The 143,687-nt window shown below is 40.8% G+C and overlaps 5 protein-coding genes across 9 annotated transcripts; 2 read left to right on the forward strand and 3 right to left on the reverse strand.

The window, feature by feature from the left end:
• Nucleotides 1-10,241: 10,241 nt before the first annotated feature.
• ANKRD60 (ankyrin repeat domain 60) lies at nt 10,242-14,909 on the reverse strand. Its single transcript, XM_013952687.2, has 4 exons — nt 14,735-14,909; nt 13,748-13,878; nt 11,443-11,608; nt 10,242-10,510 (listed from the first exon to the last, which is right to left on the reverse strand). Exons 1-4 carry the CDS (start codon nt 14,907-14,909, stop codon nt 10,242-10,244), a joined length of 741 nt encoding a protein of 246 aa, XP_013808141.2.
• A 2,772-nt stretch (nt 14,910-17,681) lies between these two features.
• Nucleotides 17,682-45,437, reverse strand: LOC106492813 (serine/threonine-protein phosphatase 4 regulatory subunit 1-like). 4 transcript variants are annotated; one of them, XM_067307678.1, is made up of 20 exons: nt 45,056-45,437; nt 44,875-44,919; nt 37,644-37,776; nt 37,181-37,287; nt 35,287-35,429; nt 34,605-34,751; nt 31,901-32,008; nt 30,716-30,781; nt 29,980-30,138; nt 29,288-29,481; nt 28,490-28,926; nt 26,340-26,572; nt 25,195-25,287; nt 24,446-24,631; nt 23,985-24,146; nt 23,279-23,379; nt 22,226-22,346; nt 21,275-21,409; nt 20,374-20,515; nt 17,682-19,288 (listed from the first exon to the last, which is right to left on the reverse strand). In XM_067307678.1, exons 1-20 carry the CDS (start codon nt 45,426-45,428, stop codon nt 19,134-19,136), a joined length of 3,240 nt encoding a protein of 1,079 aa, XP_067163779.1. In that variant the 5' UTR covers nt 45,429-45,437; the 3' UTR covers nt 17,682-19,133. The 4 variants fall into 4 exon arrangements, with proteins under 4 accessions (XP_067163779.1, XP_067163780.1, XP_067163781.1 ...); XM_067307679.1 differs by lacking the exon at nt 44,875-44,919; XM_067307680.1 differs by lacking the exon at nt 21,275-21,409.
• Nucleotides 45,438-45,462: 25 nt separating this feature from the next.
• Nucleotides 45,463-66,832, forward strand: RAB22A (RAB22A, member RAS oncogene family). Of its 2 annotated transcripts, XM_067307682.1 has the most exons (8): nt 45,463-45,540; nt 47,358-47,437; nt 52,214-52,295; nt 56,476-56,547; nt 56,637-56,743; nt 58,665-58,774; nt 60,241-60,371; nt 61,343-66,832. In XM_067307682.1, the coding sequence occupies exons 1-7, from the start codon at nt 45,505-45,507 to the stop codon at nt 60,336-60,338; spliced, it is 585 nt and encodes a 194-aa protein (XP_067163783.1). In that variant the 5' UTR covers nt 45,463-45,504; the 3' UTR covers nt 60,339-60,371; nt 61,343-66,832. The 2 variants fall into 2 exon arrangements, with proteins under 2 accessions (XP_067163783.1, XP_067163782.1); XM_067307681.1 differs by having other exon boundaries at nt 60,241-66,832.
• A 6,028-nt stretch (nt 66,833-72,860) lies between these two features.
• VAPB (VAMP associated protein B and C) lies at nt 72,861-110,529 on the forward strand. Its single transcript, XM_067307915.1, has 6 exons — nt 72,861-73,004; nt 89,537-89,689; nt 97,817-97,920; nt 100,889-100,969; nt 102,603-102,779; nt 104,927-110,529. Exons 1-6 carry the CDS (start codon nt 72,947-72,949, stop codon nt 105,083-105,085), a joined length of 732 nt encoding a protein of 243 aa, XP_067164016.1. The 5' UTR covers nt 72,861-72,946; the 3' UTR covers nt 105,086-110,529.
• A 5,238-nt stretch (nt 110,530-115,767) lies between these two features.
• Nucleotides 115,768-134,520, reverse strand: APCDD1L (APC down-regulated 1 like). Its single transcript, XM_067307914.1, has 4 exons — nt 134,484-134,520; nt 121,150-121,279; nt 119,778-120,336; nt 115,768-117,937 (listed from the first exon to the last, which is right to left on the reverse strand). Exons 1-4 carry the CDS (start codon nt 134,518-134,520, stop codon nt 117,179-117,181), a joined length of 1,485 nt encoding a protein of 494 aa, XP_067164015.1. The 3' UTR covers nt 115,768-117,178.
• Between the last annotated feature and the right edge of the window lie 9,167 nt (nt 134,521-143,687).

The following is a 143,687-nucleotide window of genomic DNA, read 5'->3' on the forward strand; positions in this document are numbered from 1 at the left end:
TTTGTTTGTGGTATTGATTTATTAATTTGTTACATGCTAATCATTAATCAGTATCTGGTGTGCAGGCAATACAAAAGATCACACAATCAGCCACCCAGCTTATTAACCAGTGGTCTGCCATCGCTTCTCCAGAGCTTACAGAAAAGCCCCAGTTGGTTAAAACACCAAATGGGTAAAGGAATGCCACCCCAAGTCGAGGAAGGAAATTTTTCATAAACTAAATGCCTACATTGTTTTGCACTCTTTGGGGTGAGCCCAACCTTGAATGCACTCTTAACTAGATCAGGAAGAGCTTGGCACATGTGCCTAGGGTCAGAATTTGGCTAATCAAACACGTGCAGAACACATTTGGCTCATTACACATGTGCATCTTAAATCTACATTCAGCAGCAAGGGAACAGAAAGATAATCTGACAGTAAAGACACCGGAATTGGACTTCAAAGATCAGGATGCAATTCCACAGACTCCCAGGGTGACTTTGGCCACAGCGGTCAGTCTCTCCTGCCTTGGTTCCCATCTGTAAAAAGCAAAATAACCACACCTCGTTTTCTCTTTAATCCATCTTTTTAATTTAGATTCCCAGTTCTTTGTAGTAACTTCTCTTCCTCAAAACATGGCCAGCAGCCAGTACACAATGTCTTGCTAGGACATTTTTGTGCAAATTTATCAAAAAAAAAGTAACTTATAAAATATTCACTGATGAGATAAGATGACCAGCACAACAGAGAGTGCCAAATAAACAGCTGTAATCTGTGGGAGGGTTATTTCTCTTTGCCATAAGTGCCATCTATTTTTCAAGACAAGTTATTCCCTTTCATAGAACAGTGAACTCAGTATCTGCAGACAAGTTGCCTTCAAACCAGTACATTTTTCAAAGGCTCCCCAGTAGTTTGTGGCACTAAATAGAAGTTGTCACATCTTAATGACAAATATTAGTACTAGTCTGCTTGATTAACATAATTTGTTTCTTCATTGGATATTTTATTCCAGATGAGCTGCTTTTCATCCATATTTTCTGGGGGGAAAAATATGCATTCTGACATGCAATGCTAATGTGCCCTCTGCGATGACTTCTTATCTCTAAAACTTTTCATTCTCACCTCCCATTCTCTTCAGTGCTGAAATGAGCTCTAGCAGTAGCTATTGGTCAAGAGTCTCACACATTGGATACCTGCCAAGACTTTTGGGGTGTTTAGCAGGGACAAAAGGTCTATTCCTACGACACACACATTTAAATTTAGCACTAAACTGGTGGGAAAAAAAGAAAAATATGTAAAATGTCACTTTCTGACAGGCAGAAAATTAGAATTCATTCCCCTGAGAACTAAATGGACTTTTCTGCTTCCAGTCAACTATGACAAGGTTAACATTTTTCAGTTTAATGACTAAGGACATTAAGTGTGCATGTGAATAAGGAATAAAATTACTAGAGGGTATTAGCTAAGCACGTGACAACAGCCCAAATTGACTACAGAACTCCAAGGATGCAGATTCTAACACTGACCATTTGCCATGGAGAACCGATGGAGAACAAAAAGTATGCAGAAGTCATCCCTCTTTCGTTATTATTGTTACAACAGTGTAAGCAACCACAGGGAGATGTACTTCTCTGCATGGGGGTAGGGTGCATGTCAAACCTCATGCTTCCAGTATCCCAGACCGTGACACTGAACTGGACAGCGTGTTAACAGGAGGCCAGAAAAGCCTGAAGAGATCCCTGGAACAGCAAAAATTTCAAGTACATCTTGTATTTCCCCAAGGATTCTTCCACCACTCCACATTCATGGCTCAAGTCTGATACAACATAAGCATTAGGACTTGAGATTAAGTTACCATTCATGACTTGCCTTAGTTTCTGTCTTCCCCAGTTCAGTTTTCCCTATAGCTCTTCAGTCCCTTCACTCAACTACTACACACATAACCCATGCAGCCCTGGCTTCCAGACACTAATGATGAGCCTGGATTTCTATCTAATATAGCACCAAGCCAGGAAAAGTCAAAGAAAAAAAGAAGTCTATGTTATTGATATGCCCTGAGTGTTAAGATACTGGAAAACATCAGATATTGGGAATGTAAATGAAATTGTGACAGTAGAAGGTATGCCAGGAAGAAAGATTACATTTTCAAGTATCTAATCTGTTCTGTGAAAAATAAGTGTAAAAATTATATTTAGAGATATGGGTTAAGTTTGAGAGAGTATTTTTAAACAGAAGTGGTTAATATATTATCTAAAAGAATGAAGGAAGCAGTGAGGATATCAGACTTTAATGCCGAAAAAGAGCTCTCCTTTTATTATTTCTGCTGTTAACTGGGTTTCAAAAGCCATTTAGCCACAACTGAGAAAAAAATGCAAAACTTACAGTTTAGGGGAAAGATGAAGATGGGCATTAAAGCTAAAAAGAAGAAAAGAAAACCAGAAGAGAAAACAAGTACTTTCAAAACCACAGACTCTACCTTCAGGTTGGCAAACAGAGGAAAGATTCACCAATTGCTCTTAACTTTGCTGTGACCCAGCAGTGTGCTCCTTAGTCTGAAATAACACTTTTTTTGTATTTTTCAGGAAGTCGAGCTATATAAAGTCAGTGTGATGGACCATCAGGCAGCTCACTTGCAGTTCATGTTTCCTGTAACATCAAAAGCTAGATTCTTCTTGATTCATCTACAGCTAGCAGACACCCATCTCATAGGCCTTGAAGAATTTCTGCTTGGTCAAACCAGCGTGAAAGGATTCCTTACTGTTTTCATGTGGATAGACAAGGCCTGACTGTCCTTCTAATTCATACTGAGGTGGCTGTATTCCCTCCTTCTTCCCCTTTGCTTTACTTGGTTTGCCTCCAGAACAAGGTACAACTGTATTTGGAGATCTTCAAGGAGAAAGATCATCTTAAACCCAGATTTCATTTACAAGCCAATTCACAGACTGGTAATGCTGAACAGAACCTCTTTAGCAGGGCCAACAGGTTCTCAGCCATGCAGTGGACACAGCCATAGAGCAGAGCTCTGTAAGGAAGGAGGCATCAAGACAGCTATTCACCTTAGACAAGGCTTCCCCCTGTGCTGCCGGTGCCCTCTCGCCATGCTCTGATCTGTATTCCACACTGCTCTCACTCCGACTGGAGTCTCTGATTACTTTTGGTCCCTGACCTCATTACCTCAACACTTCTCTATAATAAACTGCATAAGCCACTTATCAGCCTGTAATCCTGATATATCCAAATCATTTTGAATGAGTTTGTTTTGTTCCTCTGTCCCCTACCCTCTTACCCCCTCCAGCTTGCCCAGCCTTTATACTGTCAGCATATTTAAGTCACTTTTGAAATTACCTCCTGCTCAAGGTCGCTACGCTGAATTTATATGTTTTTCCCATACAGCACACCAATGCTTTAACTCCCATCTGATTTATTTATCCTACTTATTATCAGAGACCAATTCAATCAATACAGGCTGGAATTCAAACACACTCACACATTTGAATTATGCATACAAATGCTTATCAAGAGATATAAGACAACTGCTGTAGCACAGATCATTCCTCTAACATATGGCCCAGCTTACAAGTAAGGAAGCTCATAGTGATGAATTTTTACACCTTGACTTTTGCTTGACCCCAATAGTTGTTTGGTTACTGGAAACCAAAGGAATTGAAATAGCATCACAAATTCCATGGAAGAGGCTTGGACAAGGAGTCTCTGCCTTTCTTATCCCAAGCCAGTATGATCATATTTTAAGGTTGTCTTTCCAAATTGACGGTTCCTTTATTAGCTTCTGAGCACACAGGAATCCTAGCAAAACACTGTCAAACAATACCAGACAGTCATGTCAAGCAAATCTTGCAAACAGAACAGTGTATGAAGAACTGGAACTTGAAGGAAAACCAAAAGCTCTAACCTCAATTGCAGCCTAGGTTAGGCATTAAACCAACCTAAACGGGATGCTGGAAGCATACTAGAAAGCGTATAGCTTTTGGCTTCCCTTTGCAAACCACTGTTCCTTCTAAATGTTAATGGTCAACACAATCCTCAGACAGAGTTTGCAACATGGTCCTCTTTAAACACAGTTGGTGGTTACAACCCAAGGAACAGCAAATTTAAAAACTGAAGGCAGAGAAAGCCTGTGTACACAGGATAGGCTATAGACTGAGCCGGACTGTGCACACTGGTCTGGAGCTTTCAGGGATTTGAGGCACTAAGACTGATTAATCAGAAAATTTCAGTGAGATGCAAGAAGTTTGGGGAAAAGGAATCCACATTGTTCTATACAACAATACCTCATATCCATTTAGTTAACTTTAATGCTAACAGAAGTCTATCATGACAAGTAAAATGCAAAATGAGACATCAAATGTCCAACATCATGAATTAAAGGGTCTCTAGGACTGGAAAGCAGATCTCTGCATAGCTGTCTATTCGTCACTAATTACATTTCCCAGCTGACATTCAGTACTTTACATTTCTCTGTTCTTTACCCTTCTTATTGTTCTTCCATACTGGCTCCCTAGCATAGCTCCTTTGTAACTATGTTTTATAAGCAATCACCCTCTTCTAAACACACTTGTAAAACAGTTTTTTCTCTTTGTCCTTATTGATACAAAGTCTTCTGTCACACCAGAGCTCCACTGATTCATACCATTTGGAGACCTGACCTAACATGTCAGAAATTAAACTGCGGCCTCATCAAACTTTTCTTGACTTTGGCAATGCTAAGCTTTACCCTTGCATCTTCCCTGTCGTACAGCTACAGGCATCTCAGAAGTCTCTCTGGACTTTAATATTTCAACATTTATCTGCAGAGAATATTTTGGCTTCTCTATCAATATATTTCTGCTTGGTAACTCCCAGTTTGAATGCTGATTGTGTTTTGCATAAAATTAACTAAATTGCAGCCCTTCTATTTCATTGGTACTTTTTGTCTGCTTCCTCCAGGAACAATATCGGGGAGATTGCAAGCTGACTACAATTCTCTTTCTGAAGCAAGAGGAAAACAACATCTAAGAGCCCAATCAGCACAAGTTTCCTGATGTCTGTTGGGTTTTTATAAAACACATTGTACTCTGGCATTTAACAATTTCTGTTCATTTGATTCACTTTAAGAAATGAATGTAACGAGAACTTCCACAGCGTTCTGCACCACTGTTGCCTATTGATAAATATGGAGCAGGTACAACAACAAGCTTGCTCTTTTTTCTATTTGAAAATTCACTGAGCTAACAAGTTATTTGTGTAATGCCAAAGTAATCACAGTTTTTTGCTGTTGAGTTTCAATATTCAGGTTCCACAGGGAGGTCTGTTGTAGCCTGTATTTTACCAACAAGACTAAATCAATGACAGCTTTACATTTCCAGGAGCATTGATACCACGCGTGAACACTCAAAAACTCTGCTCAACTGCTGCTTGAGTCTGGAGGCACCCATATCCACACAGGTATGGAAACTCAATCAATAAACAGCACATTTTGAAAGAAAGAACTTATCTGCCTTCACTGAAAGAAGCTTAACCTGTAACTTAATTCCAAGAACTTTCAGGGCTACAAACCAGGAGCAGAAGGAGATGTTTGCCGTAGCCCAAAGTAGGGCACAGCGCTCAGCCCGGTGGGTCGGACATTCATGTTGTGCAAGGAGACACATCATGCACCTGAGGGCCTTGGCATATGAAGCAGCAAGAAGTCTGAAAATTAATGCTGCAACAGACACTGCAATACTTCCACCCCTTTACAGACACATCCCATCATCACTATGTCCTTATAGCATCTCACATTTAGCAACAGTGCCAAGGCTTTCTCTACTGCAGCACCCATATAGGAGGAGCTCAGAAAGACAAAAACATAAGTGAGTTTGGATGTAACACATGTGAAATTAGAAATATTTCTAGAGGAAGGGGAAGTGTTTGGGGAACATCTTACCAATGTTCAAAATTATCGAAGGCAACAGTTCAGAGACATCCAAGGCACTTCCTGGTCATAGTGACTATTTCTAAATAGCAGCCAGTCAGTGTTTCAGGCTTGCTGAGCCTTAGCTTTGTCAAGGCTCTGGAGAAACAGCACTCATCGTGATGGCTGTGAGTAACACTGGGGGTCTGCCCAGGCAAGGGAGGGGGATGAGCAGATAATGATATGAAAGTATGATGAATTGTTGCTGTGTTTGTCATCTGTATTTAACTTACTGCCTTTTGCATCAAAGGGAACCACAGTCCTTTCAAAAGAGTTGTTTTGGATTTCTTAATATTAGGAGACAGTTGTGACATTTGTCCTGCTCCAGGCCTAATTAGACCCTAGGCATTTTTAGCGCATATTCTTCTTCATGATGTTCTCCCTGTTCCTTTATCTGCAGATCCCAAAGCTCATTAACAAATCCTCACAAGAGTCCTTTGGAGAATGATCCTCTCCCTGTGCTACAGAAAGCAGAAGAAAAAGTAAGGGTTGCAGTGCAAAAGGCACAAGCCCTCTGCTTGCCAATTTTTATTTCTTTGAATAGGTTGTTAAAATGACTGTCCTTCTGGAAGCAGACTTTTGCACACAAGTGCAATCCATAAATTTAACATTTGCTGGGATTCCCAATACTACACAAGTCAGAAATCAGATTCTCAAGACCATATACGAAGCAGTGTCAGAGCTGAGAATGGATTTTGGGAATCCAGAGCCTCAGTCTTTTCAACAGCCATGCTTCTGTCCGAGATGTACATCTCAATGTGTTGTCTCTCTGATGCTTATTTCTGGCTGCACACTATAGCATAGCTCATTACATTAAGACAGACAATATTATTTGCTTTTTCCACATCCACTTTTTATTCTTTGGAACAGATAAGCAACAAATAAAACAGCATCATCCAGCAACGCTGCCATCCAGTCCAAACAGTTTTCTAGGCAACCATAGCAAACAACTGCATTCTTTAAAGGTGCACACCCTTGGTTAGGCCTATTTGCCCTGCTCCTCTGTAACAGGGCTGCAAAATGCATTCTGATTACTGCTTTTAGTATCCCAGAAGTCTCCTTCAGTGTAAATAGTTTTCCCTCCATGACATTTATGACCTTAGGTAAAGAATAATAATGTCCCCTTGCATGGTTCTTTTTACTGGGCTATACCCTACTCTCCTAGTCCTCCCTGGAAGAGGAGCTGTCTCCTGGCGAGTTTATGGGTCTTTTCTAGCATGAATTCACCTTTCTTGAAGATGAATAACCAGAAGTGCACACAGTGTTCATGAGCTAGTCTCGCACAGACATAAATTCTCTTGAAACTCAACCCAAAACAATTCTACACTGGCATTTATCCCTTTCCCAGCTGCAATTCATTGGTGACTTCTGTTCTGTTCTTTCCAAAGGATGAGCCTGCAGCTTCCAGCAGAAATCCTTGCTATTTGAGCCTAACTACATGACCATATACTACTTAATTTCCTACCATTTCTGGCATCCTTATCCTGAGGTCACCCGATTCTCTTCATATGACATTCGCTGTTCTTTCCTAGAGCTATGCAGCATGCTGCATAATTTCTAGGAGCAATTACAAATCCTCTCCCCATTTCTGGAAGCTTGAGTAAAGATTAGACAGTCTAGACAGACAACAAGAAGAAATAATAAAGGATTTCTAAAGACTTTTCTGTATAATCCTACTTGAAATGTTCAACTGCTCAGCAAAATGCCAGAAGCACCATCTTTTATACCCTGTCTGCTGATCACTTTGATATAATTTGTGGTCTTGTCATCCTTGTAAGCAGTTATTTAACAACTAGATGTTTAAACCACAAAGAATTAATAAGCAGAGCAACATAAAAATCTGTTTAAATGAACTTTCTATTTAAATGATACCAAGAAAGTGTTCCCTCAAACAAACATTAGGAATTTCTGGGATCATATTGATCAAATTGATGTCAGCTTGCGTAAGTATTTCTATATGTCCTCCCGAAACCCAGTAACTGCCTTCAGAAGTGGTACTTGCTGTAGCCTAAATTTCTGAACCTTGCTTTACTGCTTGATTAAAATTCAATAAGGAATACTTATGATCTTAGATCTGAGTTAGACTTCAAGTACAAGTATCAGGTCAGAAAGAAAACTAGAGCAGGTATCTTTGAAACTCTGGGTATAGTCTCATACACAATTGAATGAAAGAGAGAAGATCTGAATCCAGGAAAGCGAACAAAGATTTTTCATACATTAATGATGAAAAACACAAACCCGAAGATGATGGTGTGTCTCTCCTGACACGCCAATCTGTCCCAGCCTGAGCCCACCAGTTGCGGTGCAGGAAGCAGGGTGCCCAGTCCCGGAGTGCCCTCTGCTGGGAAAAAAGGCAAAGAAAAGTAAAGGGAAGTATGAGCAACAAAGAGGTAAAACCGCCACCCCAAACTTTCAGTTTACAAAAGGAAAGATGTGGAAAAGGCGTTATTTTCCCTTGATCCTTCAGTCTCCACGCCTGGTTCACGCATGCTGTTGGCAGAACAGCGCACAGGCCCGCGGCAGGCAACGTCCAGCGAAGGGGCAGAGCCCGGCCGCAAAGCCCTGCTCTCGCTCGGCACGCGTCCAAGCCCCCGGCCCCAAGGGGCAGACGGGCTTTGGGGGACGCAGCTACGCTCTTGAAGCGTGCCAGGGCAGCGCTCCAACCACTAAACCACTCGTTCCACGCGCACGAAAACTAGGCGGAGGGACTTACCTCCAGGGAGCCGAGAACTGCGGGCCCAGGGAGACCCTTCCCTGGCCAGAGGCAGCGACCCGTCTCCCAGCTAGGCAGCCGCCAGTCCAGGTACCTGCGACGTCACTTACTGCCCAGGCCCTGAGCCACGCTCCACGCGCCTGTCGGGGATATCTGACAGCAAACAGATAGAGCGACGTTGTTCACATCCCCTTCGACGGTCCTGGACAACAGGGCACCTCTGCGTGGGTACAACAACGTCCTCTGCATCGCAGCCCTGCCGACAGCACTCGCTCTGCGGGAGCTGCCTGCGCCGAGTCAGTGCGCACAGGGCAAAGCTGCGAACAGAGCACTCGGGTCTCAGGCCGCACCACCAGCCACAATCCCTCTCTTGGGGGATGTCAGGGAGAGGTACCTGAGCTCCTGCCTGCATCTTTCTGATGCTCAGGTCACCTCTCTCTAAGAGCCATCAGCACACGACAGGCCCTTGGTTTTGATCACACTCTGGATACGGCCGCTCCCACGCGCTGATCTGGAGCACAGACCTGGGCTTTGAGGCCAAAACTCACTACGACCCTGGATGTTTATGTAGCAATCCTGGTACTGGCTCAAGAAAATGCTCTGACACGAGCAACCAAGAACAACTCATGTTAGTTATTTGTAGAGTCTCCCGGCTACACATGGGGCTTTGCAGACAAAAAGGCAGTGGCCCAAGCTCTCTGAAGTGCTCAGTTCCCACTGAGAACCACCTCTTCTCTGGTTAACTGGAAGTTCAATGCTGAGCTCTTTGGAAAAAAACTCTCTTCATGCAAGAGAATGGAAACTGCTAGAGACTGAGCATTTGGAGTCTCCATTACGCCCTCAGGAAACAGACCAGAAGCTCAGCTTCCTCCTACTGACCAGAGAAGCATAAAGAGACCACAAATAGTATTTTTATTTCTCAAGCAACTAAAGAAGCTGGGACACCAACAAAGCCTGAAAGCAGATGGGCAGCAAGTCCTTTCACCCTGCCACTGACTTCATGAACCCCATTAAAGCTTGGAGGCTTAAAAAATTTGGAAACAGTAAGAAAGCATTGATTTTGACTTTGGGCAATCATAATTAGCCACTTACATGCACATAAGCTTTGCTTGCACCCTCCCATGGCAGACAGACTCCCCTACTTATAAAACAGGCCTTAACTGATCTGCCAGAGGCAATAAAGCCAGTCAGGGGCAGAACTGGATTAAAGATCTAGAGATTTCCAGGCCCCTGAAACACCCATTAAACTACACTGCCTTGGTCTACTGCCAACTATGAGGAAATTACCCTAGCAAGGAGCATTCCAACAAACTTGCAGACAGGCTTGTGCTCCCACTACAAACTATATTAACTAAATGGCCAATCTGGCTATGGAACAATTTTACAAATACTTAAGCTACAAATTAAGAGCGCGTTTGAGAGCTGTGCTGTCAAGCTAGCTGTCATCTTAGCTGCAGCATCACCAGTATAAGAGCTTATTTCACAACTGAACCCTACCACCCAGTGACCTATATTTGAAGTGGGGGTTTCTGGAAAAATTACGGACTGTCCACTGAAATTTTCCAGAACCAAATCAGCCCATATGTATTTTAGGATATGGGATCAGATGTCTGCTGCCAGGCTTGATTCAAAGATGGTGGATGGCACAGCGTCAGCTGCTTTCTTCTTCCACTCGAAGCGGAACATGGTGTGTTCACTCTGCTTCTGGCCCGACAAGCGGGCAAGGCTCACTGCAGTTTGTCCCTCGTGATCTGGGTCAAAAGCTTGTGCCCCATAGCTAAGCAGCAGTTCAATGCAGGCACGCTGGCCTGCGACGGCAGCAACGTGAAGAGCAGTCCTTCCCAGCAGGGTTTTAGAATGCAAATCCGCACCTGCAAAAAGCACACGGAGTCCGAGTTTGTCAAGGCATACGACAGGGAGGAAATGCCACCTGCGGGCCAGAATTTACTTCACTTTTTTGCTGAAGGCAGTTTGCTTTAGTCACAATCTAATCACTGGAATTAACAAATTATCTATTGAACAAATACTCACGCCTTCAGGCAAATAGGGCTAACAAACAACAACTTGATATTCTTTGTTTTGTTCAGGGGACCGCTGCCTGCTTTGCCCTGGCTGGGCATCACCGGTGCTTCTGCACCGAGACCTGTCACTTATCGAGGGACAACAATGCCATCCTTTAAACAAGGACTCTCTTTTACACAGCCAAGTTCAAGAACCTGGATTGAAGGGAACGCTGTTGGACAAGGTGTTTTTTTTTTTTCCTCAGCAATCACTTTTTAATCATTGAAAATGAGAACAAATACCTGCCCATTCAGGACATTCAAGTGACCTGAACTGACCCAAAGGACTGTCCACTGTGCAAATGCAGATGTCTGGGGAAACAAGGTTTATTTAGTTGCAAAGCAACTAAAAACCCAAAGGCCAGAGCCTGAAACTAATGCTTGCAACTCTTATTGCATCTCAGTGACTGCTAAAGCATTGCACAGGACTGATGAAAAATTAAGCTTTTCTAGGTCCTAAGAAAATAGCAATAAATGAGATTCAAAGAATGGAAGTCAGAATCAGAAATCCTGTTTCCAGTACGAGTTTCCTGCTTTAACACTGAAAGTCATTACACTTAGCAAGGGCAGCAGTTTTAATTGTTTTCAAGTCTACATCAGGACTGATGGGCTGAATTCATTCTCCACCTCAAATACAAAACATGCAAAACAATCTGGGTAAAATTCTAGGATCTTGGTAAGCAGGAGGGTGATCTGGCGTTTGGCACAGTTCTTTTCTGGCTGTAACTATGTAAGAATATTACCATTTCTCAGGAGAAACTCAGCAGTTCTGACACAGCCCCTGTGGCTGGCAACAAACAGTGCCACAGAAGCTCGGTGCGCTACCCATTCCTTCCTCCGCTCTGGCCCCAGGAATTCTGCATATGGAGTGGTGCCCGCAAAGTCCTCCATAACTCCCAGATGGGCTAGCTGCAAAATAAACAGAAACCTTTTTATCTCTTTCTGAAGGATAATTTGATTCTTTCTAGGTATCAACAAAGGCTTGTATCTGTACTTAGGGGATGCTTGTACACTTCATAAATCACTCCAAGACCAGCCAAATAATATCTGCTTGTTTCCTATTCTTCTGTCCCATCTGGATTCTCTACTATCCAATGATATTTACTTATAGCCAACCCTTGGAGGGAACATGAATATGGGTTTTCCTTTTGTATATAGTTATTAAGCTCTACAAAATCTTACAGGAACTTCATCTCTCTGCAATCCCTATCCTTTTCTTGAATCAGCTGGAAACTGACCTGATTACAAGTTTTTGGGAAGAGGACCAAGACAAACAGCATGACCATGCAAGCCCAGTCTCCTTATGAGCTAGGATATTCGAGTAAGCCTTTGGGATTTAATTCCAGCCAGTATACAACTCATAAGCATTAGCTGCCTCAGGAAACATACTCTTATATTACATTCAACCCCAGAAGGAGCTTCCTTGGTTTAAAAAAAAAAAAAAAAAAAAAAAAACACCCACAACCCACATATCAGTTCTAAAGTGCTGCTGAGAGGCCTCCTGGGAACAATTTTCAGGTGCTTCACAGTCCTGTTCTTCACAAGAAACCAGTTCCAGATTGGACTACATCTTCCACAATGCACCACAGTTTCCAGTTTCCTCATCTAGTAAGTGGAAGCCCATTACTAGAACAGCTGCGGAATTATTTCTTCAAAAAGCCAATATCCAGTTGAAAATCAACACTCTCACAAGCTTTTTGCAGAGTTTTTGTAGCAATACATCTTCCATTTCAAACACCACTGTTGTCTTTGTGGCACATCCGTTTCCTGCTCAACACAGAGTAGGAAAATTTTTTGATACACAGGGAACTCAAACCATGGGGGGAAAAAAAAAAACAGAAAAAAAAAACCACTTTGTCCAACAGCAAAATGCAAGCCATTTGTGGCACGAAGCAGAACAGCTGCTTACCAACGAACTGCAACACTACACAACAGTTAACGACAGGAAGTGAAGAACCCTGCGGTATCCATTTGCAATGGTTGGGGAAACGCGGAAGAACAGAATGTAATTAGCCAAGTTGGAACTTGGCCAGGGCAACAGAGATAATGGTTCTTTCTTTATAAAAGGTGCCAAAAGATATTTCATGACCACATCTGTTCAGGCCTGAAGGTTTGCAGTACAAATCGGTTACACAGAGTACCTTGTGTTTCTGCTGAGACAACATTTCAGTCCTAAATCAAGAAAGCAGCGTGCCTTCTATCGAAGCACCAGAAACTATCTGTTCCACACACACACACAAAAAAAAAAAAAAAAAAAAAAAAGCTTTCTCACCAATTAAATCTGACAGGATCACAAACTCAAGATGGTCCGTCAACTAGCACCAGGTAAAGCGGAGAAGATGGGGAATGTTTCCTGCTTGGTGATTTTGGCAGTCACATGTTGTGAAGGAGTACAGACTCCCGTTCTTACTTCGGAAGCAGTATGGTCAGTGGAGGACAGACCAAGAAACAGAGTTTATGCCTCTGGTTCACATAGTATCAGCCAAGTGTCTTAGCCGCACTGTAACACCCGAGAACAAAAGATCCCCCATCTTCTAACTAAGGGACTAAGTATTTTTTGGTCAGAAGATATCTTGGGAAAGCAAAATGGCAGTCAACTGGAGTAAGAAAATCCAAACTTTTTTTCATAAACTAGGATAAGCAGGGACAAGAAAAGCAATCTGGAAACACACTAATAGCAGTGCTACAAAAAGTTACACAACAGGGAAAAGAAAAAACTTGTACTCCAACTGAATGTGCTGTTTGCCAATAGCAACAAAAAAGTCTTACTTCTAAACCAAAATGCATTAAGGATTGTCTCCTCCTTTAGTCTTACCCTGACTCATCTTCAGATTACCAGTCCCCTTTAAGTTTCAGTTTTCAGGATTAAACTGTTGCAAGGAATACAACTAACCCACGTAATTTTTACAGTAAGATTCCCCCATTAAAGACTTCCCCACTGCTTGCTCTATGAAGACTTGCTTTATAAAAGCACTTGGACTTTCAACAATACGCTTTTAGCATTTCCACATATAGTACCCTCCTGTTCACAGAAGTAACAGAATCGACCTTCACAGTCTCTCCTTTTGCAGCAGCTGCCACAAGACGTCCCCGGCCATCTTGTCTCCAGATGCGCATTGTAATCATTCCACCAGGGACAATCTCATTGTCCTTAAACGTAGAATCGTCTGGCAGATCTACTGTAGGGAGTTATAAAGTAAAAGAAAAGGAAGTCAACATACCCTCAGAGAAGGTGACCAGCTTAAAAAGGTGGTGGCTGAATTTTTAGACATGTTGTTGTTCTCCAATTTTGCTATCTTAATGTCCCAAGGAGGCTTTGGTCCAAGTGTGCTAAAGCTATGAAAACACAGATGTACTCCCAGCCTGGAAAAGGTCACAGTATAGTGCTAATAGGATAGTATGGTTGAAGCCCACAGAAAGCTACAGTTAGCATGTCAAGCACCAAGACTGCAGGAGAAAATATGTAACTGCATCTGTGCACCTAGTGTCTTTATTTTAAAAATAAACCACCAATTCTGATTTGTTTTGGAGACATGGAGATAGCAAATAGCAGGAAGAGGTTACTTGGTTTTAAGTAGCACACTTAAACAAGTTTAAAGGAAGGACTTTTCTTAGTATCTCTGCTTGCTACCTGCAAAACTAAGTACTCCAACACACACGCAGCTGATCTAATGGGAAACAACATTACTCCACACAGTTCTAACTGCAAAGAAATCAACCAGAACCTCACTAAAGCTATGCTAGGTTATGGTAAATCAGCCAGGTATTAGCACCAGCTGTAGACAAACCAGGCAGGAATTCAGAGGTCAGCTCTTGCAATTTCCTAAGAAGGTCCTGATGAGTAGATTTTACCTCTAAGCAGCAGGAAGCAAAGTTAACAGTTAAGTCAAGAGCTGAATTCCAGGTACAGTATGGTAAAAAGAGGAAAGCAGAACTCTGATCTTCATCCAGTAAGTACCATGCTAGCTGCCACTAGCAGGTACAGGGATATTGAGAATAATCTCCGAGGATCCCACAGAGGTTACAGGTTCCTGCCTTCATCCAGGTACTGAAGCCACTGGAAATTAAGGGGTACCCCAGTCAGTAATTCCAAATGGGGCTTAAGCTTCTTCAAAGTCAAGTCATTTTGGCATTGAGGCAGTGAAAAGATCTCATTAGTTTCAGCTAGACGGAGCTGGACACTAAAGGTCCGTGGGGGCAAAAAAACCATAGTAATGAATCCACTCCTGACTAGAAGTTTGTAAGCCTTTCCTCTCTTAGGAGGAGTTTGATACCATTTTAAAGACTGGAGTCTAAGATCGAGTAGTAATTCCTCCCTCCCCTGGAAATTCCCCTAATCAAAATTCCCTACGTCATTAAGGATAGATTTGCTTGTTTATCACTAGCACATTATGATATCCAAGCAACATAAACTGACATCACAGTTGTTTGGTGTGCACATGTGATGTAATAGCCTATATGAACTTAGAGAGCATCCATGCATACAGAGGGGTGATTACAGGAAGGGGTGGGTTTTTTTGTTCCTGCCCATCTTTTGATTTTCGCTAGGATGACAAAAACTTGCTTGGAAGACAGGCAGTAGAGAAAGAGAAGTAACTCGGGTAAATACCTTCCTTTGACATTAGCCATCATGCTGTCCATATTTTATATTCCTGTTTTTTGTTCAAATTTAGATCTCAATCTATATGTTTAGTTTCAAGTGAAGGAGAAAGAGCATACGGCTGTTTTGTTTGTTTGTTTCCAGAGTATTGCACAAGGGTCTTACGTCCTACTCAAGATGTGTGGGTAGGCATAATGGGGGAAAAGAAAACAAAAGACCGTTTGCTGTCCTCACTTTTGCATCAGCTAAAATCCTGCAGAGAAAAGAAAAGGAGATTATATATTCTTTAGCAGCAGTTGGGAGATGTTCTAGAGCACAGGATGGAGCTGCCAGTGAGCATCTGAAACAACCAAGAGGGCAATTGCAGCAGCAGAATATACAGGAAGGCTCCTGAGAATGGCAGCAAAACCAACCCACCAGGCATCATTGATTTTTTTCTTTTCCTAAGGACCCAGCAACTATGTAGATTTTTTTAACATAAGAAGCCTGAAAGCAACACCGAAGTGAAAGACCAGTCCAGAACGTCCTTCCAGTGTGACATTTGAAGAGGGAAGGTTTTAAGACAGGGATTTGAAAGCCAGTCTCACCCAGCACACGACTTCTCGCTATTTAAAATATACCTTGCTAGAGTATCGGTTCCAACAGAACAATTTTAGTTTCAAAGCCCTTTAGGCATGCTCACTTTGAGGAAAAAGTGCAGAAAGATCCGCGTCAAAACTCTGGCCATCTATGATTTTTTTTTTTTTTTTAATTATGCAGTATGATGAATTCCACACTCGATCCTGGTTTATGCTTGGGAGACACTTCCTTAACCAAAAAATACATTCATGTCCTGTTTATGACAAAAGTCAGTTACAAGTTAATTTCATAAAACAGTCACAGGATTTATTGAGATAAATACAAATAAAAAGTTACATAGATTCTCTATTCTGACAAATGAGCGGCACTTCCAGAGTGTCCCCACTTATCTGGGCTCTAAACAACACTGTGTACAGACACAACTGCCACTAGGGCAGCATCCTGTTAGATGCCAAGCGTATATCATACATAACATACCAGTGAGTTTGAATTCTAAGCAACATGACTAACATGCTTTGGATTACAAGTGCCTGATAATTACCTATAGCATCCAAGCAATATTGCACCACTAACATTATTTTCATGTTCCTTAGTCAGAAATGTTTTAAAGTGGTATTCTTACTGCTTTTGTGAGAGTGGATCAACCACCTAGCTTTGCTCCATCTGGCTTTTTAAATATATATTTTTGCATAATTTAAACAACCCAGAGAATTGTATGTGAACACATAGCCTTACTCTTCATTGCATACATTTGTCTAGTACAAGATGTAAAGTGCAGTCTTTAGTCATGCTGAAATCATATGTCTAGTATAAAATTAAAACAAAAAGGCAAACCTTGCAAAGGTTAAGCCTGTTTCATAGACCTGCACATTGCCTACAAATAAAAGAACTATGTTGTAATCTCCTATTAGTGCATGCAACTACAGTTTTAACAACTTTTTTAAAAGCTCTGCTGAAATCATATCATTTAAAATAGACATGAATTTCTGGAGCTAGAGAGGTACCAAAATATTTTAAAAAACAAGAGCTTTAGCCTTTAGTTTAGCCTTTTAGTTAAGTTTTATAGCTAGTGGCTTACTGTTTACACATGTTCTAATTAAAAATTTTAATGAAAACTACCCAAACATTCTAAAACATATAGAAGCTTGTGTTTTTCAGTGAATTATTGCAAGAAAAGGTAATTATTTAAGATTACCTGACAAACAGAAACTAGGTTGGGTTAATGTTCAAAGTATCTAATTTATATACAGTACATTTAAAACATACTTATTTATATATACACACACTTAAAAAAACTTTTGATCAGTACTGAGAAATTTAATGAGCTGTTAATAAAAAACAAAAGTAAACCCTTGTCAGAACAGTCTTAGAAAACTTGAACTGTTAGAAAATACCAATATAACGCCAGCATTAGAAAAAGATATTAGAACTAGAAAAAATTATTTTTTTGCTAAGAAATCGCAATCACAAAAAGTCTGTATTGAAGAGGCATTTGTTTTAAATTATAAAAAATTAAAAAAATTAAACGTAGAATGTTGCCAAATTTACAGTTTATACTGTTTACTGTAACAGCAGTGATAGCAATGGTATATTTGACTATAACTTCTGAAAGCATTTTATGATCTTGCAAGAAAACAATTTATTACAAATTCTGTACACTATAATACAAAACTAGTTAGACAGACTTATACAAAACTGAACCCTCCAAAAAAATACGTAGCCCAGCTGAGGAACCTACTAGCTGTATTGCAGACAATCCAGTTTAAAAAAAAAAAAAAAAAAGTAGTTTCTAGTTTCTGTAAAAAAAAAAAAAAAAAAAACAACTTTCACCTAGTTGAACTACTTAATTAGTATAGTAATGAAATAAGGAGAAAGAAATATTCCCACTGGTCTAGTTATGATAAATTATTGTGTTCACACAAAGAAAGTATTTGTTATTATTACATGAGATCATTCTTTAGTAATTAAGCATTCATTTTTGGACAGGCCCTACATTAGCTGCAGATTTGGGACACAACAGAGGATAGGATCCACCAAAAAGTATCAGCTTTATAGTTTTGAAAAATAGTTAAAAGCTAGCAGATTTTATTAAGAGAATTTTGTTAACCTAACATAAATGGCAAATATTCGTGTGTATATGTGTGTGTATATATATATATAAAATATATACACGTATATATTTATATGTATGTATATACACATACACACACAAATGTACATTTGCCATTTGGAGCATTCCAGAATTTAGAGATCCCAAATAAAATCCCCTTACCTCTTACTTAGGAATAAAATAGCAGGTTCTCAGGGATTTGAACACTGGACCAGTTAAAAGCTGTTTTTTCCAAATCAGGTGTGCTTGAAAGACATGTACAAAACTTAAGTACTCTGTAAAATTCTGTAATATTCTTCTGAAGATATATCACGTATTCCAGGAACTCTGAATCCCTTAATTGAAGTGAACTTCACTAGGGTAGAAAGAGTAATTCTCAGTTTGGGAAATGAACAGTCTATATGCAACTATAAGCTCTTGCAGTAACAAAAACAGTGTTCACACCTGTAAGACTATAGTTTAGAAATAACAAAGTAATAGAAAAGTCACAATATACAAAGAATGTTGAGCTCTCTGTGCTTTAAAAAACATCACATTAAGGAAAAATGAACCATGCCTTAATTTCAACAAATTAACCACTGTATAAAATGAAATGATTTCTGAGCTTTTTCACTGATAAGGGATTAAATTCTTCATCATTTTTTGTTAAAATTTAAGAGCTATTCACATATATACACTTTTTTTAGTTAAAATAAAATGCAATACTTTAAACAATACAAAAGCTACAATAAAAATGAGGAAGGAATATTCTTACTTTAACCTGCTATCAAGGTTATAAATTTAAGAAACCATTCCAAGCTTATAGCAGACTGCTCTACTACTGGAATTGTCTTTTTTAATTATGGAATATGAACTCTGATTACATTGAAACACTGAATACGTATAAGAAATTATATACAATACAGAACTGCGGGCTGACATCAGAGTTATCACCCACATTTACAAGGACAAAAAAAGTAACTGCTAATGCATATCATGCACAGCTGTAGATGAAAAGTGGTCATCAAATGAAGATCACTGCATTTTTGAACAGGTTGTTTCCAGCTCAAGTAGATGACAAAAGGTTCTTATTTGTCCATGTTATTCATACTAAGTGCGAACATGAGGCAAATAACCATTTCGATGTTCACGGTTTATAGAACACATCAGTTTTGTTTTTCAATCGAAGTATTGTCCATGTTATTCTGCTTTAGTTTTATGGTGGCAAAAAAAGACACATCTTGGTCTCTGTCGGATTGCAAAGCTAGAACCGTCTCTTCTGCAGCTTCTAGATGAGGATTGCCAACACTTTTAAAATAAGCTAGAATAAGGGGAGAAAAGACAATTTTAATCAAAACCAAAAGAATCAGTGAAACTTTTTCTTAAACTATAGGATAAATACAGTGCAGGAATACAGAAGCTGCCAAAATCATCTGGGGTAGCACATCCAATTCAGAGACTCCTTAGAGAAACTACAGCAAGCTAGGGAAGCTGACAGAGAGAAAAAGAAACATGCTTCTTACTCAATTACTTTTACTTAGATTCCCACCCCCAGTCTTATTGGGAAAATACTTAGGTATTTCTAAAAGAGATTCTTTTTGCCGAGGCCCTACATGAAAACATACTAGTAAGAGCAAGCAAGCTCAGGAAGCTGCTATTGTACAATGTTTTTACAGAACACTCTGCATACTTCACTCTGAAAAAGGATAGGAGAAGAAGTTCTTGTGCATCTCCCTTTGTATAACAAATGATCGCCCGGGTTTTATTTTTTGATTTTTTTTTAAGGAGCCATAGTACAGCAAGCTGCAACAGCATGCAAAATTACATTCTTTACTAGTAGAGCTGTTAGTTTAAGACTAAGACAATAACGTAAAACATTTCAGAAAAGGGTAGAACACTTCATTTGAACAACCACACAGAAAAGTACTGTATTAGTATAAAGGTTCAGAATATATCAAAAGAATCTAACACGATGTTTAAAATTTCTTAAGAAAAATGTATTTGCTATAGACATCATAGAGACTAAAAAAACAAACCACCATAAGCAGCAACATTTATTACTTCCCGTTATAAACAAGTATGCAGCTGCCCTCTAGTGGATAAAATATTACATTTGTCAAATTATTGATAATGTCAGTCTCAGGTTTAGTGATATGATGAACAATTATTCTAAGAAAGAAAAGTCACTGCAGGTTTCATAATTAAAGAAATATTCCATTTTATACATTCCTAAATCTGAATTTAAATGCAGTATCCCAGATTATAGGGTACAATTTGTTTTCAGTATAAATAAAGCCAAAAGTCCTTTTACCAGCTGAGTGAGCCAATTTGTAAAGAACTGCACTGGCAGAGGAAGGACAGAATTCATGAGACATTAATTCTTTCAAAGGAAATTAATAACCGCACCTTTCTCCAACAACGTCTGCCTTAGAGCCTTGGCGAGCAGAACCCTTACATTTGGCACAGGATCTGAAGCAAGACTTAAAAGACTGGGGAGTAAGTGTTCAACAAACTGATCAACAGGCATACATTCTTCTTGTACTACTGCCTACAGGATAAATGCAGAACATGAGAAAGCAAGATTTACGTTACAAATACACTATTTGCCACTCTTTTCATGGCCTTAATTTGGCCTATCCATAAAAAAGTCAACGTTTAATTATGAAAAAATATACTCTATGTTGGTGAAATAAATATAACCTTTATGAAGTTGAAATACTGCTATGAACATGTGTCTTCCCATTCCAAAATTCATCTGAAGATGATCCAGCAAGGACAGACAATTATTTTTAAACTATATTCTAGGAAACACTGCTCTCTTTTCTGTCACCATCCCTCTGCCTTCCAACATTCAGCTCCCCTCCCCTTGCTCTTCATCTTCACTGGAGCAAGCCTTTTTGTTTTTTGGAGGTGGAAATAAAGAGGTAAACAGTTCTCAGCATCTGACAGCCACTGGTAGTACAAAGAGATCTTGTGAACCCTTATCCTGTCATGTCAAAGGAGGTGTTACAAAATGCATCTCAGCTTAGGACTCATCAATTCTTGACTATGCTGCTAGGATGCCAGAAAGGACAAGAATCAGCTGTTCCAGCAGAAGGCATAGCCCAAAACAGGAACCACAGCTTCGAACTTGGATAGCCATATGCTGCTGCTGAGACCAGACCAAATCTGCTACTGCCTTTTATCAACCCAAGAACAACAACAAAAATCTCTGGGGTACAAATTTCAGTTTTGCCTACATTGCTGAAAAGCTTCATACTGGCTCCAAAATAAACATACATAGAAGCACAGAAGAGAGCATTCCAACCTGACAAATGAAGGCAAAAGCTTGTCTTCCAACCCACTTGGAACAGTGACGGAACCGCACTACAAGTTCATTAATGAAATTTAATCCCAGTGCATTTGCATTGTTTGCATAGAACTTCTGTAGTATTGCTACAACCTGTGGGGCAAAGTAAGGGAGGAGGGGAGGGGAAGGAAATCAGAGGTGAGATTTAAATTGTAGCATCAGCAGTTAGAAAGATCTAATTTTATTTGACTCTTACAGAGGAACATTAAAAAGAGTATATTCAATATAACCAGCTGTACTTGCAGACTTCAATAAATTTCTGTGCTTACACTGTAGAAAAGCTTTCTGCAGAGAAAGCATAAGTTGGGATAGGAAGAAACTGTCTTTAAAAATCTGTTTGTGCAAATGGAACAAAATCACTAAAAGAAATTAAAACAACCATTAAAGTAATGGGTTTTTGTGTGTTGCCACAAAGATTAAGAAAAAAAGGAGGAGAAAAAAAAAAAAAACACTGACAACTTGCCGCTCATTCAGAACACCTATGGGAGACGGTGTTATCAAGTTCATAACAAACCGAACCAACTGCAAGGAAAGACTTTTTTTTTTTTTTTTTTTTTTTAAAGAACCAGAGGAAGTTCTCCTAAATCATCCATTTTCTCATTTCCATTCAGTTAAAAATAAATTTGTCATTCAGATACAACCAGCAGAGAAAGACTTTAAAAAAAATATTTTGAGTTGTCTGGCTTTCACTGAATTTAAAGTTTTTGTTTCACTTTTCCCCCCCATTTTTAACCACGTTTATGAAAACACATCTGTCTTCACAATACTTGTCTGAAAGAGCAGAGAAAGTTCACAAAGGCTAGTAACTTCTGACTAGAGCCAGACACTAGCTTCTTAGGCTACACGGACAGATTCCTCACAAGAATCATTTTCCTCAGCTTCCGCCAGCAACCAAACCAGATTCCCTACCAGTTTGAAGGAGATCCACCGAACTTCCGACACTTTATCAGAGCAGAGAGTTAGTGCAATGTGTCTTAAGTAGTCATATACATCATTGGGATTGTAGAGTTCTAATATCAGGATCAGCTGCCTGAAACACAAAGAAAGGGATTAGCTCTGGGAAGTGCAACACTAACCTGCTCTGATTATACCATTCTGCAAGATGTAGGGAAGGTTTATTTAGAGTTTTGAAGACTATCATGGTTATTACATAGCACTTGAATAGCTTGTTCTAATTACTTTCAAAGGTGCACCCATGTAAAGAGGCACATATTTTAATCCATCAAGTAGTGTAAGGTATAAACCTTTACTCAAACTGTAGATATAAAAAGGCATCAAAATTACCCCAAATAATAACAAAAACTACAAAGTACAATGAGAATTTTCTTTGCAATTTCAGGCCAATACTCTGAACATTCTTGTAAAGTAAAAATAATAATAAAAAATTACTTCAGTGTAGAGATCTACATTTCAGAAAACGATTTAATCATGGAAAATCGCACAGAACTCATTCTAGCCATACCAACGCTGGCAGGTTACCGGCAGCCACACGCAAACAAACCCTACGAAGTTATACCCAGCTCTCCACTAGATGTCAGGAAACTTCTATACAACATTGCTGCATCTCAGATTTAGTCTGTTATATAAAAGGAGAGTAAACCTTCAATAGTCCCATCAAACCCCCCACCCCCCACACAAAAAATGGCTTTTCTATTATGCACTTATTAGATAAATGACTTCATGCATGCATTTTACCGATTTCACAGATGGCCAGAACTGAATAAAACCTAAAGCATCACCTCAGTATCTATCAGATTCTTGTATTTTATAAGCTACATGTAAGCCAGCAGATCTAAACACAACTTGCAAAAAAGCAGTCAGATGGCCTTTAAGTTCAGTTCCTTAATAAAGAATGGCTGTCATCTTTTAACTCAAAGTTATGGTGTGCTAAATTCTGGGCACAATTAGCTATCTCCAAGTTAGTAACATGGATCAAAATCAAAAGTTTACAAGCTCACTTACTCTGCCAGCTCGTAACGAAACCGCCAGTTCCTGCTGTTATCAGTCACCACAAATTCTTGAAGTTGGTATAGATACTCTCGCCTTTTGTCCGCATGAAGTAGCTGAAGGAAAAATCATTACTAGCATAAAACTGATAAAATTCAAAACTCAGTTCTCTAGTGTATTCTTCTATTCACACCAATTTGCATTTTCCTACCTGAAGGCAAGTGATCATTTACAAGATACTAAAGATTGCGCACACCAGCGGAGTACCTGCACGCAGAAGACTGACATCTAAAAAAGTACATACATGATCGCTTCTGCAAGGATATTTGTCAGAGCCCCATTTTTGAGCATAAGACTGAGCATTGAAAAATTAAAGTTTTATACTATTATGCAGCAGTTCAAAGATGTGTTCTCTCTTCTCCTACCCCAAACATAAATTCCACATGGCCAACTTGCTAGCTTGACTGCACAAAATACTAATTCTTCTACAACACTTAAGAGTATTTACAAAGGGGTTTTAGTTTTGATATTTTCATGGGATATGAGACAGAAGAGAAGGACCTTAAAAAGGGAATACACATACACAGAGTAGCAGTGCCTCACAAAACTAAGCATTTGTAATTGGATACTGATACCTGCATATTTCATTAAAAAAATTCTCCTGATGTTTTTTTCCTGACTTTATTATATGATCATGAAAAATTAAATTACGTTTTCCTACCTTTAGAAAGTCATAGAGATGTTTAAGGACACCAATGCGCACTTCATCCAGATCTTTCAAGAATCCATTGAAAATTGGCACCAGATCAGCAGCTGTTAACTGATCACCCAGAATAACAGCCAGTTCATGTATGGAGAAAGCTAGTGTCCGACGAACCTTCCACTGCAAACAGTTTAAGAGGGGAACTAGATTAGGCATCGTAACTAAAATAAAGAAGCTTCTGAACTACACCTCCTTGAGGGATTGAGAGCGCAGAAGAAACAGGGCTAATTACACAGCAGTAGAAACATTGTATTTACGAATTTTGATTTAAGTCTTGAATTTTATATTTTAAGTGTACATTTTATCCTTTATTACAAACTAGCAAGTATTTGCTATTATTTATCATTTCAGTGCAGCAAACTCAACAAAAAAAAGCTATTCAAGTTGTGATTTATCATTTGAGAAAGAAGTTGTTTCACCTGTACATCTGAGGCCAACGTCTCATATGTATCTTTCAGACAGTGCCAGTTCTGCCTGCCCAGTGTTAAGGCCACCCCAGGAAGACTATACGCACAGTGTTTGGCTATTTCAGTATCAACAGTCTGGGCTCGAGCAGGGTCAGTCATTGACAAGTATTGGTCTAATAAAGGTTGAGGTATAATATCCTGTAGATAGAGACAGTAGATCAACAACATTTTTTTTCCTTTAGGTTAATTTAGGATCAGAAAGGAAAGACATCTGTTGTGCTACAGTAATCTCTTGCTGCCAACCACCTGGCAGCAAAATAGAAAACAGTAGCCAAACGCCACGTTTTGTGGGCTAGCTTTACAAACTACTGTACGCAACTCCTTCAGTTATTTGTCCTCCCATTAGGATAGAGCAGTCAACAAGCAGTAAATATTACTTTATCAACACATTGCAACAAATCAAAATTTCATGTTCATTGAAGATGAACAACATATCCAGTAAGAAAACAGCACAGTCATCTCCTACCTCTGTTGCACAGATTGCCGGTGCTTCTGTACCTAGAGCACCGAAGGCAGTAGGTAGGCTTGCTTACTAAAAACAGAATTTTTCCTAGCTTTTCCAATTAAAAATAGGGTTCTCTTCACCCAGAGCATTGCTTCACACTCTGCAACTGATCAATTGCAGAAGTTATTACTGTACTAAACAGTAGAGGAACTGTACCTAGTACCCCACTAAAGGGGTTATATGCTGCTTTAATCACCTGTAATTTTGACTTGTCATCTTCAAATGGTGGATTATTTTCTTGCTCTTTCTTTAAAAACACACTGGTTCCTCTGTGTTGTTCCTCCGAGTCCTGTAAAAGGACGTACTAGCTAATGAAATGAATTAGACTTATCACCATTGAGGATATTTCAAAGCATCATACTACAAAACAATGCAATTCAGATACAGAACGGCCCTTTACAGGCAAAGCCTTGTTCAGTGCCTTTATGCAAGTACAAAAAGACAAAACAGCTTCACACTGAGACAAATACAATATGACCGTATTGGCAAAAAGGCTAATGGTAATTAGCTTTATATTTAAAAAAAGCAATCTAATTTAATGCAGTAAACCCAACATCCATTCAGATTTTGGATGCCTACTTTTATTGCACTCAAAGAGTTTTTATTCTTAGCATAAATTTAAATAATTAATATTAAACAAGGCAGCTGAGCAGTTGCTCCAAAGAAGTCAATACCATAACAGAAGCTTTACTTATTTTGGAACATACTGATGGAAACTCCAAGACTATCAAATTATTCATATCTGAATATTAACAAAAAAGCTTAGAGAAAAGCGAGAGATTTTAAAGTCCAAAACCATATGAGGTTCAAAAGACCACTCAGCATTATACATTTTTGCTTATACAGGTTTTACTTTACGTATGGCTCTCTTGTTTGTAGAAAAGAAGCAGTTTTCTTTACGATTCCCTATTAGCTCCAGCAGCATTAAATACTGTGCAAACATTTCTTTTAACTTCTATCCGTACTTTATAATCACAAAATAGTAACAAGGAAGTGTGTAGGTGTCACCACTGATTCAACCTCTTATCTGGAGATAAAAGACCAATTTTAGATGTGTTTACAGGAAGAGGTGAGATTGTACTCAATTTATTTCATCTGAAAACCCTACAAGGCTATTACAAAACTTTAATTCTTAAATTATCTGTGTGCAAACAGAAATAATAGCCCTCAATAGCTTTGATTTTTTTTTTTTTAAACTGGTAGCATATGATAGTTATGACGTAGCAGTGTTCAGAAGCTTTAGTTCAGAAGTGGGTCAGTTATGGCAGGGAGTACACGAACATATACACTACTTCAGCTGGTAAGAATTCATTTCAGTCATGAAGCACAACGCATACTTACTGCGCTTTTCAGTATACTGGTGGCAGACTGCTCACTGATGTCATCCTGGGATGCATGGGACAAAAGAGCGTCTTCTTCCACCTGGCTGCAGGTAGCATCTGAAATAGTTGCTTCATCCGAAACAGTTGTTTCATTCTGAAGCTTACCCCTGCTCTCTATTTTTTTGGTCTCATACTCACTGACGGAATCAAACTGAGCAGCTCTGAGAGCAGCAGACAACACTTGGACCTGAGCTGTATAAAACAAAAGGAGATATTTAGTTTCCTTCCTGCACTTAAAAGCATTAAGCTTGCAATTACTTAAGATGAAAGGATAAAAAGAAGCCCTATCTAAGCTGCACAGAAACAGTAAATTAGGAAGCATTTGCCATTAGAAAGGAAAGCACTGGTACTCTTCCATAAAACTTTCACATAAGTTAGGAGCAATGATCTGCATGTATTAACATTTTCAGCAAAACATACTACCAATTTTCACCACTGACAGTTATTTCCGACAATCCCCTACAAAGAAATACCGCAGGATGCTGGCTCACATCCCATTCTTCACACTTATCAAACGTTTTGATACAAACTCTTTTGTGATATTCTTGAATTGGTTCAGCTGCCTAGAAAGGGCCTCAATGGGTATTTAAAACAGTTCTGAAAAAACTCTGCCCCAAGGAGGGAATTAGTCAAACCTCCTCCAAACTGTTTTGCTGAAGTAGATTAAAAAAAAAAAAAAAGAAAGAAAAGGTCAGGTTTACCACTACGTCACCAGTGAAGTCAGGACAAACTGCATTTGTATGCTATGCAACATTTTGATGGGCTGCTAGGAACGAAAAGTTACTAAGAGTTCAGAATGCTTGTGCACATGCCTACAGCAACTACAGTCTCAAGATGAAATACCAAAGCATACTTTAAAGGTGAAAAATACTACAGTGTATTGGAAATGAGGGGAAAGGACAACTTTGGAAAGGCAGAAGAATGAATTATAGGCACATTTATGAGTGTTTTAGCAGCTAGAGCAGGAGGGAAACAGAAATGAATATCCACATCCATCTCCATTCTGAGTAAGGAAGAAAGATTGTTTGGCTAAAGTCATCAGAAAAATTGGGAACTTCAGTGTTTTCTCCTGTGCATCTCCAAACCACTCATTTTCTAACTGTATAGCTGTCAAGCTAACATCTCCATTTGCCTCAGTTCCACTTAATGTTATTGTGCTTCTTCCCCTGTCACTTGCCTTTACTCTCTCCCTTTTCTTTCTGAAACTCAGTTACACTGCCTTTTTTGCCTTTACTCACTTCAGTTTCCACTTACTGTCTCACTTTTTTTTTTTTTAATTTAAGTTTTTACCTCTTCCATCATTTAAATCTGCCTTTCCTTCTGATCCTTTCTCTTGCACATGAAGAAATTTTTTTTCTGGTATCTTACCAAAATGGTGATGGGTAGCCAAGTACATATGCCACACTGCCAGTAAGCTCACTGCTCGTAGCGCTGCAAGGAGTCCAAATGAGACTCCAGATCCTGGAGATACAACTCGGCATGCAGATAATGGATGAATGAACAGGCACATGAAAACTGTTTGCTCACTAGTACTCAAGGAATTTAGTGAAATAAGAAATCAAGTTGACTACAGATGACAAACCTGTCAGGAGGGATTTGGCCCAGGAAATATATAAGCAATCCACTATCAGACTATCATCACTTCAATGGGTTCATCAACCGGCCTGTATGAAGAGGCTAAAGAAAGGTGACTTGGAATTACAGCTATTCTCACTCAAACAAATATTAGATGAGTTTGGCTAATTAATAGCTAATTCTGTCCCTAAAACCCACAGTATTTAAAATTACCGTACTGAAAAAAAATCAAAGCTGCTTTCAGCAATTTCCAGAAAGCTGCCAAACAATTGATTTCCCTTTTGCAGTTGGATCCAATCCTATTTCTTATCCCAGCAGAAGCTAGGAACACTTCTCCACCTGTTCTAGAGATAGTTTAGGTGTTGGGAAGAAGGCATAACTTTCTATAGCTGAGCCTGAAGCAAAATAATTTATTACCCAAGGAGGTCTCATCACCTTATGAATACCAGGACAATTAGAACAGTCAAAGGTTTTGTAAAGGTTGTGAGAAAACCTGCTTGGAGGAAACATTGTTTTACTGTTACAGAGTCTCACCTTGAACATCCGGATCATCTATGTGTTCCTGCAAGCTTTCCAGAACTTTTTTTATTTCGCTACTGGCAACACAGTTATTACACTGCACAGAGCAGCTGTCTTTGTGCTTCTCAGACTTGAACTGAAGCAACTCCAGATCCTGGCTTATATCAGGCAGAGGAGGGCGCCAGTACAAGAAAGTATTAAATACATCCTCAGCAGACTGTAGCCTCGAGTTCATTCCTGGAAAATTGCTGTCCTTAATGACCTCTGTGACACCAGCAGCAACACTGTCACCCTGAGACAATCTAGTCAGGTCTTCTGCAGGATTGGTACAACAATCTGAACTTGCTTCCCATGTGTCTTTATTTAGATTCTTAACTGACAGCACTGTATTAACTTCAGCTGAAGTCTCCTCAGTCCATGACTCTCGTTTGATTTCCATTGGTTGTTCTGAACTGATAACAGACACACACAGTTATCCAAATAAAATCTAAAGCAACTTAGATCAGTACTTTTCAGTGAAAATACTTTACAAGACAGCAACAACTACAGAAGCTTATTTGCTCTGCAGAAAGACAGATGCTGTTTTAGCACTACATTTTATTTCACCACTTTTCCCTTTGCCCTCCTGTGAGGGCATCAAAAAGTCAATTAAATTTCAATAATGTGGCTACACTCAAGCAGACACATATGCAACCTCACTCTTTATACCTTTCCTGGAGCCATACTTTTAAGGTTTTTAGTCCTGAACAGCAACTAAAATAATTATCCTCTTTCTTTTCCTTTCCCCTACCTCCTATCTTTCCTATGATTTACCTGGAAGATGCAACATTTGTACTGGAGGACATAAAATTTATATTGTTGTTTGCTTGACAGGAATTGGAAGTCACATCTTGTGGTGATGGTCGGATACTCAATGTACCATCTTCTCGAATGTACAGACCAGCACTTGAAGGGTTTGCAAAGGTAGAAATGAATGGGCCAAGGGACTGAAAAGCAGCCTGACGAACCTGAAAAAGTATGAAGGCATAACATTCAGGATTCATGGAACTACCATAGAGCTAATACTGAAAGATAAAATTTGGTTCCAAATTATTTCTAACTAGAACAGCTTCATTTAATACCAAATAAGTGACACCTAAGCAAGGATGTCAGGCTATTAAGTGTAAATCTACAAATCAGTAAAGAAATTTAAAGAAGTTAAAAGATTTGAAGGACATCACTTCATACTTCAAGTGGTATCTTTAACACATGCAACCTACTCTCAGAGGAGCTTTTAGATGTAATGTTTTAGAAACGTCAGGCTCAGATAGGAATTTAACAACTAACAACAAAATTTTACATTTTAAGTAACAAAAGAGAGTGGGGAAAATAAGATAATTGATCTTAGTAGAGTCTTGTCCAAGCAAATTCAGCTCAGAAAACATTCGCAACATGCTTTTGACTTGCTCATTACTTGTGTATGATTTGTCTGGGAAGATGCATCAGTTATGGAGCAAGTTACTTACCCATCTGCAAGTGTCACTAATAAGACTGATAAAGAGTGGGGATAGTTTGCTTCTGCGAACTTCTGGGGATGTGGTATAAGACACTGCCATAAAGCATTCAGCACAAGCTTTCCTCATGCCCCAAACGCTATCCGAACAAAGTTCAAAGAACTTTGGAATCTGCCAAAAATAAGCAAAACCAAGACTAATTAAAGAGATACTGCAGCAACTTTATATCGAGGTATTTGTTTGGAAACTGGAGACAATAAGAGGTCAAGATAGAAAAAAAAATGTGTGAAAAATGGGAGAAACAGGGACAGATAAATATATATTAATTGAAGAAATTTGAAGAAAATAAATTTGTCTCCCACTCATTTCACTAGGATTTTATGTATAATTGTACGTACTTGGAACGAATAGGAAGAATTATTAATGGCCTATTTTTCTGAGATTCTAAATTGACTGATCACCTAGTTCAGAGAAAGAGTCAGTAATTTTAAAATTTACATATGGGTTGTCAACTACACGGGGGGGGGGGGGGGAGATGGGGGGAAGTATTCTGCAGGAAAAAAAACACCTATTTCGGTTCAATCAGTCTTGTTGCATATTTGCAACCAAAGCCTTTGCCAAATCCTTTTCAAAAAAAACCATATGCACACTGATGGATTTCCAGAGAAGACAATAACAGAACCCTCATAATTAAACCTTTTGAGCTGTCAAACACAACTCTCATAAGTGGATTTTGATTTTTACATACCAGAAGTCTCTCTGTGGCTTCTTGCCCAACTGCATTACAAATGTCACCAAAATTAGCCGCACAAATCTAACAAAAAGAAAAAAAAGTCACGAATAAGATCCTGGCCCTTTCAAGTGCATTAGTGTTTTTTGTTGTTGTTGTTTTTAAATCAACTTCACCATTCATTATTTATTTCATGTAACAATCGCACATGTTTGACTATTCAAATTTCACTCATGTAGCTATATCCTGTAACATTAACTCCTCATCCTGAACAAAGATTTGTTATAGCAGGCTTCCATAAGCCATATGCCTTTGAAACCAATAGTAGGATAGGCTTCTGCATTGTGAAGAGTCATCTACTTCAGTAATCATTAAAGGGAATAATAAGCCCACTCGAATGTTTAAATGACTTTGAGCAGCAGCTGTCAAAAATGAAGCAGAATAAAACATGATATGAGGGTCAGGACTTAGGTGTACTGACAGAAGTATCTTTGCTATGGCTGAGGCTGGCTTAAGTACTTTGCTGAGGCAAAGTTTAATCAAGGTTTCAAGTGAGTGCCATTTACAGTACATTCCAATATGAAGGAATGTCCCTTCTGCCCTGATTATAGCATTTGTAAAGAGATACTGCCAAAATCTGAAAACAATTAAGCTAGGACTGTGTTTATATATGATTTAGCTAATATCTATTAATTCTATATGCTTATAATAAGAAGGGTATTATGCAGATCAAATTCCAATAACCATGCCTTACGTTAAGGACCAAGCTGAAGCTCTGCATGACCCTTAAGTCTACTGAACTATTCCAAGACTTGTTGTGCTAGCAATTTCATTCTCAATCATGATTTGAAGTACATCTCATACTTCTGAGATTTCTCCTTTCAGTAATGCAAGGCTTAAAATAAAAATAAATAATAAGAGAATGTCTGAAATATCTAGTATATTTGAATTTCTGGTTTTGAAACAAGAAGGTGGAGAATTGGTAATTGTTTAATTATAGGAGGTAAACAAACGTGGCTTAAAGAAAAGGTTAACTACTACAATGCCATTCACCAAGGACTACTATTTATTTCTTTACTGAACTAAAGAAACTATAACTATGCCAATGCATTAAATAAAACGATTAAATTATGCAGGTAAACAATTTAACAGCAACATACAAATTCATTTTAACTATTTCAAGGTTGAAAACACCATGCCAACCTTTCGGACTTGAAACAGTTTCCCGTCACTGCACAGTTCACAGAAACGAGGAAGCAGCATGCGCTCAACAGTGGTTCTGCTCAGCATAGAAGCCATTTTACAGATTATCTGAAATCAAGAAGGGAATGTGTAGAAGAAAATATATATATTTCTGCAATAAACAACTTATAAGCATGGCCTGATATTCCTCCTAAATATTACTTCAGAGAGCAAGAAAACATCTACCATTACTCAAAAATACATAAGTGCTTTTACATTATTCATGATTTCATACTTATTCATGTGAAGCAGAACTGTAGCTTTCGTATAATCATATTTTATTTATCATTCTATGCCACTGTATCTGAACATAACATTTCTGCATATTATTTAACTGGATAAACAAGACAATAAATCCACTTTTATTAATAAATGCATTTTCAAGTTGTTTTGCATTGAGGCATACACTGGTATTTTTGCACAAAGACAACAAAAATTCTACTGCACTAGACAGCATACAAAACCACAAACTAAGTATATGAGAAATATCTTAGGCATGTAAGTAAACACTTTGGCTTTCAGAAGACTGATCAGATGCTTAAAAACAAGAACATTCCCAGCTCCTTATAGGATCAATCTAAACAGACAACATGATACAAGAAGAGTTTGCCAAACAACAGGAGAGAAAAGGGAAAGCCAGACAAACTAGTTACATATATTAGCTAATGCACACTTTAGAGGCTTCATTCTCAGAAGTTTTAAAAATTAACATCTCAATGTAATTAAGGAAAGTTAGTAACACACTCATTAATGTAGCTCCTTATTTTGAGGAACTGTCAACTTCAACTATCACCACAAACCATGTTTCCATTGTGAAAAATTAGATACTTTGGACTATATGTTTCCTTTCAGCTGCTACTTTATGGAATAACTCACTGTAATCCTATACATTTGCAACTGTAAAGAGGATGGAGCTCCCACGCACCTTTTTGTTCAACTGTTCTGCCTGCAGCACCAGGAGTTACATGCTTACACAAGTGTTGTCAAATTAACAGTACTCATCTTTCTATTTTTATTTTTCCAAAATAAATAATTGAAACTTTCTACCTCCATAAAAATAAGCTTTGTTTCTAGAAACATTTGCCTTCGTAATAGAATATTAAATAAGAACTAAGAAAGATACTGTTCAATCACTTTCCGCAAATTGTCAAACTTCTAAAAGACATCTGGTGCTCAGATGTCACCCTGGAAAACTGCCTAAGCAATACTCAACTCCCAGACAGGGAAGAGGAAAATCTAGCTGGTAAAACTGTTTTACAGGTCAAGTGTCAGATATCCGTGCTGAAATGTAATTACACACCAGCACTTTTTGTGGGGTCAACTGATTTCTTGAAAGTGAACAGGGAGAATTTTTTCCAAGACACTTCAGAATTAAGATTGTGGTCATCATTCATACATTTTTGCAACATTAATGTGAAACCTGGAAGAACAAATGTGAAGAAACTACTGGGGAACGTAATCTTAAACAAGAATTAAAACAAGGCTGCCAACAAATAATGCATGTTAAAGGTATTTCATCACTGATTTTGACAATCTAGCATCTTGAAATATAAAGATGGCCTCTTTAAACCTGATATTTTTAAAAATACAGAATAAATAAAAAAAATCAAAGATTTGTGTTAAACTAAAAATTCAAATATGTTAATGAACAAAAATAAAAATAAGCAATAAAAGCTTTTATTTAATGTCAACACTATTCTTGGACCTCATCTTAATTACTGTTGTAAATCAAAAGCAACAGTAGTTCTTGTTAATACTCATTGCAAGTACATAATTGCAAGTGCATAATCAACTATAGAAAAAAAAGCCTCTCATTAAACCTTATAGTTTTAAGCAGACAGTAACATTTTGTGTTCCCAATTACTGTACATAATTCAAGAAGCTCAAAAGATTCATCAAGCACTTCAGTGACACAGAACCCAGGATTTTTCCACTGTACAAAAGGTATAGCAGCTAAAAAAGGTTTCCTGAAGTACCTCCACATTTGGTCAAAAGACATTAATACAACAGTAGTCAGGACAATCTTTCTTTCTTCTTTAATTCAATTAAGATACAAATTCTGATCTTATTTGTAAATTCTCAATGTGATGTTCCACGTCCTGACCAAGTTCATTGAAAAAAAAGTCACATTGTTTCAACGGTACTCATGCTTACAAATTACTAAGAATCTTAGAGATTCAAGACTTAACAGCTTAAGCCATCTAAGCTATGGTTCCAAACTTCAGCTGTATCACACTAGTTTCTGAATTCTCAACAGAGCAACTAATAAACAGAGAAGGAATACAACAACAAGCTGAGACAGTAATGGTATAGAAAGTTCTAAGTTCAATGACAAATGTAAAACTCTCAGGACTAAGAAGGCAAGTAAGATTTTTATTTTCTATCTCACATTTAGTAAAATATCATACAAAGTCATTATAAATATACTCTAAAGGACCTTAATCAGACTTAGTTAATAGCATTAATGGAGACACTAAATAAGCCAAAGAATGACATTCATAACTAGTGACATGACAGATCAGCAAGGGATGGCACAAGAATTAAAAATTTGACAGAAAATTCAGTTTTCCAGACTCTTGCACTGACCAATTTATAAACTAGGCAAACATATTTCCTAAAAAGCAATAAAATTTGAAGATATAAGCTTTCTTCCAGCTTCACTTACATTCACAGCTTCCACCTTGTACTCATCATCACTGTCAGGAGCAGAGAGGTCCAACAGAATTGGACACACCTTATTTTCAATGTCACTCTGAGCAACGAGATCTTGTTCTAGCAGTATGAGCAGTGCTTCTTGACCTGCCTTTCTAACCTATCAATTTCAGTGAAAAAGAAAAAAAAGTCCATCACTAAAAACAAAATTAACCGATAATGTGAGAACCACAAAAGACATGTTTTCATCAAAAACACAGGTATGGGTTTAAAAAAAAAAAAAGAAAGTATTAGTAATACCTTATATTGAATTTTTCTAAAGACTACACTTTCATATCATTGCTAGATGCCCTTTAACCAAATTCAGAGGAACAGCCAGAAGCTGAAGTATAGGACAGGACTTAAGGCATAGTTCCTATAACAGCCTGGACTTAAGGCATAGTTCCTATAACAGACTGTGCCGATATGCTGCTGGGTAAGTCTTTCGAGTTTCCTATTCTCTCCAAAATAAATGAGAAAAAAGATATTCAGACCTCCTTAGTGAAGTGTGCTGAAATCAGTAAACACAAAGCACTACAGAAAAGCCAGGTATCAATTAACAAGGAATTTCCTATTATTTCTTCCTCATGCCTCAAGTTCATTGAGCCACAGTGAAATTTCCAAATATTCAACCCCTGTAGTCTGGTGTTTCCTACCTGATTGTTAACATCTGTGAGGTATCTCACTACTATGGGCATAAGATATTCAAAAAATGCTGTTGGAAATTTTGGTCGACTTTCTTGCAGAAAAATGGCAATGGGAGGTATTTGTTCCATCAGCTCTGTACGTACAGTTGGTTCTAATAATAAAAAGAAAGTCAGAACTGCATCAGTAAATTCAAAGTTACAATCATGCGCTCTTAAAAAAAACAGCATTTTCTCTCACTTAAATGCTTTCACAACAGTGAAAAATGAAAAGATTCAAAACGTAAGGAAATATCACCACTGAGATTGCCTATTCTTCAAAGCAAGCTGAATAAAATAGAATAACCTCATATACAACATCACAGTCCAGAGATTCGGGATCAGTGCTCTAATGAATCAGATAAAATAAGAGCAGCTAGCTAGAAAATCCGAGTACTATGAGTGCATGCACATTAAGTTTTAAAGTGCACAACCGTTCTGAAAAACTGTGTGCATACACAGTTAATCAACTTGCACTAAGTATACCAGGCACATCTTATGTACACTCAGATATAAATGATTTCCTTGAAAATATTACTTTGGCCCTGGTTTATTCCTTATACCAAGTAAAAACACTTGCATTTATACACCTACGAGCCAAAATACTTTATAAAAAGAAAAAGTTCTCATGTTTTCACTAATACATATTGCTGTTTGTTCAACAATTTTCCTTTATCTGAAAAAATAACAAATAATATATCATTCAAATACAACTGAGAAAGTAATGAATGTTTTTCATCCTCAGTAAATTAACATAAATATTCACAGTAGTCTTTAGATGTATAAAAGTACTCAAAATTTTTTTTAATATTTTGCATCGATATCCCAATTAACCAATAGTCAGAATTCAGAGAAGACCTGTAAGTCAGAAGAATTTACTTTCTGTCCTAAGGTGAAAGGTTTCAAAAGCCAAAATTTTGGGACATATAAAACAAAAACAGAAGCCAGTCATCTTTAAGATGCTAATGAAAGACTATGTTCTTATTGATAATATAATTAGAACAAAAAAAACTTGAAAGATGTTTCCTCCATTGAAGTTATTTTTAAACATATCAACAGTTGGGAAGTATTAATCAAAAGACACTTTTAAAAGATAAACAAAAAAAGCAAAAAATTGAGGAGAAAGATAAGCATCATAAAAAACAAAGCTCTAAAATTTAGCCAGTTCAAATTTCAATTCAAAATACTGAAGTGAAAGAATATAGCCTTCTAATATCCAATTAAATATAGAAACATAATTGGACGTGAAACTGGGAAAAGTTATTAAAACCCTGCGTTAACCTGAAGATCTGTTGTTATATTTAGAAACCCCCCCCCCAGACACAAAGAAATTAAAATACAGAGTTATACATTAAAAAAACACGTTAATTTGCTCAGAATATAGGCATGGTGCAGCACATACATGTTGCAAGTGCAAACAGAATTAAAAACAATACATTTTTACCCCTATTACATCTGGTATTTATTCAAGGCTTACAGATATGAGAGTTTAACATCCATCTTTTAAGTTATCAATGATTTCCAGGGTGTTAAAGGCCAGGTGTCCCTACTGAATTCAACAGAAATCACCACATTAATTAGTGATTTCTGTGCTTGGATACAAGTTAAGGGAGAGAATTTTCAAAGGAGAACAAGGTAAATGAATTTCCACATTCCAGTGATTTTTACAGTAGTCTGGAGCAACCAGCTGTCACATGAAGTTAAAGTCTGAAATTAGTTCTTCCATCATCTAGGAGTTTTTCAAATAAGACATCTGAAAACTTAAATACTCGTAAATATTCCTTGCCTTCTCAAAATCTAAAATCATTGCTTTCTATATCATAGCTTACATGTAAAATGAGTTACAAAAATTAAGAAAATTTCAAACCTGCATCTTCAGAGAGCCTGACCACTATCTCCATTACCGTCAGGAAATCTTCCTCATTATTACTGAAATCTCGAAAGACATCCAAAAGACCTCTAGCAATAATTTGCCTGTGGAGGAATAACATATTAAATGCCTGCTAACAACATAGAGATGGGAGGAGACTAGAAACTAATCAAATGTAAACAGCCACCTTAAGGGAAGATCAATCTCTTCTCTGAACAGTCAGACATACTAGATACACAGTTTCTCCACATCCCAACAAAATCAAGATAGCAGAGTTCAGAGATCTTATTCAAATGACCAAGAACAAAAATTAGTCTTTTGGGAAATTTTATGTAATAGTTATTTATTGAAGCAGAAATAATATTAGGCATACATTTAGGAGAATAAAACAAGAAACAGTAATATCATAAGATTCACAGTCTTTTTAGATTACCATCGGATATAATTATTATACCCTCACCTGTTAAATATGTTATCACTGAAGGCATACTTTTCCAGACGAGCCAATGGAGTCAAATTATCCTGCCCAGGAATGTCCAAGAATGCTGTTATCCTCATGCTATCACAGTCTGGTCCATAATCTTCAAACCCAACTTGAAAAACAAAAAGAGCAACAAAAACAAAAAAACAAAACAGAGTCAGCAAGAGAAGTTACAGCACAAAATATACTATCACAGTAACACCGTTTCTTTTTAGATCTATTCTGCAAAGCAAATCTATCTGTACATCACTAGGAACTGCTTACAGAAATCTTAATTTGCACCTAGTGAACTCAAGAACACTTACATATGCATCTGTAAATTCAATCCTTGAAATGTAATCCATCTCAACTGTCATAATATCCTTGACTTTTAACACATTTTACTTTGCAATTTGAGTGGACTAATCACATATACTACAAGTTAAATGGGCTCAGCTGACAAAATTTCATGCTATGAGCTGACAGACAAATCCAGAAGGAAAAACAGTCCCTATTAAAAGGAACAGAAATGTTAACAATGACAGAAAATCCAAAACTGTACTGCTTTAAAGCAGCAAAATCTTGGGTCTGTTTCAAAGTTACCAAGGCACATTTTCCTTACTGCAGTTACTGAGTCCCATGCGTCTACATCAGATCTGAAGCTTTGAGAAAAACCTCAACTTCACCTTAGTTGTTGTGAACATATTTCAAAGCTTTCTACTGCACACCTATCAAAAACAGGCCTTCCCTGCAAACCTACTGTCTTCTAAACCTTTTTTGTATTTGTAACTTGAAATTTTTAACAAAATTTTACCATACCAACTGTTGCAGTTTGCCCACCCAGGCTTACAAGCATCTAATCCAGTAACATGCACTTGATTACAGGTTATGGACAGAAACGTTTAAAAGACTGATGGTGAAGAGAAAAGGGAACAGGATAACTTTGCTGATGGGCCAAATTATTTTTTATACTCCTTCCTTAAAAACAGAAACATAGAGACAGTCAAATAACCTGCCTGTAACAACATGAACCTTTCACACACATTCTCTTATTTCACCAATGAATACAAGAACACATCCAGAAAGCAGAAACCTACAGAAATAGTTGCACTGAAGTAGCTGTTATTCCTCCTCTGGGTCAACAGCTTTCCCACCAAATACCCCTAGAAATATGCAAACGCTGTTCACATAAATAATATAGCCACTACAATCATACTAATTGTGCTGGTATGGCTTCTCATACCCAACAAGTCTCTTGCAAGCCACCATATGTCTTAAGAACAGACCACTACATAAAATAAACCAGTTTCTGACTTAGCAGGACATGATATTAGGTATTTAAATCAGTAAAGGAAGAACATAACTGGTAAGAACTGAAAGCAGAACGACAAGCCTAATATACTGTATTTTAAACTAAGACTACAAGAACATAATGTAGGTAACTCTAGGTTATGCCCCTTTAGACAGAGATCTCCTGTCTTCGAGATGAGGAAGTTGCATAATACTTCATTAAAAAAAAAAAAAAAAAAAAGCGCTTTGGCTAAATACTTAAAAGCAAACCAGAATGAATTTCGTTTACAGCACCAGTTTCCCCTGTTTATAAAGTGGAAAGAATGGGAACAGCCTCTCCCACTGACACACTTTACATATACATTTGTTAATATTCAAAGTGCTATATTAAGTATTCTGGTTTAATAAAAAAAATTATAGTCATTCCCAATACTTGTCATCCCAATCACTAAAAAGCTGGGGGTTTTGTTTGTTTGCTTTTAAAGTCTTCTTGCCTTATTATTCCAAAATGCAATCCGAAATTGCCAGTAGGTTAAGTGACTTGCATATGTAACTCCAAGGTCTCCGATATAACAATCTTTTCAGGATTTAAATGGCTGTGCCTTAATCAGGATAAGTAAACTTCAAGTCTATCCTCATGTTTCCTTTATCATCAATTTTGTATTATCAACACTCTTCCCTAAAGAACCCCTTAGCTGAGACCTGGCGTAATGAACTTTGGTTCTGAACCACATTAATACCCATTATGAATCACTTTTATTAAAAAACAAATACCCATTATAAATCACTTTTAATTAAAAAACAAAAAACAAAAACAAAAAAACAACACGCTCTACTACCAATGACAGTCTTAGTGAAAGACTAGACTGCATTCGTATACTGGATTGATTCGGTGCTTTATCTCATGTATAAATCAATTAACATTAAGCTATGCTGGTATCAACTCTTGGCTTTTTTCCTACAGAAGAAAAAACTGATTTCACATATATAACTTTGCTGTCCAAGTATTTAACACTCAGTTTTTGCTTTCCATCTTCCTTAAATGGGTCAGATCTTTGGAGGATCACCTTGTTTTTCAAGCTCACAAGAATTATCCATTACTTTCAGCAGGAAATATTTATTAGAACAGGCACATATATCCTTCCACTGTCCTCAATATAAAAGAAAGTGAAAGCAACTGGGGCAAATTATATACATTCTGAGCTGAAGTTTGAGGAAACATGTTTTTAGCATCAGACACAAAGTCAGGCCAAAACATTCTCAACAGAAATGCAGCTAATCTCAGAAAGAAATTATTTGAACATACTTGAGTCAAAGTGCTATACTTGGGTCTTTGGGGTAGGGGAGCAGTAAATTGGTGTCCCTTGAAAGCACAGTGTTTCCTAGGAACCTGCCTGAATTAACAGACTAGAGCAATTCTGAATTCTGCAATTCTTTCAGACAATAAGCTCCAACTAGCTCAACAGGATTCAGTCAGAAGAAAGCTTTGGGATGAGACCTAGTGTTCATATTTTCAAATGTATGCACAGATACTAGAAAAGAACTCACAGCTACATCATCAGAAATGTATGTTAGGTATTTGTGGCCTTTTAAAGAGACTATGTATTTCTTCTATTGACATTCTTATTTCCATTCAACTGGCCATTACTCTTTCTAGCGGCTGTTCTTTACATGTTTTTAAAGTATTGACAGGCTCAGAACCTGTATCTGCACAAGTATGTATACTTTACATTACACAGACCTAGCAGGGTTTGACATGCCCACATGTTCTAGGGCTAGCTTTCCCACCAAGCGTAATACCTGAAGAGGTAGCATCCAATATTTACCTGCTTCAAAAGAGAATTACTGTATCATGAAAGCTCATAGGAAATTATTCAGCGTATGTAGGATGGCTGATTTCCCTTCTGAAGTTGCAACAATTTCTTTCAATCTCCAAAAACAAACTGTGACAATCCTTATGCCTATGCAATTACAATAATACACATTTTAAAATCCACACACTGTCACTATCTAATTCTTGAGGCTAGCTACCTGTTGTATAAAGGAAGATTTATTATGGCTTAAAAATCAATATGCCTGTTACTAACTTTATCTAGCGCCAATTTGTTCCTGAATTAACAGTTTAAAAATGAAAGCACCTATCAGTTCATTTTACTATTGGTCCCTCTTCAAATATTTCAGGAGAATTCCTACCAATTTAAGTGACACTGAAATAAACTTCAATTCTAAGTTTGACTACAATACGACAGCTGGGACCAATCTTGTAAACATAAAAAACCATGCTTAATTTTACTACCTGGAGTAGTACTATTATTCATTTAAATTAGCTAAGCATACATCAGCGCTTCTAGGACCAGAGGGAAAACAGAACAAACTACTTATATTATGCTCAGGATGAAGAGAGTTAAATACCTGACATTTTTTTCAACCCTCTCAGTACATATAGATTAGAAAAAGTCATGGCAGAATCCATTTTTTCTCTCATGAAACTTTAAAGTTTTTTTTTCTTCTCATAAGAAGGTATTTACAAAATTCATAACACACTCGCGTACTAGAAAATAAATTACAGAAAAAATAATGATCTTAATGTATCTAATGACTTCTTAACATATCTAATATTCTTCCACAGGCAAACCCAGCATTCAGTGTTTTTCCTTCTGATGATATCAAATACACAAATTTGAAATCTATCTATCTATATACCAGAATACCAGTGACAACATCCACAGCTGAATCTGAATTTAATATGCCTTAGCTTGACCTAGACTCAAAAGCTGCTTAGAGCCTACAAGGAACACCTGCGGTGTCACAGGATTTAACTAACTATGCAATTCAACATCATTAGCTAGTATCACTTCATCGCTATCCAATTCTCCAAACCAAAATATTAAATACTAGTTCACAGCACAAAATTTCATGAGCTCAAGGGCATTCTCTCTCACACTGTTTTTAGGATGAAAAACATGTCTTAAAATATATTTTCTTTACTGAATGAAGGGGATTTGTATCGCCTTACAAAAACAGGCTTTTAACTGTACTCCAAGAGTTTACATAGATTTTTATTATTGCTTTCCCCTAATTCAAAGTAATCCTCCAGGCTCTTTGTTCAGTGAAACTGACTGCAACACAGTATGCTTTCCCCAGTGCAAATAACGCTATTTCACCAATTTATTTAGTTCAGAAAGTAGACTGTAGTTCCAGTGATTAATTTCACTGAGAATTTCTTAAAACGCATCACAAACTCTTTCTTATAGACTAGTCTTTGGATTAGTACAATATCTCAGTCTAGATGGGGCTTCTGAACGCTACTGTAACAAAAAAGACAACTTTCAAGGCCATAATTTTAAGTGCACTGTCAAATTAATGAACATAATGAAGGCTTCTGATTTTTAAATCATAAATGAGATGTTAATAGTGCTTTAAAATAGATGCTTCCCTTTGTGCACATGCTCACTCTGAAACTGATTCACTCTTATACACAAATTTTAAGTGACCCACAAAAAAATACACATTTATTAATTACTGCTTCAAATTCAAGACAAGATTTGCTTTGTCTGAAGATTTTTAATTTCGCCTACAAGGATAAAAACTTTTTATCAACTTACCAGACAAATTCTATACTGATGGTCTCAACAGAATAGCCAAAGACTGAGCATTTAATAGAGAATGGCCAAAGGCTGAACACTAAATGGAGAACAAACTACCGTCTTGACTTCTAATGATGATCACTCCCAATTCAAGGCCAAGACACATAAAGGAGGGCTATGGGAAAGTTTGCATTTATTGCTGCTGCTTGTACTTAAATCACTCAGCAAACAAAACTCAAATGACTGGTATCCTTAATTTCTTTATTACAGAAGGGAAAATGGGAAAGGCAGCAGGGAAGAATTTAGAAAGACCCAATCAATTCAAATAGCTAAGTATTCATTAGCACTATGAAGGCTTTAAAAAAAAAAAAATAGGGCACAGAAGAAAAAGATTTTCAACACCTAAGTAAGGTACTGCAGCAGCAACTATTGCAGCTTTTCTGCTATTAAAGGAACTCAAAGGCGAGATAGATGTGTTGACCTCTGCAAAACCATCTTTAAATCCAACATAAGCACATTCAAATATATCAGCAAGCTTCCTCCTCATTTAAAACCTCTATTCAATGCATGCAATGCACTTTTTGGTGTTTGAGGTCTTCACAAGAACTTGTTTCATTTACTGCAGCAAGCCATAACCTTTAAGTACCTCTCTTTTAAGCAACTTCTTACACAGTGTTATCAAGTTTTCAAATCCATACCCGCTAAATACGTTTATTTCAAGTATTATCCTTCATGTTCTTCCTATTACAACTTTTTAGATTTCTAGCCTTTCGAGTAGGTAACTGTGATTAGGAAGGAAAATGCTCTTTTAAATCTACTCCTTAAGACACAAACTGTTACAAATAAATCTGTGTAAGACATCTATTTGTTAAAGACGTTTTGCAATGCACATAAAGATACAAACACAAGATGAGCCAAGAACTACCACAAGTCTAGTATACAATTAATCTTGCCATTTATACATCATTTTCATCTAAAAAAACCCCAAGATTTTTCTAAACTTAACCAAAATGCAAATGACACAAGCTTTTCTGCTACCATAAAATGCAGAAACCTCAAAGACAGAAAGCAACATTTAACAGCAGCAATTAACAGAATTCCACAGAATGATTTTCCTGTTTGTGAAGGAGGATGTCCCTTGCATATCATGTTTCTCCTGCTGTTCCTCAAGACTGCCTCCTTCAACATCCTTCTGTTACACGTTTTCAACAATAATTGTTTTAAACAATAATGTTTGCACGGCAAACAAATCAGTAAGAATCACAGAAACAAATCCAAGCCTCAGTTTTCATTTCTACACAGGAAAGCCAATCCAGCATTCAAAGTGCCAGTGAAACCACAACACAAATTTAAATAGCTAGCGGTCAAAGATTTGTCTCCTTAATTTTAAGTAAGGGTTCTTACCAAGCGGTCCGATACGCACGCAGCCCTAATCCTGCTACAAAGCGCTGAAGCAGACCGGCTGGAGCGCGAGCTGCCAGCCCGGCCCAGCACCGAGGCATCGTACCAGACCCGGAGACACCGACTGCCGGGAGCCACCCGGGCGCAAACACCTTCGTTTCGCTCCTCGCCTCCGAGGCGCGCACATGCCCAAAGCAGCCGCGTCCTGCTGCAGGCCTGGGCCACCGCCGCGATGGCGTAAGGAAGGCAAAATAAACAATACCTCCGCCAGCCTCTGAAGCGTTCAGAAGTCTCCTTCACTTGGGTTACCACGAGGCTAATTTCCGAAGACAACAACGAAGGGGTTAATCCTCTAAAACAATGCCGCATCTTCCCTTCCTAGAGGTTCCTCACGGGCCATTGTTTAAGGTGTTGTTTACACAAAACTCAACTCCGCGGCAGCCGTTCGAGGTCGCGAAAACCAGGCGCTCCGAGGAGAGGCGGCGCCCTGCCGGCCGCTCCCCGCGGGCGTCCCGCGCCCCCTCGGCCCCGGCGGCGCCTCCCCGCCGCCGCCCAGGCCCGGCCCGGCCGCCTCCCCCCCTCCGCTGCCCTCCCCTCCCCGCCCGCCACAGCCTCCGCGGCGGCTACCGAGCCCCCGAGGGACTCGCCCGCCAGCCTGAGGCGAGCAGCCCTGAAACTCAACCCGGAGCGCGGCAACGAGCTGCTTATCGGCAGCCACATCGCGACTCGGGGCCGCGCTCGCGCGGGCACGCGGCTGCGTGAACGCTTCTAACTCGTGAACCTTCACACGCCGCAAGCCTTCGCCCACCAGTGCGGGCAGCCTCAAATCCCTCGCTCGCCCTAATCCGGATAAAAAACCTGCGGAGACGGAAAGAGGGCGAGGGAAGGACCCCGGGGTGGGAGAACGAGGGAGGGCCTAAGGAGGAGACAGGAAAATAAAAACAGTTACTCACAATCATCTAAGTCATCCTGCAAATCCACAAAATACAAAGGGATCCCTACAAACAAAAACAAAAGAGAGACACCGGGGGGTTGGTTTCGGAGGGTTGCGGCGAGGGCGGCGGCAGCCCGGCGGCGGCTGTGGCGAGCGAGCCCGGCGCCCCGCCGCCGCCGCCGCCGGCCAGCCCCACTTACCGGCCATCTTGGAATGGACATGGGCGAGGACGGGCGGGGGAGGGCGGAGGGAGGAGCCGCCGGCGCTGCCTGACCCCGGCTCAGCCTCCGCGCCTGCGAAACGCGGCCGCTCTCGCAGACGCCCGCTGCCAGGGGAGCGAGTCGCCCCGCGGCGACCGGCGGCCTCTCCGCGGAGAGAGGAAAGCTGCGGGCTGCGGCGGCTGCGCGGGCGGGGGGGGTGGTCAGGTGACTCCGGCGGGCCGCCCAAGATGGCGCCCGGCCTGCGGAGCCCGAGCGGGGAGGCTGACTCGTAACCAGGCAGCCGAGGGGCGCGCTGAGGCGGCGGCCGCCCGCGCCGGAGCTCCGCGCTTGTGTCCCTGGGGGCCTCCGGCATATGCGATTACCGGGAAGGGCTATGGTTTTTCTCGGCTGCGCCTGAGGCTCTCGCTGAGGGCAGCAGCCGCCCGGCCATGGCTCTGAGGGAGCTGAAAGTTTGTCTGCTGGGGGTGAGTGCTGCGGGCGGCTCCGCGGGGCCCGGCGGCGGCGGGCAGGGAGGCGGCCGTCCCCGCCCTTGTCTGCCGAGGGGGCTCCCCTGAGGGGCCGCTTCTGGCGGCGGCGAGCTCTGCCGTGCGCGGCGTGCGTGGGGCCGGGCCCGGGGCGGCCAGGGGCCTCCCCGCGCGGCGGGAGGCCTCGCCGGGGCGAGCGTCGCCCCTCTCCTCTCTGCCCCCTTGGAAAGAGAGGCAGAGGGAGCCTGCAAGCCCGGCATGCTCGTCCCTCTCCCTTGCCCGCTGCTTGGGGCTCCCACTTCCTAAAAACGTTCGGGTCTCCCTTCTCCCCCGAGTGTGGTTTTGGAGGCTCTTGACAGCATTTTTTAGGCTTTGAAAGTGCTCTAAAGGTAGCAGGTAGTGGGAAAGAAAAGGAGACTTCAAGCAAACTGAAGTAGTTTCACAAATCTGGGGGGGAAAAAAATGCGTACTGGCTTGATTTGGTCTGAGAACTTTGGAGAGCTTCTCTTTGAATAGGTCAGATTTTTTCTGTCTATATTTTAAACCTACATTGTTTAGAGGGTGACAAGCAGGATTGTTTTCTGCTTCTATGGCTGCATTGCCCCTCAGAGAGAAAATTATGTGTTTCTGTGCCTCTTAATGTTATGAAAGTATTTGGGGTAACTGCTAGCTGCTGTTTACTCCATGTTCACTCTACCTGCGAAGTCTCCTGCGATGTGAGGGAAGGAGAATAAGCACCTAGAAAAATTGATCCTTGAACTCTAGACCCAGGAAATGCATCACTTTTCTCTTTAAGGTTTGCTCTGTTTATTGAAAACTGCAAACACTATAAACTACCGAATTGAGATAATGCATTTCTGTATAGCTTTTTCTTGAGAGGAAAATAACTTGAAAAGATAAACACAAATATATGGGCTGTACCTGAATTTGTTATAGTGTTCATCTTTCAAAAGGTGCAGAGAAATACGTAAAATGAAACAAAACTTTATTTTCAGTGCAGCATTTGGTAATTCTTTTTCCTCAAAACTTTAACAACTCTGGAGATGTAAAGTGAAAAGTTGGTCTTTGACTATGTTGACTAAATCACCATTCAAAATGTCCGGGTGCTATGAAGAGCTATTTCAGTACTAATAATATGCTGTTTCACTCTTAAATATGCCTTCTGTCTCTTGCATTTTCTTTTTACCGTTGAGTTGGTGGTGTGTGTATGTACATGACCTGGTGTTAAGATTTCTTTTGAACTACTCTAAACCTTATGTTTTCTTACTCCATTCTCTCCTCTACATTTGTTTCCCCATAGAGTCGTATTTGAGATGGGCTTCAGGTGTGTCACAGAAGAAACTTCAGGCCTTTCATTAAGCAGGGTGGGACAGCATTAGTCAGAGTTTGAAATGTGTGTCTCACTTGCATAATTTAAGACAGTCAGTTGGCTTGTAGGAATGGAGTAGCATATTCAGTTATTGTCTATTTTACTAAATGCAGTAGAAAGTCTTTCCCTGCTCAAACATCTTTTGTTCAAATACACTTTGTAGCTTTGCAAAAAAAAAAAAAAAAAAAAGGCCCTTGAGTAATTCATAAGAAGCATGAGCGCAGTCTTTTAAAAACCTCTTTAGAACAATTTGGTTTAATTTGTCAGACAGACCTTTGATTTTTCCACTAAATTAATATACTTTAAATATTTCAGAATCTCTAACTTCCCTGGGATTATCTACAGGAACATGTTACCTATGTAGAGCATATCACAAGATTTGAGGACAAAGTGAATCAACTGTTTATAGTAACTATTGTCTCTTTCAACTGTTACTGTTCCTTCTCAGGACACTGGTGTGGGCAAGTCAAGCATTGTGTGGAGATTTGTAGAAGACAGCTTTGATCCCAACATCAATCCAACAATAGGGTAAGAAACAGAATAAAGTAAACTTGGCTTATTCAAAACTCATTTCAAATTATATGAATGTATATTTGCTCCTCCTGATAAGATCATGTGAGGATTCTCAATGTGTGGCAGCTAATTGTGGTAATGAAGACAGCAGTGGTCTTAGCATATGAGCTACCTTAGAAAACCTAGGAATATATTCTGTGCTTCTGCAATTTCCACTTTCGTGTGTAAGATCTTGACCCATTTCTGTATTGCTAATCTTGGCCAACAAAATCCTATTAGGACTCCAGGGTTATGAATAAATTCTACCGTAGATCCGTCTGTTAAGGGAACAATATTCTTTTGTCATGCACTATTCTTTAATTTCAGAGTCTAATTACTATGAGATTGTTATTCTTTTTGTATTCAATTCTTTAAAGAAAAAAAAAATAAGGTGGGGAGTAGAAATCTCTTAGGTTTTCAAAGGTAGCTAATATAATAACTTAGGTTGTGGTTCTCTTCATTAATTAGTTTTAACATTATATTTCTATATATAATGCACATTCTCTTGAGTAACTAAGGAAATTGTTAATGCAGTCAGGCTCATAGCTAAGGGTGTTTGAAAGATGTGCCTCAGAGGAGCAATATTATTGAGTTTAAATCTTAAAATGGATTGAACATGCAAGGAGTAGTCCTTTGCTGTCTTTCTTGTTTGCTGCGGGTCTTACGGGTTGTTTCGCTCAGAAAGAGGCAGTTCTTTACTCGTGAGAGAACAAGACTTCATGTCATGCCGAGAGCTCAGTATCAAAGTAACTTCCTGCTTCAGGTGCTTTTTTAGTATAGTTTTGACTGAAAAGATCCTGCTGATAAAGATCAGCTGTGTCTCATCCTTTCCTTTTGAAAAAAGTGGTTTTCTTGACATTTTTCTCCCTTCCCCTCCCCCTCTCGCTCTCAAGTTATGATGTACATGCTGTTATTGAATTGCAAGACATCATGTAGGAATTACTCTTTTATTTTAATTTCTCTCTTAAAAGGTAGGCTTTAAGGTAGACTGCTAGATCATTTTGTCAGATCTTCAAGGGTTAAACATTCTTAGTTACTGTCAAATTAGCTGCAGGGGAAGTTCTTTTCTGAAGGAACACAGAACCGGTGTTGAGGATGGTAGCCACTTTGCTTAAGTAGAGGAGCAGGCTGTTCTGAACATGGTTTAGGTTATGCAGAAAGTTACTACTGCCCACAGTGATGCTGATTACAAGCAGAATTCCTTGTTCAGTTAGACACTGTTGAAAGACCCAGTTGTATTGCTTACAAGTTGTGTTAACTGAGAAGTTTGAGACCTTGGTCATCTGTCTTCACTCTCGAGCATCCAGATACTAAAAAAAGAAAAAACTGTTATTTTGGGGGTGGTTGTGTTCAAGACTTTTGAATAGTTGGCTAATTTGGGCATTACACACAGTGGCCCAAAGTTAGTCATTATGTTCATGTATGCAGCTCCTGTCAAAAAAGAAAATTAAAGTCTGCTTAACCTGTAGGTGACTGGATATGATGAGACGGATTTTGCAAATGTGAGGAACATCTCTTTGTTTGGTTAGGATGCTCTGCTCTATATTTAGATGCATGTCACCACCCATCTAGACTACCTAGGTTAAATCTTAGAGTAATAGAATTTGCATTATATATCCATAAAAGTGACCTGCAGCATCCTCAGTTCTGTCTTCAGATTTTGAATTCTAGAACACTGTGCTTAATGGCTTAGGCTTTGCATATTGGCAAGATCATCTGAAGTTGCAAAGTGAAGACCATCCATGATGCTTCTGTCTGTGCAAAAATTTTCTATAATCAGGGTAAAATTCGGGATAGTTTTTTCTTTTCAGGAGAGAGGCTGAGACTAGAATGAACATCTTCATCAAATCTTGCTGTCTTCTGCTCCACAGTCTTTTTTTTTTTTTTTGTCTTGTAGTTTTCTGTTTGGTTGTTGTTGTTGTTAATATAGCAACCTATATATTTGTCGGAGGCAGGAACCCAAAGAGATTGCACGCATGCTTCTCCCCATGGGAAGGGAATGAGGGACGATGAATATCTGTGACAAATATTATGTGATAATTTAGAGCACTGTTCAAAGGTGTTAGCTACTGTGATAATGAGACTAATCTGCAGAATAGAATTTGTCCTCATGGATTCAACGGCAGTATTGGGATTAGAGCAACTAATTCAGTTTCTTGAAGTGACGTAGCTAAGAGATGCAGATTTTAGTCTATCTTAACAAAAATGATTAAATGGTCTGAGCACTTGGTATTTTGGTAGTTTGTTAATAGTAGTATGGATGAATCAAAACTTGTCCAAATGCTGTGACTGTGTGAAGCTCCAGTAAGCTACAGTCAAAGTGTTAAGCAAATTCATTTTGAAACTTTTCTAGACCTTATTTTTATTTCCTGTTCAAGACCAGGAGGTGCAAAGAACAAAGTGGTGACCAGAGAAGGTGGTTGGAAATGTGCTTGGAAAACATTGTAGAGCTTTTATAAAACTAGAGCTCAGAACATTTCTGTGTTTACTCATGGGTCTTTAAGAGAATTTAAGTTATGAGCTTGTTTCCTGTCCTGTTTGTGTTCCTCTTGTAATATCAGAGTAATCGCACTTTGTTGTCATGACTATTTGTGATAAATTCATGATTCAAATTCACCACATGAGCAGCTGTAGAAACCCTACTGGAAATCTTGCGCTTTCAAGATGCTGAGGATGTTTCTTCTTCTTTTGACCAGTAGATATGTCTAGATGTTGTAGATTCTTCCCCAGTCTTTCATTGCATCATTGAAAAGAAAATTTGAATGAGCATAAAACTACTTTCAGGCTTATCTTGTTCAAGTAATTACAGTGCTTGCTTTGCTGGGAGAAGCAGCTAGGAAATTTATTAGAGTTACTGTGGACTTTCATAGTGGAAGAAGTCAAGCATAGTTACATTTTGGAGGCTTCCATTGACAGGAAGTGATTTTTCTTCACGTGTTTTTTCTTTTTTTTATTGGCATCTGTCACAATGAAAGTTTCCACTTCTCAAAGAGTTTTGAAGCAGAGATTAATCTCTATTTGCAACTACCATTTGGGATGTTTGTGATGTGAATTGGAGCAACAAAACTGCTCAATTGAAATTGGCTATAGAAGAATGTTTTGGTTTATAGAACCAAATAAAATAAGATGTTTTCAGTGAGAATTTATGACCTGGAAATTGTTTCAATATTGGCCAAAAAATTCAGAATTGATGCTGAGCATGCAGTCTTAAGGAAACAGAAGTCCTTGCTGTGCTTTACAACAGATACTCCTTAAACTTTATTTTCCCTTACCCATTGTTAAAATACATCTGGTTAACTGTGTTTAAATGCGTTGTACTTAGACTCTTTATGTCTTCGTAATTAGGCTTCTTTCTCTTCTCTGCAACATTTTATTTGATTTCTTAAAAGCTTTGCACAATGATGCACTTTTTAGCAAACCATCTGAGCTTAAGAAGCGTGTGGTGGGGTTACCTCTTGACAGCAGGAAACTTTGTATAATTGTTCCCCTTACTTATTTTAAATACAGATAGCTGTTTTGTGCTCCTGTAAGATTGAAACATGTCAAAAGACTCCAATTATTAACTAGATGATCTTCATTGGCATCATTAAAATGCATGCCCTGGTAGTATTCAAGATCCAGGAGAAACTGAAGTTCAGCCTCTAATACCTAGCGTTGTAGGTCACACTGAAAGACTTTTGCTGTCTGACTTGAATCTACGCCAAGTTTAGTCTACTGTATGAAGCTCCCTAAAGACCGCCTCTGGAATCCTATCAAATCCAATGTTCAAAACCAACAGTAGACCAAGTTTGTGGATCTGCAGTGTTTTCAAGGGACAGAAATTAAGCATACAAAAGCTCTGTAAGATCATAATGTATGATGTCATGTGCTTAAAAAAAGTTATGGCATCTAGAGTTCCTAGTCTACAAGAATCTGAGTTCAATGTGCAGCTTTTCTAGTGAAAACAGGTACCTACAGGGAACAGATATAGCAAAGTATTCTCTCTAAAAGATTAGGTCTCTGAATTCCTGTTCTTGTGGGAAATATACTGATTCATGTAAAGCAGACTAAATAAAGCATAGAAGTACTTTATGCTGTAGCATATTTAGAAACTTTTGCAAGGGGAGGGAGGGGGGCAGGCTGGAGCATAGGAAGAGAATTTTGATTTTGATTTGTCTTCTGGAAGTGCAAGACCCCCTGCAGATTCACTGTGTAATGACAGATGAGACTTATACAGAGTGGACAAAACAAGCAAGTTATTCATTATTGATTTCTGTGTCCTCTTAACACCTACAAAATTAGATAGGAATCTCCCTTGCTTTATTCCCAAAAGTGAAATTATCAGCATTTATCTGAATGCTAGTACAGAGATCTAGAAAAAGCTGATACAAAGGGGGAAGGCTTTTTATGTGATCTTTCCTTCAAAATGTTTCCTGTATGCATTTAGGTGAATTGCTGTGGTTACTCTTCTATTTAGGAAGAGAAGTGTGAAGAAGACTGACCACCTGTTATTTTGTGACCATACAATCTTTATTTTCATCAGAAGCTAAGGAGGAATAAATGCTATGAATTAGCATTCTTGTTCCTTCTTGTCTGCTAGTTGAATTTCATCCTCTGAATAGGGCCCTTTGCCTCATTAATTTCAGCCTTTACGTATGAAAATCTTAATCAGCTTTATGTGTAGGAAAGCACTTCACTTTTTTGAAATATAAACCTTATTAAAAGTTTATGGTAATAATACTCTAAGAAGGCATTTACCTACATTTTTTCCAGAGCCTCATTTATGACCAAGACTGTACAGTATCAAAATGAGTTGCATAAATTCCTAATCTGGGATACAGCTGGACAAGAGCGGGTAAGTAGAGTCAATATCTTTGATTGCATCTGTGGTAATAGTTTTGGCTACAGTTAGGGAGAAGGGTTCTGCCCCCCCCCCCCCCCCCCCCGGTCTTCCCTGAAGTTGCAGTGTGGTCTAGCTTTCCCTCAAGATAGGAGTGATATCAATAATGAAAAATATAAATGAACTTTGCTCTTTAACCATGATATAAATTAAGAATAGTTTCCTAAAAAGAGAGGCTTATAAAACAAAAGGTTAGTATTAGATTTACTGAAAAGGAGTGGCATTTCAAAAGAAAACAATTAGAAAGTAAAATACCAGTAGCTGTCTTTAGCTGCATTTCTAGTTGGGTTTTAAATGCTTAGCTACAGTATTTGCAGTCAGTGAAACTGTTAACATATGAGAATCACAGTGAAATTAATGATCTTGTTTCATTGTACAAATAAGGCCACAATTCTGAAGAAGTATACAGCTACAGAAGGCTACTAGCTTGATATGTTCTATTACTTTCAGTGTTAGGATTATTGATGTGACTAATGTTATACAGATGTTTGTAGGATGTGGGTTTAGGTGTTCAAAAGTTGCATTTTAGGCAATGTTATGAGTGATAATAGTAAGATCAGTTATTTTGTAAAATCTCTTTACTTATCAATCTAATAATGCTAGAAACTACATCAAGAAGTCTATTCTGAAATTTGAATTTTAACCTACTAGTCTTTCTTCTCCCTTAATTGGGCTTTGAGCTCTGCAGTATGCACAGTTCTAGGGGGAGGCAACAAAAGCGTTTAAGAAAATGTCTAGTTAAATGAAATCACATTTAATCAGTCTGCATGATTTTAAACTAGAATTTAAAAGGAGAACTTTTCTTGCTGACTAACTTCCTTGCTTATGACTACTAGCAACATTGATGGAAATCATAGTAGTTGTATCAACTGCTTGTTGTATTCTTGCAGTTCAAGTTCTTGACTGTTAATTACTGGCAACTCTTGATTACTCATGGCAACTTTATTCAGAATGTGAGTTAACTGTGACAAAGATAGATGCCCGAGCTGCGCCTGTGAAAAGTCAATTCAGTCAGGTTTGGTTGTTACTCTAGGGTACAAGCTGGCAAATGGAGCTGTACTGTTTTCAGGACTGGTTTGAGAAACAATATGCCTGTCTTAGTGTTGTAGAGCCCAAGCTTAAGAAAACATCTTTTAAGAACTCAGTTATCCCTGTGCAGTCACTTGACCTTTCAGAGTCCTGGTGGAGCTGACTTACTAGCTTTTTAGCTTGATAACAGTCTTGCTGGCTCTAAAGCAGCTCAAGAATATCTGTGTTGTATGTCAGTGCTCTAGACTTTGCATGATGATGTATTTCCTCCCAGCAGTGCCATATAAAGCCAACTTACGTGTCAGCGATGTGTCCTGTAGTATGTAAGTTGTCAGAAGTACTGCAATCCTTCCATTACCAGAAGTCAGCACTTGCAGCAGTTTGTCTTAACAGAGCATCCTGGCCTTTCTGAAATGTTACTGCTGGAATGTGAGTCTTCTGAGGGGCAGAGTATGACTTTTGAGAGACTGGTATTCTTGAGCAGAAAGCTTTTTAAACACGCCTGCAACAATTTGGTGGGAAACATGCATTATGTATTATCATTCCATCCGGTTCATTCTAACCATGTTTGCAAGCATTGGGAGAACGCCCTGATTTGGATTCAGCATGCTACAATATGAGGAAGCGTATCTGTAAAAGACTAGCAATTGATGTTGCAACATGTGAAATAGATATTTCGTCTCTTTCTGGTTTTAGAGTTGGAGTGACACCTCTTCAATTTTCTTCCATTCAAGTTTCATGATATTTTTGTTGAGATTGAAAAAGGAAAGATGTCTTACCCAGCTTGTGACTCGAGAGCTGTGGTATCTCTGAAGCTCATGCTCCATGCTTGAGAGAGGAGTCTCTGTGAGGCCCAAATATATCCAAGGAAACCAGTGAAATGGGACCAAGAATTTTTACTTTGAAATAATGCCAGTATCTTCTTAGGTGGTTCTTTCTCCAAAACTTTATAAAAACAGCCCTATCACTTACTGCTAGTCACAATTGATCTATGTACCTGCTTTGTGCTGAAATCTGTGGCAAAGTGTTCTGGATATGGAACCCTTTCCACAATTCATTGTCAGATGTGTTGCATCTGTGGTGATCTGGAATACCAAAAATACCCAAACTCTTCTTGGCACTAAAATTTCTCTGCTGTATGATACGTAATGCACAAAATTCCCAATCCTGGCTTATTTTGGGTAGCCTTTCTTGTTTCCCACTTTCAAAGCCCATCAGCAAATAGTTCTACATTATACTGGGCAATCTTCTGTTATTTAAGACAGTTTTAGGAGTGCCTAACTAGCTTCACTCCAAAGGTGGAATGCACTCATTCACACAGGTCATTTCTCCACATACATGTGCCTTATTTGTTCTGTCATTTCTTTTTCACTGACTAAAGGTGGTAGAAAACTGCTCTTAGCGATTAGGATTTTCCCCTTCTTACCTAACAATCACGAGAGTTTGTAATAATAATTGTATTACATCTTATTAAAAATTTTGTCAAAACACAAATCGGAGGCTGGAGGGTAGATTGAAGTCTTTGAAAAGACAGCAAGAAGGAAAATTCACTGTTTTCTGGTAACATCTGTTTTGTTAATATATTTTATCTGCTGACTGTTCTTAGGTGGAAAAAAGTATCTAAGTGTTAGCAGGCAGGAAATGAGAGTAATACAAAATCAGCAAGTGAAGGTTGGTTTTTTCCCAATGCGAATAGTCAAATAATCAAAAAGCCAGTTTGCCACCAATTCAAGTGGTGGTTTTTCAAATATGTTTCCCTTTACATTTTAGTACTTATGGGGAGGACAGGGATTATGCCCCAACATGAACTGAATGCCTGCCCATGTTTCCCTTTCCCACTATTAAATATCTTTTATATTCTGAACTTTGTCTTCAAAATCCTGTTTTGGAAACAGAATTTGAGAGCCAAATGTAAAAGGTCTGGAATTCTGCTTTATAGTAAGATTTTTAGGATTTATAATATTGCTCTCAGCTGAACTATATTAAGCAAAAGGAAATTGGTGTTTTATTAGAACCAAATAAGCCTTTATGAAAAAAAGCTAAGTTCTATTCATGATTTTTACCCTGAGTAGTAAGATGCACAAAAGGTCTAAATCACATATGCTTACATCAAAAAAGCACATGCAACTTGCTGGGTGCCTCCACTGAGGCTTTTGATTGCTACATTAGTTGTCTGGTCCTTTTTAAATTAGGAAGTGTCACACTGAATTTCTAAGAAGTTTGATTGATATTTTTGGTGCAACTTTAATCATGTACTGTGTCACTGTGGTTGGGTTTTCTTGTTTTTGTTTTCCTGGATTCATGCAAAGATACAGGCCTGGTTTATACGCTGTAAGCTCACTACTAACCAAATGTACCAGCTGTAGATTCAAATCTGAAGATTACAGTAACTTTACTGTAAGTCTTTGATTATCTCATGTGTTCCTTAAAGCTTTAATTGCAGTGAGTCACATAAGTGTAGGTTTTTGCAGTTTTTAGTTTTAAGCATGCTTCTAATTCCTGAGTTTGGAGAAAAACGTAAGCAAAATCCTTAAAATCAGAAGTTAGATTAAGAAGAAACCAACCAGCATATCTAACATTTAAATTATCATCACTTACCATTTTTCAGTAGGGCTAGAGGTTGACATTGACTTGTGGACATTTCAGATCAGTAATAATATATGCTAGTTTTCTTTAAATTTCTTTTTGTCTAAAACCACCGGCATCTCAAAGAAAGAAGCAAGTTCAATTTTGACATCCCGTTGCTCAGTGTTTAAAGTTATGCATATATCCCATGAGTTTTTGTCTATATATAATCTGCAGCCTTTTAAATGACAGATTTTATTCTAGTCAAAATAAGGTCGAACTTGGTCTCTTGGGGTTTTTTTTGTTTGTTTGTTTGTTTTATGGTAGGTGCGCTGCTCATCCCAAAACTGTTTGTTCATTGGCCTTTGAAAAACATTACTTTCCTGGAAGTGTTTGTACTCTACTGCACAGCCTCTCTGTAACTGTAAATATAAGTTTTTCACTAATGTGAACTTTAAAGCTAGTTTTCTTTAATATTAATAAGTAAATCACGGAAGTCAGTGAAAGGTCAGAATCATAATCTGGTCTCTCTTTCTCCCAGTTCCGTGCTTTAGCCCCAATGTACTACAGAGGATCAGCCGCAGCCATTATAGTTTATGACATCACGAAAGAGGTATGAAAGCGGATTTTGATCTGGCGGTGCAAATTCTGCTTTACATGTCTGATGGACCAGGCCTAATTCCTTCTGCTTTTTTCTACCAGGAAACTTTCTCAACATTAAAGAACTGGGTGAAAGAACTTCGACAACATGGACCTCCAAATATTGTTGTAGCTATTGCAGGAAATAAGTGTGATCTTAATGATGTAAGGTAAATAATTGTTGACAGTTCAATGCAGGCTTCACTTTAGAAGACAAGCTTATAGTGCTAAATGTTTTTAGATTTCAGAAGGAGTCGGGATTTGTCAAATACTGAAAGGTATAGAGCAGTTTAAGCTGTTTTACATTAACATTGTAGTTTCACAAGAGGTTCAGGCTTGTTCTACTGCTGGATGATTTGTTTATTTTGCCCTTGGTCGGTCTTGCCCACTTCCTCCCCTGTGCTGGCATGAGTATGCATGTGACTTGGCAGTAAATCAGGCTGTAAAATAGATCCAAACTAACCCATTTAAAAATAGGAAAACTGATCCAAGGTTATTTATCTTCCTCACAATATGAACACTTGTTGGCATGACAGAGGTGGGGTAGCAGGGGTAGGAATGAGCAGCTTACACGCAGACAGGAGCACCTCTTCTGGTGGCAGAGCCAAGTTAAACAAGCTTAAACTGCCTGTGAAACTACAGTGTAATGCAAACTGTTTACCTCATTTTATAAGACATACCCCTGTCAGTCTGTAGCACTTCATTTTGTTGGGAAAAACATCAAACCTGTTGGAAAGCATTGTGTAGGTTTTGCTGACTTGCTTGTTCAGGCGCCTTCTGCACCTGCTTAAATATTGTGGTGGAATTGACTGTGGTTGAAATGGTTGCAGGGAGTGGGAAAAGTTCTTGGGAAGAAACTTTATGGATAGCCAAACTTTCAAGAAGGCATGCATTAAAAACAAAAAAAGCCTTCCTCCCCCACACACCCTTTTTTTTTATTGATGCCCTGGTTAAATAAGCCAGAATTCAGAAAGAGGGTGTGTGCAAACCTCATGTAGCATGTGGACTCGTTTTCAGACTTCCTTGGAAAAGGTACCACAGCTGGAGTTTCAAAGGAAACAGATGGTTATGTGTTTAAAGAGCCACTGCAAGGTTGATTCTTAGTCTAGTTCTACAAATCCTTAATACATCTGTTATCTAGTGAGTTCAAATAACTTTGTCAGAAATGGCATGTGTCTCAAACTGAATTAGTATAAAATTACTTAGAAGGCAAATCTAAGATATGCAGTATTAAGTCTCACGCTTGCACTTACTTCTTGGTGCTTAGAAAGCAATGATGTTTGTGATTTATGATGCCCTTCCAGTTACTGAGCAAGATCACTTGTACTTCAGTCAGATGCATATTTGTCACTGATCCAAAGTCTGTGCTTTTGCATGTCTCAATAACCTAAGTCCCCTGTTACTGAAAGCAGCATATATATTCTAGAAATTACATATAATGTGGCATAGGATATATTTCAGTGCCCTTCTCACCCGTTGGTGTCTCGTTTTTTTCCTGTTTAAGGAAATGTACCAGTCGTTATCAATTTGCCTATCTAGAGGGGCCAAATAATTTCTTCACTTCTTGGCTTTATTGTGTGTGCAGTCTGAATATGTTTATAACTATATTTTCATACTGCTGTAAAGTAAATGCTATGCAAATGATCTGTGTAATATTGTGAGATACCTAATTTTGTAAGCAGCTATAGGAAATCCACTTCATTAGATGAATGGTGGAAGTAACATTTGGGGATCTTTCAACAGATTTAACACACTTGTGTGTATGAGGAATAAAGCAACCCTCTTATGACTAATTGCAGACACTAGCACTTGAGAAGCAAACTCCACTGTAATGTTTTCAGATGGATTAAGGCCTTGTTTAGTTTGTTATGATTGTGCTTCAATGATGCTCCTTCCTGAGGGCGGGGAGAGAGCCAAGCAGTAATGTCACAGAGTAAAGGATGAGCCTCAACCTCAGGATGAGGGGGCAGTGTGATGTCAAACAGGTAATACAGAATTGTCATTTAATGAGCCACTTAAGGCTAATCTATCCCTTAAAACTTGGATAATTTTTTTCTGCATTTATTTTTTTTCTTCTTTCTGTTTTTTCAGAGAAGTCATGGAAAAAGATGCTAAAGATTATGCAGATTCCATCCATGCAATATTTGTAGAGACAAGTGCGAAAAATGCAATAAACATTAATGAACTCTTTATAGAAATTAGTAAGTATTCAAACAGTTGATATGTTTTCTTCTGAAAGAAGTTCAAGCAGAAATGTATTTACTATGTTTTGAGGGGGGGGGGGGTTGTGCTATTTAGGCAAGAATACACTGACCTGAATTTATTACAACCAGTTATGTATTCAAAATTGCAAAATAGGCTGTCTTGATTTTTGGTCAGCCAATGACCTCTAAAGGTTTCTTCAAGGAATTCTAAGCCCACTGTGATGCCGCTGGATACAATAACAAGGGCACTGATGGCAGAAGCCAGTGTCATCTTACTATATCTGTTATTGACTGTTTCAATTAGTACTTCCAAGGTTACGGAAGGGTAAGGAAAGCAAATTGGGGAAGATCCAAACCTTATACATCTGAGAAAAGGAATTAAATTCTCACTCTTAGTGTTTGTACTTGGTTTAGGGCAATGCATTTTTGAGAAACATAATTCAAAAATGCAAGATTATTTTCTGGGAAACAGTAACTATGGTATGTTGATTTTTCCACTAGGTTGGTGTTTTTTTGTTGTTGGGTTTTGTTTTGGTTTGGTTTTTTTGATGCCCTTGTTTTTCAGTTAAATCACAAGTCTTTTCTGCGTCATTCATAAGAGTGGAAAAAAAGTCATCTTTTGAATGAATGAAAAGCAGGCAGTATTCCAAAGTCAATTCCATACAATATTATTTGTAGGGTATGTTTTAGGCAACAGTACCACTATGCAGATATGACAGTTTGATTCTAAAAACAAGATAAACAGCAATCCGTGTGTGTGTATGTATATACATATGCACTATGTCTGCTTAACTTTGAATAGCTCTGCAAACATTTGAGTAAAAGAAAACATAGAGTCCTTGTGAACAGCTGAATTTGTTGAAGCTGATGTAAAAAGTATATGCTGTCGATTAGCTTCCTGATTTATTGACTTAATAGTTGCTTAGAGCAACTCTAAAATTGATCTTGATTAAACTGAAAAAAAATCCCTAAAGCCTTATATTCCTTTCAGAAAAGAACAGTCAACCAGGAATAGTCCACTTGAGACACTGATCAGATGACCAAAGCAGCTATCCTTACAAATCTGTACTTTTGCGCTAACCCTGATGCAGGGGATGTGCTGTGGAAGTGCAGAATGAGATTACAACTCTGAATGAAGAGATTCTAGGTGGTATAGCATCCTGCAGAGTATATTCCCTAGGGGCTTCTATGGCTTAGGTCTCCCCAGTCTAGATTAGCCTGAAGTTTACACTTCAGGTGCAAAATTAGCTTGAAACCACCTTAACTCCTGCTCCCCTGAAACTGCATCTATTAAAGACATAATACAGACTGTTAACTGTTATCCTTCTGTTATGCAGGAATGTCATCATTAATGACATATAATTTATCAAATACACATTTTATATACAAAACAGATATTGAATGCTTAGAATTCGTTTCATGCATAATGCTTGCTATAAATGTTTTTTTCTACCTCCTTGTAGGTCGTAGAATTCCATCAACTGACACCAACCCCCCATCTAGTGGTAAGGGCTTCAAACTTAGAAGACAGCCATCGGTGACAAAGCGCAGCTGCTGTTGACTGATCCCTTAGAAAATCAGACTTGTTTATACAGTAGGTGGTCTTGGAAGTTAATAGTTCATGCTGGGTTTATATTATCAGTCTTAGATCTTTATCTGCTGGTGTTCATACACCCAAGGTCCCACAAAAATGGACCAGTTCATCTGACATCTGTATGCTCGCAGAAAAGACTGCAATCATAATGTCAGCCTGTTTACTTACAAAATGTGTAGTATCTCTTGTATTCAAAGGGAATCCATCATCACTTTTTTGGCCTTGCTTGAAAGGAAGGTGACTATATGGATGGTAGAACTGAATTGTTTAATAGTTTTGTAATCAAGATTTTATGTTTTTTGTAAAAAGGGAAATGAGCACTTTTTTCGGACTTGGGGGTGGGAGGAATCTGTTGAAATTTGAAAGTTAGTCAGATGGCATTTCTTCCTTTTCTTCAGTGAGCCTTATTTTAAATGTAACTGTAGCTAATCCAAAGTATAATGGGACAGTTGGTTTGAGGTGGCTACAAAATAAGCAACTGAAGACAGATAATGAGCAAATCAGTCCATCCAGTCCCCAAATCCCATTTGCACTTTTTATTTAAAGATATTATGCGGGGCAGGGGGAACACAAGCAACAGCTTTTAAACCACGGACAATCTTTTTCACATACTGACTCTAATCACTTTAAGGCAAACTGATATGTTTATAGGCATCTTTCTGTTTTTACAAGCTTTTTTAATATTAAGATGTTGGTAGAAGAAAACCTAGCTGTAGTTCTGACTAAACTAAGTGGTTACTGACTAAAAACAGATGCTGTCAATAGTTCTGGTAAGGTTTAAAAGGTTTGGGGGAAAGCTTTTAACTGCTTGGCATGTGTAAAGTGTTCATATTATATTTATGAGACCAATGTTTAAAATATAAATTATGTAAAAACAGTAAAATAATGCAGTTTTATTCATTCCTTCCATTCCACACCTATGGATAAACTCCTGAGGATCACCACTTTTTTTTCTTTCTCCTGCATATTAGGTCTTGTTTCTGTCAGTGACTTCACCCAGAGGCAGGCTGAAATTCATTCTTTAGATCACATTTGAAAGGGCCAATAGAGGCTACTGTTGGTGCGGTGTGAGGTCTGTCTGAGCAAGTATTCATCTGTGGTGCACCCAGTCTTTCCCGTTTCGGGTGCAAAAATAAAAATAGGAACTAAACTGAAGTCATATGGTAATGTAGATCATTACCTGTTGATTCCTGGGCTTTTTCATCTGTGAGAAATATTTTTAGCAAATCAGCTTTTAGCTTATATTGTGCTGTTTTTAGTTTGCTTTCAATTAAACTATAGATTGACCATACCCTACTGTGCTGTTTTATTTATTTTTATTTTTTTTCCTACCAGCACTAGTGAGGAATTTCTTACTTTCAAAGAAAGAGCTTACTAAACTCAAGTATATACTAAAACATACTTTCTAGCTTTAGTATCAAAATGAACTCATGTTGATGATGCTTGTTCTGTGTGTGTGGTTTGGCTTTCTATCATCTGAAGTACTTTCTCTGAAGAAAGTGTCAAAGAATGAAAGAACTTCTACTTCAGACTAGTTTGTATTATTCAAAATTCTTGTAGAGCTATTCTGGAACAAAACAGTTACACCATTACAGGGAGATTTTGAATAGATCAGTACATTTTAATGGAATTTGGTGACTACATTTTTCATTATGCCCTTTACTTAGGGCTGCATAGCCAAGTATGCCCTTTCTTTGCCACGGTTGTACAGGCTTCGTACATATAGAATGCCCGAGAAGTTTATCTTCATCAAACAAAGGCCATTTGAAGCCCCTTTGGAAACGCTGGGCCTTAACAAAGCATCTCATAGTAGAGACAGATTTATGTTCAGTATTCAGCCTGTTGTATAATATTTTTGTGTGTAATTTGAACCAAATGAATTATTAACAGAAAATGTTGCTACTCGTACAAAATATTTAATGGAAGTATAACTAATAAACAGAATAAGCTTGTTCTTGGGCCTATCATTTTTAATTTAAAAAATGTAGATTAGCAATTGAATGCATAATATTCATAATTATCTGAGCAACTTGCACAGTGAAAGTCATGAAAATCTCTAATTTCTTTGAAAAATCCCACTTTCTCTTCCTGGTAAACTTAAAAAAAAAAAAAAGTCATCTGCTTACTAAACTAGGTTTAAAAAAACATTTTTGAAGCTAGTTTAAAATAGATCTCAGATATTTTACTCTTGGGACACTTCTGTGTTGCAAAGCAGAATTTCTTTCAAAATGGCAGAAGATTATTTTGGAGTGGCGGTTTGTGTACACTTGACAGTATCAGATCCTACCAGAATCACTTCATAGTCCTGTGTCATCACTACAGATCTCTGACTCCTTTCTGTAACTTCCAAGTTACTGCATTTTGTTTGGGCAAGTTTATAAAAAGATTCTGTATATAGTTACAGTTGGTTCTCTGCAACTACTATGACCTTGCTACCACTTAACTTTCAGTAGCCACATTCTGTCATGTTTTTCTGCAGCAAACCACTGGTGTTCACAATGCTTCAGAAGTCTATTCTGTACCCCAAAACTGGGTGCTTTAGTGTCTTAACTATGATACAGAAAATACTGTGTTTAATAGAGTTTGTTAGTAATAAATCTGGATATTTTCTTGAATTTGGAAATACCATAGTAGGAGAAGTAAAGTCTGGTATCAGAAATATTTTTCATGTGGATTAGTAGAATAAGAAATTTAAAATTTTCTATCTAAATTACTGTTGTCTACTAGCATGGAGTAAAAAATGGACTTTAAGTCTGCTTTCCAGTGAGAGAATAGTTGGTTTAGTAGTATTTGTTCAATCTTTGACTTTAGAAGAAAATCTTTGATGCTAGGCTAGACTGAGAGTTAGGTTAGTACTGAGATCCTGGTCTCTTAGCAAATCACAGAATGGTTGAGGTTGGAAGGGACCTCTGGAGATCAACTAGTCCAACGCCCCTGCTCAAGCACGGTCGCCTAGAGCAGGTTGCCCGGGATTGTGTCCAGGCAGCTTTTGAATATCTCCAAGGAAGGAGACTCCACAACCTCTCTGGGCAACCTGTTCTAGTGCTCTTTATAAATTTTTCTAAACTATCCTCATTTATTTGATATACACTAGAAATACACTTGTTTAAAAAAAAAAAAAAAGCTGAAAAAGTGGCATTGGGTCTGGACAGTCTGGCCCTTCTCATATATAACTAAATATTGATGCCTTGTACTCCTTTGTTTTGTTACCAGTTTGGATGGAATGCCTGCCTTCGTCATATCTCTTTGCAATTCTGATCTTGAATTGCTCCAGTTAATGAAAACATGGAAGTGACCAGTGTTTCAAATTGTCCAAACTAATGCTTAACAAATAATTAAGGCTTTTAAGAACATGCCTATTTAAAATGGTAGACTGTTGATGTAAGGTTGTTAGGTTTTTTTGGTTTTTTTTCCCAGCCAAGATAATGGTTTATTGATCGGTTGGCCATAACTGAAAGCTGAAATGTAGTCTTCCCTGGATGAGACATGCATGTTCATTGTTTCATTTTTGTTAGAGAAAAAGGATTTCTTCTGTGTTAATTAATTCTATATTAATTAGGCCATCTACTTTTATGTTGCACTAGGCCTGCTGAAATTGGTCATATTTTGTCCCAAAATAGCTTCTGTACTAGGAGATTGATTAGCCTTTGAGTATTTGGAGTGCTGATTATCAACCATTCCAGCTAATTCTTTAATAACATTTTTCTGCTGAGAAGCTGTTGAAAAAGCTCAGGACTTAAATTTTATTCCAGTATATCTTTTTGTTTAATGAACAGAGTTCATTCTAGAGACTAGATTTTGGGATATTCTTAAAGGGAATTAATTGTTGCAAATAATAATAGAAAGGAGAAGTGTCACATATATAGAAAGCTAACAAGGTGCATGTCGTTTTATTGCTCTAGAGCATTTTTATAACTGACAAAATATGACTATTTTGGCTTGTAAACAAGACTGCCTTGCTCCCACAGAAGTTACAGATTTGTGCAAAGACATCATTTGACAAATGTTTAGTTCTTAGGCTTTGGAGCTACTTAAGCATGCTCTCCAAGTTTTGGAGGGTGTCTTCATCTGACTTACTAAATTACAGGAGTGCATTAGCTGACTTGTCAGGTTCTTGATCTGTGTTATATGTAGTTTTGTAGTATATTTTATGTGTACTGAAAATTGGCATACTAAGTGTCTAAATAGGTAAGATCTGCAAGCTTAAATTTAACAAAAGGCAGAAGCATTTAGTGGCCAAATTAATGAAAATCATCATAGGTGCTTTGAAAACTTCTGAGAGAATTCTAACAGCTTTGCTGTTGCCAAGAAGGTAGACACTTCTCCTTTTATATTATTTAATCAATGCTGAAAGACAACGCAATCAAAGCAATGCAGTTTAAATCTCCGCTGACACCAGTGAGACCCTTCCTTTAAGTGCTACTAGTAGTATAGAGGGGCGCTGAATGCAGATTTGAATCTTTTGATGGAAAGTTCAGCATATGTAATAACAGCGTAACGTTACCACATTTACATGTGTAGGAAGAGAGAAATAGAAAAAGACATACCTCCTTACTGCTCTGGAAGTCTGATCCTTTAACTTGGTCAAGAGATGTGGAATTCATTAGGAGTTGTTTTCATTCATAGGTGGTTAAAGCTTCATTTTAATTTATCAGAAAAGAATTTAGGTTGAATATCTTGCAAGGTTAAATATTGGCCTCAACAAGCATTTTATGTTAATCCTAAACTCTTCCTTTAACATTTTGCTTTGCCTTAACATTTGAAGTTTTTTTTCAGTGATAGGTGAATGACTTCCCTCCTTGTGAAACTGTCCTTAGTGTTTAAGGATGGGATGGTCTATTTGTGGTGTGCTGTATCAGCAATCTGCAAAGACTGTCTTGGGAACTGATGATTTACAGGACAGAAGTGTCCAGCTGGATGACTAGCCACCCTGCAGTAAGCCTCATTTATAAGTAGCAATAACTAAATAAAAGGGGGGGCGGGGAGCAATCATAGCAGATGTCAGACATGGGAAGAATCTGAGTTATTCACTGATTTAAACTTCTCTACTGCCTATTCATTTTCTTTAAAATACAAAAAAAAAAAACCCTTCAGGTATCTCTTGAATGCTTGAAACATCTAAAAAGAGGTTCATCTGCTCATGGCAAGAGATAAGGATAAACTTTATTAATTTTTTGCAGGAAGTAGTTTTACAGCAATGTGAGAGTCGGTTCCTCAGAGCACGAGAATTGTGTGCCTGAAACTAAATTACTGGAAGATCTGTATAAAATTCTCGGAAGAAAACAGATACACTTATGTTCAGATCACATCCCTAGTAATGTTAGGCAACAGATGATTGATGTATAGAAATAAGATGGTGGTGTGAATTATCAATTTAAGATAGAAATGTAGGGCTTTAATATTAAAAACAAAGTCAGCTGTTTCCTTTCAGAGGACTGCCTTGTCATATGGCTCCAGCCTGTGAGAAGAAACAAGCTTGAAGCCACATCTTTGTTTCTCATATAAGAATTCAGGTGCTAAAACATATTTCTCTATAATTTTTAGGCCTTCTGACAACTATGCCTGGTTATATTAAAAAAGAAAAAGAAAAAAGAAAAGAAAAAAAAACCTTTTCATCTTCTGGAGGCCTTGACAATTTGAATGTGAGCCCTTTCTTGGTCAGTCAGAATAGCAAATGCTTGACTTAGTAATGCTTGTTTAATCTTTCCAAACTTTATCCGTAAGGTGTCACAGATAAATCTTTCAAGGGATATAAGAATCATTCCTGAAACCCAAGTGTATTGATGGGCTTCATCTGAGATATCAAACTGATTCTAGAGTCAGCTTTACCCCACCCTCAAGCCCTGAGTTTCTAACATAGTATTGTCAGAATGTACACAGTTATTTAAAAATACTTAAAAGTTGCTGAGTTATTTGGTGCTTCCTACTTTATATGGGAAATGGAGGGAGTGGGCAGAACTTATCCCCCTAAAAATTGGTACAGTCTTTGCTGAAATTGCTCTCATTCTAGAATAATTAAAAAAAAAAAAAAAAAAGATTCCCAGAAGAAAATGCTGGCTTCCCTATTACATCACCCTGCCAGCTGGGGTTTTTAAAGTCTTGAATAAATTCATTGTTAGTTTTTTAAGCAAGAAGCCAGTTACCTTTGTAAGGTTACTCTTGTCCTTTGAGAAACTTGGATTTTTCTTTACTTCATTCCTGTTAATGTTTTTGCATATGTACTGTGGATGAACAAACCAACTGGTACTCCTTTTCTAATGTTAAAGGATACAGACCACTTTTTCCTGTGTTGTCATTCCCTTCATTTTTGTTCAGGTGTTATTCCGTCCGTTTGTTGCACTTGGATATACTACAACTCTTGACCTCACCACAGATTCACTGCTACTTTCTTGCCTCACTTTTTACTCATGTTAAAATATGTATTTCCTATTATTAAAACTATTATGTTTTCTTTAAATCTATTATGCTTTCTTGACAATTTGTACTTTGTTTCCTTATGGGATTTAGCCAACAAAAGGTGGCAAGTGTCTTTCTTTTTTCTCAAAGGTTCTAGAAGTATCTGCCACAGCAGCAAATATTTGTAAACAAAATGGGAATTCATTAGTACAGCCTTGTGAAACTGTTATGAAAACATAGCTGCTGAACCACATACCGCTAGTATATGATACCAGATAACAAAGGCTAAAAGCACACTCCCTGGGAGAAATAAATTGTAAGGCTCTGTTAACATAATTTCAACTCTAAATTATGACTTCCTTTTTTTGAATTCCTATTTCTGCATATAGTGTATCCAGCGTTGAAACTGCAACACACTATGAACTCATGTGAGACAGCTATAGAAATGTGATCCATTTCTGTGTAAGACACTTAAGACTTCTTGGCAATCTCTTCTGTCTCCTCTCCCCCCCCCCCCCCAAGTAAAATGAAGAAGGAAAAAAAAAAAATCATTCTGAAGGTTTCTAAACAAGAAAGTGAAGCATTTGCATTTGTGTTTTCAGGGCACAAAAATAACCTGATAAGCATATAGCTCTTGCGATGTAATAAATGTTTCCTGTAAAACTAAGTAGGAAGGTTAACTTTGTATCAGCAGTTCTTGCCCCTCTTAAGAATGTTCTGCCTTTTCATTGTAGTATTAGGTTTAACCTGCTACAAGGGTTGAAAGGTCTGTGCCTTCTTATTATAGTATCTATTATTAAAACAAACTTAAGCCGCTCAAAGTTACAGAGCACTTGCAGCACTGTAAAATGCACAAATTTACAACCATTGCTTCACTGCATGAAATGTAGTCAGATTACTAGTGATGAAATATTGTAGTGATGAATTCCTAAGCTTATGAATGTTTTGAGACTTTTTTTTAGTCTTCTCTTGGGCTGGTCCCAAGAGTGTGTACAGGTTTATCTGTATTGTTGGTTTGTAGATGCTAATGAAACCAGACTTCTGTTCTCTTCTTTTTGTTTGTATTGTTACACTCCCATATAGTGCATAGAATGCCAATAAAGAATTGGGCATAATGTAAGCAGCCTTTTCAGCTTAAGCATTCATAATAAACTTTTATAACATGCTAATAACATGCTAAATCATTACCAGTCTGATGTATTGTGCAAAAAAGGTGTAAACATTTTATTAATAAAAAGCTTTGTTTATAATTGTGCTGGTTTTGTTTATAAATGGTTCCCAAATTCTCAGCATCTTCAAAAATAGTCTGTGAAGTAATAGAGAAAAGGAATGTAAGCAATACTAAGGCAGAAATGAATCTAAGTGATAATTCAAATAGCTGTTTTCTAAAAGCACTGACTGCTGGACATTCAGAAACTGCAGCTTTTTCCTCATTTATGTATACACAAAGACAAAAACTTGTACAAAAAGGGGACGGGGAAAAATAGCAAAGAGAATGCAGCTTTTGTCTAACACTTCCTTTCATTGCAGCATGGTGTCGGCGACACTGCAGGCCACACACAGTCTTGTGAACTAGTGCAAGGCCTGACAAATCCTACCAGGGTCAAGTTATTCAATACATTGCTTTTTGCTTAGACTTCATCAAAAGTGAGGTTCTTGACTGTTCAGACCAGGTTTCTGTCAGTCAAAACTGTAAAGAGATTTTAATTTCTGTGTAGCGTTTTGGGGGTTGTCTTGCTGGGGAGATCCTTTCTTGTTTCCTAATACTTACAGTCAACTTTTTTTTTTAATTTGGTGGTTATGTGTAGCACAAAAATATTGATTTGGCTAGAGTTATCTCACTTGTCTGAGATGATGCTTCAAGGATGTAGTTTTCTCATCTAAACGTGTGATACGAGTCAAACATATTTAGTCAATAGCAGCCTTCAAAAGAAAAGCATAAATAAGCAAAAATATCCCATTTCTGATACTGCTATTTCACGAGATGAGAACTTGCACCTAAGTTACAGTTCCGTGTCTTTCTACTAAGCAACTGGCTGCAGTTCATGTGCAGGAACAGACACTGATCTCTTTTTACCACAGACCTGGAATAGTTTATTTTAAATGTATTGTTCAGTGTCTGCTGTTTCTAAAATGTCCTTTTAGATGCATGTAAACTGCTTTGAAGAGTGTCAAATGAATTTGTGTAAGGAATATGAATGTGCTTACAAGGGTGCATAGGAAAATGTGCTAGAATAGGAAACACATTTACATGTGTTTGCATATGGCAGCTAGATAACTAAATGCAAACCACCTGATTTGTGCATAGAATGAGCGAATACAGTGTTTCATGTGGCTCAAGTCTCACAGCTTTTAAGGTAAAGTTTTTTAGCAGATGGAAGTGTCATTTAAAATTGTTCTAATACAAAGCCTCAGATGCAGTTCAAAGTCTCCCTGTAGCACTCATCCCTAATATTTCCTCCTATTTATCAAAAACGCACCCTGGCAAGAAGTTGTCTTTTAGCCTTGTTGTTGCTGAATAGTTAATAAAGTGAGGATTGTATTTTGTACCTGATAAGGATGAAGTATTGCAGGTGGCTTTGGTGCCTGCCCATTTCAATTAATCTGATCTGCCCAATACTAAATATCACACATTACAAACTACACTCATAAGTAAATAAGGTTCCTGTTAGATTTTAAATTTTCAGCTTTGAGTAAACACTGTGTTTTGCTTCATAAAAGTTTTAGCCTGGATGGAGATGTAGGAGAGCCCTTCAAATGCAAGCACATAAGTCAAAGCTGCCAGTTAATGTAAGATGATACAACTTCGCAAACCCTTTAAGATATGGATCATTGCATGCGTAAGGGTGAACTTTGAGGAAGAAGCAGAACTTTGAAAGGTCTGGGCAGCAACGCTGAGCAGTTGTTTACTTTGGGAATTTTATTGTATATGATTATATGTTATGTAAGGTTTCCTCTGTCTTGTTCCTCATCGTTAGTTTCCAATTAACTCGCAGCTATGTATAAAGCTTATCTTTTTCTGCCAATGAGAATGTTTATGGACTCGGAACGCCTAGCTCAGTGAGAGAATCTGTTTATAAAAATAAAACAATCTAAGAGATTACATGGAAGAAGATAATCTTTCCAGAGTATCAGCCAAAGAAAACTGTACTCCAAAGCATAACAACAAACAATTATCTCGTGATTTGAAATCTAATTAAATGTTATGGCATAATCTGTAGTTTATAGTATAAATGAAACCCCCGCAAGTAGCAGCAATACTAAGCCAGGAACATCCTAAGCTTCGAATCTGATTAACCAAGGAAAGTAGAATATCAGGGACCTGAAAAAAACTAGCTGAAAAAAAAAAAAAAGCCCTGTGTTGTAGCCAGGAGACTCTACAAATAACTAACATGAGTTGTTCTTGGTTGCTTGTGTCGGAGCATTTTTTTGAGCCGGTACCAGGATTGCTACATAAACATCCAGGGTCGTAGTGAGTTTTGGCCTCAAAGCCCAGGTCTGTGCTCCAGATCAGCGCGTGGGAGCGGCCGTATCCAGAGTGTGATCAAAACCAAGGGCCTGTCGTGTGCTGATGGCTCTTAGAGAGAGGTGACCTGAGCATCAGAAAGATGCAGGCAGGAGCTCAGGTACCTCTCCCTGACATCCCCCAAGAGAGGGATTGTGGCTGGTGGTGCGGCCTGAGACCCGAGTGCTCTGTTCGCAGCTTTGCCCTGTGCGCACTGACTCGGCGCAGGCAGCTCCCGCAGAGCGAGTGCTGTCGGCAGGGCTGCGATGCAGAGGACGTTGTTGTACCCACGCAGAGGTGCCCTGTTGTCCAGGACCGTCGAAGGGGATGTGAACAACGTCGCTCTATCTGTTTGCTGTCAGATATCCCCGACAGGCGCGTGGAGCGTGGCTCAGGGCCTGGGCAGTAAGTGACGTCGCAGGTACCTGGACTGGCGGCTGCCTAGCTGGGAGACGGGTCGCTGCCTCTGGCCAGGGAAGGGTCTCCCTGGGCCCGCAGTTCTCGGCTCCCTGGAGGTAAGTCCCTCCGCCTAGTTTTCGTGCGCGTGGAACGAGTGGTTTAGTGGTTGGAGCGCTGCCCTGGCACGCTTCAAGAGCGTAGCTGCGTCCCCCAAAGCCCGTCTGCCCCTTGGGGCCGGGGGCTTGGACGCGTGCCGAGCGAGAGCAGGGCTTTGCGGCCGGGCTCTGCCCCTTCGCTGGACGTTGCCTGCCGCGGGCCTGTGCACTGTTCTGCCAACAGCATGCGTGAACCAGGCGTGGAGACTGCGGAACAAAAAAAAAACATCTCCAGAGCAATCTGTGGAAAATAATCCCTTTTCCTCATCTTTCTTTTGTAAACTGAAAGAGTTTGGGGTGGTGGTTTTATCTCTTTGTTGTTACTACTTCCCTTTACTTTTCTTTCATTTTCTCCCCAGCAGTTTTTTCCACTTTTTTTTTTCCCCCAGCATTATGTGACCATCTTTTCCCCAATATAGAGAAGGAATTTAAGGAAGAAAAGCAGCAAGTTATTTGAGCATATTGATATGCACCACTAAAGCTCACACCTATTAGTCCTGATGTATTGGCTAACAGAGTTATCAGGTTTCATTTGCATTATGCAAAACCAAGAGTTATACAAAATACATATGTAGTTTTTTCATGCAGAATCACAGGTATCTCAGGGGAAAAAAAAAAGACAAAACAGCATTTGAGGTGGTTAAGCAGACTTGTTGAAAAATGAGGGACGAGAGCAGCTGAAGTGTTGAGATGTGGTATAAATACTACAGATGTGCTTTTGCAGGCTTCCTTACAGCATTGAATGTCACCATCCCATTTAGTGGTGTTAACATATACATCAGTCATTTGCCATTGCTGTTATTGCCAGAATTTAGAACTCTTTTGTTATGAATTCCAGATCTTTTTAGCCCCATACACATTTTTTGCAATTGTATGTACGAATTAAAATAACATTCATGATATAAAGAACCTGTGTGTGGGTGAGTTACACTGTGCATCATGGATCAGTGGTGTGATAAAACGGATTTTCAGAATCTTCTGTTACTATCATGGTTTTATTCACCTTTTATCTTTTTGCTAATCGACCTTGTTAGGACTTACTCTAACATACCTGTATGCTTTAAGAGTCACTATAGTTGATCTATGTTAATATGCCTTTTTCTTTTTTTGGTAAATGTAGTTATTTCCTCCCCGAGTCTTACATGTCCAAAGTCCAAAATAGGCAACCCAGTTGCCTATTTAAACTTTTTTGTATATAAATCATCAGTTTTTAAGACCCATTACGTTTCTGCTAGTACCATGGACATCCTGAAGTGCTGCTTCATTAAGTGTTACACCCCGCTGAACTTGACGTCTTACAAGATTGCTTTCTAAAGCTCTTCTAGAAGGCTTGAAACCGTGTGATATTTGAAGTGTAGCGCTGTTGTAACTACAGTGGCCTGGGGACATCAGTAAAGCAGCACTTGTATTAGACCAACCTGTAATTCTAAAAGCTATTCTAAATCATGCTGTAGAGAGGGAAAAAATAAATGTGTGTTTTTTCATTGACTTAGGGGGAGCCTTAAAACCGCTAAGGTGACCCGAGAGCGTGTTTTATTCCTTAAAAAGTCGGTCCCCCCTGTCGCCGCTTTCCAGCAGCGTGTGCGCGGCGCGGCGCTGCGCTGCGGCGGGCGCGGAGCGGAGCGGGCGCGGGCGGATCCTTGCCCGCGCCCTCGGGCGAGAGCTCCCGGCAGCGCCCAGCAGGGCGGCGGCGGTCGGGCCGGGCCGGGCCGGGCCTGGCGGTGCCGCGGCGGCGCTGCGCAGGGCCCCGCGCGCTGCCCGCGGCGGCGGCCGACGTCAGGCGCAGCCTCGCTCTGGCGCCGCCGTGCTGCATCATCCCGCCCCCTCGCGCGCGCTGCTCCCCCCGGCTGCCCGCGCGGCGTGTGCGCGCTGTGAGGAGCCGCCGAGCCTCCGCCGCCCGCCCGCCGCGCACCGCTCTGCTCCGCTCCGCTCCGCCGCAGCGCCTCTGCCCTCGCCGCTCCGGGGCCGCTCGGCGGGGGGGGACTCAACCGGCCGGGCGCGCCCCCCGCCTTCCTCCCTCCCCTCCTTCCCTCCCTCCCTCCCTCCCTTCCTTCCCCTCCCTCCCCGGCCCTTCCTCTCTCCGCCTGGTGCCGCCACCGCCGAGGAGGAGGAGGAGGAACATGGCGAAAGCGGAGCAGGTCCTCAGCCTCGAACCGCAGCACGAGCTCAAATTCAAAGGTACGAGGCGGCCGCCGCCGCCGCCCTCCCCCGCCGCCTCGCCGCCGCGGGGCCGGCCGGGCGCCGCCGCTCGGGGCTGCGCTCCAGCGGCAGCCATTTTCCGGGGCCCGGGGCTGGGCGCCCGCCGCTAAGATGTCCTTCACCGCCGCCGCCCCCCGCCCTGCCGGGCCTCGCCTGCCTGCCCCGGGCGGGGCCGCGGGGGGGGGAGCCGGGAGCGGGCCGCGGGGGGCTCCGCAGCGCGCCGGGCTCCCCGCGGCGGCCCGCCCGCCCCCACCCGCGCCGCGGGCGGCCGCAGGGCCCAGGGCGGCCGCGGGCGTCTGAGGGGAAAGTGCGTGCGTGCGAGCGGGGGGGGGGGGCGATCCCGGCCGGGCTCCCCGCGGCGGCACCGGCCCCCGCCCCGCGCGGCCCTTCCTGCCGGCCTGACCTTCCCGCGCCGCGGCCGCGGGCGGGGGCCGCTCGAGGGAAGCGGCGATGTTTTGCAGCTGCCGCGGCGGCGGCTCGCGGCTCCCCGGCGCGCTGCAGGCGGCACCGAGCGGTGCGCGGCCCCTCTCCGCGCGGGACTCGGCGTGCGGGCAGGTGCTCGCGGCGCTGCCGCGGCTCCTTCGTTCCTCCGCAGCCGCCGAGGCGCCTTCGGCGCGCGTAGCCCACCTGCGCCGAAACCCGACCTGCCTTCAAATAAAAAATTACTGAATGGGTTCGAGTTCTTGCTAGCGCTTGAATCCCGGTGTTGTAACTTGACGGATAGCGCTGCTGTAATACAATATTCCGGGATTACAAATAAGCATTCGGCAAGTTTATTTCTGCTACTAGAGTCAGGGGTGCTTTATAGCTTCATACAAATATCTGACAAATGTTCTTTTTAAAAATAGCGATTTACTTACTAGCATCGGTAAAATAATGCTTAAAAAAAACTTTAATACACACTTTAAAATGGAGGCGAATTCCTTATCTGCTGTTATTAGTAAATATATCAGAAATAATATTATAAAGAGGGCTTATTCAAGAGAACAAAAAAGCATGGTAATAAACATTGGGAGGAATGAATGCATCTCTTTTTGTTGCAAGCTGAAGTATTTGCATGTTGTTATGGCAGCAGTGTCAAACGTGCTTCAGAATGAAACAATTGTTTTAATATTCTTAATGTTAAATATGATTAGATGAAAATCAGCCCTTACTCTGAATAAAAATACTGTTACTTCTAACAGGCAAACAAATCCGAATTCTTGTGGGCAAAAAGTGGGGTCTTGGTTGGCACTGAGTTGCCAATGAGATGTAACTGTGTTTTGTACTTTGGTGTTTTTTTGTTTGAATTTTGTGTTCTTGTTTGTTTTTTTTTTTTCTTCATCACATGTAGGTATGCTGTGGTCTAAAACAACTAAACTGTGTTTTTTGTTGAAATAAAGATAACTAGCCAGACTGCTTGGCCTTGAGGTTCCGGGCTAAATAATCAGTAACCGTTAAAAGTTAAATCAACTAACTATATGATTTTCTTCTGTCGAGTCTTTAGCCAGTAACATATATTTCTTGCAATGTAGAAAGTTTCTTGACTAAATGCAGCTATTAAATGGCTTAATTTAAAAGTGTGTTTAAATATTAATGTTCCAGCAAGACTTAATGCTATGCCTTCATATGCTTCAGCAATAAATTCTCTCTTACGTTTTTTCCTAACAAACAATACTGGCCGCTATCCTTTGTTCAGGAAGGGCCAATTTGAAGTAATGAAGTAGATTTGAAGTTCATGAAGTGAATCCTGCTCTAAGCCATTCTTCTCCTACTGGTTTTGTGATGACATATTGCCTAGTAATGTGGCAGTAATGGCTTTCTCACCTTTGTAAATAGTTGCATTTACTTCCAAAGCATCGCTTTGTAGGGTGCTAGTAGATGAAAACAGAAAGATGTCGGTAGTGCTGTTAAGCTTCTATGGTTGTGCTTCCTCACCGGTGTTTGCCAAAAGATCTGACGCTTATTTTAGGGAAGCAGCGTCAACAAGATAGGGTTGAAAACCAGGTTTCGCAAACACTAGAAATGCATGATGATCCTACGTCAAAAGGCAGACAGATGTGTAGAAAAAGCAGACAAATACTTAGCTCTAATGTTGTTATACTGCCTTGTATATTTTGTAAATATAATATTTAGGGAAAGGTATGACGTTGAAGAAAAGATCGAGCAGGGATTAAGATACCAAAATGAGGATTTCTTCTCTAACATACCCCCATATGGGGTGGCAGCCATCTCCCTCTTAGCCTGCACTTTCCCTTATAAAGGATTTGGAGATCTTTATTAAGATGCTTTTGCACCCCCATGGCTTGCAGCAAATCTTTTAAATTAATTTGGGGCTCTGTTTCAAAATGCTGTATTTGCAACTTATGCTTGGGGAAAAAAAAGAGTTTTTCATGCTAGATTTTTTTTCATACGAGCATTAACAGGGGTTGCCTTTCCTCCCTTCCTCCATCTCCTACGCCCATCTCCTACACACATGCTCTGAAATAGCATCAGGAGCGTGTGCTGCACTGAAACACCGCTGCAAACAGCAGAAGGCAGGGCACTCTGCTGCCCTGCCCAAAATGTGGCCATGCGTGCCCCTTCCTTTAGTAGGGTCTTTGATGCCGTGTGAAATAGGAGCTTTACTTCCTTGCCAGTGACTTCCTGCTTTTGTCGGTCCGTGCGGTCTTGCAGCCTAGGTGGGAAGGGGGTGAGCTGCAAGTTTAATGTTCGGATTTTATTGCCAATGAATGATGAAAAAGACCATTGCTCTTATACATGACAACGCTTGCTTTCTCTATTATTTTTTTATAAATCTAGGAGATGACATCCAACAATCTGCCAAGAATAAGTTAGGTTATAAAGTCAAGCCCTTGAAAATTAGGAAATACTAGATTTAAAGCTATGGGCGCGTATGTAATTGTGGCCCCTGGTGTTAAATGTGTTTTGGTACGGTTGTTAATTACAGTACTGCGCTTCCCCTCCTGCAGGGCACCTGCCTCCTTCACATCACAGGGTGGCTGCCCAGCGAGGCAGAGCTGATTCCAGCAGAGGTTAATGTGCCCATCTGGAGTAGAGATCATTCGTTTAATGCCAGCAAGTGAAATTATTGGAATCTGACTATTTTAGAGCTTGCCTGAGTTCTCAGGTGTTTGAGCCGCTGTTGCGTTCTTCGCAGATGCAGAGTTTCGGGGGATGGTTTCGAATGAGGGTGTCCCCATAGCTGGTGTTACTACCTGGAAGTGGCACGGGCTGGGGTAGGTGTCAGCGACGTTTTTAGAGGTTTGCTACAGGTTAGCCGGGGCTTATGACTCAGCACTGTGCTGCAGTGCTCCCCAAGTGGCAAAGAGCAGTACTGTCAAATGCAGGATTAGTTCCTTGCAAAACTGAGCCAGTTACTGCCAATTAGAAATGCTGTTTCCAGTGCCTGATTTTTCCACCTGTGTATATGTGTAATATGTGCAACCTTGCTTTCTGAAAGGGCAAAATAATAAGCCAGGAAGCCAATACTTTCCCTTCTTAACAGTACTCCTGGAGAGTTGGCTGGAGGCCTGGCAATATTATTTCCAAGCTATCACCTGTCACTGGCTCAGATGTTCCTCCCGGGTACATCAGAGCTGCAGCCCAAAGGTGTGGCCTCAGCTCTTACACTGCTGAACTGAGAACATCTGTATCTGCAACACCGTAAATAAAGCATATAGCCAAAGTCCCGTGCAGGCTTGTGTGACCTGCATCACCGAGGTTAGAGGGCTGCCAGTCCCAAGTAAGGTAGTTCAAGCTGCTCAGGTAAGACTCTGAACTATAATCAGATCTGTGCATTGCATTATAGCAACACAAAACCTCCTGTATCTGATGCGAGTGTTTGATTTTTACCAGATGTTTGGTTAAGGCTTTCTGATCTAGCAGTTCAGTTATCTTTGGGTATTAGAATTTGCCTCTACTGAATCTGCTGTTGTCGAGTCTCAGAAGAGAGGTTAAGGACTTAATAGGACATTGAAATGAAACTATATAATTACCTCCCCTTCCCTGTCAGGTATATAATGCTTGAAGCATCCTAGCACTGAAGTTATTCAGAGGGATTTGACTTTCTGTGCTCAATCTGTTCTGTGGCTAAATAGAGATTTCTAGCCATTGTCACTAGGACAGGCTATGTTTAAGAATGTAAAATTTATGCTGAAAATTTTCTGAAAAATTGCCTGATAAGTATAATTAATACATTTTATTTGTTTTTTTTGTTTGTTTGTTTGTTTTTTAAGCTGAAAATGTATGCACTGCTTTCTTTAAACTCCTAGAGTCCTTTTGGTATTCACAGCGTAATGGCAGTCGGTACTAGGATTTCTTTACGCTTTGAGGGCTACTGTGTCACTGGCTGTTCACTGTTCTGCTGGAAAATGTACTGGTCTATGCTTTCCTTTAATTGTCTACCCTGATGCCTAATAAAACCATTGGTAGATCAAATATGAGTAAGCCTTCACATCTCTCTGCATATTTGAATTTGATTATCAAGTTATACACTTAAAAAGCAAGAGAAGATAATATTTAAATAACAGGCAGGCTTACTAAATCTATACAAATCTAAATATGTGGCCCAAATATCAAACACAATTAATCATTTGCTGATGACACTTAAATATTTAAAGTTCATGTTTTACTAGCTATTCTTGCAACTCAAGTAAAATCAATAGCTTATTGTAACTGTTAAGTGCCCATTATAGTTGACAGACTTGCTGCATCTCACTGAATTATTCTAATTTCAAGTGCGTCTTTAGTGTTACCTTTATATTTACCTCATCACTTTCTGTAGACTCCAGCTTAACTTAAAAGGAGCAGTGTTCAGGGGAAAAGAACTGAAGAGAAAGGCAAGATGGTGATGCATTGGTGCACTGTTAATGTCACATGACACTGAGGTTTGTTGTTGTTGTTTTGGGGGTTTGTTTTTGGAAGGCGGGCGTAAGTCAAAGGAAAGTTGAAGGTTATGCATCTGTTGAGATTCCCTAATCTATTGGTGTTCTGTACACTATAAATACTAACAGCTTCACTGGGCAAGGGGGGAGGCATTGCAGGTGTGTGGGTAGCACAAATCTGAAACATCTTCGGTTAGAGTCAAACAACCATTGCTTGAGATGTGTGAAGCAGTCAAGGAGATTTATCCACTTTTTCTGTTAAATCTAATAAATGTATCTAGGTCTCCTGAGACCATTTCCAAATCTCACAGTCCATTCGATGGCTTCAGCAAATGTCGTTTATGGGCCAAGGGCTGTTGGAGCATTTTGTACTGCAAAGATTCTGAGAACTGCAGTTGAAGTAATGAGCATTAATGGGATCAAAGTATTACTATTTCGAGGAAGGTCCTAATGCAGTGGTAAGATCAGCATGAACAGCTATCATTTGAAGGTAGTGTGTAGTTGCTGCTCTTAGTTTTGTGAAATTTTGTGTTTTTAATATGATTGACCATTTGCCTTTATTGTATGGGGCACACACATTCAGAATTTGCAGTTCCTTAGGATTCTGAAGTTTGTGTGACAGTTTTCAGCTAAGTGAATTTTTAATAGAAAAATCTTAACCCCTCTTTTAAAAGAGGTGTTTAAAGTGGAAACACTTGCTCAGTTTGAGCTGTGGAACCATTACAGTGATGTGCAAAAAACAGTTTTCTGCAGTTAGTATTTAAAGTCCATCAGGGTAGCAGAATGCTTGTCTGATTCAGGTGATGGTATGTGTCCTCTGTTCATCTCCCCAGAAAATATATCTGGGAACAGACTATATTGAAAATGTATATGGAAACATAAGGTACAGGGTGGCTGCCTTAAGCTCAAGGAATGCGGCCATCGTGTCAAAGTAATGACACAGGTAAAGTGTCGTAGCAGGTGCAGGTTTGCACAGATGCTTAGCAATAAATTGTCTCTGTACAGGTTGTTACCCTGCATGCCCTGTGCGGTGTCGTATCACCTGTGATATGGAGTACAGATTTGCGTAGCAAGAGTTTCTGGTAGTTTCTTCTCACTGGAAATCAAATTGTTGCCTTCCCCCCCCCCCCCCCCCCACTCCACAGATTTTATAAATTAAAAACTTATCAACAGTGGCCATGCAATGCTTTATTTCATTTTTAAATAGGTTAGCTACATTTGAATGTCAGGTTGAATTTTGCTTAATTGTATATTCATACATATTCAGTACATACATATTCAGTTGCATATTCAGAATTGGGGCCTGGATTGTAGTAAAAATTGCAGTGCAAAGCTTCGGATGGATTGTCAGATCTGTTTTGAAACTCAGCTGGAAACATGGCATCGTCACCATAGTGAATGATCCAGCTGTATGACCTTAGGGCAGCTTACATCTATGAACCATTTAAAAAATTTTTTTTATCCGTTTTTTTTAATCCATTTTTAAAAGAAGCGTGATTTGTTGCATGCATCCAGCTCTGGCAGGTATTGCATCAAATGAGTTTTGTGTAAAATGAACAAATCGTACATATATTGCAGTGTAGTTTTGTAGAAAGCTAGGTGACCTGAGGCTTGGTGTCCTTCTTGCTTTTAGAGTGCCTCTGACCACAGCTTCTTGCCTGGCTGGGGACAATGCAGGAATCGAATGACCCTTGCTAATTCCGCCCACATCTTAGTCACACTCATTTTTTGCTGTCTTGTTACCATGTTGGGCTTGTGTTTGCTCCCTGCTGGCAACAATTAATAATTATCGAAAGCAACTCATAGATGTTACAATAGCAGCCTTTTTACTTTTTCTGTCGGTGCAGTCAGTTGGCTTTGAAAGCTTTATTGATGATGTTTGTAACAGTTTTGCTTGTGGTAACAGCTGTTGTTTCAGACTGAAATTTCATCGTTGTTTGTGGGGAGTATGATCTTTCCCATTATCGTCGTGCTGCTGGAAGCCATTTTTTTCTCCAAGTAAATCCTCCCTGATTTAAGTGAGAGTCTGCTTAGATTAAGAACTCTTTCCCGGTTTGACCTCTCTTTCTCTGCTCTCCGAATGAGGAAGTCCAACGCTGTAATGACAGTTCCCACAGTAAGAAACACTGAGGCCTCCGTTTGTTGTCTGTCCACGTGCCAACCAGGGCGGAAAAGCAGCCTCGTGTGTGTATGGACACCAGGATTTACATACCGGCTTCTCTAAAGTAAAGGCCAGACTCGGGCCAAATCTGCCAGAGGGCTTTTGGCCCAGTATTTATTTAATATATAAATCCTTTCATACCATTGCTTTGTAGACTGAGATGGAAACAGTTTGTCCGCAGAAGGCATATAGGATATTTTCTAATACGCCTGGACTACTGTTGAGTTTGAAAGCTTGGCCTGCTGGGCAACCCTGTCGTAGAGGGCAGTTTGTGCCATCAGTCTGGAACAGCTGTCACAGTTTTGCTGCCATTGAAAATGTATGCAAAGCAAATCACCATTTCCATGTTTCATTCAGTGTAGGATTAAAATGCACGTGGCTAGGAGTGACTGACTGTTTACACTAGCAAGACAGTCCAGACTCAGTTGACTGAGTCTGTCCTCCTGCATTATAACTGTTCTGAAAATTGCCTACCTCAACTGTAATTCTTCTGGCCTCAAAAAATTTTTTTATAAATTGGGTCTTGCTGCTGCCTGCAGTACTTTATCCCACATTATTATAAATACTTTATGAAAATAAATCTCTTTACTAAATTCCTTTAGTGTCTAGTTCTCTCAGCTGCAAACGAAGTGCCTCCTGCCATCATGCTATGGATTAAAGATTTCATCATTCTAAATTTAATCCTGTTTTCTTGGTTGGTTTCCACAACGAGGGGTGGAAGAAACAGAGAAGGGGGAGGTTTGCCTGGTGATCCGGTTACTTGCAACACAAATTATAAAACGGTGTAGGTGTGGGACTCACTATGGAGCCAAACTTATGTTTTTGCAAACATTTTTAAAGACCTAGTTCAAGTTAATTGTGCTTGTAGAAGGCATGTCAGATGACTATATAATTCTTCAAAAAAAGTGCAACTTTTGTGTGCTTTCATGTTTGGACTCTCACCTTTACCTCGTTCATATTTGCAACTGTTGCTTCTCATGATATGTTGCTTACTGATGTATTTTGCATCTTTCTTTAAATGTTTGCATATGTAATTTCCTCTGTTTTGCAATCCTTCCTCTTATGGCCTTCCTGCAAAGGATCTGCTCATTTTCACCGGACAGCAGTAAACTTTTTTGTTGTTATTGTTTTTTATTATAAAGCTGTTGTTACACTGCACATACTGGTGTTTACGGTTCTGATTACCAAAGTACTCAGTTCCGGTCACTCCAAGCATTGTAATTATGTTTTGTCACTCATACAGTGAAGCAGATGACATTTATGGGAGTTAGGTTTGGAGGATGCGACATCACATTTGTACCGTGTTTTATGCCAAACAGCATAAGCTGTCAGGTATTTTTCCCTTTTATTTTAGGTTCTCTCATTGCTTCTAAGTTTCTAATTTGGGGGTTGTTTGGGTTTTTTTTCTTCTTTGATCCTGGAAGCACAGTTAATGGGCTGGTTTTCAAACTCTTCCACAGAAATGAATCTCGCTAAATTCAGGATTCCTCTTTATTTGTAAATATAATTTGTATCTTAATTTCTATTTAATCTTTTTGTTTGTTTTTAACTGCTAGGAAAGCAGCTACTCATTGTGCATCCCAAAAACTGTAATTTTGCTTGTTTCTTCTGGTATTTGCAATTTATGCATAATTTTGCACTTAAAATATTTGCACAGTCGCTATTTAAGTTACAGGTCAACTTTGTCTATTTGAAGAGTATATGTGAGCATAAAATTGAGGTAGTTAAGCTGCATCTTCCCTACCATTTTAATATGCATCTGAAATGGAGATTAGTGATTAAATTAAGCTGGGGAAAATTACTTTGCAAGAAGTGTAAGGATAGGTGTTGTTCAGGAGGTGGGGGGGGGGAATGAAATCACGATGCCTCTTCCAGGGAGATGCTCTAGAAAACTTTTTGTTGTTGTTTTTGTGTGGGTTTTTTGTTTGTTTGTTTTTTAAGCATCTTTAGCTAGTACTATGAGCAGTTTTGCCAGGGAATTTTGTGTGTCAGGTGGCTGTGCTGCTCTCGGCTCTGGGCTGCTGGCTCGCCGTGTCTCGCTAGGGGCTGTGCTTTGTTTCAGTATCCTTTCAGCACCTTCCAGCCTGTATGAGTGAGGCTTCTGGCTATGGAGAATAAGCGGGAGTCACAGTTGCATCTCTTTCAATAACCATGGCGTCGTAATAACTATTCCACTAGCAAAAGAGAATATGCCACTATTTTCTGAGTCTTTTTCATACCCGGAGAGAGGTGGTATGGATCATATTTGTGGATGGAATGAGCAATGTAATGTGATATGTTTTGGACTCAGATCTAAAAGGATATGAAAGCCCTGTTGAGACAGAGGTATATCTCCCAAAGGTAGCCAGTTCTGCTATCGGTCCTTTGTTTATGCAATTGTATGCAGAAATAAACCTGTTTAAGGTTTAGGATGCAGAGAAAATATTTCTTCTTGTGTGTGCTTTTGTTGCTTACAGTATCTGTAAATAATCTTTGGATGTAATGAAATTCTGAAGAAGTCAGCACAAACAAATTACTCTTGTGCAAAAATTATTTGAAGGACATGTTCTTCCATTTCTCTTGGCAAGCTTATGTGTGGCCTCACAGTTCTTAAAACTGTGAAGTCAAACAGTTAATGATCCTCTGAGGATATGGAAGGTGATAAACATTATATACTAATTGATATCCTGAAAATAGTCTTCAGGCTCATATTTGTATTTGTGTCATTTTTTTCCCCCCATTAAGCATAACGCATGCTCTAACAAAAATAGGTTGTGTCAAAATAGGCCAGAGAAGGACACTGATTAATCCATCCAAATGAGATAATTTACAGACTGTCAACCCTGCTCCAAGTTTGGCATCTGGAACATGTAATATTGTTGTTTTTCTGTGTTCTTTTTTTCCCTTGGATTATTTTATCAATTATGTAATTAAAAAAATATATATTCCTCTGCATAAACTAATGCATGGGGAGCGATTTGGATGGCATTTTAATTTTTGTAACAATTTTTTCATAAAGGTTTCTACTGCTTGGCCTTGCAAAAGTGAAAATGGCCTTTTCCCTCCCTTCCACTTTGCTTCAAGGGCTCTTTTGGGTGAGGATAGTCATGGTAAGAGTAAAGAAATTGATCCCACAAGGGCACAGTTTTATAGGTGCTTCCATTTAAAGTCTGGCCTGAGTTTGAAAGGGTTATGAATGGTTTACAGAAGGATTAAGAGCTGCCTAAGATTTTCCTTAAAAATAATTTCCAAATTTGGGGTTGTTGGATCCTTTCAGTAAGTTACTTGTGAAATAAGATGTTTATGCAACACAGGCACTTCTTGTTTTTCATTCTTCAACTTCTTTGATTTCAAAAGTTGCTGATGCTTACTTAATTATAAATGTCTCCAGAGCCAGATGATGATGATGATTAAAACTTGGCATACAGTGCTTTTTAAAACATTAATCTTCACAAGATTCTCTGTAATTAGATAAGTATTCTCCTGACTTCACAGAGAGAGAAACTGTAAGGGTCCAAACCTGCTTCTGTTTTGGAGTCGCTATCAACAAGGCTTTTAATAGCAGAAGATCAAGCCCTTAAGTGATTTGTCTAAAGACAAGTAAGATGGTGGGAGAATTTGATTGGATCTTAGGTGTTCTTGATTCCCAGGCACCTGACTGACAGCTCAAAATGTCTTGCTTGACATTTCAGCTTTTTTCATTTCAGTGTTTATTTTTAAAGGTCATCAACTTATATATGACTTCAAAAGGGAGTGTAAAGTAAGTCAAGTTCCACATCTATTATTGAGCTCTCTTGACAGTCTTCGGTTTTACCACCAGTGTTTTTATTTCTTCTATCTGTCTATTGACAATACTAGACCCACATAGATAAAGTGGGAGAAAATTGTGGAAACAAAATAGTAAGGTGACTTCAAGTACTGTCAGAGGCATAGTAAAGAAACCAAGAAGCCATTGAGATGTGGTGATAAGAAGAGCTGTAAGTAGAAAGGCTCAAACATTCAGCTGGAGACAAGCCTGGGCTTTTGGGTGTGTTTGTTCACTGGGGGTGCTAATGCTAACTGGGGCTCTGCAGTAAGTTCATACACGCTGGAGTGGGGCGAGACCCATCCCAGCGTGAGGGTCTGAGGAACTGCTGGGGAGGCACTTCCATGCCCCATGGCCAGGAGCCAGCATGAAGTATGTGACGGGAAAGGGAGCCTGAAGCGTCATGTTCACCTCCTGCACTTCCACCATCAGATGCACACGCACAGTAAACCCAGCTCTTCCAGTAGATGGATGAATTGTTGGTCCATGTGGACTTTCAGTAGTCGGGGCACGTCTCATCAATGAGTAGGATTTGGGCTCCTGAGAATAGCTGCAAAACAATTTAAATTTTCCCTCTCCTAATCTGCACCTATTGAAGACTCCATGGTTACTTTTCTATGGCTGATTAATATATGTGAGGTGATTAATGACTTTCATCTGACACATGGTCAGGATCAGACAATGGTGAAATACATCTTTCCCCTCCTGTTCTTGCGTTCTGCTGCTTTCCACAAAGGAGCAAGAGGGGTTGCCTCAGCAGAAGCGCTGGTTGTATTTCTGCCTTTACCAATTACCTTGCCTTGGGATATATGTCTGTGTTAGTGAGGTGGAGTGGCAAAAATTGTTGTCTGGGGAAAGGTGATGAAAGTGCATCTAAAACATTCTGGGAATAACCTGGGCAACTTGCTGAGAATTTATTTTTAGCCTTGTTAATCCAAATGATTGCCAGTTTAACATCAGTTCAGTGAGTAGACTGTATTGAGTGCTACTGCAGCATGTTTTCTCTGTAAAGTACCAGTTCAGTAAATTGTTTAGGGGATGCCCAGCTTTAAGCAGATGAGAATTTACATTAGGTTTAAACATAGAAAGTTAGGCATGTGCCTTAATTACTTAAACAAACCTGTCATCACTGCAAGGAGAAGTGTGACTGCAGTGTGTGTGCCTAGACATGCCAGCTTTAACCTGCTAAATGCGAGACCTCGTTGCCTTAATTTGACAGAAGTCTGCAGTGCAGGAAGATGCAGTTTTCCTGATGCTGGTCTCTGAGTGCTGCTTGAGCTGCCTGGAAACTGATTCTCCTTTTCCTCTTTCCCGCTGCCACCTCCTCCTCACCCTTTCTTGTTAGTGGGTTAATTTCAGCCCAAGCAGCTCCCTGACCTGGCCCTCCGTGCAGCCCGACGAACGCTGTGCAAGAGCACAGGCAATGATGGGGATGAGAGTGAGACAGACTGCTGCAAGGCTAACGTGGCCGTGGGATGGTGCCCAATTAACATAAGCAGTTAATACTGAAGATACAGTAGTAATATGTGCACATGCAAGTCTGCAGAGGACTGTACCTCTTTGCTTTGAAAGTTTCTGCCAAAGCCTCTGCCACCAAATCTTTGCTTCTGTTGCACTTGCACTAACTTTCCTTTTACACGCTGAACTAGGCTACAGCAGTCATATTTGCATTGCAAGTACGTGTGTGTGAGGGTTGTTTAATTTGTGGTGCTGATGCAAGGATCTTTGGTTAAGATGAGAATTTTATTAAGATTCTGTGCAAATGATCTAGCTGTAAGAAGAGAGTGATATGAAACTTAAAGCAAATACCATGATGAACAAAAAGCTTTCATCAAAAGCCTGGACTTGCTGTTATAAGCATGTGCCCTGTGTGGTGTGGGTTGTGGGGTTTTTTTGTTTTTGTTATGAAGCTTATTTAGAATTTAAATAGAGTTGACATCATGTTCTTCTGACCTAATTCTCAGGTTTTTGTATTATTACTAAAATGATCTGTGATATTATAATGCACTACACTGCAGAATGGCACTCTTAGGAAAGATTGATACAGCACTGGTGTTTGAATAGGAAATGGAGCGTGGCAAATTCTGAGATAATACTGTGATCTTCAAATGTGAAGGGTTGTTTGCATAGCCCCTGGGTGGAAAGCCACAGCTGTAGTTTGAAACTAACCCTGGTGAAAAGTGATTCTATGAAAATCAGCTGTATGTCTTGTTTGTTGTTGCATGAACATGGGACATCTGATTTTTCTTTAAATAGTACCTGCTAGTTTGCATATTATGAGATGCGCACAGTTTGCATGAACACAAACTGACTTTATTCTGACTGGCAGGAAAAAGCCGTCAGGCCCTTGTGGAACGTTGCAAACTTTCACCACCAAATTCAATTTGCTGCATTCTTCCTTATGGACAGCTTGCTCCCATGGCAACCCCATGTCAGATGATGCACGTCCAGCCCCTGAGTTTCCCATAACTTTGTCCTTGGGATGACACCAGTGGCATTTTTCTCATGATCTTTAAAAATAGGGGAGAAAAATAGTTGTGTGGTTTTTTTTTTTTTTTTTTTAAGTGTGAAATGTCATTTAGAAAGCACCCTGCCCTTAGACCTACTGGGTTTGTGTTTGCAGAAATATAAGCTTTGCTTTTCCAGGAATATTGTAAACATTTACAAATATATTCTTTTGTTTTGAACTTTATGAAACAAGAGTCACATTTTAAGAGTGCAGCTTCTGTTTAGTCTGTCTTCATTGCAGAGTAAACTAGTTGGTTTTAACCCAAGTGCTGTCCAGATGCACAAACCTGACTGATTGTAGCTAGGCTTTGCAGCCCATCTTGGGGGTATAGGTATTGTCCAAATGTTGCATATACTTGTCCATCCACTTGCAGTGAGGACAAAGACTAAATTATTTCTGTGCTGATAATGGGAAGGCCCTGGGGAGTAGTGTAGAGTATTTTATCTTACTGAAGCTCTGGGTGTGATTCTAGAAGTCTTAATACCTTGTCTTGAAAAGTGAAGCTCTGGGGTGGGTGTTGTCTCTCTGTTATGACCATTTATGCCCATACCGTACGTGCGCAAATCCAGATGTTAGAAAGCAAAAGTGTATTTCCAGTGCAGAATTAGACTGTGTTTATCCTGGAGTCTGTTACCACCACCCACCTGAAAAATCTTTAATCCGGGTTTGACCCTAGGGGTTTAGCAGCAGGCTATCAAGTTTTCATTTCAGCCTGAGTTGGCAGCCCAGGGCCTCACTCTTAAAAGTCAGGCTGACCAAGCGTGGCTGATAGTATTTCATTGCCATGCCCTAATTACCCCCAAGCAGTACTCTGTTGCCTATTTATTCTCTTCTTATGCGCTTGAAACCATCACCTTTAATCCTGGGTGTCTGCGCCCTTCTGCTTTGCTCACACTATTTGCATAGCAATGTCAAAAGGAATAAGCCTGTGCGCAAGCTTGCTGAAAGCAGATGTCAGCCTTCTAGTGCGGTTGTGCTCTGTGATCTGTAGAACCTGTAATTGGGGGGAAATGTATCCCAAAAAAAAAAAATTTTTTTTATGTTTAGTGGACAGAAAAGAAGCAGAGAAGTCAGTTAGGCATACAAGAAATCATTTTGGTCTGCTGAAAGGTTTTGCTGCCAAATATTTCAGTATGGTCTACGTTAGCAATAAGTAACTCCATTTGGAAATTATTTTATACAAAGAATTATTCTGGTATTACTATTACAAACAGCAGCTCTGTGCAGGGGGGCATGCACTGCGCATGCATTCAGGGATCAGCCAAGTAAAAACATGGTATTTCCCACAGGAAATCTGTCCCAGCGTGCGGAGTAGTAAAGTGCTGTTGAGGATGCAGCTGCATATGTAGGGCTTTGTACACACGACCCTCCCTCTGCACCAGGGTGGCTCAAGCTGTAATTTTGTAGTAAAGGCACATCTTTAATGCTCAGGCATCAAGTGATTTCTTCTGAAATAGTAGACTTCTGCCAGTTAGAGCTATCTTGAAGATCTGCTACTGTCTTTACATACCTAAATGTTTGCTGGATTTTTCTGATAGCTTCACTTGTTTAACTTAACAACTCACGGCTTCTCCTGCCCAGTTATTTTCCATTGGACTTAAAGACTCTCTCTGCATGCAAAACACAGAGAAAACCTGACAGCTGTGCTTCATGCGCTCACAGCTTGGCATTTCACCAGGCACAGGTTTGGTGAAATCTTTCCCATTGGATTGGAAAATCTAATTGCTTCCCTTTTTTGCTGTCAGATTGTAAATGAAGATCTGACTTCTTCAGAGTGCAGGTAGGAGCGGTGCTACCTTGTTGTCTAATTTTTTTGCTTTAAATATTTAGCATTATTTGGATCAAGGACAAAGGTTGCAGGACTATAATACTTCTACAGTGATATTAAATGGCATCTTAAGAGACAAATTTGTGTGATATATTTGTGGAAAAGGAAACAAACTTAAATTTTTTCAAGCCAACCATGCTGCGGTCCAGAACCAACCCTGTTTTCTCAAGGGAGCAAAATACAAACAGTGGAATGTTGCTTTTTTTTTAATAAAAATAACCACTTATCCTTTTTAATTTTTAGGACTATCATTTCTGTGAGAAAAATTTTGTTAGTCTTTTTATCCATTTTGCTTTTATTCCTGAGGATAGATGAAGATATTTTATTCAGACATCAAATTGTTCTTTTTGTGCCAAAGACAGTTGATAAAATTGCATTTACACTTCAATTTTAGTTCTCTGCAAATTGAGCAAAGAGTGCAGTTACTTGCTACCTGTATCTGATTTATCAGTGTCTTTTAGTAAACCAGTAACTAGCCTTTCTTCTAACCTTGGGGATCATGGCAGTTACGAGTAGGTAGGGAGTCTGCCAGAAATTCACTTATTTGCCTGCGTTTGTTATTGCAGAACTTGCCAATGGTTCGATTCTGCCTTTGCTATTACAGCAGTCATGGCCAGTGCTATCAGTATCCGAGAATTTTCCTCTTTCCATGCAGTTCTTTCCTGTCTTGGTGACATAGGCTAGTTTATGAAGATTTCTTCTGATATTTCATTTCTAGTAGCCAGGTGAATTACTGGGGAAGAAATAAGGGAAAGACCTGGCAGGAGAAAGAGGTGCACGTAGAACGCTGGTGGGGCCAGTTATGGCTGTGGCATTTCGAATAGCCAGTGGCATCCTGCTCTCGTGGAGGCCCAGCCTACATATGCAGATGACACTGTCAGCCGCTTTGTTATAATCTCCTCTCTAGTTAATGTACTATACTGGCCTTTCTAGTCAATAATAGTCTCCCCTACATATCGTCTGTAACATAGATATTATATATAGTATCTCTGTAAGCCTGGATTTGCTCTGACTCAATAGTTACAGTGGGACAACCGTGGTCAAACAGAGAATTTGGCATCATATGAATACTATGTTGTCATGTTAGCCCCATGTATAAATGATTCCTCCCTTTTTGTTTTGCTTTTAATGATCAGCTTGAACTGTTAACGCTGTCAGTGTTCACGCATGCTACATGTCAAAATGTTCAGAGGCCTCACTACGTCCTTAGCTTCATGTGCACAATTATCTGAAAGTGCCATAGACGGGAATTGAACATGCAATTACTTTATAAGATTTGTGAGCAGAGATTTGGAGCCTGCTTAGCTTCTGCTTGGAGCATATTTTCTTTGTGATTTAAAGTCTACTTTTGCTGTCTTCCTCAGGGCCTTTCACAGATGTTGTCACCACAAACCTGAAACTCGGCAATCCTACAGACAGAAATGTGTGCTTCAAAGTTAAGACCACAGCACCACGTAGATACTGTGTAAGGCCTAACAGTGGAATTATCGATGCAGGAACATCAATTAATGTTTCTGGTAAGTCATTCAAGCAGGTTTTTGGTAGTCAAAAATAGCTTCATCAAATCAATGATTTCTTGGAATGCTTTGCAATTGAAAGTGTTTTGCTGAACGCTTGTAAAAGCAAGAGAATGTGATGTTGTGGAGAAACAACCATTTCATACATCTTTAGTTCCCTTGTGCCTGGTCCAGTAGTAATGGGTTTGTTTTTACATCTTGTTTTGGGGTGGGGTGGGGGGAAGGGAGAAATGCATAAATGACTTGCAGTTCCATAACAGCTTTAGCCAGTCTATCCAAGTCAGCGCTGCTGCAGCCCTGCCCTCCCTGTGGGATTATTTTTGTAGGGTTAGATTTTTTTTTTTTTTTTTTTTTTTTTTTTTTTTGCCATCTTAGTTTACTGAACTGGTTCACTGCATGATCAGACAAGTGCTAGGACAGACACGTGAAGGGAAGAGTAAAACTGGGTGGACTGCAACCACACCAGTTTAAATTGGTGTAGACAGTCGCCAAACTGCACCCAGTATAAACAATAATGAAAACTTTTACTTTCAAAACGTGCTTGTTTTGTGTTCCATGAAGATGCAATATGCTTTGGTTAGAAATGTCAAGTGACTAAATCTTTGCTGTTCCATAGGAAAGGTTAATGGTTTTATTTTTCTCTAATGAGTCAGTAACTCTTGACTTGCTTAAGTTTGGTAATGGAAAAGCAAAGGAGTGGCTTACTTCATATGCATGAAGTGAGTATTTCCCATAAACATGGAAAGGTGCATCATTCCTAACATGTACTTCATGATTCAGTCACATCACTGTAATAGAGAGCTCTATTGAAGATGTTCTGTTTTAAAATTATATATGAATTGTAGAGTTGTACTATGTATAACTAGTGGCCTCAAATACTGCTGAGAATTTCTGCTGTAACTCCCTCATTGCTCGTGGGATTTCTGAAAAGACTTTTTCCTCTCCTATTTGTTGTTTTTTGCTTAAAAATAATGTATTTTGTCACTGAAGTTTCAAACTAGATTTGTCAGACTTCTCTGATCCATGTTTTTGGCAGTCTAAATAATTCTATTCGAAAGGTGTAATAGAGGCAGATGGCATAAATAAAGCCTAACTTTTCACTTAAGAAAATGGTTTCTATAAACGTTCCAGTTCTTAATAAATTTTGATATTGGTATAATAAAAATAGATAAGATATTGGCCTATGGAAGTCCACCTCAACAAACTACTTCCTGTTAGGATTTATGGTTTGTTGTTAGTCTCTTGCCAAACTTTTCTGTCCTGGAATAAATAATTTGGGGAACTAAAACAACTCCTCTTTACTTGTAAAACATCAAAATGTAAAAATAAAGACTTCGTTTTTTGCTGAATAAAACGTAAAGTATTTCAAATTCTCATTCTTGGAGAGCTTGCTTCAACAAAATAAAACTTGATCCTGAAAATAATTTGCATTGTAATATGACAAGATTCTAATCCTGTGAATCTTCTTGCATATGTTTACCTTTGTGCACACACTGAACTGTTGTCTCTGGGGTTTCTGCTGTGTCAAATTGAGCATGCATACGATTGCAGAATTGCGCCTCACTTGTAGTTAATCTCTGGAGAATGTCGCAGAGTGAGGAGGTAACTAGTGCAATGCAGTACCGACGGGGGGACAGGCGAAGCAGTTCTGCTTCAGAAGAAGGCTAGCTTGTATGCAGTAAGCTTTGAAATGACTAATATGTAAATGAAATAAAGCTCTCTAGAGAGGAATTGAGATTTCTGAAACTCAGGACAATTCCCAAGTAAAGCTGTCTGTCATCTATACTAGCTGCAGGCAAGCATATTAAATGCATACAAATCAATGAAGTGATAATGAAAATTAGCATGGTTCCTAGCTACAAATTATCTTTATGCTATGAAGATATGGATTCCTTTCATCTTTCCAATGAACTTTCAAAATTAAAGACTCTCTTCCTTTGTTTGCACATGTGGTGCTTTTATAAATGTCATCTTGATCTCGACTTTGAGTGTTTTCTTAAACTTTTGCTTACAATGACCCTTTGCTCTACCTTGAGCAGAACATAGTATAGGCAAGTGTTGTGCAAACCACCTTATGTTGTGCTGCCAGCATGCCAGCATCTTACTTGCTTTCCATCCCCACTCTTCCCAGCGACATACCTGATAAGGTATGGATCTAGTCCAAGACTTGAGTTAACGTATCCCATTATGAGAGATTGCTGTGCTGATGACCCTAAGTTATGCTTTGCTCTTGCCTATATAGCTTTGAAAAATTTCCCTTTTTGATAACTTCCTTTGTAGTCATTTACAATTTTGTTGATTTTGAAAGTTGCTTTGGTATATTTAATCACAGAGTTCACTTTTGTGATCAACATATTTTCATGCTGATATTAACTTAATGATAATAAATAACTACCCTAAAATGGCAGTCCTTATATTAATATTACATATTAAAATGCAAGCAGTACTCACATACCTAGTTCTTTAGATAATATGTTAATGTAAATTTATAGGTGGATATCTTACTGAATTCTGGGGTTATAAATGTTAGCTCTTAATTTCTTAAAACCTTCTAAATTGAAGCTGCCTTCTGCTGTGACAGAATTTCTCTTTAATGGAGCTGTATATATTGCATTCCCAGTAGCTCCTTTAAGCCACGCTTGGGACCTAATTTGGGGCTTGAAAATGGCACTGTCTTTGGTTCTGATACACAGAAGGGATCTTTAGGATTGACAGGAGGGATTGAAGGGGGGCTCTTTCATTAACTTACAGAACAGAATTGTTTTCAGATTCACAGGGAGGGAGGCAGATGTGTTTAACCTTTGCTTTGGAGTAACATTGCTTAAGAACAGAGAGCTTATTTTGGATTTAATAAAGTGTAATATAAATAGAATTTTTTTTTGCCTCTGAATCAGTTATTTTCAGTGATGTTGTTCAAGTCTTGTGCAAGGCATAAAAATAGCACTTTATTCTTCTATACCTAGTGAAAATACTACTGATGAGAAATTATTAGAATCTGGTTAATTCAGTAACAAATTCCGGGTATTTAACCTAATTGGGCTCTATTTACTATATGTAATCTGTCCTTCTGGGAATTGTTGACTGGCTTTAATGCAACCACTTGATAGCACTGGATCGGTACTGCACCTCATCTCTCAAAAAAATCAGTGCCGAAGTATAATGTCACGAAGCTCTGGAACAACATATTAGTTTCTCAGAATATTACTGACTGACGCTTGGTTTGGGGCAGCCTGTATCTTCCTTGCACTGGTAGTAATTGGATGCCTTTCTTACCTGCCTATGGTACTATATTTGCTATTTCAATGTAAGTTCTTGAGAAGATATTGTATCCTGAGATAGAAGCAGTTATCAGTACATTGTTCTAATTTATTTATGCTACTATGATGGCTCATTTAATACATGTAAAATGCTAGAAAAATAAAGGTTTCTATTTCCTAGTGGAATGTCTAATACTGGCTTCTAAAGCCATATCACAGCTCTTCCTAAATATCAGCACTTAAGGCCCTATCACCATGCACTGCTTGCTGCAATGTCAGGTTTGTAGCCTGTGTTTTCACCTGTTATATAATAACATGTAATTTTAACGGTTGAGTTTACATAACTGTCAGGAAGTGTGTGTGCACACTGTCATCTGATCTGATTGTGTTTGGTCTGAAGTACTCTGAAAACAAGGGTTTGCACACACATTCTGGTTTTATTTGTTTGTTTGTCTGTTTTCTAACATGGCTTATTTGAGCAAAGATATTTGGGGAGGTGGATGGCTTCTCAGAGGTTGAAATCTATATAAAATACATGAGTGGATTACAAAGGAAAAATGGAAGAAATCAGCAGATGCCGATGAGCCTGCAGATAGATGTGTAACATGGGGAGAGGTGATGCACAGATGGTGCCATCTGTGAGCAGTGTCCTGCTGAAGAGAGCAGGCTACCTGCACCTTCTCGAAACAGGGAGAAGCTGAAGTTACTGTTAGGGCGTTGCAGAATACCCTCCGGGGGTCTTTTCAGTCTTTGGTGAACTTGCCTGACTGAAAAGGCAGTTTGCAGTTCCTTCAGTATGGCGCTTCTGTAACTGCTCTTCAGTCGCAGCGTGTCTGTCCCCCTTCGCTAAGATACCAATCGATCGTGGATCGTCCCCTGGTGCTCCATGCGGTGCAGACCCACGTTCCAGCCCCGCATCGGCTGTGCGAGTCTCCCAAGGCGATGTCGTGGCAGCGTGCCATCCTCCCAGAGCTTCCAAGACTGTAGTTATTGCCGAGCTTTGTTGTGATTTTGCCATCTGCTTTGTAAGAGTGTGTCTGGATCTTCACAGATTCGGTGGTTTTTAATATTATTAAAATATCTGCAGAAAGAACTATGTAAGCATGTACAAGCATGAAGTGATGCGGTGGTTTCTGCTTGTATCTGTAAATGTGAGTGCCCTTTGTTTGCCTTCAGTGGAGCTGACCCAGATTACACCGATCTTGAGGTTTGCCCTCCAGCTGGTTGAGGCTTTTTTGTAAAGGCAAGATAAGTGTAGATCTGATCCATCCAGACTGTAAAGCATTTCATACAGTGCCACACAGAAAAATTTATTAATAAAGCTAGAAAAGACAGAAATAGGTTCACAGATTATAGAATGGGCTACTTAAAGAATAAACAATGATGTGGTGGATGGATAGCTTTTGAGATGTATTAGAAAGAAGTTACTAGTTACGTTTCTTGAGAGTGATTCTTGGTACTAATCTTGTTTAATGCTTTTATGAGCAGTTCTGGCACAAGAAGAAAGTACACTATAAACACTTTTAATGATGTAAAGTTGGGAGGCTGAAGATAACATGCAGCAAGAACTGGGTGTCCTTGAAGGCTGCAGCAGAAGAAACAGGATGAGCTTCATCGTAAAAAAAAATGCAAAATCATGTACTTGGAGAATAAAGTGCTTCTGCTGTAATTGCAACCTTGTGGAACAGAGGCGAGGGGATATTAGGGTGTTTTTGCTGATCATTGGGTGATGGAGATGCTAACATAACATGGCTATGAAAAAGACAAATGTAGGTGTGCACACAGGCTGGGTAATGGAAGAGCTTAGAAAGTGCAAGTGCTATTGTGCAAGGCACTAGTAAGATTTCATGGGTGTTTACTTAGAGTAACTTGTCTAGAGGAGTTCAAAGGAGAACAGGTGGAGAGCATGAATGGAGAGCTGGCCATAGAGAAGACAGATTGCGTTTGGCTTGGTTATTTTACCAGAAGGCCAAGAGTCACTGCAAGTGATGTCTTGGAATGTGTTAAAGGTACATGGCTCTTCCCCTTTGCTATTTAAGTGTAAGGGCAATATTGGTCCAAGACCGAGTAAACAGGCCATTGATAAATTTAGATGGAAACTAGAGGAAGGTCACTGGCTATCTGAGCAGTGAGATTTTTCTGTTCCTTCTCCTCCTCTTGGAAGGGAGTGCTAGAACCAGCTGGCTTTAAAAATAGAGGGCTGCCTGCTTCCATGCTGCTTTCTTGAAATTTCCTCCATCCCTCCTTGAGGAAGGAGGAGGCTTACTCTAGCAAAAACCTGAAGGGTGATGCTTCTGAAGTCGATATTGACTTCTGGCAGTAAACTGTGCTAGGAAAAGGAGGAGGATGGTAGGTGGTAACCACACACGTGTGCATGCGCACACACATACCCAAAATCTGCAGAGGTTTTTGCATGACATATGAGGGGATGCAACAGGAATGTGTTTGAAAACTGGAGACATTTTAAAACAGGATGTATGTAAGATTGGTCCTTCATGTTTGAAATTTGAGAGACACAACTGGGCTCAAAGTATTCCTAGAAAATACGATCTATCTTATGCTTACTCCATTGGTCTCCCAATGACTTCGCAGTTTTTTGCTTGTGGTAGCGTATTTTATGTATCCTAGCTGTAAGATGATCAATTTAGGCAAAGTAATATGTGTTTCAACCACCTTTTGAAATATCTTGGTACTAGTAAACTTGAAACTCGTGTTAATTGTTTATTTCTTAGAACAAAGGGTTCTAATGAAAGCTGGTCACGAGTTTTTGACCAGATGACTGATTTTATGAAGCATTTTGTAGAAACATAGGCTTTTCACATGAAACATAGGCTTTTCACATAGTTGTTATGTAAGGGATGGAATTTCCAGTCAAAACAAAAGACCCACATTTGACAGTAGCAAATCGTCTAGTAATCAGGGCAGTTCTATAGAGCTGATCTTTCCCAGAAACCCCCAGTAGTCTTTGAATAAATATTGAAATGGTTTGGTTTCCTCCTGAACAAAGTAGGTATTTTTGAGCTTCCAATCTGGCATACAAAACATTTGCTGAATAATTTGTGTCAATGTGGCTTTCATGTATCGATCTAAAAATACGAGTGCTAACAACATTTCTGCTGTCAAGCCCTCTGTAGCTGCCTGCTGTTCTGATTCAGTGAATGGAATTCAGAGCAGCAATCATTTGGCATTCAGGAATGGCTTCAGCACTATCACTTGGGAAATAATGATTTTCAGATGAGCTTATAGTTGCACTGGGCAAAGCAAACTGATAAAACTGCAGATCTGGAGAGGTTCCATAAACATTGGATGGTTTTGACTTCCCAGTTTGCTCTGACGCTTTATGTAGACTTGAAATAACAGCCATTTGTCTACTATAGGGGAAAAAATATTCTACAGCTATTTGATGCTGTATTGCCCAATTCTGTTTGGAGCAATAGTTTTAAAAGTAGTCAGTTAGTTTGCAGACACTTATTTTGGACTAGTATTTGATTGCTGCAAGGTGAGTTTAAAATGTATAATAGTTTTTAAAGCACTTCATTTGAGACAATTTGCTGTCTTCCTGTTCTTCTCACAGCTTTAAAAGGCATGTGGTTGTTGATGGCCACAGATTGTGTGCATAATAAAGATGGCACAGCCATAACATATTCTGCTTATTGAAGGAGGCAGACTGATTTGGCTTTTCTTCATTTATAATAAATGGGATCATTAGATACCATTTTTATATTACAAACCCCTGCAGTTGGTGCAGGTGAATTTGGGCACATAATTTTAATAGTACTGGTACATGCAAGTAATCCCAGTTCTTTTATATTAGCAGTAATTGCAGAATATGCAAGTCTGATTTTTGGGTTGTTCTTAACTTTTTGCAACATCTAGTGTATTTTACTTTGCTTATTTTTACATTGTGTGCTGTCTAATCTTCAAGCAAAATACATTCTGTGAATTGCACAGTAATTGAATATCCAAGTATAATTCGCAAAAATATAGAGGTTCTAAATGACCACTGTGATTAAAGAATATTCCTGGTAAATGAAATACACAACTCTCCATCTTGAAGTTACTTTAGTAGATTAATCCTTTCCCAAAAAAGGAGAGCCGCCCCCGAACACAGTCATTTTCTACTTAAATAAATTCCACCATGATTATGATTTTTGGATCGAGAGAAATACATTTCTTTTACACCTTTCAGAGGCAAAGTTTGTAAAGCATTTAACCCTAAACTTCCATAAACTTGGTAGCAAACTTTCCACAACTTGTTTTTGGAAGAGAAATAGTTGTACTTGATAAAACAAATATCATGAGGCTCTTAAACTTTCTAGAGGAAATTTCCATCCTGAGACTTGAACCTTGAGGTTTAAAATGTTTGACTTTGCCTGCCTCTATAGTTCATCTCAGGAACCATCAGCAATACTGTGTGTACAAGTAATTAAAATGCCTGCTTGTTGCTTGTTCCTAAGGGTGGAGAAAAAAACATGGTATTTTCTTTGAGAATTTTTTCTTCTGTCCCAGAAGATATGTAAAATATGCTGATGAGTTTAAAGATGAGTATAAATTGCTATTATTATCTTGCCATATTGTGTACAGAATATTGTACAGTGATCAGCATTTCCACAATTCTCAAACAAAAACATAGACAGGCTGAAGAAGTCTGTCTTAGTTGTGGGTTTTTTTGTTTGTTAGCTTGGTTGTTTTTTTAAGTCTTTTCTTTTAAGTAGAGTTTCTGATCCCAGCTGCTGCTTTTGTCTTAGGGCTATACAACAATCATTTCAATGTCTGTATTTCTTGGATCTTGTAACTGCATCATCAGAGGATGACAATGCATCAGAGCAATGCTAACAGTGCGTGTGGGGTTTTCTTGTTTTTCTTGCAGTGATGCTACAGCCTTTTGACTATGATCCTAATGAGAAAAGTAAACACAAGTTTATGGTTCAGTCTATGTTTGCTCCAGCTGATACTTCAGATATGGAAGCAGTAGTAAGTATTGAAATTAATTAAAACAGATTTATTTCTGATTATGTAAATTTTATAAGACCTTTTACTGCATTGCTTAAGTGCTGTTGTTGAACTACACTGGAATTTTCCTTGGAAGCTTTACCAGATTTATATCCTTGTGCACAGAAAAGTGTGTTCTTTTTATCTTCAGCCCCGTGATTCTTGTGCTAAAGACACAGCACAGAAAACTTAGTAGATGTCCGTGGTTGCTTCCTTAGGACTGTTAGTAGTGGGATACTAGGCCATGAAACAAATCTTAAGTACTTGTATTTTTAAAAAAAATGTGTGTGTGTGTATGTGTGTGTGTGTGTATATATATATATATATATATATATACACACACACACACAAAAGATTTTGTAAAAAGACAGACTTGAGCTATATATTCTAAGGATCTGATCTGTGGCATCTTTTAGATGTTACGCTTCTGTTTCCTCAGTCTCAGGTCTTCCCTTGAGCAGCTTCCTTTTCCCAGTGGGAACCAGGATGCATCAAAAGTATTGTGTTTTTCTTTATCTCCGCCTATGTGTGTTGTGGAACTGCCCTCATAGATCTTGTCCTGTGGATTACAAATGGGAATAACAGAAGCAGATAGGTGCTGAGGCAAAGGACAAAAGAAATAAGATGTCTCGCTACTTTAAGATGATTTGGAAAGGAACACAGCAACATGTCAGCTGGGGGCTTTCTGGTAACAGCAAGATTTTTGCTACTACAAGAAGGCATGAGAAAGCTTTCTTTGATCTAGCTTTTTTAATTTGAGAGAGTACTCAGTAGTTGTTGAGGACACAATAAAAAGCCTGTTGCTCTCTAAAGTGTGGGTTTGTGTGTGTGTTTGTATGTATGCATATAAATATGGAAAAAAGTTCAGAATATATGTTATGACTTTTCTACAGTAGCCTTTTCAATGTGCATCTACTGAACAGCTCTTTAAAATTTAAGAAGACTTTTCATTTAAACTCATCTGGGGAAATTTATGTAATTCAACAGTACCTTTAGACTAATTCCATTTAGGATTGCAGAATCTTGTAAATGCTGCCACTGCCGAGCCTCTTTAAAAGAGGAGAAAGCCGGTTTTTCAATAGAAGCCGGAAGGGTTCACTCTTTATTACATATTTGGTTTCATGGCATAGTAAAACATCAAAGGAACAGATTAAACTCCTTTTCTATTCTCTTTGAATACATACATGATCATATTAATTGTCGTAGAATTTTATTGTTATTATTATTATTGTGCTTGGCTTCATTTTTGACTTTCATTTGCTGTGCTTCATGAAGAACTAAGCCTTTTTCCCATGCTTTTAAATGTGGGAGGTAATATGAAAATGCAGGTCACTTTCCAAAATAGAAGTTGCACAGTAGTTCAAGCATAGAGGGTTTTTTTGTTTCTTTGTTTTTTTTAAAGAAGTTTAGGATTCAACTTCTGGAGCATGCTTGTGAATTAATGTCTTTTTTAGATATAGTAGAAAACGCTGCGGTTGACTTCAGTGTTGCATAATTTGTACTTCTCTGAGACCTATATTCTGCTTGAATAGGGTTATACCTTTAAAGCTTAGACACTCTGTAGAGTTAATTTACAAAGAATTCTCCTTTTTCAAAGAGATTTGTGGAACAGTATTTGTTTAATGTGCCTCAAAATAAGATCTGATGAGAGAAACACCAGTAGCGATAAAATTTCTGCATTGGTAGAAGGATTAGCCAGTCTGCCTCTCTTTAATTTTTACGAATTACTTTATACCATGAAAAATGTTCTGCTAGCAACAAATGTTTTTTGGACCTAAATGATCCTTTCAATTTCCAGAGCTCTCCAGACCAATATTGTTTTTTTTTCCCCTATAACACTTGATCAGTTCTTAGTTTTGTTACCACTCTCCAAATATCCTCCCAGTCTGGATAAACAGGTGAGACAAATTACTGGAGTACTATAAAGCTTTCAACACTTCACAGCCAGCCAGCAGGCTCAAAATAGAATTCTGACCTCAGCCACAGAGGAGCTGCAGAGCTGCTCTTCAGCTGCTTAGGATGAGTCAAATTCTTCAGGTTGCGCTGGGGTTAGCCATAACTTGACACCTACTTGAGATACGCTGAGCAATATCTTGCTAAACAAAGTACAGGCAAAGTGAAGAGAAGCATATGAAAACTCCGGGAACATAAATGTGGGCTCTTCTAACTATATATCACTACTGTGAACCAACCTTTTCAGTTCAGGGTTACAGCTGATACTGGGCAAGGATTTATAGCTGTGAATCCCTACTATGAATATTGGAAGAGAAACTTTATTATGGCATACTCCCTAATTGAAGGAGAGAGAAGGAAGAGAGGGGAAAGTTACCTCTTTCTGTGTGCAGTACATCCGTCGTTGTTGAGGAACTGATGCTGCAAAAGTAAAACCTAGCCTGTGAATCATGTATGTCCTTGCAAGTGTGAGGACTCTCCCTGGCCAGTGCGAAATGAAGAAGGGGAGGAACAGTCCTGTAATCTGTACCAGTCAGGAGAAAACTTGAAAGCCTCATTTGAAATTTGAGAAGTTTGAATAGGTACTCCAGCTGAGCAAAGACTTCAGAACTAACATTGTAGAGTTGGTTTACTGATTTTGGCTTTTGTTGCTTTTCCCTTTCTTTGAATGCCCTCCTCCTCTCTTTTCTTTTTTTGGTCTGGACCATAGCTCCCCCTGTCTGTGCTCATTACTCTGACACAGTTCCGTTTTCTCATGTGAATTAATTGTGTAAGCTTCAAACTGTTTAGAATGAAATACTCTATAGTTTCTGATCTCTCTAAGATACAACTCAGAGTTACGTATTTGTTTTTCATTTTTGATCATGTATGTTTTTATTGGTAACATGATAAACACCTATGGAGTTTTTCTTGAGTAAGGTGGTGTGATTCGTTTACGTATTATACTGTGTTTTCCATGTGTCTTATTATATCATTATTTAATATTTAATTTTTCAAGTGGAAAGAAGCAAAACCAGAAGAACTCATGGATTCGAAACTTAGGTGTGTGTTTGAGCTACCAGCGGAAAATGATAAGCCTGTGAGTATTTTCAACTGTGTTTTGAGTGATTTAACTTAATACCACAGCTAATTATGTAGAATGGCATGTTTATACAGACAGCTATATAAGCAAAAGACAGAACCCCTTGTTTCACTATCTGGATGACCATCACCCTTTGAAAACATAAAGTTAAAACTATTTAAAATCTTAGTGATGCTTAATATAACTAGCAGCTAATTTGGACAATGCAAGTGTAGCAATCACAAAAATTCTTGGAGTTGATCTTTGTTCACTAAGGATCATGTAGGATAAAAAACATTAAAATGCATGTATTTTGAAAGATGCTGATTGATGTTCCTAAAAGCTCTCAGTTTGTACCATAGAGGTTATAACCATCAGCAGTAAAAACTTGCCTGTCCAACACTCTTCCCTTTCCTTCCTTGATTTCAGCAGTGATTTCAGCAGGTAAAGAATTGGAAAGCTATCTGGGAAGACACAAATGCAGCTAGGGGTTATATTGCAATTAGCAATTATGATGGAGTAGGATCCTTGTTAGGGCCATGAAGGCACCAGCTAATTTCTAATGGAAGTATGTAGTATGAAATGTGGAACTGATACTGGATGGACCAAACCTAGAAATGTTTTCTCCTATGTGGCTACTGAAGGCACAAGTGTTCTACCTTGCACTGAGCAGCTTGTAATTACAGTCACGCATTGGTAAAATGGCACATTTGTAGGCTCGTTGTGTCTCGCCTACCTGCTCCAAACTGAACATTTGCCCTAGAAGTAGGTGCTTTTGTTTTAGTGTATTTTCCATGTGTCCAGTTTAGAGGTGTGACAAGAGGAAGGAAAGAATCTGAGTTATGTGAAACTTAACAGCAACTCTGTTCAGGAGTAATTTTTCTATAATCCCTAAAATTCATTTTGGCAAAACAAAGCACAAGTAGCAACAAGATTCTGTTACTTTATTGATAAAACCTTCTGGTTAATACTTTGGTGGTATTCTTGTTGGAGGAAGAGTGGTTTGTTTTTCTTCTTTAACTAGAGTTGGTCCCTTTTCATTTTGTAGTACACAACATACAGGGAATTCCAAAGCAGGAAAGGAAAGAAGTTTTGGAGCTCTGCAGCTTCTGTTCCTAACTTGGATTGAAAGTTCCTCTTTCACTGCAGAAGCACAGAAAGACAGAGAGGTGCTATCCAGCTGTGGGAAGTAAAGAGTGAGCGAACTGTAGCAGAGCAGTTGGGTGGTTCCTAACAATATGTTTGTTCTTGGAGTAGCTACTTGCGTTGTGCTTTGGGGAGGGAGAATGGAGGAGAGTCTTGGTGCTCTGTAAGCAGACTGTGAAGGTTTGGGGCCACAAAGCAGAGAGAGCAAATGGGACTCAAGTTCCCATTCTTGTTGTGAGGGATGTTCTACAGATGTTTCCTTGTTCAATATGCAGAGGCTGAAACTAGGGATCGTTCTGTCTGCGCTTACTGCTGCTGATCTGGTGGTTTCTTTGAAACAGGAGGGGGAAGTAAAGGTTGCAGAAAGAAAAACGGTGTTTATTTCTTTTAATACAGGCACGTTTCAGGTGTGCACAGACAATTTTACCTGATTCTCCTCCTGAATATCAGGTGTGTGGTGTGGTGTTAATAACTAACCAAAGATCACTCTGTCCTTTTTTAACAGCATGATATAGAAATAAATAAAATTGTATCCACAACTGCAACAAAGACAGATTCTTCTGTAATGTCTAAATCAATAAGTTCCTCTTTGGATGACATTGAAGTTAAGAAAGTAATGGAAGAATATAAGAGGCTTCAAGTAGAAGTTCAGAGGTTACGGGAGGAGAATAAACAGTTTAAGGTAAAGATGTTTTTTTTTTCCAGATACGCTTCTTTCCTGAAAAGATGCTTGAGGCTGAAAGGTTTGGTTACCTGACCATGGTACAATAGTTTAATATTGTCTATAAATCAAAAGAGAACTTAGGTTTCTTTCTGTAAATTCAGGAAAAAAAGTGCTGAAATCAGTGCTTCCTTTGAAAGCAGCATAAAACTCATGCAGTCAGAGAAACTGATTGGATAGCAGCCCAAAGTGATGAATTCTTTTTTTATTTTCCCACCTTATTTTCTCAGTCAGAATTAAGCATTCAGTGTTAGCTTTGGTTCTGTTCTCTCAAAGTGATGGGAGCTTGAGGGCAGTCTTGTGCCAGTACTGAATATTCAAATAATAGCACCTATAATATGCAGTAGAAATGACCAAAGTAACACTAATCAATAGGAAGTCTGCTTTCTGCCATATCTAGCACATTACCATGAAATCAAGTAAATTAGAAGCCTTTATCACCATGCTGAAATACTCTTTTACAGTATTTTCATTTGTTACTAAAGTTTAATTTCATAGATAATAGCACCACTGAAAACTTAACATTCATGACTATTCCGGCCCAATGAAAGAAACTCTATGTTCTGTCAGCTATGATGTTGCTTGTCTGGCTGAAGCATGAAGAAATTCTTTAAACGCTTCTAAATCAGTTTTGTTTTGCACATAGAAATAATATGTGTGTATAGCTGAGATGCAAGCTTAACTTCTCCTTGTGCTCTTTTGGCAGTGGCTCACAATACTATTAATGCCATATTGGGGGGGGGGGGTTGTTTTGTTCTGTTTTTTCAAAGCAGCCTTCTTGAATAAGTAGTCTTCAGGAGATATCTAGAATTGAGTTGACTTCTTACAATAATCTTTTAAAACTGTGAGCTGTTCCTCCCTTTGAAGTGTCAGAAATGTCTGTAAAATGTGAGAAGACAGTATGTTTAATGACTGCCAGCTACCAGGTGTTGCCAGACTAGAGGCACAGTCAAAAGAAAATTAAAATGTTTATCAATGAAAGTACCATATAAGTAAGCGACGCTTTATTGTTTACAAAAATCAATTGTCCCCTACCCAGATTCCTAGTAGTAGTGAGATACCAGGTAGTCTGTGACACTTAATATTCTCCTCCAAAAGTTAGGTGCTCCTTTGAATTCAAAAGTGAGCAACACTGACATAGATTGATTTTTTTGAATTTCTCTTCTCCATCAATTTTAAAGGCTGCATTAACTCTTATTATAATTTTATTTCTTGACTGTTTTTTTTTTATGCTTAAATTGGAGGATGTTGCTTTAGTATTTTATACTTTCACACTCTAATGTTGTCTCATGTAGTAAAGCCTAACACTTGCGTCAGCTGAATACAAGTTAGGTCACAAAAGGCTCGTTCTGCCAACCGCTGAAGTTCAGTCTGTGTGTGGAATGGAGTGTGTTAACACGCAGCTGCGCTGCACAACAGCTTAGATCAAGAAGTGGGGAACATTAGCTCCTCTTGAAATGGTAATAGCCAGTGTTATGAAGTTGCTTTATCCGTTGTCTCATACATCTTTAAATCAAGAGATCTGTTAAAATCATACCAAAGAAAAGTCTTAATAAGTACCATTAGTTTTGAGATACTGTCAGAATGTCAGTATATATATGGTGGGGAAAATAGATTTCCCTTTAAATGCTTGGGGAACTTGCTTGTGAAAACCCCAGCTCGCTAGAGGAATAATGAGTATAATTCCCTTACAACTGTACGTTTTTGCAACCTATCTTAACAAGCTATATTGAAAAGCATTTTCTCCAACAGCACTATATTCACATACAGAGCAAGACCAACATCTTCATGCCATTCCCTTCTTCACTGTTTCTGATGTTCTGGAGCATTCTGCAGACTGTGGACACGTTTCTTGCAGGCTTCCTTGTCCCTTCCCTTGTTACCTTAGTCAGGAGGAGAAAACTTTTAGAGCATGTGGTTTGCTTTTTGCCAGCCAAGTAGATACAAAGTGCCTCTGCTACCTCACTGCCCTCTCCTGCTCAGGTTTATCTAAGAAGTAGAGCTGTAAGTTAGCTTTACATAAGCATTCCCCTATTTCATTATGCACACTTGGGTGGGTAAATACTAATGCTTTTTTCAAAAGAAATAATCCACATACCTTCCTTTAGGAAGAAGATGGACTTCGGATGAGGAAGGCACCCCAGACAAACAATCCAATATCTGCTTCTGCAGCTGCTGTCAAGGAGGAAGGGCTCAGCTCCAGACTACTTGCTTTGGTGGTTTTGTTCTTTATCTTTGGTGTAATTATAGGAAAAATAGCCTTGTAGAGGCAGCATGCTGGGAATTGTAAATTGGTTTGATGGTTCTGCCATATCATTGGATTAAATTTATTCATAACAATGTTTAAAAAAAATTAATGTATGACATCTCACAGGTCTTGCCTTTAAATTACCCCTGCACAAATATTATGTAACATAATCTAGAAAGTTTAAAATGTACAATGAGTGAATGAAAGAGAATATTCTTCAGTGATGAATGGGGGGGAAAAATCGTGATTTAACACTACAATGGAATATTGTATATGTCATTTTAAACATTCTTAGACCCTGGTACATGTTGCTGGATTACCTCTTTTTAAAAAAAGAAAAATAGAAAAAAACTATTCCTCCACTGCTGGAGCTGGCCCTATTGGATGTTTGGAGCTGGGTTAGGCAGGAGGTGTTGATAACTTCTGTAAAATATGTTAATCCACCATTCTGCTCATAAATTTAACAGTTTCTGTCAGTGTCTTCAACTCTGTGCAAGTTACCAATTTCTTGGCACTTAAATGAATAGTGAGAAGCTGAAAAGAATTGTATGTGGCAATGCTGAATGTGCTAGGCATCATTAAGAGGCATATATTGACTGGTCTGACGCTCATTTGGAATAAAGGTCAATGCCGCCTTCTCATAAAGGGACCAAGCTACATTGCTGTTGGTTCATTTAGTTGAATTAAAATGTTATTCAGAGATGTTTAATGCATATTTAACTTATTTAATGTATTTCATCTCATGTTTCCTTATTGTCACAAAATTGACTAATACTATATGGTATAAAAAGGCACCTGTTTTAAAGCCAGTGACTAGAACTAAAAATTTGCTGCTGTAGTGATGCGAGATTCTTCTGCCTCCTGGTGTTTTGGGCACTACACAATTGTTGGAGTTTTGATCATCTGAGCATTGGTGAAACAGTGGTCAGGAAACTGTTTTTGTATGTAAATAAGTCTATCTAGGGGAAAAAAATATTAGTAGTAAACTAGTTCTATGCCGTAAAAAGACCAATCCTGTTTGACTATGTAGCATCAAAAAAAAAGAAAAGAAAAGAAGTTAAATAAAGCCCCCAAATTAAAGTTTCTTTTGTTACTTTTGTCATGTTCTCACAGTTTTAGAGGGGGGGGGTGGGAAAGAACAGTATTCTCTGCCAACTTAGTTTGCTTATGGCATCAGGAGACTGTCAGTCTTATCTCAGGATGATTTTTTTTTTTCCAGCCTAATTTTGATTTCTAAAATCAATCCAACTCCATCCTAAGCCTGATATACATAAGCGTTGTTCAAAATAATCATACTGACTGCTGACGTACTACATAACTTCCCATTTTTCAGTTGATTGGATTCAGTAGTCAATACAGTTGATGGTATATTGAAAGCGAGGCTAAGACAGTTGTGTTTCTAAGCATACTTTTATTACAAAATACATAAACTCAATATATTTTAGCATGTTGAACTTCAGTAGATGAAATAGTTTTTTGAGGAAGTAAATCCCCGTATATTCATAGATGTTAGATCCAGAAACCATCAGTGACATGCCAGTCTAGCGTAGCATACCAGAGTTTATATAACACCCTTCAGGATTAAGATGCGTCTTTAAAATGTGGCTTCTTTCTTTCCTTTATCGTTCCTGTGATTCTTGAGGAGACTGTTCGGGCTGCACTCTGTCTACTACACTCTTACTGCATCATTGACCTTTATATTTATTTCACGTGTCTCAAGGGTTTCCTGCTTTGCAAGTGCAAATAAGCAAAATTTTATGTGAGGTTTAAAAAGAAAATTGAAAAAAATTCTCACTGGTGTGTTCAGCTTATGAACACAACTCTGTGGAAGCTTCCTCTAGAAGAGCCAACAGAAATGAGTATCTTGAGCATTTTAAAATGTTAGTGCCTTGTCTGCTTAGGATGGAAGGGACAAAGCAGTTAAAGTTGCTTGTAAAGGCAGAGAAGATGGGAGATGAGCTGGAAAGAAAGAAGCAGTGAGTTCAGCGTGACAAATTGGGCAGAACTGATCAAGAAAGCGATACTTTCAGGGCATTAGAAGCTAATGGAAGCTTTTACAAGAAGCATTTAAAAGGAGTCTTTTCAAAAAGATAAGGTTGTAACTGATGTTGTAAAATAAGTTTTCATGGCTTTGAAGAATATTTTTGAGGAAAACCTTGACTAAAGGGAGACTGAACTCTATCCAGTGGGTTTTTTTGGAGGCTATAAACATTCTGACCTTGCTAAAAATGTGTTTTCTGAAGAGCTGAATTCCTAATTTGCTTTTCTTAAAAAAAAAAAAAAAAAAAAAAGATATTAACTTTTCTGAGAGCACTTTGTCCTGCTGGAAAAAAAGCCCTAGAAAAGCTTCTTTTCAAAAGGTGGAAGATTGAAGCTTTAACCTGGTTTCTTGTGGGGATATCTTTAATAATGTTGCAGGCAAATGTCACACACAGTTAGCTACCACAAATGATTTTGCTAGCAAAGGGAGCTTCCAGATGAAGAAAGCCAGCAGTGTGTCTCTCCTTTTGGTGTTTAATAGCTGCACTCCTCAATGATCTGTGAAAACTTGGAACTTAGTTATTTGTGAGCAAAGTTGTTTCTCTTGTTTGTATTCCAGAAGTACACAGAGGCCAGGAAAACACTCTCATGCTCTAGATGCCTTACAAATGTGATTGAAAGAGACCACCAAAGAGAGGACCTTGGTTTAAATGGCTAGCTAAGGATGTACTGGTAACAGCTGCAGTCTCAGCTGGGGCTGACCCACACTGTCAGTCCTAAACCAGACTGTTAAATGGAATTTTTATATTTTGGAACTTGACAAAATTCTGAGGTCTTTCCTTCCCATTTTTGACAACAGCCTAAAGAGATAGTAGCACTGAATTGTCTGGATAATGCTTTGTTTTCGCTGAGCTTAAAATAAAATGAATGATCAGTGGGAACCTTTTTACTTGTCCATTTGACCGATCCCTTCTTTCTCATGCAGCAGAAGGAAAACTATGGATGTTCCCTGGCAAGGTTCTTAAAAGGCTAGTCTTTGGGTATATTGCCAAAATCATTTCTATATTGGGTATATGTTCTTAAGCCACTGGGATTTTTGTAAGTTGTACTTTACATGATGACACCAGAGCAAATACTTTCATCAAGTGTTCATAGAAAGTGAATTATTCTGGAGGGCATTATGTATCTTAGGAAGCTATGCATGAAAAGAGTTTATAAATAATATTATTGTCTGGTGTTCTCACATGACACCAGATGTTAGAAAACAGTGTATAATTGATACATGATAGTAGAAATCAAGTTATTAATCTAATGATTGTTCTTGCCATTCTTTTCAGATAGCTACTTGCATATACATGTACTGTTAATTTTTATAAGAGCCAGTAGAGGCTGCTTAGGTAGTCTTCCCTTTCTGGATATTTGCACTCTTGTCTGTCCTTTGGGCCCCCTGTATGAATAGGTTTCTAAAATGTCGTGAAGCCTAATAATGGGAAAGGAACAGAAAACAGTTTCTACTATTTTCACATAGTTATCCACATCTTAAAGGAAATCTTTTGTGCATGAATGATAATAACTATTTCTCTACATTGGCAGTCATCAAATATGAATGCACAACTATAACAAATGCATATGCAGGCTAGGCACCCAGTTTGGTGGTGGTGTTGAAGAGCCTTAGGAATCAAAGAGCAAGATAATACCATGTATGTAAAACAGAAAGATTGATGATTGATTACTATAATATAATTTTCTAAAAATATGGGATTGTAATTGCTTGACAACAGTACTCCATGCTACTTTTTTCTCCTGAAATGCTGTTAGTGGGATAAAGTTGGAAACTCACTTTGCAAATTGCTAGAGTTTTTTCTCACCAATAAACTATAAAGGGTTTCTGTTCCCTGCACATGTACACTTGCAATTTTTATTATAATTTTGATTTAGCAGCCAGGATATTTACATAGTGGTCCCCAGTTGTGCACCTTGTGATGATGGATTTTTACTATCTTAAGATATTTAATGTTGCAGTTGCCTAATGCAAGAAAACTCTATACATGTCATCCCTTGTTCTTAGAAAACGTGTTTGGCATTTTCATCTCAATGGGAACACCTCCTTAATTCTTAGGCACAATAGTGACTTAACTCTAATGTTTTAAGCTTTTGAAGCTATACTTATTTTGCTCCACATGGTGTCCTGAAACGCCATATCCTGAGTTTTGTTTTCTGTATAAAGTCACTGAGATAAAAACACAACCAAAAATCCCTACGTTTAAAGGAAAGAATGTGTAAAACAAGCACTCCGAACTTCATGTTTGCGGTAGCTGGGTTACAGCTACAGTAGCGCTTCACGGCAGCACTAAAGGTGCTTGAGTTGGAGAGCCACTTTTTCATGCCATTTCAGTCTGGGTCAGCGTCCTTACTCCAGTCCTCAAGTGAGCACGTTGAGAGCGGGCAAGTGGTGAGTGAACTATATTCATTTTCAAGGAAAAAATATAAGAACAGCATCCCAGAAAATGGAGGGAGCTGGGGGACGGGAAGGAAAGAGAGGATTGAGTTTAGATTGTTCATCTGCATGAAACTGTGTGCAGGTAGTTAATGAATGTGTTCTGTGTGCTGCTCTCAGTTGGCCTGTGCAGATACAACACAAACACTGTTTGTCTGAAGTCGGAGCATCTGGTGATTATCCAGAAATGAAAATGTTTGAAAATCTTTGAGAAATTAGTGGATTTCTATACTGCTAATATGTTCTTTAGCTACAAACCGAACAGGTCAAAAATCCTATTGTAATTCCAAGTATATGTTTTCCTCAGGATATGGACTCTATGGTGTCTTCTAACCTTGTACTCTTTTTGAAAGAAGATGAATTATAACAAAAATTTCTCCAATGTTTAAGTCTTTAAATGTGCACATTTGTACAAATTTCAGTGTACATATCTGAGAATTTTTTTTATGATTCAGAAACACTAATATAAAAAGAAGAAAGTAATCTGTATAGGGGTGAGATTAGTTCAGTACTGTACTGAGAAGTTATTCTTTGTAATCAGATACATGCCTATAAACTTAATATACTGATTAGAAAATATTTGTGTAAACCAACATTTAGGCATTTTAGAAAGAAAAACAACTACTGAGCAAGGCTGCTGGTTCATATAGAGTGAAACCTAGGTGGTCTGTAGATTGAATTGATTAAAAGATGACAACAGAATATAATGCTGGTATAAATCATCTGTTACTGCTATATAAATAGAGGGATTTATTGTTAAAGCGGGGTGATGCAGATCCTTTGACCATGTCCAGTTAAGATTTCTTTATGTTATGCTGACAACTTCATGTGTACTTTATCACTTTGTCTAATGGGTGTCAATGCAAAAGTGACACTGTTCATTGTACTGTTTTTTACTTTTGTTTTGATTAGCTTCAAAGAACAAAGTAATTGTGTGTTTCCACTACTCAAAACTGCTTAACTATAAAGTTTGTTTGTTTTATTAATGGGTTGATTTTTCTTACTGGATAAATGTAGGTTGTTTTTTAAAATAACACAAGTAAGAGCCAGCCAAAAATCTCACATGTAACATTATAATAAGCATGCATTTACACACTACCAAAATGACTATGTGTGTATCATTAACTCCGGCGTTTCCTGTGACTTCCTTTCCTTTTACAGAACAGCTTTCAGATTTTTTCTTTCAAGAGCAAAACTTTGAAAACTACTAAACTTTCATGTAGATCGTGCTGCCTCCCAATTTAGGCCTAAGTTTATCCTGAGGCTTCTGCATGAATGAGACCTAGAAGAAAGGACTCTTGAGTGCAAAAACAAGGCTTCTTTTCCTTGAAACAAACCTGAACTTTGGATTTTTTCTGCTATGATCTGTCAGTAGAAAATGGCCTTTTCCAGATGGCAAAACAAAAGTTAAGAAAACAAATGAATTAAGAATTAATTGAAGTTGCATATTACAAGCTGACATTATACATCTGGCATTTCTGTTTATGTTTCTGCATCAGTACATTTCATTCTTATTAAATAACTTCCTAATTTTGTGATCTTTTTTTCAAGCTTTCGAAGTGCCTATGAAGAACTGAAGAACAGTGCGCAGTAAAGTATTGTTCCCAATTTAGCTATACTTTTTTTAATCTTTTCTTTCAGTGGAGAAACTCACAAGACTAGAAAAACCTCCTGAACCCCTCATGTTTAGGTTGGCAGAATTCCCGCACGCAGTTATCCATACACAACCACTTTTAAAAGAACTTTATTAAGGCAGTACAAAATCGAGCACTCAGAAGTTAGGAAATGGCAAAACCAAGTTTGCCTGTGTACTGTTAATTTGGCCACTTCGTGTGAATACATTGCAGTATCTAAGCAAGCTAAGGCTGCCCCAAAGGTGTCTAAGACTGCCCAACTTTTGTGAGCTTGACCTTGCATAATCCGATATGTTCTCTTAGGCTTTGCATATTTAGGTTTTTTAAAAAGTGAATTTTAAAAATGGCATCACGATAGTGCGTGTGTCCCATGTGTGTGTCAGGATCGAATGGATTACATCCTTGCATGGATGCCCATTCTTGACCTAAGTATCTGATGTAGTGGTGAGCTGCTTGAGCTAAAGCATCAACTTCTGTTTTCACATTTCACTGGGAGGCCTCAAAGAAGCATGATTGAAGCCAGGAGTTTTTGCTTTAGTTCAGAGCCCAAAAGAGAGTTTCTGTGAAGGCCACACACTTTCTTGCCCAGTTTCTTTACTGATCTGTTCTGCCTGAGTTGTCACATCCCCGCATCACTCCCTTGGCTCTTCTGGTCAATCCAAGTCATCCTTCTTCCAGCACTGTGCCTTGGCAAAGAAACTGAGGCTCAGCCTACCCTATTTAAATGGCATTTCTTCTCTGCTGCCTATTTACTTTCCATCTTGGTCTCCTCCTTCCTGTGGCTCCTCTTCCAATGTTGTTCTTCCCTGTCTCCTTCCCAGACGTTGGCCTGTGTGATTTTTCGTGGCTCTGCCCTGGCTGCCTGTCAGACCAGTCCCTCCTCGTGTCTAATTCTAGTCCCAGACACCTTTTCCCATCCTAGGTAACAAGTCACCTTTCTGCTTCTACCTGATAAAATTTGTTCCTCTTCGCTCTCAGGAGAGTTTGGAGCAATGCGTCATGCCAGGCGCCTCCCTTCTCTCTCACCAGCTTTTCTGTGCTGCTTCTGTGTGCGTGCCATGCCCTGACCCTCGTCTGGCACCTCTCCCCGTCAGGCTGCAGCCGAATCCAGCGTGGAAATTTCCAGAGATTGCACAACATTGAACAACAGGCGTCCTGTGGCCCCAGAGCTCTTGCACAGTGCTCTACTCGCAAAGTTGTGCTCTTTCTCAGGCCCAGTGTGACTGTTTTGCTTCCCACTAAAGCAGTGGGGGACCTGCCCCATGGCGCAGGAGCCAGGACACTCACCTGATGTGTGGGAGAGCTGCAAGCTATGCCCTGCTCTGCTTGCTCTAAACTCACCTGGGTATTTTTACCTCAAATGCAAGGTACACCTTTGGCACTGCACTGATTTCTAAAATTTTCTCCATAGGATTATAGTGAAAGCCATGCGAACTGTGGTGTCTGTTATTTTGGTGTTTAAAGTCGATTACATGCTTTTATATTTAGCATAGTCTATCAAATGAATCACTCTATGATAACAATTTATCCAAAAGTGTTGTTAAACTTACTTCTTGTGTTTTATTTAAGTTTAGGAATTGTTCAGGGAATTTAGAATGCAAAATACATCCTAAGGCATTTTAAACATAAGGGGCATGAAGACGGCTAACTGGAAAAACAAATAACTTAATTGAACTGTTGAAGAGGAGATCAGGCCCTAGATTGAGTTTGTCCAGCTAACTCAGCCCATGATTAAAATGTCCATGCCTGCTAGAGATGTAGAAGATTGCAAAGGCTAAGTAGCTTATGATATTAAAGAAGGTGCAAAAGGTTTTCATGCTCAGAGTTGCTGCAGGAAGCTAATAGTGTATTCACAATGTTTGAAAATTATTTTTTTTTCCTGTGCTTTGGGGGTTTAAAAAAACCCTAAGCTTCTGAAAAGTATTATGTTGCAAGTTAAGGGGAAGAGTTTTCAAGTCATGCGTGCCTGTTTCTGTTGACTTTCAGCTGGTTCTTTCCTGCCTGTGTGTGTTTTCTTGATTTTTCTTCATAGATACAATTAAAAGGTATAGAGTTGTTTTATAGTTGAAAGGAATCCAGTAGTCAGTTTTAATGTTTGTTGCTTATGTCCTAGGTCTGTTTTTCTAATGCAGTGTTAGACATGTAACATGAACGTTTTCTGTTTTCTGACATTGGTTATGTCAGATAAAGATAAATTAATCACAGAACTAGAAGCTGGTGGTTACTGTGGAATCCTGATTGCATTTGAGGTAGGCATACAGCCATACTATATTAATATATGTAATTGGTGTTTCAAAAGGGCACAGCTGAGCAAACTTCATATCAAATCTGATAGTGAATAAGAAATTGGATGAAAAACTGTGAATTAGAATTGACAGTTTTCTAAGAGAAAGGTATTAAATGGCCCCAAACCCAACTTTTGCAATCAAGAAAGAGGACAACTTTGGCTAAAAGTCTATCCTAGTTCAGTGATGAAATGAAGGGAAAATTAGATGTAAAGTAATAAAAAATAAGAAAAGGGGAAATGGACAGCAATCAACAGAAGATGAGAGTTATGAGGAGTAGAAAATTAATAAGGAAAGCAATAGCCAAAGGAAAAAAATGTACATGTTGGAGTGCTTGGAGAGGGTGATAAATAGCTGAAGTACAGAGGGAAATCTCCGGTAGGATAAGGATCATTACTACATGCAGATGGCAAAACTGCAAGTGATGATGTAAGAGACTGGAAAGGTGGTGTCATTCATTAGCATTGCTTAATATTCAAAAATAAACATTTTAAAATTCAGTAGGACTAGAAAACTTGAATCAATACTTCTAAGGGAGATGCCTGAGGCAGTCTCTGACCTGCTGATGAGAAGAATGGCCAAGAGGACAGGATGACCTGGGTGAAGTGCTGAGCTTGCCTGACACCCCCTGAGCAAGGGAATGGATGAATGGTGATGGAAGCATAATGCAAGTCACTTCATTCTAGTGTCGTTTTTTTCAATTTTACGTTCTTTGGGATTACAGTAAATTGAGTGTATCTGGACCCCTGCAAAGCTTGGGCTTCTGTGATAATCTCACATCTCAAAAGTGGTCATTCAAAGAGAAATGCAATGAAATGGGGATGCTCACAGAAGGAGTCTGCTGGGACCCAAGATAATTCAGTAGTTCCAGATCACTGGTGAAAATACATAAAATTGCTACTGATAAAATGTGTGCATGACAAAAATATCCATACTCTGGACCAGAGCAAGGAAGAACTCCCCCTGAACTCCCAGTGCAGCTTTTCCCAGGGCAAAAGACTAATGAATAAGAACATGTTCTTGTTTTGAATTATCATTAGCAGTAAGTGATTATACTTTTGTATATCTCAGCTGTGAGACTTGGGAATTTTGGATGTGATTTGGATATTTACATTTTAAAAGAGAAGCTGAATAATTGGAATAGATGCAAAAAAGAATCAAAAAATGACTAGTGGAGTGTGAAAATGCCTTAGAGAGAAAGAGTGAGTTCACTTGGCTGAGTTTATCTAACAAAGATTGAGAAGTGTCTTGATTACAATGCAGAAGTATCTTCATGGGGAGAAAATACCCAACATTGCAGCTCCCTCTGATCTTGAAAAATGCAACATGGGAATCACTGAGTGGACATCAAAGCCAGGCAAATTCAAACTGAAAAAAGGCACATAAGAGAGTAACTGTGTAATTTAGGAATGTTTTCCCCAAAACTGTGAACAGAACAATAAAAGTTATGATATTTATGCAAATAGCTTTTCCATGGCTTTTCTTTTTTCCTTTCAGAAGTATACTTAAGTATATTTAAGAGAGGACGAAAAGGCTCTGGGTGAGGCGTTCAAAGGGAAGGAGTGTAGCTTAGTTCCCTATTCTTACCACGGACATCTTTGGGTCCTAAGCATGTTGCTCTGCTGATTTGAATAGCAGCAGCCTTTCGTCCAGGCTGTAATGAGTGACCGTCCAGGCATGGTGACAGGAAACAGGTCAGCTGAAGGAACACAGTTCTGCTGCGTGTATGGGTTGTATGAGATCCAGCTACGCTATCTGCATCTTTCCCTTGCTTCATAGCATTTTAACCGGGACCTTGCAAAGAAGACTCTGCATGCTGAGATAAACTTTAATTCTCAAGCCACAGGAGAAAGGGACCCTTTGGGGTTTCCTCCAAATTGGCTGATTCTTGTTGGCTTTGCCAGGGTGGGTGGGTAAAGTGCTGCCTGCCAGGCCCCCTAAAGAAGTGAGTGCAGTAGGTGGTTTATAATCACTTCCAGTTCTTTAAACATTTGCCTGTGAATCTCCATGCAATAGCAGGCAATGAAACACAGCAACCCTTAGAAACAGCAGGAAATATTTTGCAGGAGTGCTTTACCGGCAAAAGTTTTTGCTATGGTGAGTGAAGAAAGAGGACTAGGAGGCAGGAGACTGATTTTGCCTGCTGACCTGATGCCTGGAGAAGTCTCTCTCTCTCTCTGTTGATCGCAGAGGGCACATAAGGTGAGTTAGCATGGCCTTTTTGTGTATTCTCTTAGAAGCATAAATGTTTATGCGCACGACTAATATTTTACCATGCCTGGAACACGCAAATATGCTGACAACATTTATATCACAACTGTATGCATTTAATAAGCATCTCATTTGAATTATTTGTTCATGTACAGATCCCCCAAAAGTATTTATATGTTATAAAACCCATAAATTATCTAAGTACAAGCTGCAGGTTTGTAAATACAGCATTAAGAAGGTAGCTATTGCATAGCTGGTTTAACAAAATATCCTTTGCAAGTAAGATATATAGGCTTATTTGGACAGGATGTAGCTACTGGGAGGAGGTCTTCTCCAAGTAAGTTATATGCTGCTTAGCTGCAGCAGACAAGGGAATATAATTTCTTACTTTGTCCCTCTTGTCACTAGAAATCAGCTTGACCTGCTGTGCTACCTGATCAGAGTATTTCCTCAACACCTTGTTCACTAGTGGCAAACTTATGAAACATCCTTACATGAATGTGCCTGGATTAAGAGCTAGATTAATAATTTGCATGCCAGAACACTTACAAAAGAGGAGACAGTGAAAAATACGTGGCCTGAGAAGGCTTGCACTGTAAGTGATCTTTGGCTCTGCGAGATACGTGAGGAGCAGGAGCCGCCGACTGCCTGGTGGTCCTTTGCCGGCTGGACAAGGGCGGCAGTAACGTGGTGGCCGCTGCCGCCTTCCCAAAGCGCAGGCCAGTGCGAGTGACGGGAAAGGCCAGAATAATGCAACACAGATGCAATGCCTGCAGCTATGTGAAGCTGAAGGTTGGGAGCAGTTGGGCACAGAGGCCTTTTCCATTTACTGCACCTTCTAATCTGACCACGGCCAGGCACGGCAGTCTGTCCAGGTAATGTTCAGTGAGGGCTGCTTTTTGCACATACCTAAGTGGAAAACTGTACATTGCATCTCTGTCTGTGTACATATACATGAAAACTGCAGGAAAAGTCTATAAACTGAGGAAGGAATGATTAACAGTGCCTTTATCAAGAGCACTTGCTGACTATCTATGGCTGACTGACACTGCAGATCTAAATTTGCAAGAACAGCAATGAGGAGTATGGGAGGGAACTTAATCTCAAAGAAACTCAGTAGCCAACACTTTGGATGTTTGAATTACATCTGAATCAAGCTCTTGATTATATCTTAGCAGTGTCAAAAGCTCAAAGCAGCAATTGTAATTGATGTAGCTCTTTTTTTCTCTCTTATTGCTAAATTATCTATTGCAATGTGCAATGCATCCATGTCACTACATTACATTTGCAGGCAAAGAAGAGGGAAGATTAGGCAATAAAGCCACAGGACAAACAGTATATAGTCAGGCATATCTTCTTGGCTTTGTTCACTGCTTTTTTTTTAAAGTGTTTCCAAATCTAAGTAAAACTGATTCCAGATGTGCTCATTTGAAGGATATAAAATCACCCTAGCACCAGGACTATCTGAATTCTGTGCTGCACCTGAATAGATAGCTGGTCCCATCTTAAAAACTTAAAAACAGTGCTATAAACAATAAAAAGGCCACAGGCAAAGGTTTTAGTGCTTCATTCCCATTAGCATCCTGTTTTCCCAAGTATTTCAGACTAACATATTTTGAGAATTCCTCCGACGCCCCAGCACACTGAATCAGAGGTGCCTGATACGATGTGGGTCGCTTGTCTGGACGGTCGGGGCTGGATCCATCCGTGGGCCTTTCGCCAATGAACAGCAAGCTGCGGTCTTTGGCGTCTTGCTCTGTTTTGAAAAGTTCGTACTCCGTGTGGGGCAGCTTGATGCCCAAAGCCAAACATCCATTTGTGGGCGTTATATCCTGCTCCATCCCAGCGTGCCAGGAGTCGGTCAGCCCACAGCTTCCCGGCTCCGAGGAGTTGAGCATCATCACCGTCACCTGGTCCATTGGCGTCACCCGAGCCTGGGTGACTTTAAAAGCCAGTTCGGTGCCACCTCTCACTTTGGAGGAGGGGATGCCTTGGGTGTAATGCCCGGACGCGTAGATGGTGAAAGTGGGCTGCTTGCAGAGAGGGTCGGAGTAGTGATAGTAGTAACCTTCCCAGGTGTGATTGCTCCCGTGAAATATGAAGTACCTGGTTAGGAAGAGCACGGCAGGCCGCACCTCGCAGTGGGTGCTCACCCAGCTGCCACTCAGCTGCATCGGCAGCTCGGCTCTGACAGGTAGTATGGGCGGATGGTGTTCATCAGCTCTGTATATAATCCCACAGGCTGGGCAAGGATGCACATGGTGCTGCGGAAGGCAAAAACCAGTATTTTTATAAATGGATATGCAAAAAACCCTTTCAGAGTATTTTAAAAGGCTCAAACGGCCTCTCCCACACCAGGGTGCTCATCTGCAATGAACTTGGCCCAAGACACCCAAGCGGACCAGGCGAGAGGAGGAGCCGCCCGGGCTCTTTGCTAGCCTGGGTGCGCCGCGAGGACGCAGCTGGGAGCGAGGCAGCGGGCTCGCGCCGAGCACCAGCACAGGCATCGCCTTGGAGGTGGAGAGGAAAAACCTCCCGCAAAACCAGGACCCGACCTTCGGTTCCCTGCCTGGGCTTTGTACGGAGCGCTGAGCCAAAGCAGTCCTGCGGCTGCTCAAATGCCAGAAGAGTTTTTTTGTCTAGCTGGGAACTTTTTCTTATATTTCATATATCACAACTGATTTATTTTTAAATAACCAGGGTTTGAACACTGTATCATTTTCCAGAATAAGAGCTAATCTTGACTGAACTGTCGTACGCAGCAAGGTTAAATAACTCAGTAGTTAACTGCAGGGTGGGTAATTTACATACAAGTTGATTGGAGTCTACTGTAATTTAGTCATTTTCAGCTTGCTTTACTGCTACTGTCACGTTAACGAGTGCTGACAGTACACAGTACAGTATGGCTAAATAATCCCAGAAGTTGGCAAATATATATGCTCTCCTTAGACAGGAAATTCTTTGATAATGAAAGGTAATTTGGGGAGAATGGGTTGCTTTAAAACAGATACAGATTTAAGGGAGTAAAAGTGATATTTTCTTAAAGTACGCTAAAAAATAATTCCTAACATAGCTGTGTAGGCTTTCTCACTAGTGCAAGCAAACAGCTATTAGCTAAGTAATAAAAACAAAACAAAACAAAACCCCTCTGCCCAATAAAATTATCACCGCAGTCATGAAGCCAAAAATCTTACTCGCTTAAACCAGTCGTGTGAAGTTATTTCTAATGTATGGCAGCTTCCAATTAGCGCCAAGTGCTGACATCATGTGCTGGTACATTGGAGAGCTGTTAGCTGATTAATTACAGTGCTACATCCAGAGAGTGAATTTCAGTATCTTTAGGTTTGGTTTTAAATTAACTTTTAAAAGTGTTTATGTTTACCATCTGGTTTTGCTCATATATATGGTTTTGGCCCAAGATAACACAAGTTTAACCAATCTGAGAATGTTATTTGAGAGAGGTGTTGCTCTGTGCTGTTCTTTTGCTCTTTCGGAGTTCAGTTGGTGTAGTCTGGGGTGTGGGGAAATGTTACCCCCCAAAAGAGTTTTTTCCATCTAGTTCAGTTCCGTCTGCTAATGTTCAGAGAGATTTTTCACCCTATCTCACTACTTAATCATTTCTGAATTGATCAATAAAATTCAAATAAAAATATGTTCTTCTGGAAATAAACCAACCTGCTGGCAAAAGAAAAAAAATAAAAAGCAACCAAGTCTCTTGCTCGGTTTCATAAATGTCAAAGTGAAAGCCCGATTCCTGCATAACAGCGTAATTGTATTCAGGGCAACTTCCTCTTCTAATGGCATTACACTGAGGAATAATGACTTAATGGGAGATGCTGGCTTCCTCGCTCCTCTCTAAGCCTGAAGGACATGACAAAGAAATAACGGGAGGGACGCAAGGCATCCGAGTGTGCAGCCCCTAACACCGTGCAGCCCCCAACGCCGCACAGCCCAGTGCTTTCACTGACTTTGGTGCAGGCTCTGCATTTCCTCGGGGTGAGCTGTGCTTCTCTTTGCAATAGGGTCCCCATAAAAGCACCGTTTTTATCATAAAAGCATCATTCTTACAAAAAAACAAATAAAAATAAAAAGCATCGTTCTTACCACAGCGTTCTGCAGAGGTCGCTGGTAACCGGTCGGCCGGTAGTGGAGCCTCTCCACCCACTCGGTGTGAATGTCCCCCAAGTAGAGCTCCTCCACCAGGCGGCTGCCGGGCTGCTGGGGCTGCAGCAAGGCCTGGTAGTGCTGCTCCACCCGCACCAGGCTGAGCTCGTGCATGGCGAAGCCCAGCGCGGCGGTGCAGTCGCGCTCCGTCTTGGCGCTCAGCAGTTCGTAGAGCGCCCCGGGAGCCCAGCTGCGCCCCGGGGGCAGGAAGCCGCTGCAGCCCGCTCCCGAGGTCTGGTTGATCCAGGCGGCGACCTCCCGCATGGCGCGCCGGCTGTGGAAAACGATGCCCACCTTGTGCAGGTGGTAGTCGGCCTCGGTGGCGCCGCGGGTGATCCAGGAGGCCTGGCGCAGCCGCAGCTTGCCCTTGATGACGAGGGAGTAGGAGGGCTCGCGGCAGGAGGGGTCCCAGTAGTAGAACTGGTGGGCCTTGAAGAGGCGGTTGGAGTAGAAGAGGTAGGACCTGGTGAGGAACTCGGGGCCCGGCCGCACCTCGCACCTGGGGACAAGGCAGCGTCCTCAGCTGCACGCCGGCAGGAGCTGGCTTTTCCTGCCCCTGCTGCCGCCGTGCACAGCCGGTGTGAACGTGCCGGACCAGCTCCGGGCGCCCCGTGGGCCGGGACGAGGGCAAGCGCAGGTGGCAGCAGCACCCAGCAGTGAGCTTGGGCGGTTTGAAGATTCGGGCACCCGCTAGCAAAATGCGATGCTGCCACTTGCGGCTTTTTAGTGCAATATTTTCTACTTTGCAGCACATCTCCTAGAGGCAGGAGCAGGACTGCGCGGGATGGGGAGGGGTCAATCCGGCTGGGCCCAGCACGCTCCTAAGCGGCACCCTGACGGGCTGCGAGCAGAGGCTGGATAGGTGCGAGGGGGATGGGACGGGCTCTTCCCGCCCTGCTCAGCTCACCGCTTTCTCCAGGAAGATGCACGCTGGTGCCTGGCGGTGCCTTACCTGGGGGTGCCCACGGGGTGCCCAGAGGACGCTCAAGGGTGCCTTACCCGGGGGGGGTCCAGTGCCCGGGGTGCCCTACTGGGGGGGGGGGTGGCCATGGGGGTGCCCAGAGCTGCCTTACTCGGGGGTGCCCAGGGATGCCCACAGCACCTTACTTGGGGGTGCCCGGAGGATGCTCGGGGGTGCCATAACCGGGGGGGCCCCGGGAGTGCCCAGTGGATGCCCAGGGCTGCCTTACACGGGGGTGCTCAGGAGGGTGCCTGGGGGGTGCCCCATGCCCAGGGATGCCCGGGGCGGTGCCTCAGCCGAGGGTGCCCATGGGGGTGTCCCGTGCCCGGGGGTGCCCACGGGGGTCCTTACCCGGTGGAGACCCAGTGCCCCTCCAGGCGGGGCGGCAGCCGCGCCGCGATCCTGGCGCCGTCCTGCAGGTGGCGCAGCTGCTGCCGGCACCGCGGCTCCCAGCGCAGCGGCGCCTCCGCGGCCGCGCAGGCTGCGCGGGGGGGGAGGGAGAAGGAGGGAGAGGGAGAGGAGGGAGAGGGAGGGGGAGAGGGGCCGTCAGCCGCGGGGGCAGCCGAGGCTCCCGCTTTCGGCGCCCCCCCCCCCCCCCCCAGGCCGCCGCTGCCTCTCGCCGGTGGGTTAAACCCTTTAACGGGGGCGGCGGCGGGGGGAAGACACCGGGCGCAGGTAGCGGTGCGCCAGGCCGCGCTGCTTTCGCCCCCCCCTTCTGCTGCAGCTGCAAAATCCGGCTGGCATCAGCGAGGCAGCAAACCGCGGCGATGCGCGTCTGCCCGTGCCGCACCGGGCATCCGCTGGAACCACCCGTGGGGCAGAGCCCGTGGGGCCGGGTGCCCGAGCAGAAGCGACCGCCACCGCCACCGGGCATCCGCTGGAACCACCCGTGGGGCAGGGCCCGTGGGGCCGGGTGCCCGAGCAGAAGCGACCGCCGCCACCGGGCATCCGCTGGAACCACCCGTGGGGCAGGGCCCGTGGGGCCGGGTGCCCGAGCAGAAGCGACCGCCGCCACCGGGCATCCGCTCCGGGCGCAGGCCGCGCCGCGCTGCCAGGCCGCCCCGCAGCACCAGCTCCGTCGCCGCTCATCGCGTTGCCCAACCGGAGCAGTCCCGCTTGGGGCTCTGACTGCAACCGGCAGTGACCGCTCGAGTTTGTACGTGACACCAAACCCCGCGGCAGCGCATGGCGAGAGCGACGTCCCGCGTTAGAACGACCTACAGCCAGGTCCTGCCAAGAGCTCGGCACCTGCATTTCTTGCTTGCTTCTTAGACACAAAACATTTTAAACCCACTGCCCAGCAAAACTCCTTGGCGACATTAGCCCGGAGACCTAGTTAGAGCGTGAAACCCAAAATGGGTTAAAGCAGCAAGGTGTTAGTTAAGGACACAGAACACTTATTTTACTGTTCTTTAACTTGACCTTCTTCTGAATCCAACTATGATTTAGATGAAATCTTCAAACAAAACTGAGGCTCTTTGTTCACGTTCTCTCTCCTAAGCTATTGTTGAAGCAGTAACTAACTGAAATGGGGAATTACAACATGGGAACGTTAGCCTCGCCTGTCGCTGCCATAAGGACAGTAATTCTGTCACTTACCTCATTTCCCATAACAACGGATGTTATTGGCTTAGGGAAAGTGTGAACACTCAGCTAAATCCTGAAGACCTTTGCATACACATAGATATACATACATATATTTATATATGTTATTCATGCTTTACTTCAGCAAACTTCTGTTCCATTCATCGTGCATTTGCTTCAGCAAGAAACTTGGGATTTGCCTCTCTATAAGAGCAAGAAATGAACCCGCAGTGAAACTCCTGAAACCCCACCGACTTTCTTGCTATTGTATAACTGTCCCATCTGGCAAAGCCACATCCCTCAGCCTGGTGTTGTTCCAGACCAGTGCAGGCTGTCTTGGGTTTATAGCCCAGCCGGGGTTCGCTCGCTCTTTGCTGTACTCTGTAATTTACCTAGTAGCGGGCTGGAAATTTTGAAGCCAACTTTCATTCACTACCTACGCATGGTTAGGACACAGGTTGCTTTCCAGCCTGCCTATCAAGTGGACAGTTTAACATACATACATACATATACATATAAATAAATATAGATATATTCCTTTCCCACAAAGTGAGGATGCTGAACATTTGCACGCACCATGCTATGGTTTAAACGCCCTGCTATCCCTTCCAAAAAGCTGCAGGACAGGACTTCTCTGAAGAGGATTTTCTTCTCGAGCTATCTCAGCATCACCGCGGAGTTTGCAGTACCTCCTGTTTAAAAAGCCCTCCCCAGCTGTCCCGGCGGAGGGGCCGGGCCGGCCCAGCGCCTGCCCTTGCTCCCCCGGGGCGTCACGCGAAGGAGAGCAGAGGAGCACCCGTCCCTCCTCCAAGCTGACCGGCACCGTTCTAGCACCAAGTATCTGCAAACAGAACTAGCGCGTACGGATCTGCCTCAAACCACGGGCGCGACTGCGAGCTGCTGAGCAATGTCAGCAGAATTCCCTGGCTCGGAAGCTCAGGATGTAACACCGCTATAAACAGGCAGGGCCAGAGTCACAGCCGGTGTCTGCCAGGGAGGCTCCCCGATTCCCATGGCCCCTTTATTCCCGGCAGGGAGCCTCTCGCCCCGGCATCAACAGATCGCACACACACGGGGTTAAATCCCCATTAAAAACCCTCAGCATCCAAATTTGCCAAATACATGTACAAGCCCTAGATCAAATCAAATGGCAGCTCAATAATTAAACTCCTGTTGTGCTAGTCAAAGGCCTCTGAACATGCGGCAAATCAGAGAGATTTCCACTCAAATAGTATTTTATCACTGATCTAATAACTCAGAGACACCTCTGCTATCCAGAGTCACCGGGGAACTGCCGTTTGCGCAGGCCTTGCGGAGCGCAGCCGGAGGGGCCTCTGCAACGCCCTCACGTCCGTTTCAGGACCGAAGCCCTGAAACTACGGCCTGACCCAAAGGGAATAAAATAAACACACGGCAAACGAAGCCCCCAGGCACATGGAAGAGCAGTAACAGAAGCCAGCCTAGCTGCCTACAGGCTAGCGAAACTGGTCTTGGATTTTCTGCCACCTCACTAAGCACCACAGTGCATAAACCAGCTGGAAAGATGCATTATCAGTTTGAAGGGGTCTTTTTGGAGCAGACTCACAATTGCACTGTTTTAATCATCTTCGAGGGCTTAATATGCTGAGCAGGGATAGCCAGCCCCTTCCCAACTGCTTGCTCTGGTGCCTCCTGAAAAGGAGTTCCTTTGAGTTCTCATACGAAAAGGGGACAATGTCGAACGACAAAACCCTTTGCTCTTAGCTGAGCATTTCATTTGGCAGCTGCAGCATCCGCTGCAGGCTGCTCCAGCGATGCCCCGGCAGGAGCGACGGCTCTGCGCTCTCATCCCAGCTTGCCAGGACTTTGCTCTGCGGCCTCAGGGAAATCTCTTACTCCTGTGTATTTCTTTATTCAGCTGCAAAATAAGCCAGGTTTTGTCTGACTGCCTATCATGAGGCCTAATTACTGGCAAAGTTTTTTAAGATCCTTCAGTTAAAGGAGAATCCAAATGCTCAAAGTATGCGTGAAATAATTATCCTATAGCATACTGTAAAATAAAAAATATCTGTATCTGTACTAGAAGTAACAGAATATAAGGGCTAAATTTGCTCTTGCTCATAACCACAGAAAGACTCCAGAGGTGTCAGTGCAGTTAATCTAGTTATACTGAAATAACAGCACAGAATATAGCCCAGTTCTGAACTTGCTAACCGCGCTGTATGTGTGCCTGTGCATGTGTTCATTGCACTGGAAGCTTCAATATTTGACTGAACCCTTATTGCTACTTTTGGCAAAAACACTAAAAGTCTACATTATTTTAGAGCACAGACACTTTGGCAACATAATCACAAGACTTTAACACACTCGAAAGAAAATGGGAATTTTTATAATCAGGATAAAACTCCATGGGGGGGGGGGGAAGGAAAAAAATCCAGAATATAAATATTTGACATGATGGGAATTCCTAGGGATTTTGCCTTACTTAACTGAACACAACACATCAAGCTGGACACATCCTCAAACCAAAAGCTATTGGCCTGTGTCCAAATTTTGTGGCTGCTCTTCTCTCTTAAATATGCCAGCCCAGCCCCACCAGATTCAAACATCCTTTCAACCTGCAGAAGTTTAGTTTCAGACTAAAAATCTATAGTTAGGGCACATTTCTATTCAAAGAGCAGCAAAAAGTGGCTGTCACTTACATGTCGCTCCGTAACTCAGCCCCTTCCGAGGCACATCGGAGCAGCTCCTCTCTCCATCTTAAAAGAGGCACCAATTAGCTGCTTTACAGCGTTATTGGGTGGAAGGGGAAGGACTTATTCACAATTCTTCTTCAAGGCTAAAATACTCATTATAGGAAAATCTAAAAAAATTCCCAATTGTGATCTCATCCACTCACTCATTACCCTATCTGTCTGTATTGATGAACCACAAGCGTTTCCAGAGAGCTCCTCAGACCAGCAGCTAGACAAAACAGGATCTTTTTTCAAGCTTTCTGGTGAATGTTGCATCCAAAGTAACGGCCCTAAGACTCCAAGCAACAGGGCTGCATGAGTATGTCAGGCAATTAGGAGTGCCAGTAACCAGGGATGGAGGCTGCCAACTGCGATCACCTGAGACTGCATCAAGCCTGGAGACAACAGCAGCAACAAATATTCATCAAGCGCTCCATACACTCGTTTGGACAAGCAAATTTTAGAAAAATCAGACTCAGAGCATCAAATGATAGAAAGGCAGGCCTGGAAATTCCTACGCAAAGTAAATTCTTGTTAAAATTGAAGTGAAAGGTTCCTAGGCAATGGCCAAGCCTGAAAATGAGAACCTACCACTGGGGTTGTGCTATGCAACTGCTGGGTCCAATCTGTATGCTCCAGATTTAGATGCACTTCACACTTTTAAAGGGAAAAAAATGCCAACCAGGAAAGAAATACTGTAATATGCCTTGCTGGAAACAAATCCTGTTTGTGTTTGTCCAAGCAGATTGACTTTGGAAAAAAGCAAAGTTGAGTCACACATCTGCTTCTTTATAAATAGAGGAGAAAATGCATACATTACAGTTTGCACCAAATTAGCTGCTGTACATCAACTCTTCTCCAGGGCTGGATTGCTTAATCTGTTACATGTTATTGCCTCCTATGGCCAGAATTTATTATTTCCATTTATAATTCTAATGTTTCAGTTAGTCACCCATTTACAGGGATAAGATCAATGCCTGAAGTCATGGAGCATTACATATTTCTTCATTTAGAGATGACATAAAACCTTTGATATTTTGCGAGGAATGTTCAGACTGGAATGAAATGGATGATAAGAAAGATATCAATATACTCTGCATAAGTGAATTATACTTAAACACAGAGACTTCATTAATGGAGCAAAGTAGTCTTTCTTTGGCATTCTTCTCTCCTGAGAGCATGCAAACAGATTCTGGGTTAGCCACTAAAGGAAAAAGCACTCTTTCAAAAGCAAAGAAATTGTTTGTATTTAGCAAATCCATTTCTCTTGCATTTGTGTTGAGATTAAGTTAATCATGCTTTAATTCACTCAGAATAAGGAATTCCTAGGGGAACGATTTTGTGGGAAGAGATATATTTTATATTATAATATTATAAAGTTATAAAAGTTAAATATAATCCACTGTGGAGGGGAATTGCATCACTGCACAACTTTACATTTTGCCTATCTGCAAACTGAACCCACTTCAGGACAGCACTTAAGCACAGGCTTAACTCTAATTGGTTTCACTGAAACTTAAGCATGTGCTTGAAATTAAGCCAGTGCATGAGCATTTTTCCTGATTAGTAATGCCTCCCTGAATTTAAGCCAGAATGTGGTCAAGTGTTAGAGGGAGGATGCCAGCTCTTTCACTGCAGTACTATTTGGCTTCTGGAAAAGTATTTCTATTATTCATCCCTTCTCTTATTTGTCTGTAAAATGGGTATAATTACATATAGTTGTTTTACCAGTTTGATGCTCAGTTCATCCTATTTGCAAAGTGCTCTGAATTCACTGGATGCTTCTAAGTTATTCATTTAATGACAGCAAGCAATGTATTATATATGTTAGCTCTCACTGCAGAGCATCACCCTGAGTTTCCTGTACATAACAGAGTACAACCATGTATGAAATTCTGCAAATCCTAAGAGGGAACTCAGCTGACTCGAAATTCCCAATGAGCTCAGGATCTACATAAGAACTTTTCAAAACATGCTTTCACCATGTAACTTCAGGCACAGTGGAAGACAGGTTCAGACACTGTATTATATGGCTTTAGCCTAGCTTTCTTCTGAAGCTGATCAGACCATTGTCTGATCTATCTCACATCCACAGTTAAAATGGTGAAGCACTTATGGTGGGTTGACTATAAAGTTTTCTTACAGCACTAGAAAACTAAATATTTTTTTCTTGGAATCACAGAATCACTTCTTTCTCCTGCAAGTGGCAAGTCCAAGAAATCCATCCCACCAGAGCTTTTGTCAGCAACGACTGGCAACTTGGTAGTATGAAATTGCTGCCAAAGCAAAACCTAGATGTTTTAATCAAAACTGGCTTTGCCACACCGTGGTAGGGCACTTGACTTCGGTCAAAAAGTGCAATCATAACGAAGTGGAGAAACCAGATTCCCCAGGCTTAAGTCACCTCTCACACATGGCTACCCTGCTTGGTGAAACTTCACCTCGTTCTCTGTATTACCAGACAGGCTGACTCTTGCCAGCAAAGACGTTGTAGTTTCGGTAAACTGCTCCCTCTAATCCATGCCAGCTGCCCCGACTCAAGACAGGCCACACAGGAGCGAGAGCATTTGCTGAACCCTGTGCTCAACCTTGCTTTCCTTCAGGGAAATTCCCGTCTCCGCTAGGACACAGGATTATGCCTACGGATTCAGGAAAGAAACAGGAGCAGGAACGTGAGGCAAGATAGATGGGTGTTGTGGTGAGGAGGGTGAGAAGGAAGATGTTGACTCCTGCACCTCAAAGATCTTCTTCAGTATAAACCATGTTTCAAGAAAACGGCTTCTTAAAACTGCCCTCTGTGGCTGTTCACCTTGAAGAAGAAAACCAGGCCTAACCCTGTAAATGGGACTATAGGGCTTGATCCTGCTTTCATGGAAGTCAGTAAACAAGAAAGATCCCACGATATTAACAACACAGGATCATGACCTTATTCAGAAAATGCCCTTCTCCACAAATGGAGAATAAACTGATGGTAAATACCGGATCTGGAGAATGAAGGGGTACAGAGGAGAAATGGGATACAGGATACTCTCTACTCAAATGAAGTGAACCAAGGAAGACACAAAGGAGTTGTCAGAGGACTAAGGAAGTGTGAGGAGAAACCCCAGCACTAGAGGCAGGTGTGAGTGCAGCTTCCCAGGAGATCTCCTGCAGTCAGTGTCCCAGGAGAGGGGACAAGCATGTGGAGGGGGACGGTCCCGCTGGGAGCTGAAATCACGGGGCTCCCCTGCACCAGTTCCTCTGGTTCACACAAACCCACAGGGCAGAGGACGGAGGGAGAGGGATGGTTCATGAGGCAAGGTAGGAACTAACGGGATTATTGTTACATCCCTTCTTTTTTCATCATCGGCAAGCACTGAAAGATGCAAATGGTTCAGACAGTAGCAACACATTGTGACCAGTCCGGCTGCAGAAGCCTGGCACAGAGAAATGCGTAAGCGAAAAGCAAAAGGAGGAGACGCAAAGAAGGGCAAGGCTAGAGCTTTTTTCCTCGAACACTGATGGAAGTGTAAATTTGGTTTTCATGCCATAGGAAACCACGAGGAGATGATCTCTAATCTCCTGGATATCTAGCTGGTGAGAGATTGGTGAGAACACCTGGGGGAAGGCATTTCCCTTCAAAAACCAAAGCAAATCAACTCAGTCCAAGGCTGAACAATAATCATGATTCAGTTAAAACGTTCTAACCAGAATTTATATTCTCGCTGAATGGGAAATATTACATCTATCTTCCTTAATTTAGAAGAGATGGAAACTCATTAGAAAATACTGCACATGGTTTTGAAATTAATGGCACGCTGTCATTTCAAATACATAAAGCACCCATGCAGTTTTGGCAATTCCCTCTAACCTCTGCGCAGAGACACTTTATTAGCGGCTATCATGGCCATTTTTAATAGTGATGGCTAAGCATATTTTTTCCTGGAGTGCTTTGAAGAGCAGAACTGGTAATCAGGCAATGGCTTGGCTATAAAATGCCAACCTCATTTCAAACATCTGAATCACTCGCACAGACCACGAGCACCGAGAGGACCACCCACCACATGATATTAACATAAATACAGCATTTACCCAAGGCAAAATGAGCAAGGGGAACTGGCGGGGGCTGAGAGCAGAACAACAAAACATGACGAGGGGGTGGGAGGGATTGGGTTACGCAGGAAGATGGAAGGAGCCCGGTACGCGCAGCCCGGCTGAGCGACAACCAAGGCGAGATGGACATGATAACCACCCATAAATATTCACGTGGCGTCAGCACCAAGGACGGGAAGGAACGCCTTACCACGAGTAAAAGGGGGGTGAATGAAGGGAGGACAAAATGTGGCCCGTGTATCAGGGTAAGCTGCTGGACACGCAGTCCGGTGGGCAGCACGAGTCTGCTCGCCTGGCAGGACTTTGTGGGGCTGAGCAAAGCGGGAGCAGAGCTGGGAATAACCCGCTCTTGGCAGTGGCCGGTGGTTATTGCATGCTGCCTTTCCGCCTCCCACGGCAGAGCTGCCGCCCTGCCTTCGCTCACCGTTCGCTGGCGCTTACCGAAAATCACTGCCTTTCTGCCACCGGGCTGGAGACCCGAGCCAGAGGCATGGAGGTGCTCAGAGCCAGAAACGCGCGCAGTGGGTACCAGCACAGCTCGTAACCCCCGCAGGTCCCGGCAACATTAGCACTTAAACGCTGCTGAAAATCCAAGTCCAGGAAATTAGATGATAAACCCCCGAAAGCAAGAACCATCCTTTTGTTCTCCATTTAGCACCTACCACGATAGGTTTGCACCTGGCCCTGCTGCAAGGATACTGTTTATAATCATAAAAATAGGATCTAATAGGATCCAATAGTCTGAGGCAGCTACTTGGCTCCGGCGAAGCCCAGGAGCGACGGATGAGAAGGGCAGTCGAAAAGAGTCATAGCGGACGGTATCCTCAGAAAAAAAAGTTCCCTAGAAAGGTGGTAATCCGATACACAACCCGCACCAGAAATACACACACATATTCAGCTTAGAATCACAAGCGACCACAGAAAAAGGTTACTTGTTCAGCTGAAGCACAGAACTTGAGTTACTTTTAACATGTGTTTTTGGGTCTGGGTGTGGTTTCTAGATAGCCTGAAATTTCAGCCTACTGTTTTGCCTGTCAACATTAGCCAAGTTTTGATGTGTTCCAGTTCTCTTAACATTGCCGACAGATGCCAAAATCAAAGTTGACATTCAACCTACATGCTGCATAATCTAATAACGGGACTTGCGCTACTCAGAATTAACAGAACTTCATAATTTCTTTGCCATAAAGCTTTGCTATCACATATATTTTCATTGGTCTTTTCCAATGAGTCCAATTGGGAAAAAAATTTGTTTCCTCTGAAAAAGCTCCTCTGGAAAGCTTTAAAAATAAAGCACCATTGTGTTTTTGTATCAACTGGGGAAAAAAGATGCTTAAATGCCACAACCTGCCAGTGTCCAGCGCTTGGGGATTTAGTAAGAGTGCAAACAAAGCGAATCCAGTTGTTTCTGTGGGGAGTTTGGTGTATAAATCGATCTAAAACACAGGGGTGAAAGCTCGTTTCTGAGGGATCTCTGTCACCGACTTGGACAAGGCCAAGACGTCACATGTTTGTCACTGGTTCAAATGACCCAGTGGAAACCAGGGGGGACTTTTCACTGGTTAATCAAATGTAATGGTTTAGGATCCACTCAAGTTTCAAGTATTATTTTAAAAAATAAGACTTAAATCTCAGGCATCTCTCTTCGCAAACTCAGTGGTGAGACTTGTGGCGATTTAGGTACCACCACACCAAGCGTAAGAAGTTGAGAGCAGTTGCTGAACTGACCCAAACGTCTATCTAACAGTGCCGCAGGAGCTGAGCTTCACTGCAGCCTTCTCAGTTTCAATTCCATTCCAACCATGATGATTTAACAAGCTATTCTCTGAAAATGAGAAAACATCAGTACGAAGGACATCACTATCACACAATCGCCCTGCTAAAACTCAAAAAAAAAAGTCAACCCTCTTATCACTTAACAATCTGGAGCTCTGGCATTTCAAATAGACATCAGCATTTTTATCCTAATACACAGAAATAGAAATTTCCTAATTTTGCAGTTTAGCACACGAGACCTTTTAACCACCTACAGATTACTAAACCCTCAGATTTTACACAATTTGGTAGAGATGGAGCTGCTCTATGAATTACATTTTCAGTCTCTGGCAGCACTCAGCCTACAGAAGATGGGTTACACACTAAAATGATCGCTTTCTGCCTGTCAGTTTTGTGGCATTATTAAATCTGACATGCATCATCTTAAAATCACAAAGTTAGGAATTCTCATTTTACATAGCTTTATCTTCCTTAATAAACAAGTGAGAAAACCAGAGGAATTGTGTAACAGCACCGCATAGGTGCTTCCTCATTTTGAGGTTGATTTTAGCACTGATAGTACCTCATCCATGAAAGCGTTGTCTTTATAGATGACATATGCTATGTTGTGGGGAAACACAGGATCCCACTGAAAGCAAAATCTCTTTCCAAACTTTGTTCTGCCAGATGCAGCCTCCCCTAGCACTGGATTCCAGCTTTGGTTTTCTTCATAGCAATTTCTGGCTTTTGAAAATCTCCTTACTCAACAATTTGTGCTTGTGGGGAAAATATAGAAACCACACTGTATTTTTTTCACTTGTGCTTTTTTTACATCTCAGCCCTGTCTTTATCTATATCCATATACTTTGTAGCATGGCTAAGCTGTAATTATGGGAAGAACAAATACAGCCAAATCAGAAGATCCAGTATAATACATTAGCTGTTGATTTTTTGGCTAGCTTGAGAAATGAATAACAAAAAATACCAATGTGTTAAAAATAAATTAGCTAAGTAAACATTTCCCAAAATAAGCATTTGAACCAAAGACAATGATGTCAACTTATTAGTAAATACATATATGCATGTGTAAATACACACACACACAAATCTATAATTAATTTAGTAGTATCATTCATGAGATTCTCTTCCTAATCTCATCACTGAATGCAACTGCTGATCTTATCTCACCCCAACACTATAATTTTCAAACTTAAAAATAAACACTGAAAGCGAGAATAGATTTTTTATGTTAAAACCATCTAGGAGAAGCTACACATGAAAAATATCAGTGTGGTGTTACTGGAATGTAAAGACTTTAATGAAACCCTAGGTAAAAACTCAGCAAGTCTCTGAGGACTTTTCCAAGAACGAGTGGTTCTTTGCTGAAGGAGGCTCCAAAATCAGATCCAGTTACCTAACTAAAGTGCTTTTACTACTAATTATGCACGAGCGTCACGCTGATGTTCAGTGTTATGCAAAAGACACAATGCCAGTCTTGCTCGCAGTGAAGTCACTGGCAAACCTTGCTTTGATTTCCATGAGTTCTGGATCTGACTTAGCTATCTAAATATGTTTTAAGATCCAACTTTTCTTACTGAAATCAATGGAAATTTTGACACTGACATCAGACGAAGCAAGCATGGGTTTTAAATTAGGTTGGACTAAAATAAGGTGTATGAGGATTTAAGAAAACAGTATTCAAATTAGAAGTGAGTAATCTTATGTAATGCAATATAACATCTCTGAGCAGAGCAACTTGAGCAAATATATATAGAGGGAGAGTACATATTTCTCAACCTGTTTCAATCTTATATATGGGGAACAACATATGGCAAAGACCCCACAGAGAACTGAGCAGTAACCCTACAGAAATGCGTATGGATTACGTTCTGTAGCCTGGTCCTTTCTTCTTAATGCAAATAACTTCCGATAGCCCCATCATGCAGTCCTTTCGGAACGATCACCAACCGAGCCTCGCAGTTTGAGAGGCGAATCAGGGTGATACTTTTCTCCCTCAAAGTTTGGATGAGTAAACTAAGTGACAGAAAGGAAGATCGCAGCAGAGAACTGTGTCTGGATTTCCAGTGTCCAGGCCGCTCAGTGGCCTCAGGAGCATCCTCCCCACCTGTTCCTCCTGCTCAGCACTGCAGAGTCTCAGCCAAGGGTCTCCCTTGCATTTCCCAGGGAAACGCACTGCCCAAGCATGGGGGAGCCTCTCTGCCAAGGGTCCCCATTGCATTTCGCAGGGAAACGCACTGCCCAAGCATTGGGAAGCCTCTCCACCAAGGGTCCCCATTGCATTTCCCAGGGAAACGCACTGCCCAAGCATGGGGGAGCCTCTCCACCAAGGGTCCCCATTGCATTTCCCAGGGAAACGCACTGCCCAAGCTCGGGGGAGCCTCTCCGCCAAGCGTCCCCGTTGCATTTCCCAGGGAAACGCACTGCCCAAGCACAGGGGAGCCTCTCCGCCAAGCGTCCCCGTTGCATTTCCCAGGGAAACGCACTGCCCAAGCACGGGGGGCCTCTCGGCCTCTGCTTTTTGCCCTGAACACAAATCACTTTGCCTTTTCCATAGCACAATTATCTTTGTTCTCCCCCACGGCCCCTGCAGCCAGAACCTTTCCTTCTGACACTGCCTGGGGGGCTCCAAAACGAGCCCTGCCGAAGGGGGGGGGGGGTGCCAAGGCGGCCGCCCCGCTGCGAGGGGCCTCGCAGCCGCGGCTCGGCGGGACGCGCCTTCCCCGCGGGACGCGACGGCTGGGGCAGCCCCTCGCCGGCGCAGGTGCTGGATGCTCCCGGGGCTGGTTCCCAGCGGATCTGCAAAGCCATGGAGCGCGCCCGGGGCCGCTGCCCGGCCTCCTAGGCAGCGAGGGCAAAGCCGGGGAAAGAGCCAGAAACCGGAGCTCCGGGCGCCGCCTGCCCCCCCTGCCAGCCCGTCCCGGGGCGGCGGGGCAGCCGCGGGCATTCCCGGCCCTGCCCGGCCCCGCCGAGCAACCTCCTTGCGCCCTCCGCGCAACTGCCATGCGCCCTTCTTGTCCCGTCCATGCAACTTCCACGCACCCTTCGTGCAACTTCCACGCACCCTCCGCGCAATCTCCTTCCGCCCTTAGTGCAACTTCCATGCACCCTCCTTCAATTGCCATGCACCCTCCGTGCAATCCCCGGCACCCTCCGGGCACCCTCCGTGCAATTTGCATGAACTCTCCTTGCAGCCTCCTTGCACCCTCTTTGCAATCTCCTTGCACTCTTCTTGCAACTTCCATGCACCCTCCTTGCACTTTCCATGCACCCTCCGGGCACCCTCCGTGCCATTTCCACGCACTCTCCTTGCAGCCTCTTTGCACCCTCTTTGCAGTCTCCTTGCACCCTGCGGGCACCCTCCGTGCCATTTCCACGCGCTCTCCTTGCAGCCTCCTCGTACCCTCCGCCGCTCCGCCGCGGCCGGGGGCAGGGGGAGGCGGCGGGGAGCTCCTGGGAGGAGGGGAAGCCCCTGCGCCCGCCACCCGCTCCCCTCCGCTCCGCTCCGCCGGTGCCACCTACCTAGGAGCAGCGCGGCGAGCCACCAGCGCCGGGCCATGGCGGGCGCGCTGCTTCGCGGCCGAGCTGGCGGCAGCGAGGGGCGACGGCGGCGCCCGCGGGGCTCAGCGGGGCGGCGCGGCCATGGGCCGCCCCCGCGCTCCCCGCGCCCGGCTGCGCGCTGAGTGCGGCCGCGCTGCCTCCGCGGCCGTCGCCCGGCTCAGCCCCAGGCTTTGCAAGAGGCAAAAAAAATTAAAAAAAAGAATATTAAAAAAAAAAAAAAAGCAGAGAAACCCACCCAACCCGCCTCCGCTGCGAGCGCGTCCCCCCGGACGGCTGATAGTTCTAATGGAGCTTGGCAGCCACAGGTTCCCGCTGCCAGAGGAGGTGGAGACTCCGCCGCCTTCGCCCCACACGCGGCTGCACATCGGAGCAGCCCCCGCCGCCGCCCCGGCCCGGCCCGTCGCGGCGGGGGGCCCCGCGGCAGGGACACCCCCCCCCCCCGGCCCGGCCCCCCCGGCTGGGCCCGGCCCCAGCGGCCGCCCCGCGCCCAGGGGGCGCCAGCGGCCCGGGGTGGCGCCGGGGCCGCTCTGGGCGCAGCGGGCCCCGGGCGGGGGGGGCCCTTCACCCCCAACCCCCCCCACCCCCCCCCCGTTAACCGCCGGGGCCGCGGCCGTGTGGGGTGGGGCAGGGCGGGGGCGGCCGCCTCAGAGGGCTCCTTCCCCCGCGGCCTCCCGCCCGGCCCGGCCCGGCCGCCCCGGGCCGCGCAGCCCGCCGCCTCCCCCGCTTCACCGTGGCTCCGGCCTCGGCAGGCGCTCGTGTGTCCCCGAGGGGACGCGGCCGTCAGAAAGCCCTGCCAGCACCGCAGGGGCGCGGAGAGGGGGCTCGGGAGTCCAGCTGGGCCCCCAGACGGGCAGCGCCTGGTGACGGGCCCGCGGCAGGGCTGGGTGCGAACCTGGGCCTCAGCGTGCCCTCGACGAAATAACCTTCCCCTCGCCCTCACCGATGATCAGCAGCGAGGAGGAAGCAAGATGTTGGCCAAAGGCGAAACCGGCCGTCTGCTGCCCTTCGAACAAGGCCAAGCAACGCGCCTCCTAGTTTATGGACTGGCTCCCTGTAGAAGCAGCGAGGGGAAGAGGCCAAGACACAATGACCGAGAGTTTAATACCCACTCCAGCGTCTGTGCTGAACGCTGAGGTTTAGTGTGTATTTCTGGGCTGAAAAATTAACTCGGTTCATTTTTTGCAAATGAGACGGATCTGGCACAAATGAAGATACGTGCGTGCCCCCAGCAGAACCTCATGGCTCTGCAGCCTCGCTTTTCCTTACAAAACTGGCCATTTCACTGGGTGAAGGGAGACTTTAAGGACACCCCCCCCCAGCAACTTCTTCTCCAGGTCCCGCTGATTGCAATGAGAAGGAAAAGCTGAGGCCTGATTCTGTGCTCGCATATTCGCTGAGTAGTTATAGCTGTTTCAGAAGGCTGGAGCCAGGTCTCGCTGCGATTTTATTACTTTGACAAAAATAACACACGACATCTTTAATGCAAAGTGGGACAAACTTATCTGTCATGGGTGTATAAATAATTAAAGTTTAATGACACTTGCCAAGATAAAAATAACAAAGTGCATTTGTAATGCAGGCACTCCTTTTTCTAGCTGATGTTTTTATCTCTTTTTGTTTCTCAAATTCCCCAAACTAGTCATTCTCAGTAAATGTCCAAATCGCTGTGGTTTTACTATATTTGCAAATACATAAATTACAAAAGACATAGGGAGAAATGCCCTTTATAACGTTTCTAGAGAAAAAGAAAACATTTTGCAAGATGTTACCTTTACAAATCAGGACATACTCTTTTTGGATCCAGTCCACTAAAACACTGAAAAATTATGATAGAAATAATTTTCTACTAGCAACAAACTCCATTTCAGGATGTACACTTCCCATGTGATACTTCACATATAAAGGCTTCCAATGTGCTAATGCTAGTTTGGTTTTGCTGCTGCCAGATTTCTTTTGGAATATTTTGAAAGTATTTCTTGAGGGGTGGGGGAGTAAAAGCAAAGCCATTTCAGAATAGTTTTTACACAGGTGTTTGAAAGTTATAATAATCGTACATAAACTATCATGAGCTTTTATCATACTAATGTACTAACAGGGCACAGTAATAGGCTTCATTCATATGGCTTCTTTCATCCCTGCTGCTCCCGAAGGACTTTATCAAAGTAACCAAGTTATAAGCGCATTTTCTTTGGAAGAATTCCTCCTGCCACCACTCTGCGGCAGGGATGGCGGAGGGGAACAACGCAGCTGTTTTGCAGCACACCGCCCCGCACGGACGAGACGGGTACCATGGCCAATTAGGAGCACCAGGAGGATTTCGACAGGCATCTAGTCTTCCAACCTGGAAGCCTGCCAGGACATCAGGCTTAAATTCTCAGCTCATGTAAAAATTGCTGGGTAATCTTCAGCTCCTGCAGAGGACCAGCTATATAAAAATGCCTATAATTTTTATTATCAAATAATTACGGACTACCTGCTGGCAAAGCACGTGGAGGGTAACAAATGATTGCAAATACCCTGTAATTCCAACAGAACTGTGTGCCCTGATTCACACATTCAACGTGAATGTAAATTGTTCCTATGCTGATTCAGGAGCACTTTACTCACGGTGCTGTAAATACTAACACAGCTGCAGGGTGACTGGGAACCAGACCAAGGTGTTTTCACATTAGCTATGCTTCACTTGCCTGGCACCTTGTGTAACATTCATTCCTGTGCAAAACAGGTAAAGAGTGTTTGAACTCAGAGTCATGTCAGAGATACAGGGCAGTGAATCACCAGCCTTTGAAGGCCAAATGTTTTCTCTTCCCCTTGCCAGACTAGCAAGGATGGGCAACCACCCATAAAGGTAGAAGGCCAGGGTGATATATAAGTCAATAACCCTGCAAATACTGTTTGGCTGAATAAAGGGATTCTCTGAGTAGACACTCGGGTCCCCAAAAAGCCATGGCCATAAGCCATAAGCTTCTGAAGTTATAATATAATAATAGTATATTTAATAGTATGTTTTATAGTATATTATAATAGTAAATATAGTGTCTACAGAGTTGAAAATAGGGTGTGACCTGAAAGTGCTGAGTATGTGCATTTTGAACAACCAGTGTTGACTGCGTAGAACCATTGGCACTCTATTTCCATTTCAAGGAGTGCATTTTATGGGGTATATGCTGATTAAGGTGCCCTAACTGCTTTCCAGGATAGCCTCTATCTTTAGGCACAAAATTGCTACAAAAATATTAGTGAAAGCACAATATTAAAAAAAAAAAAAATCTTTCTGAACATCCAGACTCCATTTTCAGCCAGGTAATTTTATCTGCCACGAATGGTCACCTGTGAAATGTTGTTCCACACCGAGTTTAAAGGTACACCCAGCCTCTTTCTCAGTGTCTGTGAATGACTTCCAACCTGCAGCTTCTTTTGTCAAGTCTCAGTCACGACTAGATGGAACTGAAAATTAAACCCCAGTTGCTTGTAGGAGAAGAGCTAAGAGTTCCTCATGGCAAGAACTTCAACGAATCTCACTGAGAAACTCTGGAGGGAGCTATATACATTTAACGCTCCTTGACTCACCAACAGATTTACCATGATGTAAAGTTGGCAGGTGGGGACAGAAAAAGGTATAGAAAATAAACAAACCTGGAGAGGATTCTTGGATTTCTCAGAAATCCCAGGAAAGAAAATAAATATAAGGTGCAGATTCTATTTCTTTCACTCTCAGATAAAAACAGTTAATATGCGCAGAGGACATATCTTCATCTTAAGTACAACGTACAGAGCCTTTATTCGGTAACTCTTATAACATGACGAAGGAAGGGAAGCATTATGTTCTCCACTGGGACACGGGGGTCCAGGGATGGTAGGATTTGTGTCATCAGTGTCCAACTCAGGCCGTCTCCCAGCTATGACGTGCAGTCATGAGCACCCTATTTCTCGTGTAGCTGTACGGTGTGGTGTGAGAGATTATTGTCACACTCTTCTCGGTTAGTAAAGAAAACGCCCCATTGCCCTCGCTGATCGCCTCTGATCTCTCAGGACAACCTGACACCGAGCAGGTAACTTTCTCATGCTTTTTCGTGGCTGGAGACAGGCTATTTTGGCACTGCTGTCTGAGGCCGCTTGTGGACACAGGGAGATCTCTAGCGTTTTGGTTGTCTTCGTCAGCCACCCGAGAGCATTCTGGCAGTGGAGTGGCCAGGAAGTGTTACAATACTTTAGCCTCTTTCTTTGGTCTATTCACCAAGAAGTATCATTTAAAAAAAAATCTAGCAGAGTCATGCAGTACACACCTAATACACTTTAATGAGTAACAATAGGAAAAAGTGAATAAACCTTTCAGGGTACCTGGCTCAGTGTGTGTATTTATATGATAAAAAGCACTGCAGTATTATTTACATGCTTAGCTGGGGTTTGTCCTTTTTAGAGAAGTCTGGACTGCTACCTGTTATACTTGGCTCGTGATGATTTAAATAAGAATTTATAGACCCTAAACCATCTGCAAAATGTCCCAGTTCTTCAAGGCCAATGTAAATGCAATGAGGGGGGAAAACCACAGAAAGAAAAGGTTAACAAGGTTTCTCCTTGCCTCCCCCTTGGCACACTTTATAATTAACTTTATAATGTCTGAGAGCAAAGGTTTGAAGCAGATAAAGCTAACGGGCTTTCCCACATCCTTGGAGATAATTGCAACAGTTTGTGTAGCACATTGCACCAGAAGCAACTTTGGTTTCGTTTCAGCATAACTTGTTGAAAATACATGTGCTCCAGGGCACTATGGAGAACTGGCTTCACATCTCAAGACGAGAGCGGCTTGGTGTGATTTATATCACCATGCTAATCAGCAATGCGCATTAATTCGAGGTCCCTTTTGGGGGGTGGGGAAGAAGAAAGAATCGAAAATGAGCCAGCTTTCTATCTTGTGCAAGGTGCCGCTGTTTTCCTGCGTGTGAGGGAACTGTGCCGTTCGTTTGTACAGACGCTTCGAAAGGCAGCTAGAGGAACGATCTCGCTGCGTGCTGCAGTGAGAGCCATGGGCGTCTGAACCGTCTTTTGCTCCCAGACTCTATCAGCATTAAGGAAATTTAAAATTAAAATAGATCTTGAAACTCTAGCCCACGTTTTCTTATGAATGACAGGTCCTTCCTGCCCTCAGTCCACCACATTTCTCCAAGCTTGAAAACTGACGCTTCCTTCTTAACAGCAAAAAGTGGGAAAGACGTTTGTGGTCTGGTGGTTATACCATGGGGCTGGAAAGCAGAAGTAGTGTTGTTTCACGTCTGGGCCAAGTTTCTTGTTCACCATGGACTTGATCCTGCCAGATACTGAGCACCCATTGACTTTTCAAGGCCAATCCCTCACAAAATTCATGTGAGTCCAAGTTCTTGTTCCAAAGCAAAATCTGGGCCTGTATTCAAAAAGTAGGTGCTGATTCTGTGGTTATGCTGCTTCCTTCTCAATCCCAGCAGCCCAGCATTAATTTCCATTCTCCCTTCTAGTGACATGAGAGCTGGGATGGCCATACCCTAGCACCTGACACCTCCAAAGCCCTGATTCCTCGTTAAAATTTCATTTTACTCCTGAGTGGGGGTTAGCTTTTTTAGATCGGTTGGAGGTCCTGTTCTCTTCCATTTTTGCCCATACCCAGGAAGGGAGAAGAAGAACAATCTGTAAAGAAATTGCTTTTATTTTCAGGAATTGCAAAGTCACCACTAGCTCTGACTCTTGCAGGAGGAGAGGCTACTATACAGATGTAGTCTGCGCTGAGACTAGCACCCTTAGGGCAGCATGTGGTTTAGAAAGTACAAGCAAACATAATCATGTCTTGTCTGTTTGCTGGGCAAGTAATGAAACTTCTTCAAGGTTTTATTAGTGTTCTCCCTTCAGGACTGTAGGGGTTTAGGTGCTAGTATCTTATAAATACCATAGATGCCTGATTTTCAGTCTGTTTGCCATGGACCCTGTGGTGACTGTGAGCTAATTCTAAGGGTTCTGCAAAAAATAACCAAGAAAAGCAGGTCCATTGTCAGTAGACTCCATGGGGGTCCATGAATCCTGAAAGGTTGGAAACCACCACTGAGATCAATGGGAGGATTATTTAGATTGGATATGGCCCCCTTTTTTTATCCTCACATGTAATCCAATTTTCAGTGTAAGATTTCAGTGTAAGAAGTGCCAATTGCACCACTGCATGCAGACAACTGTACAGAACTGGCTGACTGCAAAGGTCTGTGGCTCCAAGCATGGCCACTGCCATCCTGCACAGACAGAGGAAATAAGAAGGAACTTGGGCCATCAGTAAAGGAGGGTAAAATAACCTCCTATTTGTTCAGTGAGTAGAGTAACGATAAACAGCTGTTAAAACAGATTGGAGCACACTAAAAATCCAAGCCTTTCCGTGGTCCCTAGTCCAGGGCCGTTATAAAAAGGCTTGTTTTCTCCTTGTTGAAGCAATCATTCACTTTTTGGGTTCTGGAAGATAAATATGCTCAAGGCATATAATGATATCAGCAAAGACAAATTACAAAGGCCACCAGCCAAATTCATGCTACTGTGGGGAATGCATCATAAATCGCTGCAGCAGACACACGTCTACCCTAGAAGCAATGTTAGCAAGCACCTGTTCGCTGCTTGAGAGCAGCCTCTTGGATGTTATATTCCTGCTAAGAATAAGAATGATCTACACAGGAATCTGTGAATAGCAACAAGGACGCACTTGTGCCCCATGCAGGAAAGCACTTAATCACTTATTTAATTCTTGCTCTACCCAGAAAAGTACTTAAGGACATGCTTACACCTTATTTCAAGCCTTGAATGTGTAGTACCCTTATATGCTCAAAACATTATTCCACTGTGTGCAGCTTTTCTGGTGTATTTGCATGCTCTTTGCCTGCCCCTGTTCAAACCTGTAGCAGAGTGTTTTCAAAGCTTTCTTTAAAGGTAGAAGCGAAGGGTGGAATAAAGGCTGTCTTTTAAGTGCATTGGATTATTTAACACACTTTCATCTCTGAGTGCACTGTGGGTGTCTGATTGTTCGGCGTGCCTGTCCAGCACGTCGCTTCGCACAAGCCCTCCTCGCTGCCCCGTAACAACCACTAACTGTCCCAAAGTGCTGACCTATTAACCACACAAACTCTGCTAAATATTGCCATGTGTAAGTGTACTACTAGTTTTCTAATTGCTAAAAACATGTCCTTCCTGCATTCAATAGCCTCTAGAAGAGATTGTTAACATCTGGGTATTTGGCACAACAGAGTCTTTAAACTTAAAGGAACATTGTCCAGGTTAGCCAGTGGGTTTGGCCGTATTTATATTTGTCTATATGATTTTTTCAGTATTGTCCATGCTCCTTTTAAAACTGTAACTCAGTGAATGTTATGAGGGTCAAATCAGCACAGTTCATTACAAGGCGAATAGACCTGAGAGAAGATGCCGTCCTGCTTAGATGGCTGTGCAACCTCGGACAGGTGAGGAGGGGCTTGGACTGCTTTTTGGCCAGGTGTACAGCCTTCTTCTCGGAGAATGAGGTGCTGGAGGGACAAAACCTATTTGCTACAAAGTTTGATTTGCTTAAGAAAAGATTGTCTGATGTGGCTGCCTGGGATAGCTGTGAGCCTCATGACCCAAAATGTCCCTGTCGTTCCCAACCACTTTGGGATCAGTGTGTGAAGAGTCGTCCAGACAGTGTGTTTTGCTAGTGACTTCTGTGGTGAAGGACTCCATCTTATATATGGCTGTAATCATTTTGAAAACCTACTTTTATTTTCCACCACTAACTGCACGAGCCTTTTCCCCCCTGCTTTTTGCTTGCCTTGGAGGATGAAAACAGACGAGTCATTTTTATTGTTGTTTCTAGACAGTCTCAATTTCTGCAGTTGTGAACTGGTTCGCTGTTACAGCATTTGTGTTGTTAGCATGAAAAAGAGATGTCTAGACCCAGTAGTGCTGGGGGGAGAGATTTTTTTGGTATTTGAACTATAGATATGACCCATTTCCCTTCATCTTATATTTTGTAAACCTTGTTTTGTACAAAAATATCTAATCTTAAATCAAACCATGTCTCTCTCTAGCCACACCAATTCTTTGGAGCCAGCGCAGTCTATCACATCCATGACAGTTTAGGTATTCCAAAATAAGATGATTATAAATCTGGCCCTTGTACTGTATGTCTAGAAAGCCTGCACATTCCCAAACCTTAGGGATAAAGTAGAGTTACTCTGCATTTACAGAAGCAAGATTTCAACCTTATTTTCCCAGTGTGCTGAATTTGTGCTGGAAACTATGGCATTGTGAGCCTCCAGAATCGAGCTTTCATAGAAAGAGACAACTTCTTCTGTGACTGCCCTCAAATCTGGAACGTGCTCCCAGAAGAGACATTCCCATTAGCTGACCGCAGACCACAGCTCCTTCAGAAATAGATGCAAAACCCACTTCTTTTCCCTCCCCTACCCACGATAATATCAGTGCACAGCAATGTTGGGGTCAAGCCTCCACTGAAGGACAAAGAGAGCGAGCACGTGCTGGGTTCCTGGTCTCCTAACGGGACCTGGCCATGGCAGCATTTGCTTCAGCTGGAGGAATTGTGGAACTGGGGCTTTTCTGACCCAATTCCTTAATCCTTTGGTGTGCTCAGGTGTGGAGTGTTTCACAAGGGAGAGAGTTGTTACCACCTGTGCCTCCTCTTAATCAGTATTGTGCCTTCCTCCACTCACTTCTTAGGCGTGAAAGGGTTTTCCTCTGCTAATTTCCTGTCAGCTTCCTTTCCTTCTTCCACAGTCCTTTTTCCACATGGATTTTCCATGCTATCCTGTCCCTATTAGTGCAACATGTATGCAGAAGCCTGACTGCACCAACGCTGAGAAGCCCCAGTTATAAGACGCTGAAAGTGCTTATTGATGCAGGTGGTGTGGGTCTGTGGCTGCAGAGGTGACGCAGGACAGAGGCGAGATGGAGAACTGCACCGAGGCCCCAGCCTGAAATTTCGAGCTGCTGGGAAACCTCTGAGCCCCTGAAGATATGAGGTGCAATTGATGCTTTTCCCTTGGAGCTATGACAGGTGTTACATTTCCTGAGCTGGACAAGGTGGTCCAGATGTCCATGACAGATTTTCGCATGACCACTTTGCAGTTTTGTTTTTCTAGCTGTTTGGTCTTCTTCCCTAGTTTAAAAAGG

The sequence above is a fragment of the Apteryx mantelli genome, chromosome 18 (genome assembly GCF_036417845.1).
Source record: "Apteryx mantelli isolate bAptMan1 chromosome 18, bAptMan1.hap1, whole genome shotgun sequence".
Lineage (NCBI taxonomy): Eukaryota > Metazoa > Chordata > Aves > Apterygiformes > Apterygidae > Apteryx > Apteryx mantelli.

Excerpts from the sequence above, each read along its gene's own strand:
- RAB22A (XM_067307681.1), top strand. The coding sequence starts at position 45,505 with ATGGCTCTGAGGGAGCTGAAAGTTTGTCTGCTGGGG. Across the intron at positions 47,438-52,213 it reads AACATCAATCCAACAATAGG|AGCCTCATTTATGACCAAGA; the intron begins GTAAGAAACAGA and ends CATTTTTTCCAG. Across the intron at positions 56,548-56,636 it reads TTTATGACATCACGAAAGAG|GAAACTTTCTCAACATTAAA; the intron begins GTATGAAAGCGG and ends TTTTTCTACCAG.
- VAPB (XM_067307915.1), top strand. The coding sequence starts at position 72,947 with ATGGCGAAAGCGGAGCAGGTCCTCAGCCTCGAACCGCAGCACGAGCTC. Across the intron at positions 89,690-97,816 it reads AACATCAATTAATGTTTCTG|TGATGCTACAGCCTTTTGAC; the intron begins GTAAGTCATTCA and ends TTTTTCTTGCAG. Across the intron at positions 102,780-104,926 it reads AGGAGAATAAACAGTTTAAG|GAAGAAGATGGACTTCGGAT; the intron begins GTAAAGATGTTT and ends ACCTTCCTTTAG.
- APCDD1L (XM_067307914.1), bottom strand. The coding sequence starts at position 134,520 with ATGGCCCGGCGCTGGTGGCTCGCCGCGCTGCTCCTAG. Across the intron at positions 120,337-121,149 it reads GGGCACTGGGTCTCCACCGG|GTGCGAGGTGCGGCCGGGCC; the intron begins GTAAGGACCCCC and ends CCTTGTCCCCAG. Across the intron at positions 117,938-119,777 it reads GACCTCTGCAGAACGCTGTG|CACCATGTGCATCCTTGCCC; the intron begins GTAAGAACGATG and ends TGCCTTCCGCAG.
- ANKRD60 (XM_013952687.2), bottom strand. The coding sequence starts at position 14,909 with ATGGTTTTTTTGCCCCCACGGACCTTTAGTGTCCAGCTCCGTCTAGCT. Across the intron at positions 11,609-13,747 it reads CAAAAGGAGAGACTGTGAAG|CTAGCCCATCTGGGAGTTAT; the intron begins GTCGATTCTGTT and ends TTTATTTTGCAG. Across the intron at positions 10,511-11,442 it reads TGAGTTTCTCCTGAGAAATG|GTGCGGATTTGCATTCTAAA; the intron begins GTAATATTCTTA and ends TGCTTTTTGCAG.
- LOC106492813 (XM_067307678.1), bottom strand. The coding sequence starts at position 45,428 with ATGCCGGAGGCCCCCAGGGACACAAGCGCGGAGCTCCGGCGCGGGCGG. Across the intron at positions 28,927-29,287 it reads ACAAATGTTGCATCTTCCAG|TTCAGAACAACCAATGGAAA; the intron begins GTAAATCATAGG and ends GTCTGTTATCAG. Across the intron at positions 24,147-24,445 it reads CGTTGGCCTCAGATGTACAG|TGGAAGGTTCGTCGGACACT; the intron begins GTGAAACAACTT and ends AACTGTTTGCAG.